Consider the following 144,179-nt stretch of genomic DNA (forward strand, 5'->3'; position numbering starts at 1 on the left):
GGGTCAGTGGCACTACAAACAAATATGAGCTACTATTATGGGCATATTAATCCTGGAAAGGCCCTGCAAACACAACCACACAATGGAATGCTGGCTAAAATGTTAGCCTGGACCTTTCTTCCTTTTTCTTTTGTGGACGGAGTGATATTTTTAGAATTTATGGTGGCCATCTGTCCAAAATGGAAGGTTCCCAGATGCATATATTTTGCCAGGGTTGCTGTGTCTGCGCTCCATCATGATGTGCTCAATTGGTTGGTCAAGCTTTGCAGCAGAGTGCTGTTCACACTATCCACCTGCCGACAAACATGTATATCACTGCACATTGGATCTCTTTTGTGGGGGTTAGGCAACAGATATCTGCAGGTCTCAGCACTGAAGAAACTTTTAAGGGTGTTCGGCTGCATGCAACAATGCAATGTTCGCCTAGGAGAAATCCCATACAGCTGCAAACATTTTGGAAGAGCTTAACAGCAAGCTGTTCGAATGGCAGCAACTCAGAGGTCTCAGGATTGGATTTGTTTGCCACTGAAAAAGGCAGACATATGGTCAAGGCCATGGCAGATGGTGGATATTTCAGGTTCCAGTGTTTGGCTCATTGCATCAACCTGATTGGGCAGGACTTTCTAAAAAAATAAGACATTGTCAGCAACATACTGGCCACATGCGGTAGAATTTGCACACATTTCAGCCGTTCTTTTAAAGCCATGAAGCAGTTGAGGATCATTCAGCATGCTAATAGAGTATTAAAGCTCAAGTCAGAAATTTTGTCTCCAGTTTTTAGAGGTTTGCAACGTGTCCAAGCAAGGACCACAGTCCTGGTCATTTTAAGACAGATACATAACTTAAGTTAACCTGTGCTCCCCATTTGGTTTCTTGGCACAGAGCAGACAGCTTAACTTAAAAGGCAATGTTCAAAGTATTTGTGTAACAGGCAAATTAGAGTGATGCAGTGAAAACACCACAAAAATACTCAACTCCAGTTTAGAAAAATAAAGAATATTTTTATGGGTAAAACAAGACCAGAATGACAAAAACTCCAATACGTAGAACTCAAAATATTACTTTTTAAAGAATAAACTGCAATATAGTGCTTAGAAGACACTAGTGCTAAAACATTACTTAAGATAGCTCTAGACTGGGGTAAAACTTAAGTTCAGGCTGACCCCGATGGAGGGGAGGCTGGCTGCAGGATCCACACAGGGCACGCTGAAAAATACCTTGGACGGAGCGTTACATTGAGGAGGCAATGCGTTGATTATGATCCGTGCACTCCAGGAGATGCGTCTTCATTGAGCCCCATAGTTGTCCAAGCAGTGTCCTTGAGGTGTGGCATCAAACCCTTTGCAATGAAGGCAATGTGTTGTCATCAAGCTGCACAGCCAGTAAGGCGAAGGTGAAGTGTTGAGGCTGGTGGGGATGTGTTGATCCTGAGCCACGCAGTCATCGATGCGGAGTCCTCGGCCTCAGTCAGCAGCAGTGATGCATCGGCACTGAGGGAGGATTTGGCAGTTCCGATCAGTGCAACAGAATTGATGCCTTGATTTTTAGTAGAACAGCTACAAAGCCCTCTTCTAAGGCCCTGGACTGGAGTGGCACCTCTTGACAGGGCAGGACTCACAGTTTGCAGAGTCCAGCAGCTGGTGCAGGATGGAAGGAAGTCTTTGATAACCCTAAGATTTCAGAAGAGGAGGCAAGCCAGCAAGTCCTTAGAGTCACTTGAGTTCATTAGAGGATGCAGAGAGGCAAGTCCAGTCCTTCTTCCCCTCAGGCAAGCAGCAGGAGGCCAACACAGCAAAGTAGTGCAGCAGAATGGCAGTCCCTCTTCATAGCACAGCAGTCCTTTTCCCTGGCACAATGTGTTCAGATCCAGAAGTATACTGATTTAGTGGTGTTTGGGGTCCAGTACTTATACCCAATTGAGCATTTGAAATAGAGGAGACTTCAAAGAGAAGCCCTTGAAGTTCAGAAGGTCCCTACCATTTCTTCCCTTGCTCCAGACACTCTACAGGGTGTTATGCAGCTCTTTGTGTGAGGAAAGGCACAACACTATTCAGGTGAAAGTATCAGTTCCATCCTCCCATCATCCCCTGGTGATGGGCCATAAGAAAGTAAATGTCACACCCCAGCTCCCTTTGTGAATAACTGTCTAGAAGAAATGCACAAAGCCCAGCTGTTACCCACCCCAGATGTGTATTCAGAGACAGGCAGAGACAAAGAGGTGGTCATTACAACCTCGGCGGTCTTTTAAGAAGACCGCTGAGGGACCGCCGTGCGGAAGACCGCCAGTAGTGGCGGTTTGCCGCTCGGTGTATTATGACCGTTGGCTGCCCTCCGTCGTTTTTCCGACGGAGAGCCGCCAACAGCCATACTTGCGGGCGGCGGGGAAGTGGAGGTTGCTCCACCTCCACCGCCACGCCAACAGAACACCGCCGAGCTAATCACGTCCTGTGATTCTGCGCGATGGTGTTCTGTTGGCGGTGTGGTGTTGTCGGAGCTGCCCCCATGGCTCCCATCTCCTCCCAGAGGATCGACAGAACAGGTAAGTTGATCGTCCGTTAGGGGAGGGGGGTGGGGGGAGTTGTTGTGTGTTGTGTGGGTGCATGGGGGTGTGTGTCTGTGTATGTAGAGGGGGTGTGTGAGTGCGTGTATGCTTGCGGGGGTGTTGCGTGTTTCGGAAATGTGTGCGTCTCTGTCTGTATGTATGTCTGTATGGATGTGTGCGTGAATGTGTGAATGTGGGTGTACATGTCTGAGTGTGTGTGTGGATGTTGGCATGTATGTCGGTGTGTATGTGTGTTGGTGGTGCCTGCATGCCTGTCGGGTGTGTATGTGTAAGGTGATGTCGGGGGTCGGGGTGGGGAGGGGGGCCCTGCCACCTTTGGGGGGTGGCAGGGGTGGTGGGGGGTGTAGGGGAGGGAGTCTGGGTGGGGGTGGGGGAGACCCCTATTAGTGCCAGGGAAGGAATTCCCTGGCCCTGATAGTGCTTACCGCCATGGATTTCATGACGGTTCCTACCGCTGGAAATCCACGGCTGTAAGCCGGGTCACAATACCGCGGCGATATTGTCACAGCTGCCGGGCTGGAGACCCAGGTCTCCAGCCCAGCGGTCGTCTCCGCCCTAGCGGGAGGAACGGGGAAGCGGCGGATGACCATAGCGGTAACCGCCATGGTCATAATACAAAAAAAAAGACCGCCAGCCTGTTGGCGGTCTTACCGCCGCTTTAACACTGTATGCCAGGGTTGTAATGACCCCCACAATGTTTAGTAAGAAAATGCTAACTTTCTAAAAGTGACCTTTTCAAACGTACTGTTTAAAATCCGAGTTCTCCATAAGCTGTGATTCAAAGTTTTGAGTCCAAGGACAAAAAACTCCAGGGGCCAGATGTAGCAAAGGATTTGCGCGTCGCAAACGGCGAAAATCGCCGTTTGCGAGGCGCAAATGCCTCTTTGCTATGCAGAAATGCATATTGCGAGTCGGGCCGACTCGCAATATGCATTTCAGAATCGCAAATAGGAAGGGGTTTTCCCTTCCTATTTGCGATTCGGAGTGGCATGCAATACCATTTGCGACCGCATATGCGGTCGCAAAGGGTGTCGCAGTTACCATCCACTTCAAGTGGATGGTAACCCACTCGCAAATTGGAAGGGGTCCCCATGGGACCCCTTCCCCTTTGCGAATGGACCCAATACTATTTTTTCAGGGCAGGTAGTGGTCCAAAGGTCCAAAATACTAAAGGTTTCGTTTTTTTTTTAAGTGCAGCTCATTTTCCTTTAAGGAAAACGGGCTACACAAAAAAAAAAAACTGCTTTATTGAGAAAGCAGTCACGAACATGGAGGTCTGCTGACGACAGCAGGCCTCCATGTTTGCGAGTGCCTAGACATTAATATTAATGAGGTGGGTCATTGCGACCCCATAGCGACTCGCAGACGGTGTCTGAGACACCGTAGTGCATACCAATTTGCGAGTTACAAATTGCGAGTCGCATGGACTCGCAATTTGCAACTCGCAAATTTTCTTTTTGCTACATCTGGCCCCAAATTCCTATCTTGTTCTAATTGGAAAAGCCACTTAAAGATTGTTTCAAGGTAACCCCAATGTTAACCTACAGAAGAATAATGCCTTACAGTTATGAAAAACAAATTTAATAGCTTTTCACTACCAGGGCATGTTAAACTTTAAAGTACATGTCCACCCTCTAAATACACTGCACTGTGCCCTTGGGGCCAGCTACGGCCTATCTTAGCGGTGACTCACATGTAATAAAAAGGAAGCTTTGTGCCTGGTAAGTGTTTGCACTTGCTAGGTTGAAATGGCTGTTTAAAACTGCACACACAGGCTCTGCAGTTGCAGGCCTGAGACATATTAAAAGGGCTACTGCAGAGGGTGACACAACTAGTGAAAGACTGAATCAGAGAAGGTAAAGCTTAACTGTTGAGTATCAAAGGGTGAATAGAACAATGAAATGATGAATGAATAATTGCTTGAATGAAGAAACAAGGGAGCTCTTGTTCAACATTTGATTGCTTGGTTATCAAAGCTTTGGTTCAAAGTGGGGGTATTTAAATCTTCGGTCTACTGCCTTAACTCACGGTATTTGTTAAGCAAAGCAGATAGATTTTATCTCACCCTCCATTATTCATCATTCATCACCCTCCTGCCAATTGCATTTAGTCACCCAGGACCTAACTGCATCATGGTTTAATTCGTCACTGAAGTGTTGGCTGTGCAATGTGCAATGTGCATCTCCTTCACTTAATGCAGCATTTACAGTTTTCAATGTACTGCAAACTTAAAAAAGGTGTCTTTCCCTTCCCTCCCAGTACCCACTCAGTTGCCTCCTAGTACTTCGCTCCTTTATTAGTTCGGTCCCAAACAAGCAAAAGAAATGCAAAATCAATTTTGTGGCCTAGTGATTCAATATTTCATGGCTTCAGCAATGGATTTTCCCTTTCGACAACTACAGTCAGTGACTGACTAAGTCAAAGCAGATGATGATCTGTGACACCCCACATTCTATAGCAAAACCTCTACCTACCTGGCCTATTCCCTCACACTTACCATGCAGTAGAATAAGCTAAGTTTCCTTTCCTTACTGCTAAGCAAAAATGTTTGTTGGAAATAATTTGTGGTGGAGGGCAAGGCTAGGGAGTAAAGTGAGACTAAGTTCCGGATTTCAAGCTTTGCAGATGGGGTACTCTGTGAAGAATGTGCCAAATACAATCTATATATCCTGTTCCTTTCCCTGGACTGCAGGGCATTGTTTTTTCCACCGTATACTTACAGCAGACAGGATATGCGCATTTTATAAGTGACATGTGTGATGTACTATCATTACTATTCCTCTGCCTCTTTGGATTAAAAGGCATTTGGAGAAGAAGAGCAGGGCCATTAGAACTGCAGTAAGATAATTGTCCATTACAGTTGCCCCAACTGTAGACTGCAGAGACTAGAAAAGTGCTTTACTCGCTAGCTAGCATGCCTCCATTAATTTAGCACAACAAGAGTACTTGAACTCCATAGTGCATAATGCGTTCTCAATAACGAGAGGTAATTTATTTTTATTTCCACACAAAGTGACAGTTTTTTTAATCTGATGTGCTGTTATTTTGCCTTAATTCCTTTCAGGCTGTCAGTGCTTTTATGTGAGGCGTGTGTGGGTAGAAAATTGCCCTGTGACTCGTAATCAGTGGCCCTAGGAGACCAGCAATGTACTGCCACTATGTCAGTCTAATTATAAACAATTGTTTGCACAGAGCACTATATACAATTTGCCTTTTTTTCTTTCTGATGCAGCTACTCCTGCTGGTCCACCTACACTCCACGAGCTAGCAGCCCAGCAGCGGCAGCAGAGCTTTGAGGCCATCTGTGTAGAATATCAATATCTGGGGGCTCTGCAGGAGGAGAAAGCAGCTGCCTTTACCCTGGGTCTAAGTTCCTCCGGTGAGCTGCCAGCATCTCCAGCCTCCCTGGTAGGAACAACATCGCCAGAGGGTCTGGCAGCTGATAGCCGCCCATCCAAATCTAATCACTATTGCTATCCCTCCCTCCTGCTCATATTGCAATTTTCAGTGCTTCGTCCTGCAGCATCTGGAATCCCTGGACCACAGGATTGCACACATGGAGGGAAACCTGGAGGCGCTCCAGACCCACATGGAGAACGCCCTCTCTACCCATTTCATTATTTTTTGTTTTGGTGGGAATAACATTTGTTGTAGGTGGAGAAGGTGGGAATTGGGGAGGGAGTTGGGAGTGACTTTGGATGTTGGACATTTTTGTGTTGGGCATTGGTTGGGGAAGGGGTAATTTGTTTGGGGAGAGGGACGGACCTGTTGTGGGTATAGAGGGTGGTTTTCTTATTGCTACGACAAGTACAGAGAAACATGATTCAACTTTATTGTAGTTTTTTGTGTTTTACTTTTACTTTGCACTGCTGCATATTATTGCAGCCTGTTTTTTAATGTGTTTGTTTATCAAAGTGTATGCATACCAGTTAGTTATACCAATGCAGATTACCCTATGTAACTATATAATTTACCATTAGGGTTAGAGTATGCTGCCATTGCCTGTATTGCCTACAACAACCTTGATAAACAAGGAAAGAAAGTCATATCTACAACAGAGTTACGTACTAACTAACTAGACAAGATTCACTTCACTCCATAGTTCTCTTTCCTAAAGAGATAAAGCAATGGCTATTACCTCTATTTTCCAGGGTTTCCAAAGGTGTCTTCTTAATGGTGGTGGCAGGCTAGTATGCTAATAGAGAAGGCATTACAACAAATGTACTCCCACCTATGTGACCTCCAACAATCAAAAGGGTTGTCTATCACAGACAACTAAATTGAAAGAAAAACACAAATTTTGTGAAATCTATATTATTTATTTTATACCTTTACAAAGGCTAAGACCAGATAACTACCACCATGACACAACAAGGAAAAGAATATTTGATATTAAAACAAAAATTAGCAATGGTAATTTCTTCTGAGCAATGGTGCGCTATTTAATTCAAACTAAAGTTACAAATTCCTTGAGTCAGGAGAAGTGAACCCACAGTTAAGAGTGAAGTTGGCAAGGTTAAATTTTTATGCAACACAAGGCCTGAATGATGAGGCGTTGAGGGGGGTAAGTGTGGCTGGTGTGGGCTATTGCACAGGTAATGGAACATCCTGCAATGATTTGGTGTCCCTTTCACCACATCTGCCCCACCAAGTGTGTGACCAATTTATGGTGTAAATCAAGTCACCTCAATAAATCACAGAGCCTGGGGGAAGAGGGTTAGGGGTTTGCTGAATGGATGGGAAAGGGGATTTGGGGAAAGGTGTGATGAAGACAAACTTTGCAAAATAATAGTATTCATCAGGGAGACAATGAGAAGCACATCAGCATCAATCTGTTGTGGAAGGAAATGAAGAAATTATTATGACACAGTTCAGTTAAATCCATTGAAAACAGTCCTTCCATCACAGAGACCCAAGTTATTATTGTATATCTAAATATCCTGTCATCTATGTTTGAAAAACTGCAAAGTGAGGGGGAGTGAAGTGAACCTACACAGTTCTAAAAAATATGTTTGGTGAAAGACAAATTATACTGTATTGCCACATTGGGCAGTGAATCTGCATTTTTCTTGGAATGTCCATCACTCTTGGTGGCCTGGCTGAACCGGTCTGGTAAGGTATACAGGAGTCTTATGGAGCTTTTATCTTTTGTGCAGGAGAAGAAGAGGTCAGCAGCTTGTAAAACAGAAAAAATATTGAACAGTCAAGAAGGAGGGAAGGTAAGCTTCATGAGGAGTGTTCCAACTAAGTGGCAGAGCACGAGCATAGGCTGCTGCAATCATTCATTTTATCAGTCATGGCAGATCAATTTACTGAGAAGTGAGAGCAATTTACAACCAATCACAGACAAGTAGCTGCATGTACCGGGCTGAACAATCTCACAACTATCATCATAACATTTAGCCAAGTGCATGCATCATGTGATGATGATGATGATGTGGCATCACAAGTCTGTCTCCAGTTACAGGCAACAGACCCTCCCCAACCACAAAAGAAACATTTCACATTTGAGCCGGCACACACACTCAGCAGCATTTTCCAAATCAATTAGTCCACAGAGCTGGGCCTCAGAGTCATAATCATCATGGAGTCCAACTCGGTCCTGACCCAAGCAACGTAGACCCATAGTGCACTGCTGTTGAAGAACAAGAGGAGAAACAAAATTTGAGTATTTTGTGTAGATTTGTGTTTGTTAATTAAAGTGACTGGTCTGTTCTCGGAAGAATCAAAAAATAATGAGTGGACCCTACAAGTAAATTTTGCCGAGTGTGAAGCTGCCAATCATCTTCAGGAAAAAGAATCACCCATTGGGCCCCAAACATTACAAATCATCAACATCAAGTTCACAAATTAGCTAAACACATTCCCTCATTGTCAACATCTGGCACTGCATCAATCGTCAGTCACTTACAATCAATCAATAATATATCATCACTCATTAGTCCAATAGTTACCTCTTCCAATCAAAGCATGGTGGTAGGTACACAATGGAATCTCCTCTCTGATGCAAGAAACACATTTGAATTTGGCAGTCATATAAATCATGTGATCTTCTGGGGCAGCCCTGCTCGGTGATGGAGATAAGAAGGATGGGCATGGGGGAGGTAGGCATTATCTCCAATGTCCTAAAAGGAATGAGGATGCTTCTTCAGTGCACACTGTTCCAACTCGAATCCGGCCGTACATGTGCCTAAAAATGTTGGGGCTGCACAAGTCAGTCACAAGCATAAAGTTCTACTAGCTATATACTTTTTTTGGCAAAGAAGTTTGAAGATAAATAATTAAAAAGTTATCTGGTGGCTTACTCAGTCAGGGAAGTGCAATTTGTACTCAAACTCAGGTTATTCGCCTAGAAGTTGATCAGCAAAAACACTTGTATCTGACCAATTACCCTTATCCTTCTCGAACTCCTGTGGTATTTCAGGAACAGTGTAATTGTGTGGTTTAAAGAACTGGTTCAATTTGACCATAGCCAATCTCTTCATGTTTTGAGGCAAGAGACTGGTCCTTCTCACTGTAATAGCTATGCCAGCTACACTGAACACATGCTCAGCAGACACACTGGCTACCGGAAAAGCCAGATACTTTATGGCCAACCTGATGAGCTTTGGCCATTGGTGCATCTTCCCATACCAATACACCAATGGCTTTTGATTCATATTGGCCTCTTTAGGGTCATCCAGACACTTCTGGAACATCCTCTAAATGGCCATTGGTGCTGCCTCTTTCTCGACCTCTTTTGCCTTCCCCTCTGTACTGGATTTAAGACCTGCCAATTGAAGACAAGCCAATGCAGAGGTTGGGGCAGATTCTTCTGATCCTATTGTTGCTGGTTTTCTTGTTGCTGGTGTTGGCTGCTGTGAGACAACAGGATTTCCCTCTCTGGAATTTGAAGATGGCACCATAGAGCTTCTGCCTCAGAGTGGGACTCTTATTTTCAGCAGTTCTTCTTTCAGGTCTCTGACCTGGAAAAGTACAAGTTTTGTATTGTGGAACATCCCCTTCTGAAAAAGGAATGAAAGTGGACAGTATTTTTTGTACGAGGATCAAGTATTGTGGCACAGATATACTCTTTGGACAGCGCAATGTCTCTTTGCAGCCTTGTACTAAAAGTCAAGCCAAGGATTTAGCTCTCAACTATGGCATGCACATCTGCATTTTCGTTCTCACCTGCAAACATTTGTGAGACTGTTTTTAACTGGTCTTGTAGCAGATGCCCAATGGGATAACTTGGCCCATCATAGTGTCCTCCTTGCTGACTTCCCATGTGAAAACCCTCAAAGGGAGGTAGTGTCTGAGTCAGGCATTTAACTAGGCCATATTTCTTCATCCATGGTCATGCTTTTCAGAATTGCATCACCTCCTTTTTGATTAATATAGTCATCAATCTGTCTGTACTGCTCAAACAGATGTTGCAACATGTAATAGGGCAAGTTCCAATGTGTTGGCACCTCCTGTATGAGGGCTTTCACTGGTACTCTAGCAGAATGCTGAATGATCCTAAACTGATTCTGGTCTTTAAAACAATAGTTGAAATGAGGACAGAATATTCACAGGGTGTGGCTAATACGTGAGCCTTGGTCCCCACCCACTCTATGTTAGAGTATGCCTCTGATGTCAACCCCAGAGGATTGTGTGTGGCTAAATATTGTCCCTCAATACTTGCAGGTGACTCTGGCTACCTAAACCTATTGTGGCTGTTGACCCCTGTTAGGAATGACAGGACAAGGGCTGAAGAACGTTATAATGAGGCACATGGGAGAACCAGATGGATCATCAAGAGGACCTTCGGCCTCATGAAGGCCAGGTTCAGGTGCCTCCATCTGACAGGTGGATCCCTCTGCTACTCACCGAGAAGATCTGCCAGATAGTAGTGGCATGCTGCATGTTGCACAACCTGGCCCTCAGATGCCATGTACCTGTTCTGAAGGAGGATTAGACTGAAGATTGCTCTGTGGCAGCAGTGGACCCTGAGGACTGCGAGGATGAAGAGGCTGAGGATGAGGATGAGAACAGCAGAACATCAGTAATCTGTCAGTACTTCCAATGACACACAGGTGATACAGTGCAGATTAACATTTCTATGACTATTGGTGTATTCTGTGTGGCTGTGGCAAGATGGCATTCACTTCCTTTTACCTCTACTTACTGTCACCTATGGTTTGTCATTTTGCAGATGTTGGTGATATAACAACTGTGTGCTGATGTGCTGTCTACATTATTTCTATGCTCTCACAATGTACAGTACATTTGCAATGGATGGAACTGATTCCAAGAATACACATATTCAACACATGACATGCAAGTAGTTGAGTTGTGTCCAAGGGTGTTTCTTGTAGTACTAGGAAATTGAGGGGAAAGTGCAATGGAATGGGGTGATGATGGAGGGGGTATTGCTCCAGTCTGTTTGCAGACCAGGTGCAGTGTCCAAAGGGCCATATGAAAGGGAGGAACAGCAATTCAAAGTGGACAAGGTGAATTGAGTGGGACACAAGGGGGACAATCAGGGGAGTCTCGTTTCCTGGCGGTGGTCTTGGCAAGTGTCTTTGGCCTCTGTCTGGGTCGCAGGGAACGTGTGCGGGGTGGTTTATCTTCTGCAGGGGGAGGAACGCTGGGTAGGTGCTGTGATGTTGGATCCTGATGAGGGAGGTTCTATGGTGGTCTGTGAATGAGCTTGGATAACCAGCTGTCCAGTGTTCCCTGATGGGCCAGGTTGGTCATCCAGATCCAGAAGTCCAGAGTTACTGTCATCACTGGGGGCATCTTCTGTTGGGGGACTGGATAGTCGTGACACCTCCTCCCCACTGACATTGGCTGGGGCACCTGTGGGGATGTAAGTGCTATATTATGCTTCATGTGTGTGACATATTGTACATCCCTGACTTCCCCTCTACGGTTGCTGTTGCCCTGCCACCTTTTGTTTGTGTATGGTGATGTATTGTGGGATTGTTAGTTACCCTATGCTATGCATGCTTTTGTGATGGGTGTCCATGCAGAGCTTGGAGGGCTGTCCTTGCATTGGTTTGGCATACAGGAGTTGGCATTGGGGTTAGTCATATGTGTAGGTGCAGTGCGTGGGATGTAGTGGAGTGATGGGAGTGAGGGTGAGGATGTGACATGGCATGCAGGTATGGGAGGGTGATAGGTAATAAATGTTGCTTACCAGTGTCCAGTCCTCCGGTTACTCCAGTGAGTCCCTCAGGATGCAGTAATGCCAGTACTTGCTCCTCCCATGCTGAGAGTTGTGGGGGAGGAGGTGGGGGTCCACCACCAGTCCTCTTTATGGTGAGCTGGTGCCTTGCTGCAATGGAATGTACCATACCCCTGTAGGTTGTTCCACCTCTTCCTGATGTTATCCTTGGTTTTTGGGTGCTGTCCCACGGCGTTCATCCTCTCCACGGTTCTCTGCCATAGCTCCATCTTCTGGGCAAAGGAAATCTGCTGTACCTGTGCTCCAAACCGCTGTGGCTCTACCCTGACAATTTCTTCCACCATGACCCTTAACTCCTCCTCAGTGAAACGGGGATGCCTTTGTGGTGCCTAGGGTGTTGTATGTTGTGCATTGACCAGCACCAGAATGCTCTGTGGTGACCAGAAGTCCCACTAGCGGGAGGGGAAAACTTGTTGGCGCAAACAAGCATGTGATAACGGAGCCTCACATGTGATAATGGTGCCTTGCACACGCCAACAAAACCTCACGTGTGCTGATGGAAAGATAAATCCACCAGACAGCAGAATTACACAGGAAACTGACGTTACATGAGTAGCGCAGAGTTACATGATTTCTGCCAAATCTGCAAGCAAAATGAATTTTTCCACCAATGGCCACACAAAATACTCAAATTCATTTGCTCTTTTTGTTCATCGACAGCAGTTTACTACAGGTCTATCTCTCTCAAACTCATTTGGGTAGGGAATAGGACTGATTAATTCCTCAGATACAAAAAATTAGGGTGGGACTACCTCAACAGCAAGAAGAAGGAAGTGATCTACTAACAAGAGAAGCCAAAATAACGAATGATGGCTTTCTCAGTATTGTAGACTTAGAGAGAGGTGTATTTATTTTGTGAAATGTTAAATACTGTGCTGGCTTAAATAGATGTCAAACTCCTCTATTATGTGGTTTTTTGGGGGGTGAGACTACAACTGGATGCAGACATGGGTTGATGTCACATCATCACATGATGGCCGCACTCGGCTGAATGTTATGACAGATTGACCACCCAGTTACTTGCAGTTACTTGCCTGGGAATAATTGTAAAATTTCTCTCACTTCTCAATCACATGAGTCATCATGAATGATTGCAGCAGCCCATGACCTGTCTCTGCCTTTTGGCCCACTCTTCAAGAAGCTTGCCATCTTTCTGTCAACATCAGGACAGTGCGCGCTCTACGGGCAACAAAAATGCAAAAACCCAGTCTTTATGCAAGAGCATAATTCATGCATTGTGTTTATATGCAGTATGTTAACCTTTTGCATTGCAGAGTTTAACTTTGAAAAGCACTATTAATGATGTTTGCAATAGCTGTTCATTTGCAAGGTATTGCTGCAGGCTTACTGAGTGTGTTAGGGTGTGGTCCCTTTCTAGGACCTTCTAGAAGCTTTCCCTGCAGCATGACTGGGTGTGGTTTGTGGGCTGGGCTTGACTCTATATAAGGGAGCCAGCCCAGCTCCACATGCTCACTATTCAGAGGTCCCAGTGCAGAGCAGCAGCGACTTCCTGAGCTCCTGTTCCAGAGGCCTACCTTGATATTCAAGGCCTGCCCTCATTATATTGGTGATCATTGAGCAGGGCGGTAAGGCGGAGCTCGGGCTGGGCCACCGACCCCCGTTCTCAAAGACATTCGAGTTTTGTGCCTAGTTGTGAAACTCTCTGTGTGCGTGAGTGTCATTTCATGGCATTTGCATATTCTTGTTCGAATCAGCAGAGTGCGCGATTCATTTCTAACATGTAAACCTTGGCATTCAGATCGGCAACAGTGTGCGCGATCATTTCATGGCATTTGCATATTCTTGTTTGAATCTGCAGAGTGCGTGATTCATTTCTAACGTAAACCTTGGCATTCAGATCGGCAACAGTGTGCGCGATCATTTCATGGCATTTGCATATTCTTGTTCGAATCGGCAGAGTGCGCAATTCATTTCTAACATGTAAACCTTGTCATTCTGATCGGCAACAGCGTGCGCGATCATTTCATGGCATTTGCATATTCTTGTTCGAATCAGCAGAGTGCGCGATTCAACCCTGGCATAAAACGCATGGCTTTTAGATCGGCAGTGTGCATGATCATTTCATGACAATGAAAACTTTTGTGTGCCGTGTTTGTTGAGGTGCACACATTTATCCGGAGCTTTTGGATTTCTTTGAAACGCTTAATTCAAAGTGCAACATTCTTTGTGCATATTAAGTTCCTAATACAGTTCCTGTTGTTTCCAGGGAATGTTCAGATAGCCTTTGTCCTCATGGGAAAATGCAATGTTTATTCTGAAACATTATTGATGAAGGTTCTTGTATTCTAGACAGTATGTGATATTTTCTGAAAAGCTCATATGAAACATTGTATTAACCCATTCTTGATTTTTCCAGGTACCTAGATTTCTTGAGGTCTAGTTATAGTAATTTCTTAGGTTATCCATGATTACAGTATAAGAATTCTTAGAACCATAGTCTATTGAAAGTCAATATGATTATATCTTGACATTGTGTTTTTTAACCTCTTGCTTCATACAGGTCTGCTTCCCAGCTGTTCCCTACCTAATCACCTTCTCCCCCACTTGGGCTCTCTCAGGCTCTGTGGTATATCTATCAGAGCTTTTAAGCTGTCTAGTGGTGGGCATGTTGGAAGCGTGCGCAGGCCCCGAGGATCTGGTCTCCCTGACACTTTCCTTCCCCTTGACTTTACAATATTGTTACTGTTTTACAATCCACATGCCTTCTCTTCTGCATCAAAGGCAAACACTCCAGAGCACTCCTGCTTACCTTGCTAGACCACTTCTGCCAGGCACCCAAGACGGACATTCCAAGAAGAATGTAGCTGCACCACCCAATATGGCATTTACATACATTTATAATTTGTCTTGTAACAATCGTAATTTTTAGAACTGTGCAGGTTCACTCCTCGATAATTTGTATTTTTCAAACCTAGGTGACAGAACATTTAGATGTATATTAATTTGGGTCTCTGTGGCTGAAGAGCTGTTTTTACAATGCATTTAAGTGAACTGCCATTACTTCAACAGATTTGATGATAATGATGTGTTGCTCATCAACCTGATGAATATTGTTGTTTTGCAATGTTTTTCTTTATCACACCTTTTCCCAAATGCCTGTTCCCATCTATTCATTAAACCACTAATCCTCTTTTCCCAGGACTGTGTGATATATATATATATATATGAGGTGTAACTTGTGAATTTACACCATAAATGGATTACACACTTGGTGGGGCAGATGTGGTGAAAGTATCACCAACTCACTGAAGGACCTTCTCTTACCTGAGCGATAGCTTACATTAGCTACCTACCCATGCCTAAAAGGGACACTTATAATATAACATAATTTGTCAACATCAACATTCTGGCCTTGTGTTGCTCAAATGTTTAGCATTCTGCTGTCCTACGTCCACTCCTCCTAAATGGAGGATTGGTTAGTTTTGTTTCAATTATTTTAATAAATTACCTACATATTAGCTCCCTATTGCTCTGATGTTACAAATACTAAGTTTTATAATTATATCAGGTCTTTGTGTCATGGATGTAGTGTGGTCTCAGTCTTTCATGAGTTATGATAATAATAATCCATCAACTCAGTGTTTTCTTTCAATCTAGTTGCCTGTGATGGAGAATCCTTCTGTATAATCCCACAGTTGGAGTTGACTTATATGGGAGTCAGTCCTCGCTTGCGATGTTTCCCTGTCAGTGCGCTAGCCTGCTTCTACTACCACCACCATTAGGAATCCACCTAGGGATACCCTACAATAAGGTTTTTGAAGATTGAAAGAGGTAGCAGCTATCACTTCATCTATTTAGGTGAGAGAAATAAGAAGTGAAGTGACCTAGTTTAGTTAGTAACTTCTACACAAGAATTACACATCCTCCTGGACCTCTCGGCTGTGTTCAATACTGTCTGCCACCACACCCTATGCACACGCCTCAACAAATAAGGGATCCATGACAGAGCCCTGGAGTGGATCACCTCCTTCCTCACAGGCAGAACTCAGACAGTCAGCCTCCCTTCATTCTGCTCTGAAGCCACCAAAATCATCTGTGGCGTACCGCAGGGATCGTTCCTCAGCCCGGCCCTCTTTAACATCTACATGGCTCCGCTCGCAAAACATCGCCCGATCTCACAACCTCAAAATAGTCTCATACGCCGATGACACCCAACTGATCCTTTGTCTCACCAAGGACTCCGCCACTGCCAAAACCAGCCTCTACAAAGGAATGAAGGCCATCGCCGAATGGATGAAGAACAGCTGCCTGAAATTGAATTCTGACAAAACTGAGGTCCTCATCCTCGGCCCCACCCCCTCCACATGGGATGACTCCTGGTGGCCTGCCACACTGGGAACCACACCAACACCCATCGACTATCGATAAACGTGGAAATAGAAACAGCAAGCCGAAACGACCGCGAGTAAGCAAGCCGCGGTAAAACAAACCCAGAAGTTCCTCTATATGCCATCAGCATCATGGAAACAGAAAAGGAACTAACAATATGAACGTGGAAGTAAGAGCAGCAAGCTCAAATCTTATTGTGGATCCTGCAATTATAGCTAATGTGCTACGAGTGCATACATATGAGAATCTCAATATATAACTCCCGATGGAGACCATCTCAGTGACAAAAGGGCCCAGTGAAAAGAGTAAAATCCCCACAGATGTCACGGGGAAAGAATCATATTGTATTCAAAATTAAACACGCAGAAAGGAAAAGAAATAAAAGAAAAGAAAAGAGAAGAATAGACAAACTGGGTTAAGTCAAACACCAACATGAATGGATATGGAATAAATGGAGCAGCTCATAAAGAAAATTAGAAAAGTACAAAAAGTCAGGAAATAAATTAAACATAATGTAAGATATTACAGATTAATGAGAGCCCAACCTCCTATAGATATTAAATGGATGTATATCCCAAAGATAATTTTGGTTTGCACTGCAAGTGTTACAGGCATGGATGGGATGCACATTTGTAATACATTGCCTGACTCATCCTGGACCTCCACAATTGGACCCACATCAACCCCCACCTCAGAAACCTACACTGGCTCCCTATCCAGAAAGGATGTCAGTTCAAGAGCCCCACACATGCCTACAAAGCTCTGCATGATCAAGGCCCGCCTACATCAATCATTGACTGAACTTCCACCTACCCGCAAGACACCTGCGCTATGCCTCACTAGCCCATGCAAATACCACAGCATCCGTTGAACCCGCAGACGGGGTTGCTTCTTCTCCTGCATAACCTTCAAGACCTGGACCAACCCACCTCTCCATCCTTGAACAGCACCATCCCTGGCAGATTTCAGGAAGAAATTCAAGACCTGGCTCTTCGACAGAGACATTGCACCCACAGCACCCAAATAACCCTATGGATGACAGTGCTCTGCTATACAAATACGGATTGATTTATTGATTAATTGCCAAAATAATGTACATAAGAGAAGGAGTACATGTCTGATGACTTGAGTCCAACTTTCACACAGGCTGTCCCTCATTGTCATTGCAGTATATTTCACTATGACATTGTAATGGAATCGTTGTTCCAATGAGACATATGTACTGACTCGCCTTCACAACTGAAGGCACAACTTTTCACTCACATGTCTCATTGCAACGTGCACGCAAGGACATAGTTTACAATTGTATTTTTTTTAATTTGGGAGCAAGAATTCATTTGATAATGAATACTTACACCAAAATAAAAATTGTGTATGTCATCAATTCATGTGTGATGCAGGTGTGTCTCGATTAATGTCTGACACAGATGTGTTACAGCTTGTCATAAGTTTTTTTTTTTAAATTTACGTGACATGTATGTTAATGTACTGGTTTTAAGCTGATGTTATGTGACGAAACTCTGTTAACTAGTCATATGGAATGCTTACCTTCGAGCCCGGTGACAAAGGGGTACAATTTCCTTTGTGGTCTTGTGGCAGCAGCAATAGAAGGACTTGTCGGTTAGGTCCAGTCGAAAACAGAAGTGGAAAAAGGAAAAAAAGGTAAGTTTTTACCTAATTTCTCTTTCAATCTCGAACTCAGGTTTGGAGGTAACTCAGCCACAGTTGTTTTGGAGGGAAGGCACATCGTAATTGGCTCAATGGGAAAAGTGGCTCAAGTTCTGCTGCCAGCCGCTATATCCAATTGCGCCTTCGAAAAGGTTGGACATTTCTGGCAAAGTCAGCAGGACTCTGGCGGTTTATTGTCTATGGGATCACCAACATCGAAATACAGCAGGCGGATAACCAAAGCAGCGAATGGGGTATCCAGCAGAAGCCGACGGTGGGACGATTTTGTCAACATCTAAATCGGGTCCTAAGTCTGAATATAGAAATCTTCACTGTGACTTTGTCCAGTGGTATCCTGATGACACCTCCTCTAGGACACCATCTGCAGCTCTGCTTCGCTGAACTTCACCTTCTCAGACATATTTCCACAAAATATATTAAAGGTCTGAAGGTAACTGCAGATGGAGCCTCAGAGAGCGTAGCTTATATAATCTATATTAACATGAAATGTTTATGAACTAATGTAAAATGATGCTGCATAGAAACTGTATTAACATGTTTTTGCTAAAATGTGCGCTTGAAATGTCCCCACGTGGAGTGGCCACCAATGTATACGGGGACTAATGAAACTGACTAATAATGGTAAAATGTTTTATTAAATTGTGATTTTACGTTAATGTTGAAAGGTTAAATGTATTAGACTTCTGCTAATAAATTAGTGGGCCTTACTTAGCATGAGTCGAGGCCTAGCTGCCTGACTCTCATATTAAATGTATTTTTCTAACGTGCAGTGTGCTGACTTGCTAAAGGCCATTAACTCTTGTTTTCCTAAAAGTTAGAAGCTGAATGTAACTGTAGTAGATCCGGTCTCATGAAATTCACCCTGCCTATAGTAAAAATGTTAACTGAATGCAACAGTGTAGATTAATAAAATATACAAGGTTGCCTAAACCAGTACGGACAATGGTGCCACTGACCGAAGATGTGCAAAGGACCACAAGACGATGAAGTCATACCGGACATTCCACCGCTAAAGACGTCAATCATAAGCACCAATAAAATAAGTGGGAACTGTTATAGGGTAATAAATTTGATGAGTTAATGTGTTTTTAATTGGTTGTAGATAGTGGGGTGCAACCCCTTGTCCAATCAGATTTTAGGGGAATGTACCCCGAAAAAGGGATAAAAACCCTTGTCACCAGGAAGTAAATTACAACAGGAGAATTAGGGAGCAGGAGACTAGGAGAAGGGGAGATGCTGATGCTATTTGCTATGACCCTTAAACTTTGTCACTCTGCATAGAGACTTTGCTGTTTGGTTCTTAAAACCATTCTGTCCTTAGATTGCCCATTTACACTTTTTCCCACCTTATGAGGGAAGTACCCCTATTTTCCCTTTTGCTGAAGCTGAATCCTTTGATGGCGAATCAACTGATGTCCTGAAGACGAAGACAGAGCCTGAGTGCTGACCAAACTTGAAGGGTAACTATATGACAATGAAATTTTAATTGTCTGTTTGCTTTTCCTTTCTAGGTACCAACTGCTTATCTTTTGACAGGAGCCATAGTTAGATGTTTTTCCAAATTGGTGTTACTAAATTGTTTTGCATGAAGCCCAACATGCCAATGCTAATTAGAGGTTAGTTGAGAGGGGTTCACTAAATGGACGCAAATAGACAAATGACTGAATCTATGCTTTGTTGACCAATGCACTGATATACTCTGCTAATGATAGTCTATGTTCACGCCGTGCTATATTCTAATGTTTGTGATTCTTGCTTTGATGAAATCTTATCAGAGTTGCCACATTGTGACTATGCTATTGTGTTTCTTGGTTTTGAGACTAATAAACTTGCTAGTAGTATTGTAACCAAATAGGAAATAAAATCACTATATTGATACTAAACTGGTGTGGTTATTCATGACTGCAAGGTCATGGTGGTGTCTTGAGATTGATTAATGTCTTTGACTAAGGTGAAATGTATTATTGTGATAAATATTGAGGACATTATTGACGTATTAATTGACATGTTGATTAGCTATCTCGTCCTATGGTGTCTCTCAACAGGGTCAAAAGATTCATTGGCCTAAAACGAGTCCCAATGTGTAATAATCTATCATAAAGGGACGCGTTAACAAGCCCAATCCACTTCTTGTATCCGACCTGCTCTTCAATGTGGTGGCCGAATTTTTTTACTTTGACCCAGTCTCGCCCAACAAGCTGTCTGTGGTTTGTGGCTTGATCGTTTAAGAGGTATTTTTTACTTTAAACTTTTAAAAATCATAACTCTGGTTCTATTGATTGGATTTTTGTTGTTTCGATATCAAATTATTTATTAGATTTTACCCTATTTTTCAAAATTGGTGTGGGGTTTATTACTGTTGTGTTGTAGCAGGATACCAGAGGTATAATTACTTTTTTTAAATCCCAACAAAATATTTGTACTTTCTGCTTTCATACTGGAGAGTGGAACACTCTCACTTCTAACACTTTTCTGGAGCACCTGGCTGACACTGGTATGTATAAGGAATGTTTATCTTTATAAGTGGATGTCAGTGCCTGTTGTATAATAATTTAGATTTATGCCAACATGTTGTGTCTGCGTATCTGCGATAAATGATTGGTGTTTATAGGACATGTCACATTTCATAGATATGGGTTCTCCATACATAAACTTCTATACATAAACAGTGATGTTCTGGTGGCACCATGCCACCAGAACATCCCTGTTCTGGTGGCATGATGCGAATGCTGTAGCATAAATTGGATGGTCCGGTGCAGATACAATGAAGTGTTTAGCAGAGACAGCCTTCTTCTGGGTCCGTTGTAGCTTGTTCACTTAGGCATATCATCAGTCTAATCAAGAACCCTTGTTCCATACCTTGGCAAAGCACAGTGTATTTGCTTCTTTATGTTTTTCACCCTTCTGAACCTTTAGTCCCTCCCCCAGTGTTGTATATATATTAATTTTCGCAGAATATTTAGATACATGGGTGGGTCAAATATTGCATCTGCTGTACCTGGTCCAAATTTCAGATCTACACATTAAACAAGCAACTGTGTCATGTTACTGTGAGTGCGATGATTGAGAGTGGGAGAGACGTACACCACTGCTGTAGTGTGGCCAATATATTAATGTGCTGATATTGTATGTCTCTCTTTATCACAAATGCAACTGTGTTTGAATATACATACTTATTCATCCATCCTGCAGGTAGACGATGAAGTGAGCTCTCTCTGTTCATATAATCATGGAGTCTGTCGAGTGAAGGCTTCTATACTTCAACGGATGTATCTTCCTTGCACAAGCATTATCTTTGCCTGTTTGTGATGTTTGCATTAATAGACTTTTCTTTTTCTGGGCAATGATGATGTGAGTTTTGAACATTGTGGAATCAGTTCACTCAGCTGTTAAAACAGGGATTTCTGGTTGTCAGAGTGTATACCCTGTGCAAGCAGGAACCACCACTTCTAGTCAATGTAAGCTAGATACACACTTAGAGATTGGGTGTGCTCGCCCTCCGGTAGCCTGGCACAGTGCAGGCAGGCTTATCTAAAGAGGCAATGTGTAAAATATTTGTGTAACACACAGACAGTAACACAGTAACACAATGAAAACACTACAAAAAGACTCCACTCCGGGTTAGCAAAATAGAGAATATTTTTCAGAGTTCTGATCCAAGCAATCAGGTCAATGCATTAGTGTTGAGCCAAGCAGTCAGTTCCCTTTGTTGGTGTAAAACTCTGTGGAGATTGGATTGTATTGTATGTATGCAATGTGCCACTGTGGAGATGCTCAGCGATGTCCTCAGATTGGCGCTGCGTTGCCGTCGAACCTCACAGTTGGGTCCCACATTGTCATTGAATCAGTAATGCATCTGTGTCAGAGGGCACTGCTTTGGCTCTGAGTGGTGCAACGTCTTGGTTGCATTGATTCTTGCAGAGAAACAGCTACAAAACCCACTTCTAAGGCCCAGGACTAGATTGGCACCTCAGGTAAAGGTAGGACTCACAGATGGCAGAGTACAGCAGCAGGAACAGATTTGCAGGCACTCTTTGACATCCCGGAGACTGCAGGAGAACAGGGGGGCAAGCCAGCAAGCCCTTGGAATCACTCTGGGTCAGATAACCGGGTCCAGTCCTTTCTCAGCAGGGCAAAGATCAGCAGACAGCAGGGTGGCAGAGAGCAGTCCTTCTTGGAAAGCAATCCAGTAGCGTGGTACTCCTTGTAGCACAGCAGTCCTTACTCCTGGCAGAGTTCTTTCCAGGTTCAGTTGTGTACTGATTTGGCGGGATCAGAGACCCAGTTCTTATACCCAAATGTGCCTTTGAAAAAGGGTTTTTGAAGTGCACAGAGATCCTTTGTTCCTAGTCCCAGCTCCAGACCATCGGTAGGGGGTGATAAGTTCTTTCTGTGGGGACAGGCACTCCCTATTCAAGTGTAAGTGTAATTTCTCCTCCTTCCTTCCTGCCAAGGAAGAGCCATCAGAATGCAGATGAATGCAGATCAGTGTTCACACACACCTGCCCTTCCTGTGTTTGTGGCTGACTAGAGGTAATGCACAAAGTGTAGCTGTCACCCACCCCAGACGTGTATTGGAGACAGGCTGCAAAGCACACAGAGCAGTAACAGCAGAGAAATGTTCAAAAGTGGCATTTCTAAAATAGTAATGTTAAATCCAACTTTACCAGTAATGGGGATTTATCATTACCATTCCAAATATATGACACATGAGGAAGATACTCCTTTCTGATCAGGAATTACAGCTTAAAAGTATACAAAGGATTTCCCAATGCTGGCCTGTAAGAGGAGTAGGCCTCACTGTAATGAAAAACGACTTTGGGAGTTTTTCACTACCGCAACATGTACAACTTAAATGTGCATGTCCTGCCTTTTACTTACCTAGTACCCTGCCCTATTGGCTACCTAGAGCCTACCTTAGGGGTGACTTATACGTAAACAAAGGGGAGTTCAATAAGCTTGACAAGGGGTTTTACATGTCAAATCAATGAGGCAATGAAACTGTGCACACAGGCTCTGCTGTGGCAGGTGTGAGACATGTTTACAGGGCTACTTAAGTGAGTGGCCCAATCAGTGCTGCAGGCCCACTAGTGCCATTTAATTTACAGGCTCTGGGTATAATATATAGCATGTTACAAGGGACTTAAAAGTTAATTAAACATGCCAATTGTGGGTACACCAGTGTTTACAATGTTTAGGAGAGAAGCACATGCATGTTAGTACTGGTCAGCAGTGGTAAAGTGTTCAGAGTCCTAAAGCAAACAAAAACATATAGCCAAAAGGTGAGGCAAACAGACAAAATATTTAAGAAAAGGCCAATATGTCTAGTATCACATTACCTAGCCTGATACATTTGGACCAATTTTATACACTTCATTTGGATAAGACATCATGCTTGAAAGCAAGATCTACTGAAAAGGACATAGACGTTCGAGGACTCTGCCTCTAAAACCATTCTCCTTTAACCCTGACAAATTGTAGCTATACAGTTGCATAATGGAAAAATATATATAAGCTAAGTTTACAGTTTTATTGCAATTTGATTTTCTTTGTTGTGGATGCATAGAGGAAGATTCTCTCATTATTTTCATACTTTCAATTTCCAATTGGCGACTATAGACTAATTTCGTACTTGTCCATAATTTTTTGACTTATTCCACTAGGGTGAACTCTAGAAGTTTCAATTTATACAAAAATACTGATTTATGGTTAGGAGGCTTAAGACTGGCTGTATATCTCTTCTTTACAAAAATCCAAAACTAAAGCAGAAGTACATTTCCCAAATTTTGCTGCGTACCATACGGTGTTTTGGATCCGCCATGCCTCCTGTTGGGTTTCCAAAGCTGTTAATCCCTTCACTCTGCTTTGGCTCCAGATTGGAAAAGCCTTGCTTCATCCCTTTACACCTAAAGCAACTCCTTCCTTTACATCTAATTGCTCTCTTATCTCTACACCTGCTCTTAAGCATAGTCAATCCTTAGTAAGATCAACTTTTTCCAATACAAACCTAACTTCTCCTTTTTTTGTTTCTAAACCCATATGGTATAATAACTTAACAAAGATAAAAAACAGACTGATTTTTTGGCATCCCTGGATGAAAAACATATTAGGTACATAGGACAGCTTTTTGATGATGGTATTCCTCTAACAAGTCTCTATTTCGCCAGAAAGTCAATAGTCCCCAATCCTTTCAAAAACGGTTTACTCTTCTAATTAATGCAATATTTGATACTTTGTTTTCCCTCCAGAGTGCTCCTACTTCTATTTCGCATGCTTTGTATCTAACTGATTTACTTGTTTTTAATTCTAGAGCTTCTAATATTTAAAAACTTATCTTATCTTGAAACGCCTCTCATGCTTAGTCAAAATCAGAAATCTTGTGGGTATCAGATCGTGGGGTAAAATGAATCGTTCTCTTTTGAAATAAGGTGTAGTCACATATTTATAACATTTCTAGAACAGCAAACGTTACACAAACTCTCTTTTTTATATATCGCAGACATTATTTTACATTTTCCCCACCAGCCCATCCAAGTGTTGGTCTTGTGATTCCCCTACAGGAGACCTCATGCATGTGTTATTTTGAGATTTGGGTAATACACTTACTTTTTGGCATAAAGTATGGTCACAGATTAAATATTTATTTAAGTGTAGGTATTTTGTAATATTTTACATATTTTAGGTACCTTAACTAAAGAAACATTTCCAGAGTTTCCAGAAAATAAAGTATTAGATATTTTAGTAGCAATTGCTTTTCAACATATTGTTTATAAATGGAAATGTTCTTCTAAATTATCATGTAAAGCATAAAGCATGGTGGGATAATGTTTTATATCATCATAAAATGGATGCTTTATATATGCACCAATGTTCTAATGACCATAATGCTCAGTTGTTATGGTTACCTTTAACTACCTTTTAAAAAAATTAAATAACCATACAGCACATACAACTCGTACACTCTCAGAAACTGTTCAAACACGTGAATAGATTATCTCTCTGTCACACAATGGAAATCACAATTTACAGCTGTGTAATTATCTTAAATTATAATACATTAGTTTGTATTTTGTTTCAATGTAATTTCAAATATGACGACATTTTATATGTTTATGTATGTATTAACCTATTTATCCTAACCTTACCTTTTCCCTCTTCGGGTTCCCCTTTACATCAAAAATATTTTGAAGACTTTTTTTTCCCTTAATGATATAATATTTTACTGTCTCATCATTGTTATTCTGCATTTATTGTTCATATATTTATCTAAATAAAGTATTTTCAACATAAAAAAAAAAAAAAATCAAAGCCATACTGACAAATTAAAACACGTCAAAAAAACTGGCCGAGATCGAGTGTTGTAAATCTGGTAAAATGATTTGCCCCTCAGATTTATGTATACTATTCAGCAGAGAAACATCATGTGACATGGAGGATTAGATTAGAAACCACTGCAAGAAATGTACGTCCCTTTTAAAGCAGGTTTTGAAAGAAATGGCTTTATTCAGCAGATAAGCATCATGTGACCTGGAGGATTAGAGTGGATGCCACTGCAAGAAAAGTACGTCCCTGTAAAGCAGGTTTTGAAAAAATAGTTTTGTTTATGTCTTATGACCTTATTGTGTGGAAAAAGCCTTGCTGAGTTCACAAACTAACATTGAAATAAATGATATTGCTATAGAAATGTTTTGCAAACGTAAAAGAATGCTAAGCAGTGTAATATTATGTACTGGGCTGTCATTGTTTCAAGGCTGGAGTGAATATGTTGCCTTGGCAACTACATGTACCAAAATGCATTGGTTAATTCTAGCACACTGTACATAAATGCCTACTTCAGAGTAAACTGCGCGAGGGAATTGGGAAAAATAGATTATTAAAGACGTCGGCAGGAAATTATATTTCGTTTAATAAATAAGGAAATAAAGAAATGCAGCATATGTCTATGAGACTATGAAAGAGCATTTTAGTGTAGATTCCTAAGTCAACAATGTCCTCCTCGTACGTTACAGTTAGAAAATTGATCATGGTAAATCTTACCAAATACTCACATATTATTTCATTGAATCAAAATTAAAATTATGCAGGGAACTGACAAACTGCAACCTGTAGTGTTACTGTGTCCTTTGTCTATTTATAGGTAACTGATTTAAAGATCACCAGGGGCGAACATTGTGATCCGTATGGTCTGCTTGTGGATCGTTAAACATGATTGTGCAATCTCTGACGAGCATTTAAGATTTAAAAAGACCCTCTCCTGAGTCTTGGGTCTCAGAGGAGTAGGATTATCAGGACCTATTGTGAGCCGAATTGTCAGGTATTCTGCATCACTCCACTTATAGCATTGTTATATTTAAGCAGGGCCAGTGAGTTCAACTGTAATACATTCTGGTGTGCATCATACCGGCAGTGGTGGCGACCTGTCCCTACCAAGGCAACAGTTCTAGTGGCATTTTATGTTCTAACCCATATATTCCGGTAACAGGATTTATCGCACTAAGCGAAATGTAATGGCCTACTGGGTCGTACTAGAAAAAACATATCCTACACAGGAAATTATTGTGGTTACTAGAGAAAGATTTTCAAGAAAAGAGAGAGCAGTTGAATAAGGTCATACAGACCCGAGACCACTCCTGGAAGTTCAATTAAACAAAACATCTTGAAGAACTGGATAGCTGCCAGAGAGACGGCTACGGTTGTGTGAGATCACACAGTTGCGAGAGACTCATTAGCAAAACAATGTCATTGACAACCAGGAGATCAAACCATTTCCCAGAAAGGGCAGGACTGTGCGAAAGAACAGAACTCTAGTTAGGTGGTAAATCGTGTGGGTTGTTAACTTAATTAAAAATAAGACTACGAAATGTCTGGTGAATTTGGATTCTTCTAAGGCAACTCAAGGACTCCACACAAGAGGTGATGTCACCATTTTATAAGAAAATATTTAGGTACTCGGGTGAAAAAATGCCACAAATTTGATTATTTAATCTCAGTTAAACTAGATTCTCTGAAGATTCATAGTCAAAATATTTATCCACAATTCTTTTATTTCCGCCATCCAATAAGTGGTAGCTTCGTTACAAAATTAATGACAATTCTCACTAAAGTAAGTTTATTTTTTGAAGCTTATAGAAATTTTTTAAGCGAGAGAAATTCCAGTGTTGCAGACCTGAATGTCTAGGCTACCATGGAATTCTAGACCTCAAAGAAAATCAAAGAAGTTGAGAAGATCATTATTGAATAGAAGTTTCGTTTGACAAGATCTACAAACTTACTAATGGGCAGTTAATCTGAAATATATATGCAACCATATGTGCCATCACCAGTTAATGAAGGTATACGTGATCGTGGACCAGATGTATTAGCAATGATATTCATGAAGAACAAAGTGTGATGTTACCCAAATCTCAATTTGGGAAGTGGTCATCTTAATGTATCCAAGTGCCACTTTCTCAATTTGCAAATTGATATGATTAGCAACTGCAATTTAATGATTTCCTAGTACCAAATTGTTAAATAGTGAATCAGTATTTAGGAATTTCAAATTGTGAAAGTTGCATTTTGGAATGCTTCAAGACTTCACAGTGAGGAAGAGTGTGACATCTTGCATTGAATATCAGAGTGTGTTCGAACTCTGGATCGCTACACTAGATACCAAGGAAGTCAGTTAGCTCAGGTCATTTTCTCGGCAAAGACATGAATAATAAATACCTTTTTATGGCATCTGAAGTTATCCATTGTTCATAAAGAAATTGTGATACTGGCAACGAGCAGGACATAACAGAGAAGACTGGAGCCCTCCTGCCTTGAGGAACTACTTGTGACTGTGTGACCGATAAAAGAAGAAGAATATCTACATTTGGATTTTTCATCTATTTGTAGGAAACAAAGGTATTGGCAGCACAGTCAGTGAGACAGAGATGAGGCAAACAAAATTAATGTACTCTGAGTACTGCATATGCGCATGTATATATATATATATATATATATATATATATATATATATATATATAAATACATATATTCACTTAAAAACAACGGTTACTAAGACGTTATACTTAGCCTCATATTTCAAACATACAAAACCATAGAACTGCACCTGCAATAGTTAGAGCTATCTCAAGTGACTATAACTCGTGCCCTACGGTAACTATAACTCTCACCCTCACCCCACACAATGTTTTCATCAAAATTTTTACTGCAGATATTACATTGAGAGTATGAATGATGTTATCAAAGATGTCATGAGTGTGGTAATTTGTGGGGTAATTAGCAGTACATGGTGAGGGTGTGAGTTATAATTACCTTAGTGCACGAGTTATAGTTACTTGAGATAACTAACTATGACAGATGAATTTTTTTAAATGTGAGCCTAGCTATAATGTCCCTGTAATCTTTGTTTTTTTAAAGTTACTTTATTTGTTATTTGCCTGCATGTACCCCTCCCCAGGCCAATCTTGGCTCCATTGACCCAGGAGACAGAGCATTAGCACTGACGTGGTCAGTGAACTGCTCCGCCTTCTGTGGCTCCACCTTGCAAGTAGAGCCCTTTCCCTGGCTCCTCTGAACTCCTGACCCCTGTAAGGAGTTCAAGACCCTTCTCCACCCACAGGCTTCTGCCTGCGCCTCATCCATGCTGTCTAGTAGGGAGAGCTCTGCCACTAGGATACCTTCTGCCTCTATCCTCCTTTTCTCCTCCTTTCTCTGCTTTGCTCTCTGCTCTGCTTCTCTTCTGTCCCTTTGGGCTCCTTTTGCTTCCCTACTATCTGCCTCAATTTTCTCTCACTTCACTCTCTCTCGCTCACTTTCACTCTCCCCCCTCTCTCTCTCCCTCGCCACTGCTGCTCCCGCGGCCCACCTCCTTTCGTTGGCCTGCCCCCTTTTTCGCACCTTTTTTTGCCCCTGCTCCCGCATCCCAGCTGTCCTCTCCTCCCCCCACCTCCCTACTTAATGGCGGCCGCTGCGTGGTAGGCTGAGCAATACCACTGACCTGGTCATTGCACAGCTCTGCCTCCCGTGGCTCCACCTTGCAGGTAGAGCCCTTTCCCTGGCTCCTCTGAACTCTTGACCCCTGTCAAGAATTCAAGGCCCTCCTCCACCCACAGGCTTCTGCCTGTGCCTCATCCCTGGTGTCTAGTGGAGAGAGCTCTGCTTTCCTACTAGGCTACCTTCTGCCTCTCTCCTTCTTTTCTCCTCCTTTCTCTGCTTTTCTCTCTGCTCTGTTTCTCTTCTGTCCCTTTGTGCTCCTTTTGTTTCCCTACTCTCTTTCTCGTTTTTCTCTCACTCTGCTCTCTCTTGCTCACTTTTGCTCTCCCCCTCTCTCTCTCCTGCTGCCCCCGCGGCCCGCCCCCTTTTTGCGGCCTGCCCCCTTTTTTGTGCAGTTTTTCGCCTCCGCTCCCGCCCCTGCCTCCCAGCTGTCCTCTTTTTCCCCCACCTCCCTACTGAATGGCGGTCGCTGTGCGGCCGAGCCGCTGGAGCCCCTTCGATCCCATCTGTGCCTGTCCATGCCTGGACTGTGCCCAGCAGCAGAACCTCTGTCTCCCGTCCCCCACACTGCCACCAACACTGCCACCACGCATGTCTTCACTATGATGCCGCCGCCCTCCGCACTCTCAACACAGGCTGCTTTCCTGCCTGCCTTCAAGCCTCCCCGCAGACCACTCGCGGACTCTTCTCCTGCCAGAACTGCACCTTCACCAGCATCCACGCCAACGACCCACCCACCAAGGTAGGACGCAACCATCTCCGATATATCCTCCTAAACACCTGCTCCGTCCACAAACATGCAGTAGAGCTATGGAATCTACTTGACTCAGCCTCCCCAGACGTCGCCTTCCTAACCGAGACCTGGATGAACCCCTCCTCAGAGCCTGACATCACCATGGCCGTCCGGGATGGCTACAAGATCACCCGCAGGGACCGCTCCAACAAACTAGGAGGATGCATCACCATCATCCACAAGAACACCCTCAGGATCACGACCAGCACCGAAGACACCCTCAGCACCGCCGAACACCTGTACTTCAAGATCCACACTGACCCAAAAACCGCCCTCCAAGGGACCCACATCTACGGGCCCCCCATCCCCCAACAACAGTCCAGGAACTCCATCACTGACGTCATCAGCATGCATGCTCTCGCATCCACTGACTACATACTCCTCGGGACTTAAACTTCCACCTCGAGAACACCAACGACAACAACACCGCCACCCTGCTTGACAACCTCTCCAACCTAGGCCTCAAACAGCTCATCATGAATCCGACCCACTCCGCAGGACACACACTCAACCCTATTTTCTCCACCAGCAATCACGTCTCTTTCAGCCACCCCACCGAACTCCACTGGACAGACCACTGCTGCATCCACTTCTCCTTCAAGAAACCCACAACACACCACCACCCCACCACAGTCACCGAAGACCAACTTATCGTGACCCTCTCCCGGAACCCACCCATCGACACCACGTCCTTGATGCAACTTGAGGTAATGGGTCGACACCTGTGCCAATACTCTCGCCCCAAATCAAGAATCCCTTCAACAGACGCACTGACAGAAAGGCCTTCTGGTTTACCGCTGACCTCCACGAATCTAAGCAAACCTGCTGAAGGCTTGAAAGAAAGTGGCGCCAAGATCAGGCTCTGTACAACCACACAGCCTTCAAAAACGCCATCTGCAGACACCACCAACTCATCCGAGCCGCCAAGAGAACAGCCTTCAAAGACCGAATGAACAACAATGCACACAGCCACAAAGAGCTATTCAGTGTCGTGAAGGAACTCTCCAACCCCAACCCCAGATCCAACACCAACAACATCCAGCCATCCCAAGACCTCTGCGACACCCTAGCCTCCTACTTCCACCGCAAGATTGCAGACATCCATGACAGCTTCAGCACCCAGACCCCCAGGCAACCACCAACACCACAGATTCACCTATGGCCACTCTCCAGCTCTCCTGGACCCCTGTCAATGACAACAACACCATCGAAATCGTGAACACCATTCACTCTGGCCATCCATCTGACCCCTGCCCTCACCACATCCTCAAGAAAGCAAGCTCTGTCATCGCACCCCAACTACGGAAGATCATCAACAGCTCCTTCAAGTCCACCACCTTCCCAGAGAGCTGGAAACACACCAAGATCAACGCCCTCCTCAAAAAACCCAAGGCAGACCCAAAGGACCTCAAGAACCTCTGGCCTATCTCCCTGCTTCCCTTCCCGGAAAAAGTAATCAAGGAGGCTGTCAACAGACAACTAATCCACTTCCTCGAGGAGAACTGCACCCTGGACCCTTCCCAATGCAGATTCTGAAGCAACCACAGTACCGAAACTGCCCTCATCGTCGCCTCCGATGACATCAGAACCATACTGGACAACGGTGAAACCCTCGTCCTCCTGGACCTCTCGGCCACGTTCGACACTGTCTGCCACCACACCCTACGCTCACGCCTCAGCAATGCAGGAATCCACAACAGAGCCCTGGACTGGGCCACCTCCTATCCGACCGGCAGAAACCAAAGTGCATCTCCCCCCATTCCGCTCGGAGGCCACTGAAATCATCTGCGGCATACCCCAGGATTCGTCCCTCAGCCTGACCCTCTTCAACGTTTATATGGCCCTGCTCACTAACATCGCCTGATCCCACAACCTCAACATCATCTCATACGCCGACGATACCCAGCTGATCCTCTCTCTCACCAAGGACTCTGCCAAGACCTACGTCCATGAAGGAATGAAGGCCATCGCCGAATGGATGAAGAGCAACTGCCTCAAACTCAATTCCGACAAGATGGAAGTCCTCATTTTCAGCTCCACCACCTCCTGGTGGCCTGCCCCTCTAGGAACCACTCCGACTCCCACCGACCACACATGCAACCTAGGATTCATCTTCGACTCCTCATTATCCATGACCCAGCAAGTCAACGCCATCTCCTCCTCCTGCTTCAACACCCTCCACATGCTCAGAATGATCTACAAATGGATTCCCACCAAAACCAGAAGAACAGTCACCCAAGCCCTCGTAAGCAGCAAGCTGGACTACGGCTATGCCCTCTATGCAGGAACCACTGACAAACTCCAGAAGAAACCTGCAATGCATCCAGAACACCTACGCACGCCTCATCCTGGACATCCCCCGCCACTCCCACATCACAGATCACCTGAGAAACCTGCACTGGCTCCCAGTCAACAGTAGAATCACCTTCAAACTCCTCACCTATCCTCACAAAGCACTGCACAACACCAGACCAGAATACCTCAACAGATTGCTTTCCTTCTACACCCCGACCCGGCATCTCTGCTCCACTGACCTCACCCTCACAACCGTCCCACGTGTCCACAGAACTGCATCTGGTGGAAGATCATTCTCGCACCTCGCCACCAAAACGTGGAACACTCTTCCCACCCACCTGCAACAGACCAAAGACCTCCTTACCTTCAGGAAACTTCTCAATACCTGGCTGTTCGAGCAGTAGCAGTACCTCCCCCACTTATCCCCCCTCCCCAGCTACTTGAGTAGTGCGCTTTACAAATTCCTGATTGATTGATTGATTGATTGACCCCATCCCCTTAGTCCCAGACTAAATATTTAGTTGTTTTTATGGGACGGGGTGCACAGCCCTCCTCCTCAGGCTGATCTGGGCCCTTGGGGTCCCACCCCCCAGGGCTGGGCCTTTATTGTTTTATGGAGGGGGACTGTGTGGCCCCCCTCCCAGGGCCGATTTGGCCCCAGGGGTGCCGGGGCACGGCCATGTGACCTTGGTACCCTCCAGGGCACCCAGTTACAATGTTGGGGATTGCAGGGGGAGCCTGAATGCCCTTGCACTTCCAGCTGGCTCCCGACCTCCTGTGGGAGCCAGGATTGCTGTCAAAGAGAGGAAGCTGCGAACCAAGTGTTTGCTGTGACTTGGTGGGAGCTGTCAAAGCGCCTGCCAAGTCACAGCAAACAGCTATGTCCTGGGGTGGGCATACACCACATAACAAAAGGAGCACTTCCTGGACCAAGAGCTACCTTCCTGCCAAATTTGGTGCAATTCCATCCAGCAGTTCAGGCTGTAGACCTGTTCAAAATCCCTATAGGAAAATCATCAGAAATTCACCTTTATTGACCCCACCTTTTCCTCAGCCACCGCTTAGTGGATCAACTTGAAACCTTCCAGACAGCAGCTGAAGTGACTGTCAAATTAATTCGGAAAATTACATGAAGATATGTTAAACAGCGTCAAAGATAGAGGCAAGTCAAAAATGCTTTCTCTAAAGAAGGTAGGTCCTAACTGTAACTATCTAGTGGAGGAAAAAAATATATATATATATCTATGTATTTATACACACTATATTTATATAGATAGATATATATTATAGCTCCACATCCAAATATGCACCTTCTGGGTGAGGGCTGGTGCATTTACTGGCAGAGAAAACTTAATCCAAAATCAAAAGACTATACTGTACAAACGCACACTCAAAAGGTCAAAGTTAAAGAAGAGTGGAACGTTTAATCAAAACACAACGCATCCACAAGAACAAAACTGTAAAAGCGCACACTCAGGAAATGCAAGAAAGTGGAGTGATTAAACTGTAGCCACTTTTGCAGTCTTGTTTTATTTCTCTCTATCTAGCTGTTCTTGCCTAGGCACATTCTTGTTCACTCTGTGCTTCTTTCAAGGCTGCAGTAAGATAGATTGCCAGTGAACGTGGTAAAAGTCTCTGGTATTCATAGAAAACCACACATCCTTATGTAGGGACATTTTCTCAGAACATCAGCTGTTTATTATATAAACACTTTGATATAAAGACACTTCGATCAAATTCCTTTTACTTCAGTCTTTATTCTTTCATCTCTACTGCCTCAGCAACAGTTCTCCACACAGCTGCTCTTCTAGCTCCTCAACGTTCTACTGTCAACTCCAGCCCAATAACTGTCGGACTCTTCCATTCTAAGGGGAAGGGGAGGTGGAACATACTACTACTATCGGTGTAAATATTAAACTCCTATTAGGATAAACTTATTTATATAGAACAATATATATACTGTACAGCTTATTTAATTAAAACTGCGATACAACACATCTTCCCTTCTAACAAAACTAGAAATAGTACAGTCATCTGCTATCATTAATTACAGTTCATTATACTCAAGTAGTAATCTCGTAATCTTTATGCCAAACAGGAGGTTTAATTCGTCGGCTATATGTTCTTTTCTCATAACCTCCTTCATTGCGATTCTGTGGAACTTCCTGACTTCCTCCCGCTTCCTCAGGATTGCTTCCAGTCTTTTCTACACCCGGTGGCTGTTTGACGATCCTATCCATGCTCAAACACTGTCCATTCTCCAATACAACTACATTTCTTTTTACTTTGGCAATATTGAATGGGCCCATAAACTTGGTGTCTCTCACATTTGACCTCATTCCCTTCAATGGATTTTTAACGTACACTCTTTCCCCTACCACCCACTGTTGTTGTTTCGTACCATGTTTCTTATCATACATTCTTCTGTATTTATCTTGGTGCAGATATAATTTAAGTTTGATATGAGGGGTTGCAGGTTTACTCTTCTCTCCTCCACCTAACCATGAGGGAAAGAATTTTGTGCTTGGTTTTCTGCCTTTTAGCGCCGAAAACGGGGAAACTTTAGTGATTAAGGGGGTCATTCCGACCCCGGCGGTCAAGGACCGCCGGGGCCGGGGTTGGCGGGAGCACCGCCAACAGGCTGGCGGTGCCCCGCAGGGCATTCTGACCTCAGCGGTTTGGCCGCGGTCAGAACAGGAAAACCGGCGGTGTCCCTGAGGAATCCCCCATGGCGGCGCAGCTTGCTGCGCTGCCATGGGGGATTCCGACCCCCTCACCGCCATCCTGTTCCTGGCGGTTCCGACCGCCAGGAACAGGATGGCGGTGAGGGGTGTCGTGGGGCCCCTGGGGGGCCCTGCAGTGCCCATGCCAATGGCATGGGCACTGCAGGGGCCCCCGTAAGCGGGCCCCACATAGAATTTCAGTGTCTGCATTGCAGACACTGAAATTCGCGACGGGTGCAACTGCACCCGTCGCACCCTTCCCACTACGCCGGCTCCATTCGGAGCCGGCGTCCTCGTGGGAAGGGGTTTCCCGCTGGGCTGGCGGGCGGCCTTCTGGCGGTCGCCCGCCAGCCCAGCGGTAAACACAGAATGGGCGCCTGACCGCGGTGCGGTCATTCGGCGGTTCCCGCCAGGCGGGCGGCTCCCGCCGCCCGCCGGGGTCTGAATGACCCCCTAAATTTTAAGTTGTATGTTATGCCCATAACATGTCTCTGATAGCATTTTCCACACTCAAATGATTAACACTAGCTAACTGTATGCATTCCTTGATCATACGATTGGTTCTCTCAATCAGACCATTTGCCCTTGGGCAATACAAAGCTGTAGTGAGGTGATTTATGCTGAGAGATGCAAGGAAGTCTTTCATTGCTAAAGAAGTCAACTGAACCCCATTATCAGTAATAAGGGTAGCTGGTATGCCCTCAACAGCAAACACATCCTTGAGGAAATTTATCACCGATTCAGTTGTGATTTGGTTAACTAATTTTGCATTTATCCAATGCGAGTGGTAGTCAATTAATACTAAGGCAAAGCATTTGACTACTCCTGTCATGTTGATTGGCCCAATAATATCTAATGCCAGTTTGGACCAAGGCTTGTCAGGTATGGACACAGGAGAAATTGGGGTTTTGCGAATCAATTTCGTTTTATCACTGCGTGCACATATGGTGCAATCTTTGACTTCTGTTTCAGTCATGGAGTCCATATTAGGGAACCAGTACCGTTCCCTAATACGTGATTTTGTTAGGCTTCTGCCCAGATGGCCTTCATGAGCCAGCCTAATGATTTTGTGTCTTAAACTTGCAGGAGGTATTATTTTATCATTCCTTAATACACAATTTCCTATTTCATTTATTTCGTATCTCACCTCCCAGTAGCTTTTAATAACTTCATCCAGATCCTTCCTGGATTCAGGCCATCCTTCCTTGGCTCTCAGTTTTAGCAAGGATAGAGATTCATCTTTTTGACATTCTGAATTCCATTCATCTTCATTGATAGAAGATATAGAAACTACCAATATAGGATATTCTGGAGTATCAAAGTCTTCCACTACATCCAACGGAACTCTAGACAGAAAATCCGCAGCCAAATTTCTATTGCCAGGTAGGTACTCAACCTTGAAACAGAAGCTTTCAAGGCCCAAGGTCCACCTCGCAATCCTTGGAGTGCTGTTGTAAAATCTCTTAGTGGAGAATACATAAACTAAAGGTTTGTGGTCTGTGCGTATGGTAAATTGTGTACCCCAAATAAAAAATTCAAAATGTTTAACAGCCCAGAAACATGCCAGAGCCTCTCTTTCAATGACTGAGTAATTGGATTCAGCTTTGCTTAGAGCCCTTGATGCAAAAGCCACAATCCTCTCTTTGCCATCAATGACTTGTGATGGTGTAGCCCCCAAACCCAATTTACTGGCATCTGTGGTGAGAATAGTTTTCCTTTCATGATTAAGATTACAAAGATATGGTGCTGTTAAAATGGCCTGTTTAATCTTTTCAAATGCATGATCATGACATTCCCTCCATTTATAAGGTATGTGACTCTTAAGTAACTCTCTGAGATCATATGATGTCTCTGAGAAGTTTTTGACATATTTGGCCATATATTCAGTGAGACCCAGAAATGACTTAAGTTCATCCTTATTTTTGGGCGCCTTTGCTTTTTTAACTGCCTCTACCAGGGAAGTTTTAGGTTTAAAACCATCTCTCGATATTGTATACCCTAGATAATCTACAGAACTCACACCAATCTGGCATTTTTCCTTCTTTAACGTTAAGCCTGCTGTTTTCAGTATATTCAGAACCCTCCTCAGGTTTGTGTTGTGTTCCTCAACTGTCGCCCCATAAATTAAAATGTCGTCCTGGAAACACAAAGTTTTAGGAGTGTCTCCTAAAATATGCTGCATGATTTTCTGAAACACTGCAGCAGCCGACGCCAGCCCGAACGGCATCCTATTGAACATAAAGGAACCCATAGGGGTGGTAAATGCCGTAAGCCACTTAGAATCTGGGTGAAGTTCTACTTGATAATATGCACTGGAAAGATCCAGCACCGAGAAACATACTGCATCTCCCATGGTACTTAAAATCTCATGGATTATAGGAAGAGGGTGTCTTTCTACCCAAATATTCCCATTCAGGTCTCTTAAATCAATACATACCCTGATGTCTTTTGAATTACTTTTCCTAGCAATCACAATGGGGGATAACCGTTCAGAGCTGTCAATAGGTTGAATTATGCCTTGAGATTGCATTCTGTCAAGTTCCTCCTTGAGCGCCTGTTTCAGTAAATGGGGTATCGGTCTGTTTTTTTTTACTTCAGTCTTTATTCTTTCATCTCTACTGCCTCAGCAACAGTTCTCCACACAGCGGCTCTTCTAGCTCCTCAACGTTCTACTGTCAACTCCAGCCCAATAACTGTCGGACTCTTCCATTCTAATGGGAAGGGGAGGTGGAACATACTACTACTATTGGTGTAAATATTAAACTCCTATTAGGATAAACTTATTTATATGAACAATATATATATAGCTTATTTAATTAAAACTGCGATACAACACACTTCCCTGTCCCTTACATGTAAGAGGGAGATTCCAGCCAGAGGACCATGACTGTATGCTGATTGCTGAACACTTCGCTGCAGACTTCAGGCCTTTGCTCAGGTATGGGGGATGATGTCTTCCCAGGGGAACCTGAAGGGCAGAATTACAGCTTAACAAGCTGTGCTCTATTATAGCCGCAGTAGGAATTAGTCTATTGAGTCTAGTGACAATATGGTAGCATTATTTCTATGCTTCACTCTCCTTGTCACAATTCTAATTCTGTCATGTTGTATCGTCCTGGTTATTGCAGTACATGCTTTTTTATCTAAGATGCAGTCGCTTCATTAAAACCTTATTGAAACATATACTGCCTCTGTTTGGCACTGTGTATGTGAGACTAATGTAACTGAGAGAAATGGATGAGACCTGAGTAACCACAATTTCCTTGAGAAGTTAATTGTGTCATGCGCTCAGCTGCCCAATCATCCCTGCTCTTGGGTAGAGATGAGGCACTGCTAGTTAGCCGGAGCAAAACCCAGATTAGGGTGACAGGTGTCACCTGTAGTGGGTTAAGACCCAGTCTCCCACACCGCCGACGATTCTGCCGCTCAAATCCAGTAGTCTCATTAGAATAATGAGAGCGTATGTGACATAGCTCCGCCAATGTTTGGTCAGGCTCTAATTTTTAGGTCCTCCTGGGTATCTCTGTCAGACTACATACAAAGACACCTCAGTACTACGGCCCTCATTACAACCCTGGCGGTCGGTGTTAAAGTGACGGTAACACCGCCAACGGGCTGGCGGTAAAAAAAATGGGATTACGACCAAGGCGGAAACCGGCAACATAGACAGCCACCTTAACACTCCGACCGTAGCAACAAACACTGCGGCGGTCAATGCCAACAGACAGGCGGAAGACAATGTACCACCCACCCTATCATGAGAGGCCAATCCGCAAGCTTTTCCGGGACAGTACCAACGACATAAAAAGCATGGCGGAAACAGTACATCGAAGGGGAACCACTCACCTTCCGACACTCCACAAAGAACCAGGATGCCAGGGAGCCCGAATTGCAGATCCTCCCCATGTTGGTGTATCTTCTCATACACTAGGAAGTAGAAAGAAGGCGGCAGTGGCGACGACAGTGAGTACTGCACCTAGCACACAGGGGGGAGGGGAGGTAAAAGAGAGTGACACACACACGCGGCACACAACACTCCAACCCTCACCCACAACACCATACACACTAACACATCCAACAACATTACTGATACACCCCGTCACCCTCTGGAAGAACGCAAGGACAAAAGGAAATGAGTTTAACCAGTGTTATATTGGAACATTCAGATATAGCAAATTATTAATTTTAAATTATCAGTATATGCAAATATTTACATTATGTACACAAGGCCATACACTGTCCCTTGTAAATGTTCGTGGACCAGTGGTCCCAAAAAGCATGGGTGAAGCCCACACATGACATCTGCTTCAAAACGGAGAGAACGCTGCAGGGTCATCAGGTCAAAAAAACACAGGTACCTCAGGGGGAAGATGAGGGGGGGCACCTCAGCCAGAAGATGGTACTACACCACTGCTCCTCGAAGGGGCTCCATGCCCACTGCCTGGTCCTGGGGAGTGAAAAGCCACAGTCTCTCAAGTCTCTCAAGTGGGTGGTTTGCCCACTGCTTGGTCCTGGGGAGTGCAAAGCCACAGTCTCTCGAGTGGGTGGGTTTCCCACTGCTTGGTCCTGGGGAGTGCAAAGCCGCAGTCTCTCAAGTGGATGGCTTCTTCGACTGTTTCTGGAGGGGGCATTGTGCCCAGTCTGCTTCATCCTGCCAAGGATTGAAGGAGTGGATGGCTTTCTCCACTGGTTCTGGAGGGGGCCTTGTGCCCAGTCTGCTTCATCCTGCCAAGGATTGGGGGAGTGGATGCCTTTCTCCACTGATTCTGGAGGGGCATTGTGCCCAGTCTGCTTCATCCTGCCAAGGATTGGGGGAGTGGATTCATATCTCCACTGGTTCTGGAGGGGGCATTGTGCCCAGTGATGCTGCACCTGGGGTGTGGCAGTTCACATTCTCTCACCCGGGTGTCTGAGCCACGAGATGTGAATGGAACAGGTAGCATGATGCTCCATGGAGGCAGAGCCACACTCCATCCTACAGTGACTTAGGCTGCAAACTGCTGGACGTCCGATGTAGTGGCACCGGCTGGGCACGTGGCAGTGCAGATGGTGGTGCATGTGGCGGTGACTGCGGCAGTGGCTGTGGCGGAGATGCTGCCGGTGCAGCCCGTGGTGCAGGTGTCTGTAGTGGTGGAGGGAGACACTAGACCGTCTCTGGCAGACTCAGGCGGTTGATCACTTGGGAGGATGCTGCTGTCTGATGTTGTGGCAGCGGCGGTGCAGGTGGCGGTGCAGGCAGTGGTGCAGGTGGCGGTGCAGGTAGCGGTGCAGGTGGCAGTCGTAGTGGCAGTTGTGACCGTGGTACAGGTTGCTGGCATCTCTGGGGAAATGGTGGTCACCAGCCCCTCACCAGGAGACTTCGTGCCCTGAGGTGACTTGGCCTTTGTCTTGTGTCCCTTCCCCACCTTGGTAGTCGCTGCTGGGACCTTGGCACTGTCCTCTTTGTGTTTGGATGAGGCCTTGCTGGGTGGGTGGTGCAACTTTCCCCTGCTGCATGCCAGCACCTTCTTGACCTTGGCAGGTTGCGGGAATGGGTGACCCATCCCATCTGTAGGTGGCACACTGGCAGCTCTGACGGGTGCCCCCTTCGATCCTCCCGGACTTGCAGGGACCACAGCGGACGCAGATTTGGTAGCTGAGGTGCTGAGCTGGGATCTAGACATCCTGGCCTTAGGGGAAGGATGGGGGGATGTGTAGGGAAGAGGTTAATGTTAGCTAGGAAACGTTTTTTGACACACTGGGATGAGAAGATGGAGGGGGTGTGGGAGTGGAGGAAGAGATAGTGGTTGTTGGAGGTGTACGTCTGCTGAGTTTGGGTGAAGGTGCATGGGCTGGAGGCTGTCGTGAGGTTGATGGCTGTTGAGTGGGTGTGTGCCTGCGTTAGTGTACTTTGGGAGGAGGGTTCACAGACACACTGGGAGAGGACACGGGACGTGTGAATGGTTGTGGGGGTGGTGATTGCTCGTGAGCGGTGTGCTGTGATGGGCGTGCTGGTGATGGAGGCAGTGGCTGATGATGTATTGCATGCAGGTGTGAGTGGAGACGATACTGGGAGGGAGGTGGAGGACATGGAGGAAGGGGACACAGTGGAGGAAGTGGATGTTGGTATGTGTGCAAGGTTATGGCGCTTGTGTGAGTGCCTGTGTGATGATGTGTAGTGCTTATATTTTCATGAACCACTTTTGTGTGTTGATGTGTGTGCATGCTGGTCTGAAGGTGTGCTTGGGATAGACTGAGGTACAGGGGATTGGGTTGTGGTTGTGGAAGTTGCAGGGGGGGAGGCTGGACACAGGGACAATGGCTGCCATCAGTGCTGAGGCCAGAGCCTGAAATGGTCTCTGTTGGGCCGCCATGCCAGAATGAATGCCCTCCAGGTATGCATTTGTTTGTTGCAAATGCCTCTCGACAACCTGGATGGCATCTAGAATGGTTGACTGCCCAACAGTGAGTGATCTCAGGAGGTCAATAGGCTCCTCACTGAGGGCAGCAGGGCTGACTGGGGCAGGGCATGAGGTGGCTGAGGTGAAGGAGATGCCCACCCTCCTGGGTGAGTGGGCACAGGAAACACGCTGAGGGGCTGCTGGGAGGGCGGTACTGATAGGGGGGTGGCGGCTGTACCTGTTGTTGGGGTGGGCACAGAGTCCGCCACCACAAGGGAGCTTCAATCAGAGGAGGAGTCGCTGTCACTAGTATCCCCTCCTGTCCCTGTCGTGGCGCTCCCCTCGCCCTCCATCCCACTGGTGCCTTCACACTCCGTGGAGTCACCCTCATGGGCCATGTGGGATGCAGCTCCCTCCGTCACAGGTGCCTCTGCTCCTCCGCCAGATGATGCTAATGCACACAAGGACAGGGTGACAAAACAAGAAGGGGGGAAGATAGAGGACACACATGGTCAATGCCAGCAACACAACTACCGTTGGTGGACACAACACACACTGAGCTGCCCTATGCCCAAGAACCGTGTGCCCAATTGGAGCCAGACCTGATGACAGCTATCCGCCAGCCCACAGGTATCCCCCCTCTTGTGCAGGTTTTGTCAGTTCTCCATTTCCTGGCAAGTGGCTCCTTCCAAACTACAGTGGCCATGGCATCAGGGATGTCTCAGCCAATGTTCTCAAATGTGTTGAGCAGGCTGATTGCTGCCCTGCTGAAACATATGCGCAGCTATATCGTGTCCCCCCAGGTGGAGGATTTGGCCACAGTGAAAGCTGACTTCTATGCCCTGGGACATATCCCCAACATCATTGGTGCCATTGATGGTACCCATGTAGCATCTGTCCCCCCCCCCGGAGAAATGGACAAGTGTTCAGAAATAGAAAAAGCTACCATTCAATGAATGTGCAAATGGTGTGTTTGGCGGACCAGTACATCTCCCATGTGAATGCAATGTACCCTGGCTCTGTGCATGACGCCTATATCTTGCGCAATAGCAGTATCCCTTATGTGATGGCCCAACTCCAGAGGCACTGGGTGTGGCTAATAGGTGAGCCCAAGGTCCCCACACAGTATGAGCCTCTCATGGCTACTGACCCCAATGAGGAATCCCAGGACAAGGGCAGAGGAACGCTACAATGAGGCACATGGGTGAACGAGGCGGACTATTGAGAGGACATTCAGCCTCCTGAAAGCCAGATTCTGGTGCCTCCATCTGACAGGTGGCTCACTGTACTACTCACCCAAGAAGGCATGCCAGATCATCGTGGCATGCTGTCTGTTGCACAACCTGGCATTGAAATGCCAGGTGCCTTTCCTGCAGGAGGATGAGCCTGGTGATGGTCCTGTGGCAGCGGTGGAGCCTGTGGACAGTGAGGAAGAGGAGGCAGAGGAAGAAGATGTTGACAACAGGACAAACATTATCCTGCAGTACTTCCAGTGACACACAGGGAAGAGACTATGGGGGTCATTCCGACCCCGGCGATCAAGGACCGCCGGGGCCGGGGTTGGCGGGAGCACCGCCAACAGGCTGGCGGTGCCCCGCAGGGCATTCTGACCGCGGCGGTTTGGCCGCGGTCAGAACAGGAAAACCGGCAGTGTCCCGCCGGTTTTCCGATGCCCTGAGGAATCCCCCATGGCAGCGCAGCTTGCTGCGCCGCCATGGGGGATTCCTACCCCCTCACCGTCATCCTGTTCCTGGCGGTTCCGACCGCCAGGAACAGGATGGCGGTGAGGGGTGTCGTGGGGCCCCTGGGGGCCCCTGCAGTGCCCATGCCAACGGCATGGGCACCGCAGGGGCCCCCGTAAGCGGGCCCCACATAGAATTTCAGTGTCTGCATTGCAGACACTGAAATTCGCGACGGGTGCAACTGCACCCGTCGCACCCTTCCCACTACGCCGGCTCCATTTGGAGCCGGCGTCCTCGTGGGAAGGGGTTTCCCGCTGGGCAGGCGGGCGGCCTTCTGGCGGTCGCCCGCCAGCCCAGCGGGAAACACAGAATGGCCGCCGCGGTCTTTTGACCGCTGTGCGGTCATTCGGCGGTTCCCGCCAGGCGGGCGGCGGGAGCCGCCCGCCGAGTTCTGAATGACCCCCTATAACTCCTCTTCACATTTCATTTTACTTTAGGTCACTGTACATGGCAGCCTCTTAACCTCTGTTCCCTTTGGATTTCCTTTTTTCAGATCTGTGTACCCCATTCTGGCTTCTGCTATGTGTACTGCTGCCCAACAACTGTCATACATTGGTATGAGTAAATTAACATATACCTTGCAATGCTTTGCTAATGTTGTAGAAATACATTTGTGAATAATCAGACTGACTCCAGATTGGTATTTGATTAAAAAGTGTTTATTTAAGTGCTAATGAGTATACGGGTATGTGCAAGGGGCTGGGGTGATGGTGGACGAAGGTCTATTGTAGAGTCCAATCTCATGGCATCACAGGTGCATTGTCCAAGGGGGCATAGGAAGTGGAGCAATGTCAGTTCAAGGTGGACAGAGTAACAGAGTGGGACAGAAGGGTGACAATTAGGAGGGTCCTATTTCCTGGTGGGGGTCTTGGCAATGTTCTCTGTCTTCTGCCTGGATCGCAGGGATAGTTTGTGGGGTGGTTCTCCTTCTGCAGGGGGTGGGGTGCTGGTGGCCTCTTGGTCCTGTGGCGGTGCCTCCTGTCCACTAGCACCAGCGGAAGTGGAAGGCTGTTCCTTGATTTGGCTAGTGTCCGGGGCCCTTTGTTGAGCTACTGCCCCCCTCATGTTCTTTCCCATATCAGCCAGCACCCCTGCTATGGTGACCAGGATGGTGTAGATTTTGGTGAGGTCATCTCTGATCCCCATGCACTGTCCCTCCTGCAGCCGCTGGGTCTCCTGAAACTTGGCCAGTACCGTGCCCATGGTCTCCTGGGAATGGTGGTATGCTCCCATGATGTTGGAGAGTGCCTTGTTGAGAGTGGGTTCCCTGGGCCTGTCCTCCCCTGTCGCACAGCAGTCCTACCAGCTTCCCTGTTGTCTTGTGCCTCTGTCCCCTGAACCATGAGCCCATTGCCACTGACTCCAGGTCCCTGATCGTCCTGGGTTAGTGGGGTTGCCTGGGGTCCCTGTAGGGGTGGACACACTGTGGCATGGGCCCGCTGGGTGGGTGCTGTGCTGGTGTTTCCTGAGGGGGAGGCTCTGTGGTGGGTTGGGACTGTGGCAGGGGAGCCGACTGTCCAGAGGTCCTAGATGTGCCAGGCTGGTCATCTTGATCCAGGCGTACAGAGCTGCTGTCATCACTGTGGGCCTCTTCTGTGGGGGGACCGGATGTAGCTGGCACCTCCTGTCCGGTGACGTTGGGTAGGGGTCCTGTTGGGATGCAAATGCACTGTTATTGTATCTGTGTGTGCAATCTTGTGCAATGGGTCTGTTTTCCTTATAATATTGTGCTTTCCCTGTTGCCTTGCCCTTGTGTGATTACTGATTGTGTGGGGTGGGCGAGTCTCTATAGTGTGCATGCTGTGATGATGGGTGTCCATGCAGGTCTGTGATGGAGGTCCATGCATTGGTGGAGCATCCAGGGCTTGGTATTGGGATGTGTGGGTTGTGATAGCGGGGTATATGTGAGGTGTTGGAGTGATGGGGGTGAGGGTAGGGGTAGGAGTTAGTGATGGCATGCGGGTAGGGTGTTGGGGATACAGTAGTAAAGATTTGACTTACCAGAGTCCAGTCCTCCTGCTACTCCTGCGAGGCCCTCAGGATGCACGATTGCCAAGACTTGCTCCTGCCATGTTGTTATTTGTGGGGGGAGGAGGTGGGGGTCCACTGCCAGTTCTCTGTACTGCTATCTGGTGTCTTGATACCATGGAATGCACATTCCCCCGCAGGTCGTTCCACCTCTTCCTGATGTCATCCCTTGTTCTGGGGTGCTGTCCCACAGCTTTGACCCTGTCCACGACTCTCCGCCATAGCTCCATCTTCCTTGCATTGGACGTCTGCTGCACCTCTGATCCGAATAGCTGTGGCTCTACCCATTTGATTTCCTCCACCATGACCCTTAGCTCCTCCTCAGAAAACCTGGGGTGTCTTTGAGGTGCCATGATGTGGTGTGAGTGATATGTGTGAGGTGATGTGTGGGGTGATGTGTTTTGATGTATTATGTGATGTGCATGGACGGTGTATGACTGATGGTGTTCTGTGCCTCTGAGTGAAAGTGTGCTCTCTGCTTGTCTCTCTCTGCTTGTTCTATTTTTTTGGTTGTAAGGGGTTGTGGGTAATGTATGTGTGTGTTTTATAGTGGTGTGGGTGTGGTGTGTGAATCTGTATCAGGTGTGTGTATTTTGAATTGTCCAATGTGGTGTAGTTTTGTAAGTGTGTGTGTATTTTGAGCGCGGCAGTGTGTACCACCAATGGTGTACCGCGGTTGTAAGACCGCTGTGTTGATTTGTGGGTCGTGATACTGTGGGCGTGTTCCTGTTGGCGTGACGGTGTGGGTTCTCCTATCACCCGTTTATCACTGACCTTTGGTGTGGCGGACTTGTGTGGGTGTCTGTATTGTGGCAGTATTTTCTGTGTGGGTCATAATACCCATGGTGGTTTACCGCCGCGGTCACGTTATGTTGGCGCTCGTCAGCACAGTGGTAGGTGGCATTTACCGCCAAGGTTGTAATGAGGGCCTATATACGGAGACATCTGTGGTATTGAGGATTTTCTCCTCAGCTAAGTAGGGAACACCTATCTGACGCTGGAGGTTGTTTCAGCTTGAACTCTAAAAGGATAATCCCCATTTGGTATGCTTATCTCTGAACAAATTTACCATTTAATATGGCAAATCTGCAACAGGTAGCAATTGCAGTCAATATAAGACCACCCCTTACTGCACATTTACTGGCACATAGCCTAACGGCCCAGGGGGGTCCAGTCACATTTGTTATTGATGCACATGCAGTTTATAGAACAAAACTCTTTTATTCTTGGGTCACATTTCCAGCAGTTGATGGGAACACAAATACATCAGTATACACTTGCAAATGTACTTGAACAATACAGAGCATATTCATATTTAGAAATACCTCTATCTTATCAAGAACATATTACTTGGCTTGATGGTGCCCAACCCCACACAATTTTACCCATTATGTTAGGTCCTCTAAGTAATGATGGTCCTACCTGGCCTTTGATGGCCACTTATACACCTCACCTGGCTGCAGCGAATTTAACAGCAGCTGAAGTCCGTTGCTTATATGCTGAGCTGAAGGCAATATACAGATGGTTAGTACAGTTTGTAATGAAAACATGAAACGCAAACCCAGCACGTGCTGCACCAGCGCGACCACATGCAGTAACGCCAGGCATTAATCCTGCGACTGTACATTCGATTATGTGTAAAGTACCCGCCAAACAAGAAGAAATTCCCTTTTGGTTAGCTCAAAAAATAAATGCGCTGGAAGCAGTATTTCCCCATAAGGGACCTCAGGATAAACACAGAATACTCACAATGTGCTTGCCATTTGGGATGGTTCCCACAATAGAAAACTGTAATACATGGGGCATGGTATTTGCCACACTCTATACTACCGCACACAGTACATCGACATTTGTACGAGGCTGCCCAGCCTTGGATTTGGGGATGCAATTAATGGGCAACTTTGCCACAGTATCCTCAATTATTTTAAGTAACCTTAAAGGGGAAGCAGTGAGAGAGGTGGGCGCTCAGAGCGAGGAACTGAGTACGTGAAACCGAGACAGGAATCACAACGCTCAACAGAGGTTTCTGTTAAAATGTAAGTGAAACCTCTTCAACAAAAACCACAATTTAAACAGACAAAGATGGCAGCAGTTGTGGTTCGACATGCCACTCAAGAAAAGAGTTCTCTTGAAGAACAAGGAATGGGTTCTAGCTCTACTAGACAGTGTGGCAGAGGTCACAATAGTTTGCTGGAATCTTCTAGAGCATCTGAAGGTGAAAGCAACTGATGACTTCGAACAAGTAGAAACAGTGGACATGCGTGTCTCCATGCCTGACAGGGTGTACAAAGTAACGTTACAGTTAGAAGGAGACATTTAACGCACAAATATACGCAATCCTTTGGGATCGTGTAGTAAACATATATGATATTTTGTTGGCCGAACAAGATTGGCAACCTGAATTTATCTGTACATGCCCATATGGGGAAGATGTTTTTAAACCTTCTTTCTCGTCCCTTGTTCTCAAGGAGCTTGCAAAATCCTATGCCATTGATTGGGCATGTGACGCAGGCCCACATGTTATATCGCAACCACGTAAGATGGGACAAAGATTCCCCCTACCTTGTAATTCCTATTAAAAATCAACCCCAAACTCAATGTCCAATAAAAACATGATGCTAAAGCACCCATGAGGGAAATCCTCACACAACTGGAATACCAGGGCCTAATCGAACTCTGGTCTCACCAATGAATAATCCTTTATTCCCAGTGGCTAAATCGGACCATTCATACAGAATAGTCTTAGACTACAGACACTTAAACAGTCATACAAGCACATATGCTATAAAAAAACTCACACAGCACATCACTCATGAACAACATAGTGGGTAAAAAATATAAAACAACACTAGGCATCTCCAATGGTTTTTTCTGCCAAAATATAGCGCCTGAGAGTAGAGACTTAACAAGTTTCAGCACACTGGGCTCCCAGAAAAAAATCTGTTGTTTACCCCAGGGGTACAAGAAAAGTCCAGTACTGTTCGCGGCTCATGTGACTTCAATATTGCACAACATAGACCCTGAAGCATTGTCCTATGTAGATGATATCTATTTCACGGATGATGAATTAATGCAACATTTAAGACGGGTAGCCCACATTGTTGTAGGATTTGCCGAGTTCAGCTACAAATTCAATTTTGAAAGAAACAAAAATAGCCTTCCTCAGCGTCCTGTTTCTGGGATATGAGCTACTGAGTGAAGGAAAGAGCCTAGCGCCACAATTACAACCTCAAATACCATTAAAGAACTCCAATCTCTATTGGGTTTCCTACATTTTGGCAGAACTTACATTCCTGATCACACAAAAAACCTTTATATGATTTCATACGTCCTGACTTTTCAAGTAAATTTTGGAATGTCGAACACACACACATTCTCAGAGCTTTGCAAACCCACATGCTTGAAGCACAATACTTACACACAATGGACAACAAAACACATTTGGTCATCAGAGCAATTGCTGGTGCAATTGGTTTCACCTATGTAAGTTTTAATGAGGGTGAGATAATCCTGATAGCATACAAATCACACTTGCACTCAGCAGCAGAACAACGCTTTGCTCTCACTGAGAAAAATTCTCACTGCTGTACAGATAGCTGTCATTAAAGAAAGACCTCTGGGCGAGGGCAAACGCATAATTGTCATCTCTCCAATTCTGTCCCTTGAGGTTGTCACCAAAGGCCAGCGTTCCAAACTCTGAAGCATTACATCCACGTTGGATACAATGGGCAACGTCTTTGACAGCCACTAATGTAGACTACATTTTTGACTCAAAATTACAAACTCAAGAATTTTTGCAGTATGAACTAGAATACCCAGTTCCCGCAAATACAGTGCCTATTGATCAGTATCAAAGAGTCATGTACACCAATGGCTCAGCACAACCTGCAATAGACGCGAAACATCAATACAGTCGTGAGTGGCTGCATGGAGGATAATACATTTTGTCCCCAGTATACATTCACTCAAAACCCAGGGGATTGCACAGCACAAGTAGCAGAGCTAAAGGCCCTGGTGATGGCACTGGAACATATGGATCCTGCACAGTTAACACTGATTGTTTGTGATTCATACTACTGTGTCCAGGCCTTTAATAAATACCTGCATTACTGGCACCAGTATGGATTCAGAGATTTTAAAATCAACACCATCAAACACAGACTTCTAGGGGGGAAAGAAGTGGATCTGAAGGAAACTCTACCAAATGTCCATGTTGTACATACACTTGGACACCAGTGTGTTGGAATACACGTTGATGGGAATACACTGCCTGATGAAGCCGCAAAGTCCGCAGTAGCAATGGCCATTGTTGCTGTAGTAACCTGCTTAGGTGTGAAACTGAACAATGACATATGGGCTGCCGTGAAAGCTACGGCTGAAGGTACCCCCTACGCAAAAGCATTTCCTGCTAAATATTCCTACTGAATTGGAGGCTGCCTAAACAATGAGGTTAAGATACCAGGCGTAGGGGTTCGAGAAATTCCCAACAAAGACACAAGATCAGAGTTGATTAAAGCAGTGCATGAGGGGGTAGCATCTGTCCATTCTGGTGTGGCAACTACAATATCATTTTTACAAGCACATTACTGGTGGCCCGGTCTATACAAAGAGGCCAAGCAGTATGTCCTTTGTTGTGACATCTGACAACAAATTAAAGTTTCCACTGCTAAGCGCCCACCGCAGACACTCCTCCTAATTTCAAACAAACCATTACAATGTGTGTACTTGGACCATTGTGGTCCCCTAACATCAGATAGTGCATACAAATACATTTTAGTCACTTTTGACTCCTGCTCCAGATTTCTATGGGTGTAGCCACAATGCTCAGCTGATGCTCAGACTGTTATTAAAGATTTGAGAGTCTTTATCGGTACATATGGAGTTGTGGCTTTCCACTCAGACCAGGGCCATTCTTTTGCCTCAAGGGCTTTCAGGGATGCCATGGCGTTGATAGGGGTCCAACTCCAGTACTCGTCTCCATTTCATCCCGAGGTAAGTAGTGTTGTGAGGTGACTAAACCGTGACTTAAAGCTGTCCTTAACAGCCAGAGGCCAGAGTCTTAGATACGGGTCATGTTGGCTTAATCACCTGTATGGAGTCCAGAGAGCACTTAACAATCTGCCTTGAAGGTCCCTGGGGGGTCGTACTTCATATGAGTGCCTGTTCGGAACTCAAATGTATTTTCCAGATCTTGATGGTACTGGTGTGGAGGTGGCAGAAACCCCCTTTGACATAAATGAACGTGTCACTGTTTTACAGAAATTGCAACAATTCTGTGACAACAGCGCTTCTGCGAGTGCTGCCTCCACAGGAATTAAGGATGTACCTGTAAAGCCTACAGGCTGGATTCTTAAGGTTGGGGATCTAGTACGTGAAAAGGTTGCAGTGAAAAAGGAGTTTTGTCCTTCTTATCGTGCACTGGTCTCGGTTTTGGGTATACACAGTACCAGAACTGTCATTCTACCAACATTGGCTAGTGCCAAAGAAAATCCCTTTGTATCTATCAACATTAGCAAGTTATACCATGTAGACGATCCTGCATAGCACCCCAAGAGGAACAGCCAGTAGTTTGCAAATCCCTCTCACTACTGGTCAAGAAGTTCCTTTACAAGTTGTAAGCAGTAACACTGACACCTCTCCGAGCTTGGGGAGGGTGGAAAATGATCTTACATTAGTTCAACTAACATTTGTTTCAACAAATAATACAGAAATAATTGATTGATTTGACACAACTTCAACACAGATGGATGACGTCATATATTCTAAATCACCGAGGGAAACACCCACCGGTTCTCCACCTACAAACACGGCTCCAGCTTTTGCACGAACTGCTTCTGGATACTTTGCCGACATCAACAACACCGTTTCGGACTCATTCGCCTCTTCTACATCTGAACTGTCAAAAACACGTAAGCTGATGAACTAGTTTAAAGCAACTTACTTTATTTTTTCATGGGACTATCTGTGGCTTTCTTTGACTGTACTGGCTTTCCTACTTTGGATTGGGTTTGTTATAACATTATTTTTAATAATACATGGTCATTTTCTTCCTGAAAGATTAACACTTGAACTGGTGGATGGGATCCTAAAACCACATTTTTCTTCTCATAAGATTCGTAGAGATTTGTCTTTTGTGAACATTTCTGCTATACCAATTCCTGATTGGATTGTTTGGGATAAAGTAACATTTTATATATACTGCCCAACAGAGGTCATTCAAATACTATATGTGTTTAAACTTTCAATGAACAATATAAAAATACCCGGAGTTGTTTCTCATGATTGGGATGTGAAAACAGTTGATTCTATGATGACTGAATTGCAGTATTACACTGAATTTGAAAATGAAGATGTTTACCAATCTAAAGAGAATTATGGTGATATGTTTTACTCTAATTATTATGGGCACCATTTCATCCACAGAGCAAGTACCCCAAAGACTGTTTTTAATTACACACAATGGGAACATTGTCTGACTCCACCACAAGGGAGTTCTAAAACATACTCTGAAAAGTTTGCATATTTTTCTGGACACAATGTTAAAAATGCTGAGTCATATTATTTTAAATTGCCATCGATAGAAAATGTGTGCATATTATTGACAACTACAAAATGTATTTATTCTGATTCCTTTGTTTCCTTGCTGACTATAGAAGGCTATGAATATTGGCAGAAGTTGATTGACTTAAAAAGCGTGTGGGGAACTAGACATTGGCAAATATGGGGGAAGGAAGCTTTATTTAGAGCATGCGTGATACCTGTTCAAATGATACTTTTAAATGAAACTGTACAACAAACAAGTTGTTTAGGCTTAGCTTAGATTAAGGAACTGAATGCACCCAGTATTCCTGCCCCTGCAAAATTTCATAAATGACAAAAATATATCAATGCAACTGAAGATCAGCTCGATGAATGGTTCCAGAAAGGCACGTTTAATGTTTCACTGTCACGTTCTGGCGGGCGGTTATTATGGATAATAGATACCAATGGGTGTCAAAAACGTTTTATAAACTCCACTGGGATTTTATGACTAGCAGGCTGGACCCTCGCTATATATCATCCGAGCATGCGGGTATAGTAACAATATACAGTGTAGGGAAACTATGCCAGCAATGGTTAAAGAGTTCTTCACTAGATGGGGTTAGAGAATACCTCAGTCTCCTGTCTAATAACACCGACTTACAGGACTCCCTGTTAGGCCCCAGAAAAAAACACAGAAAGCGCTTCTTATGTGAAGTATATAATGAAATTGGGAAGCTTTCCCAACAAGAAGCTGCTGCCCGGTTAAGGCAAATAGACCAGGAAAATTTACAGAAGGCATTAGCTGTTGTAGATATTGGGATTAATACCCTGTCCGACCGGATATACACCCTAAATAACATTGGGGGTCATTACAACATTGGCGGTAAAAGCCGCTTACCGCCGTGCAGAAGACTACCAACACACCGCCACGGCCGCGGAATACCGCCACTGCCATTATGACCCACAGCTCGGAATCCGCCAAAATCCAGACACCCACACAAGTCCGCCACACCAAAAGTTAGTGATAAACTGCCGATAACAAAACCTCCACCATCACGCCAACAGGAATACGCCCACACTATCACGACCCACGAATCCACACGGCGGTCTTTCAACCGCGGTATTCCATTGGCGGTACACACCGCCGCACTCAAAATACACACACTCTTACAAACAACATCCACATTGGACAATTCCAAATACACACACCTGATACACATACACACACCACTCCCACACATCCAATACAATAAAAAAAACACACCCACATCACCCACAAACCCTTGTGACAACAATTGCGACAGAAGGCCAGAGAGAGACTCCAACAGAAAGAACAATATTATCCACAGGCACTCAACACCATCACTCACACAACATCCACGCACCTCACACAACACACCTCTAAATATCTCTCCACACAACACAACACACACCACCCCACACATCACCCACACCACCCCAGGTTTTCTGATGAGGAGCTCAGGGTCATGGTGGAGGAAATCATGCGGGTAGAGCCACAGCTATTCGGATCACAGGTGCAGCCCACCACCATAGCTAAGAAGATGGAGCTATGGCGAAGAATCATGGACAGGGTCAACACAGTGGGACAGCACCCAAGAACTAGGGATGACCTCAGGAAGAGGTGGAACAACCTACGGGGGAAGGTGCATTCCGTGGTCTCAAGACACCACATTGTGGTTCAGAGGACTGGCGGCAGACCCCCACCACCTCCCCCAGAACTCACAACATGGGAGGAGCAGGTCTTGGCTATACTGCATCCTGAGGGCCTCGCAGGAGTAGCTGAAGGAATGGACTCTGGTAAGTCAAATCTTTCACTACTTCATCCCCCACCCACCTGCATGCTATCACATACCCCCACCCTCGCCCTCACCCCCATCACTCCAACTCCTAACATATGTCCCAATATCACAAACCACACATCCCAAACCCAAGCCCTGCATGTAACACCAAAGCATGGATATCCATCACCAAAGCATGTCCACTGCACATACCTATACACCCCCCTAAACTATTATCACACAAGGTCCCACTCAAAAATGCAAGCACTGGGGAACAGGGTCACCCACCCATTGCACACCATGGCACACACAGATGCTATAATCATGCTTTTACACCCCTGCAGGACCCCTACCCTACCCCTACCCTACGTCACCGGACAGGAGGGTCCAAAACATGTCCACTCCACCCACAGAAGAGGCCCACAGTGATGACAGCAGATCTGTCCAACTGGATCTAGATGACCAGCCCGGCCCATCAGGGACCTTGGGACAGTCGGTTCCCCTCACACTGGCCCAGGCCACTACAGAGCTTCCCCTCTCTGGAAGCACCAGCACAGCACCCACCCAGTGGGCCCATACCTCGGTCCCCAGGACACGTCAAGCAGCAGTGTGTCCACCACTACAGGGAACCCAGGCTAACCCACCAACCCAACAACACCAGGGACCTGGGGGCAGTGGTAGTGGGCATACGGTTCAGGGGACAGAGGCCCAGGGAAACAGGGGAACTGGGAGGGCTGCTGTACGACAGGGGGAGGACAGGCCCAGGGAACCCACTCTCCACGAGGCCCTCTCCAACATCATGGGAGCATACCACCATTCCCAGGAGATGATGGCAACGGTACTGGCCAAGTTTCAGGAGACCCAGCGGCTGCAGGAGGAACAGTATTTGGAGTTCAGGGAGGAACTCAAATCCATCAATTCCACCCTGGGCACCATTGTAGGGGTGTTGAAGGAACTCGTCAACACCAGGAGGGACACTGTGGCAGAAAAAGGGGCCCCTGACATTAGCCTAGATGATGAACTGCCCACCACCTCCGCCGGCGCTAGTGGATAGGAAGCACCGCCACAGGACAATGACACAGCACCCCACCCCCTGCAGATGGAGAACCACCCCGCAAACGGTCCCTGAGATCCAGGACAAAGACAGAGAACAATGCCAAGACCCCCGCCAAGAAATGAGACCCCCCTGATTGTCATCCTTCTGTCCCACTTTGTCACCCTGTCCATACTTAAACTGCCCCAGTTCCACTTCCTATGCCCCTTTGGACAATGCACCTGTGAGACTAATAGACTGGACTCGACCATGGACATTCCTCCACCATCACCCCTGACCATTTTACAACCCCCTCCAATATTTAGCACTTAAATAAACACCCTTGAATCACAAAACAATCTGGAGTCAGTCTGTGCTTTCACAAACGTGTATTTGCAATAACTGAGGAAAATAGCAATTTCCATTCTATTTTCAACATACCTATGTCACACAGCTCTAGTCGATGAGGTAACATAGCAGAGGTCACACAGTGGAACCCACATCTGTGAAATGGAAAGGCAAAGTGACAATTCAGGGTCCATACACTGGGTGAAAGTGACAGACAGGTGGTAGGTAGAAGAATTAAATCAGATGTAGCAGGCAGTGTTGTCTTCTTACCTGTGTCTCACTGGAAGTATTGCTGGGGCACTATTTTCATGTTGTCTATGTCCTCTTCTTCTGATTCCTCGTCTTCACTGGCCACAGGCTCCACAGCTGCCACAAGACCTCCATCTAGACCATCCTCCTGCAGAAAAGGCACCTGTCATCGCAAAGCCAAGTTGTGAAGCATTCAGCAGGCCATGATGATCTGGCACACCTTCTTTGGTGAGTAGAATAGGGAACCACCTGTCATATGGAGGCACGGGAACCTGGCCTTCAGGAGGCCGAAGGTCCTCTCTATAATCCTCCTAGTTCACCCATGTGCCTCATTGTAGCATTCCTCTGCCCTTGTCCTGGGATTCCTTACTGGGGCCAGTAGCCATGACAGGTTGGGGTAACCAGAGTCACCTGCAAATGGTGAGGGACAACTGTTAGACACACACTAACTCTTAGGACATCCCCAGACTCAGACACCTAGTCACACTGTATTGGGTCCATGTCCTCACTTAATAGCCAAACACGGTGCCTCTGGAGTTGCCCCATCACATAAGGGATGCTGCTATTCCTCAGAATGTAAGCATCATGTACTGAGCCAGGAAATTTGGCATTCACATGGGAGATGTACTGGTCTGCCAAACACACCATCTGCACATTTATCGAATGGTAACTCTTCTGGTTTCTGTACACCTCTTCACTCCTGCGCGGGGGGACCAAGGCCACATGTGTCCCATCAATGGCACCTATGATGTTGGGGATATGTCCCAGGCATAGAAGTCACATTTCACTGTAGGCAAATCCTCCACCTGAGGGAAAACTATGTAGCTCTGCATGCATTTCAGCAGGGCAGACAACACTCTGGACAACACGTTGGAAAACATAGGCTGGGACATCCCTGATGCTATGGCCAATGTTGTTTGAAAAGACCCACTTGCTAGGAAATGGAGTACTGACAGCACCTGCACTTGATGGGGGATTCCTGTGGGATGGCGGGTAGCTGACATCAGGTCTGGCTCCAACTGGGCACACAGTTCCAGGATTGTGGTACGATCAAGTCAGCAGGTGATGATTACATGTCGCTCCTTCATTGTCGACAGGTCCACCAGCGGTCTATACACCGGAGGATGCCACCATCTCCTCACCTGCCCCAGCGGACGTGCTCTATGGAGGAGAACAGCGATCAGAGAGTCAACCAACTCTGAGCTACGGAAACACAACTTAATCGTAAAATGTTTTCAAATCGACATATGGCTGTATTAGTGTTTAAGCAAGGCCTAGATATGTGTGACGCAGTCAAAATTTATGCCATGTGGCTCCCTGAAATGGTGTCTGCCTGACCTGTAATGTGGGACAAGGGGATATGAGGTAACTGCGCTGGCATTGTACACCGTCGCGGTAGGCGGTCGAAGACCGTAGCACAATCCTGCATTGGTTAAAATTGGACCCTATGGGTCCGAGGAGCCAATGACGATGTACACCGGCGGTGACTGTACGCACCGACGCAGACGTAACCACCATTTTCTCTCTGTTCACTCACTTGATACCTGATCTTCGACAGGAGAGGACCTACACTGCAAGTGCTGCTGTGACATCAGTCTGGAAGAGACAATGGCTCGTGTGTCTGGGGAAAGGGCCCTTGCCTTCAGCACGGAGGAGTTGGAGAAATTAGTGGATGGGGTCCTCCCCCAGTACACTCTACTCTACGGTCCTCCAGACACACAGGTGAGTACACTGTGAGCATGCTGTATGGGCAATGGCTGCTTGGAGTGGTGTGGATGACAGATGGGGGAGAGAGTGAGGCGTGCATGAAACGACGGTGAGTGAATGTACATCATGGCAAGGGTAGGGATGCGGGCCAATGACTGTGACGGTGCGGACGGTTACATCTTCTCCATTTACCCTGTACTATTCCTGTAGGTCAGCGCCCACCAGGAGACGGATATTTGGCGTGCCATCACCAAGGAAGTCCGGACCCTGGGGGTCTACCACAGATGGAACACCCACTGCCAGAAAAGATGGGAGGACATTCGCCGTTGGAGCAAGAAGACGGCAGAGGCCCATCTGGGGATGGCCTCCCAATGTGGGAGGGGTGCCCGTCGCACCATGACCCCCCTGATGTTCCGGATCCTGGCGGTGGCGTACCCAGAGTTGGATGGGCGCTTGAGGGCATCAAAGCAGCCACAAGGGGGTGAGTACACTCTCATTCAGCTGATTCAGCTGATTCAGCGCGCAATGTAGGTGTCTGGGTGGGGGAGGTGGGCTGTGGGTTCCCCTATGCCAGGGCGAGTTTAGTAGGCAAGGTCCCTTCTTAAGGAAGGCCCTGTGGCACCTCACCCCACCTATGTACAGAGCCAACTACACCTAGTCAGGCTCCTATGACATCCATGTGTGCAGCAATCGGGCAAAGCCTTGTAACCCATGTCCCTGTGATTGATGAGGGAACTCCAAGTGCACAGTGTAGTGCAGGGGGCTTCTGTGTCTGTAGTGTCCGCCAACGGTAGCGGTATTGCATGCACTCAACATGACTTTCTTGTGTCTTCCCCCCCTTTTTTGTGGTCTCCCTGTGCTTGTGTGCATTAGCATCATCAGGTGGAGGAGCAGTGGCACCGGAGCAGGAGGGAGCTGCATCCCACCTGCCCCTGGAGGGCGATACAATGGAGTCAGAAGCCACCAGTGGGACAGAGGGCGATTGGAGCTCCACGAGGGGGACAGGAGCGGACACCAGTGACACGGACTCCTCCTCTGATGGGAGCTCCCTTGCGGTGGCGGGCCCCTCTGTGCCCCCGCATCTACAGGTACAGCCGCCACCCCCCATCCAGCACCGCCCTCCCAGCAGCCCCTCAGCATATGCCCCGTGGCCACTTACCCAGGAGGGTGGGCATCTCCTTCGCCCCAGGCACCTCAGCCCCTGCCCCTGTCACCCCTGCTGCCCTCAGTGAGGATGCCATTGACCTTCTCAGGTCTCTCACTGTTGGGCAGTCTACCATTTTGAATGCCATCCAGGGTGTAGAGAGGCAATTGCAACAGACCAATGCATACCTGGAGGGCATTCATTCTGGTCAGGCAGCCCATCAGCAAGCTTTTCAGACTCTGGCCACAGCACTAATGGCAGCCATTGTCCATGTCTCTAGCCTCCCCCCTCCAACTTCCTCCTCCCAGACCCAAACCCCTGTACCTCAGCCTATCCCAAGCACACCATCAGACCAGCATGCCCACACATCAACAAGGGAAGCTCAGGCAAACATAAGCACCACACATTCCACAGGCACTCTCGCAAGCATCATACATATACAGACATACCAACAGCCACTGCCTCCACTGTGCACCCCTCCTCCTCGTCTCCCTCCTCCCTCCCAGTCTCGTCTCCACTCACACCTGCATGCACTACATCGTCAGCCACTACCTCCATCACCAGCACACCCACCACCACACCCCGCTCACATGCAGTCACCACCCCACTACCATTCACACATCCCCTGTGTCCTCTCCCAGTGTGTCTGTGAGCCCACCTCCCAAGGTACACAAACGCAGCCACACACCCACCCAACAGCCTTGCACCTCACGACAGCCTCCAGCCCATGCACCTTCACCCAAAGTCACCAAACGTACACCTCCTACAACCACTACCTCTTCCTCCACTCCCAAACCCCCTCCATATACCCATCCCAGTGTGTCCAAAAAACTTTTCCTGTCCAACCTTGACCTCTTCCCCTCACCTCCCCCACCCCTTCAGTCTCCTAGGGCCCGCCTCTCCAGGTCCCAACCCAGCGCCTCAGCCACAACATCTGCGGGAACAGTGGTGCCAGTAGTAACCAGCTTCTGGAGTGCGCCAGGCAGCAGGGCAGCCAGTGTGCCAAGGAGCCAGAGCACAGACAGTCCCCCACCTCAAAAGCACAAAATGTTTGCTAGTGCCCGGCGGGAGAGAGGAAAAAAATCTTCCACCAAAGCCGCTCCCAGGGGTCCAGTTGGGAGTGTTGAGCCAGCTGCGCCACCATCCAAGGTGGGGAAGGGGCACAGTAAAACAGGCAAGTCTGGGAAAACCTGCACGGCGGACAAGACCGCAACAAGCACCGCTGCCAAGGACACCACTGCTGCCAAGGACACCGCTGCCACAAGCACCGCTGCCAAGGACACCGCCGCCACCAGCACCGCTGAACAGGACACCGCCGCCACCAGCACCGCTGAACAGGACACTGCTGCCACCAGCACCACTGAACAGGACACCGCCGCAACAAGTACTGCAGGCCAGTGAGCGCCAAAGATTCTGACGCTACTGAGGCCGCCACGGGCAGGATGAAGCACTCTGGGCACAAAGCCCCCTCCGGAACCAGTGGAGAAAGGCATCCACTACCTCAGTCCTTGGCAGGATGAAGCAGTCTGGGCACAAAGCCCCCTCCAGAACCAGTGGAGAGATACATCCACTACCTCAGTCCCTGGCAGGATGAAGCACTCTGGGCACCAAGCCCCCTCCAGAACCAGTGGAGAAAGGCATCCACTACCTTAGTCCTTGGCAGGATGAAGCACAGTGACAGGCGGGAGAGAGGAAACAAATCTTCCACCAAAGCCGCTCCCAGGGGTACAGTTAGGAGTGTGGAGCCAGCTGCGCCACCATCCAAGGTGGGGAAGGGGCACAGTAAAACAGGCAAGTCTGGGAAAACCTGCACGGCGGACAAGACCACAACAAGCACCGCTGCCAAGGACACCACCGCCACAAGCACCGCTTCCAAGGACACCGCTGCCACAAGCACCGCTGCCAAGGACACCGCCGCCACCAGCACCGCTGAACAGGACACCGCCGCCACCAGCATCGCTGAACAGGACACCGCCGCCACAATCACTGCTTCCAAGGACACCACTGCCACAAGCACCGCTGCCAAGGACACCGGCGCAACCAGCACCACTGCCAATGACACCGCCGCCACAAGCACCGCTGCCAAGGACACCGCCACCACAAGCACCGCTGCCAAGGACACCGCTGCCACCACCACCGCTGAACAGGACACCGCCGCCACCAGCACCACAGCCAAGGACACCGCCGCCACAAGCACCACTGCCAAGGACACCGCCGCCACCAGCACCGCTGCCAATGACACTGTCGCCACAAGCACCACTGCCAAGGACACCGCTGCCACAAGCACTGCTGCCAAGGACACTGCCTCCACCAGCACCGCTGGACAGGACACCGCCAGCACCAGCACCGCTGCCAAGGACACCGCCGCCACAAGCACCGCTGCCGAGGACACCGGCGCCACCAGCACCACTGAACAGGACACCGCCACCACCAGCACCGCTGAACAGGACACCGCCGCCACCAGCACCGCTGAACAGGACACTGCCGCCACCAGCACCACCGAACAGGACACCACCGCAACAAGTACCGCAGGCCAGTGAGCACCAAAGATTCCGACTCTACTGAGGCCGCCACAAGCAGGATGAAGCACTCTTGGCACCAAGCCCCCTCCAGAACCAGTGGAGTATGACATCCACTACCTCAGTCCTTGGCAGGATGAAGCACTCTGGGCACAAAGCACCCTCCAGAACCAGTGGAGAAAGGCATCCACTACCTCAGTCCTTGGCAGGATGAAGCACTCTGGGCACAAAGCCCCCTCCAGACCCAGTGGAGAGATACATCCCCTACCTCAGTCCTTGGCAGGATGAAGCACTCTGGGCACAATGCCCCCTCCAGAACTAGTGGAGACTGTTATCCACTTGAAAGACTGTGGCTTTGCACTCTCCAGGATACAGCAGTGGGCATCCCACCCACTGGAGAGACTTGAGAGACTGTGGCTTTGCACTCCCCAGGATAAAGCAGTGGGCAAACCACCCACTGGAGAGACTTGAGAGACTGTGGCTTTGCACTCCCCAGGATGCAGCAGTGGGCAACCCACCCACTGGAGAGACTTGAGAGACTGTGGCTTTGCACTCCCCAGGATAAAGCAGTGTGCAAACCACCCACTGGAGAGACTTGAGAACAGTGGCTTTGCACTCCCCAGGATAAAGCAGTGGGCAAACCACCCACTGGAGAGACTTGAGAGACTGTGGCTTTGCACTCCACAGGATAAAGCAGTGGGCAAACCACCCACTGCAGAGACTTGAGAGACTGTGGCTTTGCACTCCCCAGGATGCAGCAGTGGGAACCCACCCACTGGAGAGACTTGAGAGACTGTGGCTTTGCACTCCCCAGGATACATCAATTGGCATGGAGCCCCCTCGTGGATTTGGCGTCTTGCACTCATCCGGTTGAGGTGCCCCCCTCTTCCTTTCCCCCTGAGGTGCCTGTTTTATTTCTATCTGATGCCCCAGCAGTGTTCTCTCCGTCTTGTTCGGGTATTGAGTGTGGGCCTCGCCCATGCATTTTGGGCCCAGTGGTCCACGGACTATGATGGTGGAATGCCTTGGACTTGTATTCTTGGTGTATATATTTGTTTGGATTGTGAATATCTTTATATGTGTATAAATTTTGATTAATGTGTTTGAATATATTACAATCATTCTACTCATTTCCTTTTGTCCTTGCATTCTTCCAGGGGGGGCTGGGGGTTGTTAATGTAATGTATCAACATGTAATTGTGTGTGTGTTGTAGTGGGTGAGGGTGGGGGTGGGAGTGTTGCATGTTGCGTGTGTGTGTCACTCTTTTTTCCCTCCCCCTTCCCCTGTGTCGTAAGTGCAGTACTCACCGTGGTCTTCACTGCCGTCTTTGTTGTTCATGGTAGAGGAGCAGGAAGATAAAGGCTGGAAGAATCTGGAGCTCGGGATCCATGGCATCCTGATTCCTCGTGGGGTGTGCAGAGGTGAGCGTTTTCCCTTCCAAGTTCTGTTTCCGCTGTGTTTATGTTCGCAGTGAATCCGTCCTGGAAAAGGTGGCGGATTGGTGCCTTGTAATAATGTGGGCGGTACATTGTCTTCCGCCTGTCTGTTGGCAGTTACCGCTGCTGTGTTTGTTTGTACCGCCTTGGCGGTCGGAGTGTTAAAGTGGCTGTCTATGTTGGCGGTTTCCGCCACGGTCGTGATTCAATTTTTTTGACCGCCGGCCTGTTGGCGGTTTTACCGCCACTTTAACACCAACCGCCAGGGTTGTAATGACCACCATTGTCTCTTCTGCTATAGACATAATACAAACTGGTATGTCTTCTTTACACCATGGGCAGAGTCAATTAAGGTCCATTATACAGTTGGGTTGGACACTTCAAACACTGCAGGCAGGTCACGTTCCCTGGCAACACGTTAGCGCAAGGGACATATTTTCTACATTTAATTTAACACGACAACAGCAACTAATGGCTAAGAAAGAAGCAACGTATGTCATGCTAAACATCGAAAAATTAGTAAAGTTGCCTTTTACTGTGGCTGAAATGGTTAATACACTGGGTCATTAATCTGCCTATTTCCACACTACAATTTACGTCCTGTTTAAAACACATTCCAGTAGGCAGATATGAATGGCTGGGAGATAGTTACATCCATGATGTGTGGGAGCTGCCCTTCTAGTACAAATGTCTCAGTGGCATGAAAGAAGTCTTTCTTATTGGCAGTGAATGCAAGACTTCTGTCAGCCATTCAATGGTTTTTAAACAGCTGTCCTTGCACGGGGTGTGTAACGTGTCTGCAGCGAACTTGGCTTGTTATCTGAAGGGAGTTCCAGTCCCCTTGATTAGACCTGCATTCCAGGTGCTTTCAAATGACAGTTATATTCTCCTCAATAGTGAAGACTGTTGTGGGATGTGAGCCAGAATAGTTTATGTTGTTTTGGTCTCTAAGATTCAGGAACGTACTTTTCCTCCCACTAGACAGAAAGAGGTAGCTGACATCTGGCCCCATATTGCTACTTCTAATGTGAATTTTGACAAGTTGAGCAGACTCAAAGCTTTACTGTTTCAAAAACATGTGGCTCTCACATCTGCAGGCGAGACCTACGCACTTCAGGTGGCAAGCTCATCAGCAGAGATATAGGCCCTGATTCTAACCCCGGCGGTCTTCGACCGCCGGGGCGAGGGTCGGCGGGAGCACCCGGTTTACCGCTGCCCTCAGAATCCCCCATGGCGGTGCAGCTTGCTGCGCCGCCATGGGGGATTCTGACCCCCCCTACCGCCATCCTGTTCATGGCGGGAAAGCCGCCATGAACAGGATGGCGGTAGGGGGGGTCGCGGGGCCCCCGTAAGAGGGCCCCGCAAGGTATTTCAGTGTCTGCCTTGCAGACACTGAAATACACGACGGGTGCTACTGCACCCGTCGCACCTTCCCACTCCGCCGGCTCGATTACGAGCCGGCATCCTCGTGGGAAGGGAGTTTTTCCCTGGGCTGGCGGGCGGTCTTTTGGAGACCGCCCGCCAGCCCAGGGAAAAACTCATAATACCCTCCGCGGTCTTTCTGACCGCGGAGCGGTATTATGGGGGCGGAATTAGAATCACCCCCATAGTCCCTTTAAAGTACCAACTTTCGGAGACACTTTGGTGAACTCGTGGGACGAATATTTAATGCATCAAGTACTACTGGACTCGCAAATTTCTTTAAGATTGTTGGTTCTGGTTTCGTTCACACCTTCTCCTCCATATTTGGTTTACTCCCATCAGCCATCCACTCAATATTTTCCAGTATTTTCGGGGGATTTCCAATAACTTTGGCTATAATAGTTGGCATCTTGCTATTACTACTTTTCATGCGCAATGGCTGGTCTGCTGCAACAAGGAGGAATGATAGTGCTCCCACTAGTGAAGCTGTTTCGTGAACGCATGATGCAGTATTTTGGAGCAACACTCCTGGAGCAATTGAAGTGTGACTGGTCCCTGTCATTCAGACCGGTTTTGTATTGTGTGTAGCCCGTTTTTCGGTGCCTCTGGTGCTCGTTCGAACATGCACTGAAAGTTTGTCTTTCTAAACAGCGCTTGCTTTCATTGGATGCTGATCTGTTGATGTTCTCGCTGAGGATACATTATCGGACATGCGCGCTGAGGGTGCGTTTGCTATGGGAAGCTGCTTATGTGTTGCCCTTCCTGGAGGATGCGACTCTGAGCTCATTACTGGGCACACCAAGGAACGCTGCTGCCTTGGCTGAGGCTCGGGTTGTAGAACACCACTGCTCCTTGGTCCCTCTCGGCGATGCCTTTCCAACTTTAACACCTGCTGAACTGAAAGATTTCCTGTCCTTCATTGTCCCGGATCCAATTGGCAACTTTCAAAATGACTCTGACTCTTGAAATTCAGCCCTTTTTACGCCACATGTTAACATTTGAAATTGTATTTTATATTTTAACTTGTCATTATTAACACTTTTCACACATATATCTTAGGTTGAGTCTTAGTAGCTTTTGCACATACCTAGGCTTTGAACCACCTTCAACTGACAAGGTGAGGGTGTTGTGTAGCCATTTTAGTAAAAGCTTCATGCGCGTTATTTTAGCACAGTAGGCCTTCCGCTGTGCACTTTAACCTAGATATATTTTAATTAGCATTGTTTATTATTTTAACAATAGCCACTTTTGCGGTCTTGTTTTATTTCTCTCTATCCAGCTGTTTGGCTTAGGCACATTCTTGTTCACTCTGTGCTTCTTTCAAGCCTGCAGTAAGATAGGTTGCCGGTGAATATGGTCAAATTGTAGTCTCTGGTATTCATAGAAAAACACACATCTCTAGGATTGGCATATTTGATTTACTGGTAAGTCCCTAGTACAGTGCACTAGAGGTGCCTAGCACCTGTAAATCAAATGCTACTAGTGGGCCTGCAGCACTGGTTGTGCCACCACATTAGCAGCTCTGTAATCATGTCTCAGACTTGCCACTGCAGTGTATGTGTGTGTAGTTTTAAACTGCCCGTTCGACTTGGCAGGTGTGTACCCACTTGCCAGGCCTAAACATTCCCTTTTCTTACATGTAAGACACCCCTAAGGTAGGACCTAGGTAGACCCATGGGCAGGGTGCAGTGTATGTTTAAGGTGGGACATATACTAATGTGTTCTATACGTCCTAACAGTAAATACTGCCAAATTTGGTTTACACTGTTGCAACTCCTATCCCTCTCACAGGTTAACGTGGGGGTAGCCTTTAAATATGATTAAAGCATAGATTCCCTTTGGGAGCGGATAGAGATGTGGAGTTTGGGGTCTCTGAGCTCACAATTTAGAAATACGTCTTTTAGTAAAGTTGATTTTAAGATTGTGTGTTTGAAAATGCCACTTGTAGAACAGTAAGCATTTTCTTGCTTAAACCATTTTGTAACTCTGCCTGTTTGTGTATTCCCTGTCTGGGTCAGTTTGACAGCAGGGGGTATTGTTGCACCTCTCTCTAGACAGTGACACAAAGGGAGTGGGTTGTAGCCTTCATATCCTGATGAGCCATTTGTGCTAGGAGGGAGGAGAGGAGTGGTCACTCACACCATAAGGGCTGTGCCTGGCCTCACACAATGAAGTCTCCAACCCCCTGGTGTGTGTCTGGGGCCTGGCCTGGGCAAGGCAGGATTTCACAAACAAGAAAGACTTTCCTTTGAAATAAGCCTACTTCAAAGGCCAAAATGGGAATAAGAAGGGCACCCAAAACCACAGACTTTAGATCACTTTTGGACATCAACAGGAACCTCTGCCTGGAGAAGAGCTGAAGAGCTGAGGAGAAGTGCTGCCCTTCCTGTGACTGCTTTGTGGAGCTATCCTGCAGTTGACGCTTCTACCTGGTGCAAGGGGACAAAGATTTGACTTTGTTGTGCATTCCTGCTTGTGAAGAAATCTCGACGGGCTTGTCCTGAGCTTGGCTCCTGTTGTTGAAGTCTCAGGGCCATCAAAGACATCCCCCGCCAGCACCTGGACTCTCAGCTGAGACTTCTGCCCTGTCAAGTGGTGCCCTATCCAGTTCCTGGGGCCTTGAAAAGTGAAGCTGGCAGACCAAGATTGAAAATCCACGTACCGACCGCATTGCTTGGAAATTTCCGATGCAACCTCTGAGACGCAGCTGAAGACACAACGTGCCGCCAGCTCCGTGGCTGAAGTTGATGCAGCACTTGCAGCGCGGCTGGAAGATTGAAGCTCGCGGCTGGAGAAACAATGTACCGCAACGCTAACGGAGGCTGGTAACGTCGCAACCCACACAGTGTGCTTTTGCTAACACCGTGCGGCAGGATTTTCGACGGAAACCTTGCTGGGCGCGGAAATATTACGCAACATCTGGCCCAACCCGAGTGCTGCCCGGATCGACACATCGCTCTCCTGTGGAGAGGAAAACCGACGCACGCCGACCTGACCGGAGAAGGAGAAACGACACACGATCACGCTTGCGGGTGAGAAATTGACACACCGCTTACTTTTTTGACCCACACTCACCCGTGCATATTACTTTGACGCTTCCTAGGTACCTTTCAATGATAAAAGTGTTTTACCTGTTTACAAAAGGATTTAAGTCTCTTTTAAAAATGAATAACTTGACTTGTGTATGTTGGATTTTTGTCGTTTTGGTATTGTTTTGTTTAGATAAATATTTTCTATTTTACTAAACCTGTGTTGTGTCATTTTGTAGTGTTTTCATTAAGTTACTGTGTGTGTTGGTACAAATACTTTACACCTAGAACTCTGAAGTTAAGCCTGCCTGCTCGTGCCAAGCTACCAAGGGGGGTTAGCGGGGTTAGCTGAGGGTGAGTCTCCTTTACCCTGACTAGAGTGAAGGTCCTTACTTGGACAGGGGGTAAACTGACTGCCAACCAAAGACCCAATTTCTAACAATCAGTTGTTTTATTATATAAACACTTCTCTGCCCCTTACAAGTAGGCAGTATATGTTTCAAAAAGATTTTAATGAAGCAACTGCATCTTAGATAGCAAAGCATGGGCTGCAATAACCAGGACAATACAGCATGACAAGATTAAAATTGTGACAAGGAGAGTAAAGCACAGAAAAAACGAAACCATGTTGTTACTAAAATCAATAGACTAATTCCTACCAAGGCTATAATAGAACACAGCGTGTTAAGCTCTAATTCTGCCCTTCAGGTTCCCCTGGGAACTATCATCCCCCATACCTGAGCAAAGGCTTGAAGTCTGCATAAGCAGCTGTAGTGAAGCATTCAGCAATCAGCATACAGTTGTGGTTCTCTGGCTGGAATCTCCCTCTAACGTGTAAGGGACAGTGAAGTGTTTTTATAGTAAAACTGCTGAAGTTCTGAGAAATGTCTCTACGTAAGGATGTCAGAGATAAAACTTGTAACACGTTCATCGGCAATCTATCTTACTGCAGCACATATTTGCAAATTTTTTGCATTTCCAAAATAGCGAATTTCTAACTGGAATTCGCAATTTTGGAATTGCAAAACCCCAGGGTGCTGGGGGCCTAAGGCCCCTCTGCTTCACCCCAAAATGTTTTTTTGGGCATGTAAGGCGCACACATGCCAAAGGGGCATGTGTGCTTTACATGTCAATTTTAAAAATGCATTTTTAATGCATTTTTAAAATTTGAACACGGTTACCACCAAGTTTGACTTGGTGGTAATTGCGATTCCTTAATGCCAAATTTGCATTAAGGAATTGCTTGTTACATGTGGTTTAGAAAGGATTCCTTATTTGCGATTTCTTATTTAGGGAATCGAAATTTGCGATTCTCTAAACGGGCTCGCAAATTTAAGGAATCGCTATATTAGCGATTCCTTAAATTTGCATTGCAAATGCCTTTCATAAACCACTGAAAGGCATTTTTGCGTTAAAAAACGGGCATTCACACCGTTTGCAAATGCAAAAAGGCTTGATACATCTGGCCCCTATACTCATAAACATGGGTACGAAGAAAAATAGGTGATGGTATCACCCTTTCAAGGAAGATATTGAAACAAGGGTGTGTTTTGGCCATGTATCTATTTAACCTGTTCTTTGCTGATTTATCACAAGCACTTGATACAGTTAACTCTCATTCAACAAAGTTAGGAGGTCAAAAACTCTCATATCTGTTGTTCGTGGATGATGCGATATAGTTAGGTCAAACTCAAGTTGGCCTGCAGCGTCCTATTGATGAACTCTCAAGATACACAAAAGAGAACTGTTTGACTGTAAATCATAAATAAACCAAGATTATGGTTATCAAGCATAGGAAAAGGATTAGTATTCCTGTATACCTAAATGGCTAACAGCTGGAGAATGTGGGTGAATATAAATATCTTGCTGTCCTTTATTATGATAAGGACACCTTCTAACTGCATAAGTAGGATTTACAATGAAATGGTAATGCCTTAACTATTGCCTTTCAAACTTTAAAAGTATCGCTGGGTGGCCCCAGCTTTGAACTATTGCTAATGGTTGTTGCTGCTAAGCTGTCTCCAACTGTAACATACAGCAGTGAAGCTCTTCATGGGCAGAACTCAACAGTTTTGACAACATTATCTCAAGTTTTTATAGGTACCTTTGTAATCAACTGACCAGCACCTCCTCTGCCCAAATTCGTCTAGAGCTTGGGTTGATTAGACACAAAATTGCAACAAAGGATAGGTACCTGAAAACTTGTCAGAAAGTGAAAACATCAGGTGATAAAACATGAAATAATAGAACTGCCATCTACAGATTGGGTGCACAGTCTGCAGGCTTTAAAAAGGCAATCAATCACTCAATGACGAGACTCTTGTTATTGTAACTGTAAAGCATGAATACTCACATGTGAGGGTCTCAAGGCACTGGGGGGAGAGGAAGGGGCCTCATCCGAAAAGCCATGCCTTGAGGTTCTTCCTGAAGATGGTGAGTGATGGGCTTTGTCTGAGGTGCAGGGGGAGCTTGTTCCAGCTCTTTGCTGCAGTGTAGTTGAAAGATCGTCCACTGGCGGTGGTTTTGCAAATGCGAGGGATGGTGGCCAGGGCCCTCTGGGTGGATCAGAGGGATCTGGTGGGGTTGTGGAAGGAGACACAGTGGTTCAGGTGGGCTGGTCCTGCATTGTGTATGGCCTTCTACATGTGGGTGAGAAGATTGAAGGTGATTCGCTTTTCGACCAGTAGCCACTGGAGGGTCCTCAGGTGTTGGGAGATGTGTTCTGGGTGATGGAGGTCCAGAATGAGTCTGGCGGCAGTGTTCTGGATGAGTTGAAGTGTTTTGATGTTCCTAGTTGAGATGCCGGCATAGAGGTCATTGCCATAGTCAAGCTTGCTTGTTACTAAGGCGTGGGTGACTGTCCTGCGACAGTCTGCTGGGATCCATCTGAAGATCTTCCAAAGTTTGCGGAGTGTGTGACAGCAGGGGGACACAACAGAGTCTACCTGGCGGGTCATGGATAGGGAGGAGTTGAGGATGATTCCTAAGTTGTGGGTGTGCAGGGGGGCGCTAAGGGATGTGGGCCACTAGGAGTCATCCGAAGCTGAGGTGGTGTTTCAGAAGATGATGAGCTCCATCTTGTCGGAGTTGAGCTTGAGTCAGCTTTCTCTCATCCAGGTGGCGGAGGCATCCATTCTTGCATGAAAGTTCCATTTGGCTGTGTCTGGGTCTTCAGTGAGGGAAATGATGAGTTGTGTGTCATCGGCATATGACACGATGTTCATACAGTGCCTCTGGCGATGGCAGCAAGAGGGGCCATGTATACATTGAACAGTGTGGCACTCAGTGAGGATCCTTGGGGGGACTCCTCAGTTGACTCCTGTGGGTCTGGAAGTGTAGGGTGGGAGTCTGACCCTCTGCGTCCTCCCAGAGAGAAAGTAGTGGATCCATTCTAGGGCTCTTCCGTGGATTCGTATGTCATGGAGTCTGGTGTGCAGAGTGCTGTGGGAGACCATGTCGAAAGCTGCTGAGAGGTTGAGGAGTATGAGCGCTGTGGTGTGGCCGTGAACTAAGAGTAATCAGATGTCACCGGTGGCTGCCAGGAGTGCCGCCTCAGTACTGTGATTGCTGCGGAAGCCAGACTGGGAGCTGTGCAGGGAGTTTTGGGCCTCAATGAAATTCAGTAGTTGTACGTTAATTGCTTTCTCTAGTACTTTGGCGGGGTATGGTAGCAGCAAGATGGGCATGAAGTTCTTTTGTTCTGATGGGTCGGCCAAAGGTTTCTTCAGGAGAGGGAATATTTCCGAGTGTTTCCAGTCCTTAGGGAAGGTGCCCGTGTTGATGGAGCAGTTGATTGTGTTACGCAGCTCGAGGGGCAATGGATGTGCTGGCTCTGATGTATATGTGGTGGGGGCAGAGTTCTGAGGGGGCTTCGGAGTCAGTGCTGTTTATGATGTTGACTGTTTCCTCTGTGGTGAGCATGAACCAGTTGTGGATAGTCTGGGCAGGTTCTGGGGGTGGGTTGGCCGTAGGTACCGGTGCCAGGATTTTTTGGCAGGAGGCTGTTGTAGATATCCTAGATCTTGTGGTGGAAAAAGGAGGTGAGCTTGTCGCAGAGGTCCTGCGACGGGGGGATGCCAGTGGCTTTGGACGAAGGATCTGTGAACTCGTTACTGACTGGGAAGAGTTCCTTTGAGTTGTGTGCCTAAGAGTTGATGCGCTCCTGGAGTGCGTCCTTCCTTGCGTTCTTGATTTTTCGCCAGTGGGCTGCGGTTGCGGCTCTGAATGAAGCAAGGTCTTCTTGGATTAGCTGTTCCTCCATTTTTTCTCTAAACGTCTCTGGGTATGTTTTGATTCTTAGAGTTTGGTGGTGAACAAGCTGGCTTTCTTAGCTAAGTGTTTGGCCGATGTCAGCCAGAGAGGGGCTAGAGTGTTGGCGCATTTGGTGATCCATGCGTTGCGATTGTGCGCTACTGTGGTGGAGTCGTCCGAGGGGAGAGGGAGGGATTTGGAGTGCAAAGAGGTGAGTTGCTCATTGGTGATTTCATTCCATTTCCTGTGGGTGGTCCTGGAGGTGCGGGTGCGGCTGCTGAGTGCGGTGATTGTGAAGTGTATGCAGCGGTGGTCGGTCCCGTCTAGGGTGGAGATGGTCTCAATGGTGATCTGGTTGCTTGATGTGAAGATGGGGTCCAGTGTCTGTCCTGCAATGTGTGTGGGTGTGGAGACCAGCTGTCTGAGGGTGGTGAGGTTGTTGAGTAGAGCGGTGGTGGTTGGGTCAGTGCGGTCCCCGAGGTGGAAGTTCAGGTTGCTGAGGATGAAGTAGTCGGCTGATGATGTTGTCTATGAAAGCTGGGCGGGGGCCGGGTGGTCTGTACACCAGGGTGCCATGGATGGAGGAGTTGTGCTTGGAGTGGACCAAGAAGTGAAGGTGTTCCATGGTAGTGCAGTGTTCTTCTTGGACGGCCTTGACACGTAGTGAGGACTTGTGTACGAGTCCTCTGCCCGGGCGGGAGGGTAGGTCCCTCCTTTGGATGTTGTAATTGTGTTTGCTTGTTTAACTCCCTCAATATGCATTTAAACTGCAGTTAAACTACATTTTTGACAAAAGTGCACCAAGAACTTAAGGACTCAGAAGCTCATCATACTAATCACTCAATTTTAATATGTACTGATGCTCCATCCTTTGAAATTTTGTACTGTGTTTATGACTAATTGTTTAATATTGTAGGAATAGTGGATTTTATATGCAAAGATTTTCCTTAATTATGCATATTGAAATAAACCTGAAACCTGGGCGAGCTAAGGAAAAAATTGGAAATTTGTGTGAAATGACGATTGTTCAAATTAATTTAGCTGTTTGAGAAAAAGCATTGCAGACGCTCCAGCTTTACAGCCATTTGACACTTAGAAAAATAAATATTAGATTGTTGTAGGGGATTTGAGTATTTAAGGAAATGTCTTTCTGGTACTAAATTTGGACTGAGAACTGATCATCGCCCAATAGAAGAGCTTTTTACAACAATAGGATGTAGGAGAGCAAACCACAGAGAGGCTAGGTGGCAGAACAATTACAGTAAATTCATTTTTATGTAGAATGCGTTCCTAGTGCTAAAAGCAAGCTGATAATGTCTGCATTCGAGGATTCAGATTTAGGAAGGGTAGTTTTAGTATGTGAACTATTAAGTTGGTGTATCACAGAGAGAAAGTGAAAAAAACATGCATTTTAGTATCTGTAACCCAAAAGGTTTTGAATTACACAAAGACAAAACTGCCTGAAAAAAGATTGTGATGTGTTGTCATACTTTTATATTGCAGAAGAGCTATCAAACAGATAATGTGCTGATCAGTTTGTGGCAACCTATTTTTAACATGGTCCATGAAGGTCATTCTGGGTTGAGTACCATGAAAAGAAGGGTGAGATGTAACGTTTGGTTTCCTAGTTTTGACAGATGTGAAAGACAGAGGAATGTAATGTATTGGTTGTTCCTCAAGTGATGAGTCACAGAAAATACTGGATTATGAGAAGTTACCCATGACCAGACATGGTAAAGTTTGAGATAGAGTGTCATTCAATATTGCTAATCCCATGTTTCTGTCAAAGTTTAAGTTATATTGTTTTGTAATGATTGAAAATTTTGCAATGGCATGAAATAAAGTTGATGAGTCAGGTTACATTTAAAAATGTTGCTGATTTTATAAACTGAAAGTATTGTGACTGAAAATGGGGTACAATTGACATCTATTGAAATGAAGACATTTTTGGCAAGTCATGGTATTGAACATACAAGAAACGTCTGTATATTATCCCCAGAATAATGGAAATGTGAAGAGGTGAATAGGGTTTTGAAAGAAGGCATTCAGTTGGCACTGGCAAGTGGTAACAATTGTTTTCATGGAGTTAAAGAATTAGAGTCTTGATTCCAAGAGGCCTGCATTCCCGGAAGTGTCACTTTTTATGACACTCTGGTGGCTCAGGCCTCACGATCATATCTATGAGGTGACGCAAAGCCACCTTGAGTGGCTTTGCACGGCCTCACAGATACAGAGAAAAGCAAGGCAGTGCAAAGCACTGCCTTGGTCTACGTCATGGAGGCGTTCCATGAGTGTTGTGGTGGGTTTTCCCATGCAATACCATTCCCAGATTTACAAGAAACCGTAAATCTGGGAATGGGTCAAAACTTTGTGCCTCCACAGGTGAGGTGTAACAAGGAGAAATAACCTTATTTCTCCTTGTTTCATCTTTCTATGTACACTACATTCTGCAGCACACATAGTAAGAGGAAAATGCCTCCATTAATTGTTTGTGCAGGAAGATGTCCCTTCCTACACAAAAACAATTGTGCCAACAGTTCAGACACCCTTGAACCATTGTACAAGGGTGCTTGCATTTCCTCTAAGCACTAATTTGTGCGCTGGCACAGGCAGAAAGGACAGGAATGCACCGAATGTCATCAATATGGTGCATTCCTGCCCTTCCCTTTTGACGCAGGCAGTGCAGCAAGATGCAGTGTGGCGTTGCCCTGCACCAAAAAGTGGTAAATGAGGCCCTTTGTTTGGGAATATTGCACCCCATCCAGAATTGCTAGGGAAAACTCTCACTTCAAAAACATGAGGAGTAGAGTTTCTTTGTGGAATTTGAAACATATAATGGATGTTGTAAAGAGGGCAAGTGATGTTAGCAGTAAACCTACAGATACTAAACATTTTCCAGAAACACATATGAAGTTAAAGTACAACAGTTCATACAGAGAATTAATCTGATGTAAAGAAAGGTGATTGGGTATGAGTTAAAAATAGAAGGTTTGTCAAAGCTTGCATTTCACAATTTTCAGATCGGAAGAAAGTGGTAGGATATAATAGATGCTTGAGTTGACAAATTGTGATGTGTGGAACATGAGTAAAGTGGTAGAAGTACCACAGTGTTTACGCAAGGACATTGAGTTCAAGAGTAGTAAAAATTAATCCAAGGTTGAAATTTAAAATGCTGAAACTGATAATACTTCTTTAAGGCATTCACAGCTTCCTCTCAAATGAAGTAAGAGTTTGTATATGTATTAGAGATATGCAATGTACCATTTGTGTATATTCTGATGCTAATGTTCTTTCCAAAAAGACTTGTTGCAATATATTGTGTTGATATATGATCTTGTTTTAATTTGTTATATTATTGTTTATGTTATCAGTTTACAATGTTAATCAAGGGAATGCTTGGCATGTTGATGGAATCTCCGATTATGTTCCATTTGTGACTCACAATGATGACCTTCTTGGAAAGAGCTCATTCAGTGTTCCAGAATCACAAATGAATCACAAATTAATAAATAATGGAAATACATACTGGATAAAATAAATTCCATAGGAGTATCCTAGCACACCATCCCTGAAAGCTGTAAAGGGTGGCACAATTTGCAGTCAAGGACAAAAGAGAAGGTCGCCAAGCTTTTTTAAGAGGTGTGAGGGACAGGCAGAGGATCTTCACAACAACAACAACCAGCTCCTTTAGAAGCTCTAATCAGGTCCACTCTGCAGGCAAGGAGATGTAACAGACATCCATACATTTACCCACCAACTACTACTTCTTAAGGTAAGGATTTTATTCTAATATACAAAGTAGCATGGTTTACAAGACTGCAATTCATTTCAAATGATCTCATAGTCAATAAAACAACCTTTAAAATGTGTATTTTTAACTTTCAGATGCAACTTGGGAGTTATATTGTTTACGTTTCTGTGTAGTATTGAGTCAAGATGCTTCCTCATACATACATTGCAGTTGAAACAATTAAGAAAAATAATAGTCAGTCATCCCATAACGTTTTATTTCAGTATTTTAAGTAAAACTAAAATTGATTCTATATTCCACAACGTAATATTCAAGTATATCCCTCACACAATTCCTGTCCCAGAGAGAGCATAAACTGAACAATAGGCCACTCTACAAAGTCGGTCTAACATGTAAGAAACCACAGATTTACCAACCACACACAGAGAACCAGTCCCATCCAGATAGAAAGCCATTGTTTTTTTGCCTTCCAGATTTCTTTGATGTTGCTGAGGAACCTACCACAGTCAGGGACACACCACAAACATATGTGGAGGGGGCTTCTGGAGTGTCCACTTTCTGCTTCAATGACAAGAAATGCAGCACGCCTTACACCTGAAGAAATTCCAGAAACATTAAGCTTGTTTGGTGTTAGAGAGGCCTCAATACTGTCTGCGTGGCACCTACAAACTAAAACAATAGAAGTATAAATAGACAGTTAATTGCAGTGAATCATACCATGTCACACATTTTAAATGGGAAAGAAAAGATATGAGAGACTGTAGAGAAGGTACACAAATTTACTGGACAGAAATTTTGAAAAGCTTACCAAGGCTATAAGTACATTAGTGACCACCTTGCAGCAAGAACATATGAATCAGAGGCATAGACATCACCAACATAAGCTGCATTTAGATTCTTTTAGCAGACTAGTTAAACATCTGGTACAACCAACCACCACATTGTCATGGCATATATTCAGACAGAGATGGGGCATGTGGGCTACTTAAGGTTACAGCAGCTTTACAAAATATCCAAATCAGCAGCCTTTCAGGAATTTATGATTTAGAGGTAGTAAAAAATTTAGTAATAGGGGAAAGTGAAGTGGCTTCAAGCACAGGGGGCTCTCTGTGGCAGATGTAATTAGTGTTCAGTGCGCACACACACACATGCTCACATGCACACACACACACACACACACACACATACATACATCTGGAACTGATGTCCTGGTGCTCCTCAGTCTTCTACCACAGAGAAAACTACTGCAAAAAGAGACAGAAGAAATTACTAATATAGTGTTTGTTTATTAACACTGTATTTTATTTGGTTTGTTAACATGACCTGAAACAAATATGTTGAAGTATTTTGAAACTCGGGGGACGTGGCCATCAAGATTGTAGGCTAGATGTGCCAGTGCTGAGCCTCCCTGTTCAGTGGTTGCACATGCGCTTACCCACTACCTGACTCCTCACCTTGACCTCTGATTGAGTGCCATGCCATTTGAACAGGGAACCATAGGGGACACAAGAAGCAATACATCAAAGGAACTTGCTACCAGTCCACAGTCAATAGGCCTAAACCCACTGGCAATATCCCCTGTATGGGAGGAGGTGGGCCCGCTTTCCAGGGCACCACCTGATGCTGCACGGACTGGCTGGAGGCCCACCTCCCCCAGATGCAGAGGTAGCACCACAGTTCAGGACAGCAGAGGTGAGAATCTGGTCTTATCCCTGACTCAACATTTTCCAGGGTATCATTGGTAGTGAAGCAGGAAATGGAGTGGGAAGGTACTCTATGTGGAAGCCAACATGATGGCCAAAGACAAGGAACCCAAAACCTCCAAGCAAGGGAAGATGAATTGATATACCAAAGTTATAGAAATTCTCTCTGCAGAGAGCTCGGGAGCCACCCTGATGCACAATGCAGAATTGTTGGTGGTCATCCAGCAATCCAGGACAGCCTTTGAAACTAAAGTAGAGGAAGTAATTTTGGAAGTTCCACTCCTGTAGCATAATCTCTGGGATGTCATGGATAGATTGACAGAAACAGCAGATTGATTATTGGAACTTGAAGACACCGTACACTTTAAAGGGTGAGACCTAACAACCCTCAAAGAACATACTAAAGACCTGCTCTTGAGAGTTGATGATGCTGAAAACCAAGCAAGATGTAACAACATCTGTTTCGTAGGAGTGAAGGGAACCAACATCTCCGGCTTTTCTCAAAAATTGGATCCGTATTCACTTCACTACTGCTGACCTTTCCACTTGCTTCATAATGGAGTGGATCCATAGACGGGAGCCCCTCAGAGAGCTCTCATTGCATGCTTTTTCAACTTTCATGATCAAGATGTGATCCTTAAAGAGGTGCGCTGACTGGATACGCAGAAATATGACTCATCTACCATCATGCTCTTCCCTGACTATTCTCGAGAAGTGCAGAAATAATGCTGCCAATTTGATGTTGTTAAGGTTCAGACCTGAGCAATGCAACTTCAGTACATGCCCCTCTTACCTGCTGAATTGAAGGTGATCTTCCTCTTCCAGAATAAGGCAAACTTCTTCGAAACACCTAAGGAGGCATGGGGTGGTTGGAAGAGAGACCTACCCCAAGACCCAGACTGTGGACACCTGAAGAAAAGGAGGTCAAACAGGGGCCTAAACCGTGGACTTCGGCATGTGAACATAGACCCCAACTGGAAAGACGTTGAGACAAGACTCAGCTGAAGCCTTCTGGAACTGAACGTTGAGAGTCACTCTTCCGAATCCGATGCAGGGAGATGCAGATAAAAGAAATCAAACCCCATGCAGAAAAGTGATGGAGGACTAGCTACACAGTTCTCTACAAATGGAGAAAGAGATGCCTCCACACATGGGGTCAACCCACCTACTGATGCATGGCGAAATGCTGAATCTACACTGGTGACTCCTGATCCGAATAGGGGGACTGATGATGACACAGAAGCTTAGGTTTCAGGGATAAAAGGGAATGTCCATCCCCCTGTGGGCATATGGTCACTCAGGGACAGTGCGACAGTGGCCTGTGAAGGAGAATCCCTTTAACCTGTTTCTGTATCTTGACTGAAAGAATGGTGTGAGTGTATAGAGATGACCAAGGGAAAGACTTTTTGAGTTCTGCGAGAGTCTGGGCCTACAGTGTATGTTGGAGAGTGGTGCAGCTGTAAGTCACTGTGCTGTAGTACAGAGAGTGTGAGTGAGAGTGATTGATACCATAGTGTACAAATTTCTGTTTACCTAGAGTTTGTGGTCGTGAAGTGGGTGGGCAACAGACCTCTAAGGCTTGATCTTACAATGTAGCTACAATGGTAAGATATGTGGATGGACAATTGCGCTGAGTGGGGGGGTAGGGAGGCTGGATAGGACTGGGAATTATTTTGTTTTATTGGTTGTGGTTCTTAGTGTTTTAATGTGTTCAATAGATGGGAGGGGAGTACTGCCCATAACTGAATTTCAAATCATTGATACAGGAATAATTGATTGGCAGGAAGTTAGCCATGACACATACTACTGTCTCTGACCGTGGGACCTGCTCCATACTTACATGGAATGCTAAAGGGTGGGACAACAAAATCAAGTCGAGGTTGGTAACTATGTTTATTAGATGTCAGAAACCAGATATTGTTCTTCCTACAGGAGACTCACTTGAAGGAAACTCATAGTCAATTTCTGGATAGAAGTGCTTACACTGTGCTCGTGCATGCAGGATTTACCCCTGACTCAAGAGGGGTGGCAGTTCTGGTCTGAAAGATACCCTCTTTCCAAGTACAAACCCTTAGATGCCGTGGCTGAAATCCTGTTGGAAACTCAGTCTTCACATCATATTATAGGAGGAGACTTCCACAACGTAATGTCTCCAGCCCTGGATAGATCATGATCCCCCTCCAACCCCCCCCAAAGAATTACACCCTTAGCCCGATTTTCAGACACCCAAGGTCAACTATGGTGACGCAAGCACCCTACTGAAAGGGGATACTCCTTTAACTCCAGGGTGCATAAAGTGTTTTCCAGGCTAGGCTACATTTTCACACCAGCAGGAGAGGTGGGGATGATTATTAAAGCGGAGTACGTGGCCAGGGGCCTATCTGATTACTCCCTCTTACCATTTCTTTGGGAAGAAGGGCCATTGAAAGGAGATGGGGATGGATACTGAAAGCCTGGGACATCAGGAACAGACAGCTCTTTGAGAGCTTAGAGTTGATACAGAACTCTATTTCCAGGAAAAAGAAGACTTGGTCACCTCTGAGGTGATGCTGTGGGAGGCCTATAAGGCAGAGATCTGAGATAGGGCACAAAACATAATCGAATATAATAAAAAGAGGGCAACTAGGGAACTAGATGACCTTGAGCGGCACCTCTTGATGGAAGAAAAAGAGTAAATCACCCGACTGAATCCCCTGATATTGAGGTGTCTTGAGGTCTTGCACCCCAAACGCCGTGACCTCTCAACAGATGAGGCACGCGCCTATCACCCGGCTACCCAACATCGGCTCTATGAGGCAGGCAATAAGTCTGGGAAATTGCTGGCATGGCTGTAATGCAATGAAGTGGAGCCATGCTAGGTGCAACAAATTGAAGGAAGGGATGGTAGAATATACACGGTAGACAGGGAGATAGCAGAAGTGTTTTCCTGATTCTACATGACCCTTTATAAAGACCGAACCTTGGCAGGGCCACACCAACTTGAAGAATACCTGGCCAAGGTGTTCATGCCCATCCTATCAGTGGCAGATAACCAGACCCTGTATGAGGCGATCTCTCTTACAGAGGTGCGGTTGTCGGTTCTAAGCTGAATCCTGGAAAAACTCCAGGACCTAACGGTCTCCAAGCAGAGGTTGTAAAACAAAATCTGGACCTTCTGGCACCTTACTTACACAAGCACTATTTCATTGCCTTAAAAGAAAAAGTTCTCCCACACCTTTGTGAAGTAACAATTGTGGTAATACATAAATCTGGGGAACCACCTACACAATGCAGTGCATGATGGCCATTCTTTCTCATCAATATCGAAACCAATGTCTTGGGCACAATTTCGGCCACTAGACTCCTGGGCATTATTTTTCCTCTAATTCATAAAGATCAATCTGGCTTTATGCCAAAGGGCTCCACTGATGGTAACCTCCACAGGCTCCACAACTGGATGGTGGAGGTCAGTTTCCACCCAGATCCACATGTCTTTGTCTTTCTGGATGCAGAAAACACTTTAGATGTGGTTTACTGGTCTTTTTTGAGGCAAGTTCTGAGGAAGCTGGGGGTGGGGCAAAAAGTCATGGCCTGGATAGAACTTTTATATTGAGAACGCACCTCAGCGGTAAGAGTCAATAGGATCCCATTGACTGAATTCCCCATTGGAAGGGGAACCTGTGAGAGCTGAGATTCAGCATGAAATAATTATTTGTTATATACTCATACTTATGTACTAGTGTGAAATGTTTTAATAACGAAAAGTAATGCTGACACAAAATGTGACATATTAGTGGCTGCCATCAAGTGAAAGGCCTGCATATGTTTATAAGAAAAAAACTAACACTGTAATGGAAAAATATTCAGTCTCTTTAAGAACATGTTCTCTTCAAAAATAAATGCTGAAATAATACCACTATTTCTTGTTCTCTGCCGTGTCTCAAGCAAGCAAGGTCACAGCGCGTAGTTATCAGTCTCTCAATCTGAGCTACATGAGATCGTCTCCGTAGAATATACAAGCTTCTTCTGTTTTAATCATGAGTTTATTCTGTGTTCGTACTAATGGAATGTGTTTCTCTCAAGGGAAAGAACTGATTTGAAAATGTTTCAACTTCTTTCTAACTATTGCCCGGCGCAGTGTATTTGAAGTGGCTGAACAAAGACCTTCACTAAACAGTGCGGAAATGAGCATCAGATACAACAATTAATATTGTTTCGACTTATGCAAAAGGAAGAATCAGAAAAATACAAAGCATTTAAATTAATATTAAAATACTTTCTGATGAGCTGATGTTTTATAATTGGATGATTCATGCCCAGATGAAGTTTTCAACCAATCACAGAATTTTAGCAAGTTTAATTTAATGTTTGAGAATCAGACATTTGGGATTCATTGCTTCCTGGTTTCCAGAGACTTCACTTCTCATTCTCATGATCTGTCACTTCGACATTTCATGTTTTGCCAGTCAGTCTACTGACATTCTGGTATGTTATTATTTTGAATTATTACTCATGCTCCATTCAATGATGCTGGTGCTTACTTTAGTGCTCAATGCTTAGAGCCTGTAGCGCTTTGCTGCCTGCATTAGATAACTAACTTGATGGTTCAGAGAACTTAATTCCAAATTCTGAACTGTCACCTTTTTCTTTGCCCTCTCTCCTGATGCTGATGCTGCTAACCCCCTGATGAAGCTATGCTGTGTTGCTGAATTCTTTGAATTGGTAAATATAACTGCTCTCTGCAATGTTAATTGTCTTTTGTTTTACAAGTACCAGCTGTTACTGTTTAAATTCTGCTGCTGTTTTTGACAGTATCATAGCGCGATGTTTTCTAAATTAATGTTACTAACACTTTTTCATGAAACCCAACATGCTGATGCTAATTTGAGGTTAGTGAGGTTTTTTTCTCTATGCCTATGATTTGACATTGTTTTTATTGCTGAATCAACTGTATTTTATCTCTCTTACACAGATATTCATGTTATTGATTTGTGTTCTACCTATTGAGTTTATTGTTTTATTTGCTCTATTTAAACTAAGATTCTTTAGCCAATCTGTTAGCCTGTGATGCTTCTTTATTTGTACCATTTGGTGTTGAGAATAATTTTTGTGTCCTTAGCATTGTTAATATAGGTAAATAAATATTTTAATTGATATTAAAAAAGTGTGGTTATTTGTTGCCAAATGGGTCATGGTGCATCGTGTATTGATTCTTTGGTGATTATTATTGTTAGCTTTTTCATCTTTGGCGTGGTCCCCCTTAACTTTTTGCCTCTGTTTCCCAGGTTGTTGATGTTTTGCTGTTTTTCCCACTCTGAGCACTTTACCACTGCTAACCAGTGCTCAAGTGCTCCTATACAAAATGTGTATGTAATTGCCTTATCCATGACTGGCATATTTGATTTACTAGTAAGTCCCTAGTAAAGTGCACTAGAGGTACCCAGGGCCTGTATATTAAATGCTACTATTGGGCCTGCAGCACTGGTTGTGCCACCCACACAAGTAGCCCTGTAATCATGTCTCCATCCAGCCACTGCAGTGTCTGTGTGTGTAGGTTTAACTGTAAATTCGACTTGGCAAGTGTACCCCCTTGCCAGGCCTAAACCTTCCCTTTTCTTAAATGTAAGGCACCCTTAAGGTATGCCATAGGTAGCCCCAAGGGCAGGGTGCAGTGTATGGTTAGGGAAGGACATATATGGGGTCATTACAACCCTGGCGGACAGTGCTAAAGGTGCGGTAATACCGCAAACAGGCCGGCGGACAAAAACAGGGAATTATGACCCTGGCGGAAACCGCCAACAAAGACAGCCACTTTAACACACCGCCCGCCACGGCGGTACAGACAAACAGCTTGGCGGTCACCGCCAACAGACAGGCGGAAGACAATGTACCGCCCACAGTATTAAAACCTACCAATCCGCCACCTTTTCCGGGGCGGATTCACCGTGGATAAAAACACGGCAGAAACAGTTACTGCAATGGGAAAACACTCACCTGAACACATCCCACGAGGAAGGAGGACTCCATGGAGCCGGAACTCCAAATCCTACCGGCCCTTGTATTCCTACTCATCTACGAAGACCAACGCCGGCGCCGGTGAAGACAACGGTGAGTACTGCACCTACGACATAGGGGAGGGGGGAGGCAAAAGTTAGGGGGACACACAAGCAACACCCCCACCCTCACCCCCACCCACGCATAGTACAACACACACACTGCATTCGCAAAAAATCTCCGGAACAACACACAACCCCCCCGGAAGAATGCAAAGACCAAATGAAATCAGTGCAAACATTGTAATGTATCAATATAAATGTCTCAAAAATATACAGATATATCATTAAATCAGTCAAAAGTATATACATTACGAGAAGTATTGCAGATATGCACATATCAATGTCCGTGCATCACTAGTCCAAAAAAGCATGGGCGAGGCCCACAAAAGATACCTGTCCACAGACGGAGAGAACACTGCCGGGGCATCAGATAGAAGTACTACAGGCACCTCAGGGGGAAGGGAAGGGGGGGCACCTCAGCCGGATGACTGCAAAGCCAGATCCACGACGGAGCTCCATGCCCATTGATGTATCCTGGGGAGTGCAAAGCCACAGTCTCTCAAGTCTCTACAGTGGGTGGGTTGCCCACTGTTCCATCCTGGGGAGTGCAAAGCCACAGTCTCTCAAGTCTCTACAGTGGGTGGGTTGCCCACTGTTCCATCCTGGGGAGTGCAAAGCCACAGTCTCTCAAGTCTCTACAGTGGGTGGGTTGCCCACTGTTCAATCCTGGGGAGTGCAAAGCCACAGTCTCACAAGTCTCTACAGTGGGTGAGTAGCCCACTGTTCCATCCTGGGGAGTACAAAGCCACAGTCTCTCAAGTCTCTACAGTGGGTGGTTTGCCCACTGTTCCATCCTGGGGAGTGCAAAGCCACAGTCTCTCAATTCTCTACAGTGGGTGGGTTGCCCACTGTCTCTCAAGTCTCTACAGTGGGTGGTTTGCCCACTGGTCAATCCTGGGGAGTGCAAAGCCACAGTTATCGCAAGTAGTTAACAGCCTCCACTGGTTCTGTAGGTGGACTGGTTCTGTAGGTGGAGTGGTTCCCAGATTGGGGTAGTCTCCCTGTAACAGTTCCTGTCCCGTCACTGTCCCATCTGCACATGGGATAACGATGCGTGATGTGGCGGCCTTGTCATTCTTCCCCGGTGCATTCCCTGTTCAGCAGTGCTTTGCCATGGCGGTCTCTGGACTGTTCAGCGGTGCTTTGCCATGGCGGTCTCAGGACTGTTCAGCGGTGCATGCCCTGTTCAGTGGTGCTTTGCCATGGCGGTCTCTGGACTGTTCAGCGGTGCTTTGCCATGGCGGTCTCTGGACTGTTCAGCGGTGCATGCCCTGTTCAGTGGTGCTTTGCCATGGCGGTCTCTGGACTGTTCAGCGGTGCTTTGCCATGGCGGTCTCTGGACTGTTCAGCGGTGCATGCCCTGTTCAGCGGTGCTTTGCCATGGCGGTCTCTGGACTGTACAGCGGTGCATGCCCTGTTCAGCGGTGCTTTGCCATGGCGGTCTCTGGACTGTTCAGCGGTACATGCCCTGTTAAGCGGTGCTTTGCCATGGCGGTCTATGGACTGTTCAGCGGTGCTTTGCCATGGCGGTCTCTGGACTGTTCAGCGGTGCATGCCCTGTTCAGCGGTGCTTTGCCATGGCGGTCTATGGACTGTTCAGCGGTGCTTTGCCATGGCGGTCTCTGGACTGTTCAGCGGAGCATGCCCTGTTCAGGGTGCTCTGCCATGGCGGTCTCTGGACTGTTCAGCGGTGCATGCCCTGTTCAGCGGTGCTTTGCCATGGCGGTCTCTGTCCTGGGCATTGTTGTGTGGCATGACGTTCCCTGGATTGGGCATTGTTGTGTGGCATGACGTTCCCTGGATTGGACATTGGTGTGTGGCATGACGTTCCCTGGATTGGGCATTGGTGTGTGGCATGACGTTCCCTCATTGCCCAGCTGGGCTGTGGCAGCGGGGCCCTCCTGGGCACTGACTCTGGCGGTGGCCTCCTGACCAGTGACGATACTTGGGCCCTCCTGGGCTATGACTCAGGCGGTGGTCTCCTGACCAGTGACGATACTTGGACCCTCCTGGGCTATGACTGCGGCGGTGGCGGTGGTCTCCTGACCAGTGACAATACTTGGGCCCTCCTGGGCTATGACTCCGGCGGTGTTCTCCTGACCAGTGACGATACTTGGGCCCTCCTGGGCTATGACTCCGGCGGTGGTCTCCTGACCAGTGACGATACTTGGGCCCTCCTGGGCTATGACTCCGGTGGTGGTCTCCTGACCAGTGACAATACTTGGTCCCTCCTGGGCTTTGACTCCGGCGGTGGTCTCCTGACCAGTGATGATACTTGGGCCCTCCTGGGCTATGACTCCGGCGGTGGCGGTGGTCTCCTGACCAGTGACGATACGTGAGCCCTTCTGGGCTATGACTCTGGCAGTGGTCTCCTGACCAGTGATGATACTTGGGCCTTCCTGGGCTATGACTCCGGCGGCGGTCTCCTGACCAGTGACGATACTTGGGCCCTCCTGGGCTATGACTCTGGCGGTGGTCTCCGGGCCAGTAACGACGGTGCTGGCGGTGGCGTCCCGACCGCCGGGAAGGATGCCGCCCTTCTCCGCCGTGATGCTCACACCAGGCTGTGCAGACTTCCTCTGGCCCTTCCCCACCTTTGGAGGAGTCACAGCTGACTCTGCAATCCCCCTGGAACCCCTGTGAGTTGTTTTGCCTCCAGGAGTCTTCACACGGTCCCATCGGCCACCTTCCAATTTCAGAGCCTTTACAGGGGGTGGGCTGCCAGTGCCTTGGCTCCGGGTCATACTGCCTGCCCTGGTGGCCGGTGCACTCCACACACCTTAAACAGGCACCACTGGTACAGGAGGCTTTTTGGCTGAGGCGCTACGACGGGACTGATGAATTGGAGGGGGGGGCGGGGGCAAAAAGGTCAACTTTACAGAGGGACAGTTTCTGACGAACACTGGGATGGGTAGTTTGCGGGGGTCTGGGAGTGGAGGAAGAGGAGGTGGTTGTAGGAGGTGTCAATTTAGGTGTTTTGGGTGCAGGTGCAGGTACTGGAGGCTGTCGTGAGGTGGATGGATGTTGGGTGTGTGGTTGCCGGCGTTTGTGTACTTTGGGTGGGGGCGTCACAGACACACTGGGAGAGGACACAGGGGACGTGTAAATGTGAGTGGGGGTGGTGAGTGCAGGTGAGCGGCTTGTGGTGCTGGGTGTCCTGGTGCGATTCCTGGTGCCTGTAGATGTAGTGCATGCAGGTGAGAGTGTAGACGACACTGGGAGGGAGGAGGCAGACGACGACGAGGGGGACACAGTGGAGGCAGTGGCTGTTGGTGTGTCTGCATGTGTGTGATGCTTGTTTGAGTGCCTGTGGGTTGTGTGGTGCCTATGTTTGCCTGAGCTTCCCTTGGGTGTTGACGTGTGTGCATGCTGGTCTGTAGGTGTGCTTGGGATGGGCTGGGGTACAGGGGATTGGGTCTGGGTGGAGGAAGTTGGAGGGGGGAGGCTAGACACAGGGACAATGGCTGCCATCAGTGCTGAGGCCAGAGATTGCAGGGTTCGTTGAAGGACAGCCTGACCAGAATGAATGCCCTCCAGGAATACATTACTGTGTTGCAACTCTCTTTCTACACCCTGGATGGCATTCACAATTGTAGACTGCCCAACAGTGAGTGACCTGAGGAGGTCAATGGCCTCCTCACTGAGGGCAGCAGGGGTGACTGGGACAGGGGCTGAGGTGCCTGGGGTAAAGGTGATGCCCACCCTCCTGGGTGAGCGGGCATGGGGCGAACCCTGAGGGGCTGCTGGGAGGGCGGTGCTGGTAGGGGAGGTGGCGGCTGTACCTGTAAAAGTGGGGCGCACAGATGGTGCCACCACCACAAGGATGCTCCCATCGGCGGACGAGTCCGTGTCGCTGGTTGGTGATCCGGTGGCCGACGTGAAGCTCCCCTCGCCCTCCGTCCCACTGGTGCATTCTGAGTCCGTGGTGTGGCCCTCCATGGCCATGTGGGATGCAGCTCTCTCGTGCTCCGGTGCCATTATACATCCGCCTGATGATGCTGATGCACAAAAGTACAGGGAAAGCACAAAAAGAGGGGGGGGGGAGACAGAAGAAGAACAGGTTGAGTGCATGGCATACCGCTACCGTTGGCGGACAATACAGACACAGCTGCCCCCTGCACTACGCCGTGCTCCTGGCCTCTGCAGATGCAATTCCGGGGATCTGGACTACATGGCTATGGTGGACATCTTCACACATGGATGTCACAGGGGCATCTTTACCTGTACTTGGCACTATACTGCGGTGGGGTAGAGTGCCACATGGCCTGCATTACCGAGGGGCCTAGTCTACGTATTTTTGCCTAGCCTAGCTAAACCCACAGGCCTTCTCCCCCACCCAGACCCCTCCACTGCGCGCTAAGTCGGCAGAATGAGGTTGTACTCACCCCCTTGTGTCTGCTGTGATGCCCTCAAGCGCCCATCCAACTCAGGGTAGGCCACCGCCAGGATCCGGAACATCAGAGGGGTCATGGTGCGACCGGCACCCCTCCCACGTTGGGAGGCCATCCCCAGCTGAGCCTCCGCCATCTTCTTGTTGCAGCTGCGAATGTCCTCCCATCTCTTCCGGCAGTGGGTGCCCTGTCTCTGGTGGGTCCCCAGGGTCCGGACGTCCTTGGCGATGGCACGCCAAATGTCCTTCTTCTGGTGGGCGCTGACCTACATGACATGCACAGGAGAAGAAGAGAAGCCATTACCAACTGCCCCTTCGATGTAAGTGTCCCCCCTCCCTACCCTTGCCATTTGGCACTTGCATTAATGTTCCCTGAACTCTGCCCCCTTCCCTCTTACAACCAGCCCTCTCCACCCAGGCCTAGCCCATACAACGTGCTCCCTGTGTACTTACCTGTTGGTTTGGAGGACCGTAGAGTAGCGTGTACTGGGGGAGGACCCCATCCACAAGTTTCTCCAACTCCTGAGCAGTGAAGGCAGGGGCCCTTTCCCCAGACGCAGCAGCCATCGTCGCTTCCAGACCGAGGTCACAGCAGCACTTGCAGTGTAGGTCCTCTCCTGTCGAAGGTCAGGTATCTAGTGATTGAACAGATAGAAAATGGTGGTGACGTCCGCGGCGGTGACGTCCACGGCGGTGCGTATCATCACCGCCAGCGCACTTGTTCATTGGCTCCTGGGACCCATAGGGTCCGATGTTAACCAATGCAGCATTGCGCGGGCTACGACCGCCTACCACAACGGTGTGCAACGGCAACGCAGTTACCCCACAATCCCATTGTCCCAGTGTAGAGGTCAGGCAGCCGCCATTTCAGGGGTCCACATGGCTTCATTTACTTCTGCGTCACACATAGCTAGGCCTACACTCAACACACATACAGGAAGGGTTTTGTGTTTGGTGTAGTCTTCTGTGTAACTGTGGGGACATACCTTGATTAAAATTGACTCTGTGGTCGCTGTTGTCCTTCCTAGGTGCCGTCAGCTGGGACATATGAGAAGATGGCGGAATCCTCCGGTGTACCGACCGCTGGTGGACCTGTTGACAATGGAGGAGCGACATGTAATCGTGACCTACAGGTTTGACCGTGCCACAATCCAGGAACTATGTACCCAGTTGGAGCCAGACCTGATGTCACCAATCCGCCATCCCACTGGTGGGCTGCTGTATGGGCACCACAGGGCAGAGTAGAAGTCTCTCCAGAGACTCCAGGTGCAGGCAGAGAGAAGTCTTTTCTGTCCCTGAGACTTCAAACAACAGGAGGCAAGCTCTAAATCAAGCCCTTGGAGAGTTCTTCTCAAGATGGAAGGCACACAAAGTCCCTCTTACTCTGGCCTCTTACTCTGGTAGAAGCAGCAAATGCAGGATAGCTCCACAAAGCACAGTCACAGGCAGGGCAGCTCTTCTTCCTCAGCTTTTCCTCAGCTTTTCAGCTCTTCTCCAGGCAGAGGTTCCTCTTGTTTCTGGAAGTGTTCCAAAGTCTGTGGTTTTGGGTGACATTCGTATACCCAAGTTCTCCTTTGAAGCAGACCTACTTCAAAGTAAAGTCTCTTTTGAATGTGAAATCCTGCCTTGCCCAGGCCAGGCCCAAGACACTCACCAGGGGGTTGGAGACTGCATTGTGTGAGGGCAGGCACAGCCCTTTCAGGTGTAAGTGACCACTCCTCTCCTCCCTCCTAGCACAGATGACTCGTCAGGAAATGCAGAGTACACCCCAGCTCCCTGTGTGTCACTGTCTAGTGTGAGGTGCAACCAGCCCAACTGCTAAACTGACCCAGACAGGAAATCCACAAACAGGCAGAGTCACAGAAATGTATAAGCAAGAAAATGCTCACTTTCTAAAAGTGGCATTTTCAAACACACAATCTTAAAATCAACTTCACTAAAAAGATGTATTTTTAAATTGTGAACTCAGAGACCCCAAACTCCATATGTCTATCCACTCCCAAAGGGAATCTACACTTTAATCATATTTAAAGGTAGCTCCCATGTTAACCTATGAGAGGCACAGGCCTTGCAACAGTGAAAAACAAATTTAGCAATATTTCACTGTCAGGACATATAAAACACATAACTATGGTGGTCATTCTGACCCTGGCGGTCTTTGACCGCCAGGGCGGAGGACCGCGGGAGCACCGCCGACAGGCCGGCGGTGCTCCAATGGGGATTCCGACCGCGGCGGTAAAGCCGCGGTCGGACCGGCACCACTGGCGGGGTCCCGCCAGTGTACCGCGGCCCCATTGAATCCTCCGCGGCGGCGCAGCTTGCTGCACCGCCGCGGGGATTCCGACCCCCCCTACCGCCATCCAGATCCCGGCGGTCGGACCGCCGAGATCCGGATGGCGGTAGGGGGGGTCGCGGGGCCCCTGGGGGCCCATGCAGTGCCCATGCCACTGGCATGGGCATTGCAGGGGCCCCCGTAAGAGCGCCCCTACATGTATTTCACTGTCTGCTGCGCAGACAGTGAAATACGCGACGGGTGCAACTGCACCCGTCGCACAGCTTCCACTCCGCCGGCTCGATTCCGAGCCGGCTTCATCGTGGAAGCCTCTTTCCCGCTGGGCTGGCTGGCGGTCTGAAGGCGACCGCCCGCCAGCCCAGCGGGAAAGTCAGAATTACCGCCGCGGTCTTTCGACCGCGGAACGGTAACCTGACGGCGGGACTTTGGCGGGCGGCCTCCGCCGCCCGCCAAGGTCAGAATGAGGGCCTATATGTCCTACCTTAACCATACACTGCACCCTGCCCTTTGGGCTACCTAGGGCCTTCCTTAGGGGTGTCTTATATGTAAGAAAAGGGAAGGTTTAGGCCTGGAAAGTGAGTACACTTGCCAAGTCGAATTCACAGTTAAAACTGTACACACAGACACTGCAATGGCAGGTCTGAGACATGATTACCGAGCTACTTATGTGGGTGGCACAACCAGTGCTGCCGGCCCGTTAGTAGCATTTGATTTACAGGCCCTGGCACCTCTAGTGCACTTTACTAAGGACTTAAAAGTAAATTAAATATGCCAATCATGGATAAGCAAATTACATACACATTTTGTAAAGGAGCACTTGCACTTTAGCACTGGTTAGCAGTGGTAAAGTGGACAGAGTAACAAAAACAGCAAAATCAGAGTCCAGCACACACCAACAACCTGGGGAACAGAGGAAAAAAGTTAAGGGAGACCACGCCAAGGATGAAAAGTCTAAAACCTTCTTTTTGCCTTTTGTTTTTCTTTCCTTCATTCCTTCTTTTTGCCTTCTTTCCATTTTATTTCCTTCTTTCTTTCATGCCTTCATTCCTTTTTTCTTATCTTTTCCTTTCCTTTTTCTTTCTTTTCTTGTCTTTTTTAGTGTTTCTTTCTTTTGTTGTTCTTTCTTTATGTTTGCCTTTCTTGCTTTCTTTTCTTCTTCCTTCTGTTTTCCTTATTTGCCTTTCTTCCTTTTCTGCCTCCTTTCCTTTGTGATTTCCTTCCTTCCTTTTTGCCCTTCTTCATTCCTTTTTTGTCTACCTTCCTTCCTTCCTTCCTTCCTTCCTTTTGTCTGCCTTCCTTCCTTTCTCCCTTCTCTTATTTCTGAAAGGCAAGGCGAGCAGCCAAAGACAGACCAGTGGCTATTTTAGGTGTGCATTAGGCAAGATCTTTTGATATTAGTAAAAGTATGTATAAGATAGTTAGTGATAGGCATTTTCAGATGAACTTTATCCAGTAATCTGTGATTGTGCCATTCACATTTTTCTTCCACCCTTTCCAACCTGTGCCAAGGATGCAATGTTAGCCTACGTCAGCCCCTGACTGACTTGACTATGAGTTGTGGCATGTTGTCCATTCACAGGGAGCTCAATCACATCTAAGTTAGTTCCTTTCCATGTCGGGTGTGCCATGGTAATGTGCTCTGCATTTACCCAGTGTTTTCTGATAGATTTAAAGAGGACCCAGCAGCTTCCCCTTCATTGCATTTTTGCAAAAACCGTCACAAAACAAAAACGGCCAAAAGTCTGGAGGTCAACACCAGACCTATTGGCTTTGCCAAAGCTTGTTTAAGATACTAGCCAACCCCCGCAAAAGAAAGATCAGATATATGTTTATTAAATACCATTCTAAAAAGATATGTGATACCCAAGCCTGAGATAAACTGGATTGGTGTACACCATACTAAAATAGTTGGGCAAGGGTTAGTCGTGATCTCAACAAAACATCAATATCAATCCACATTACTTCTATGAGAGATTTGGAATCCTCCATAAACAACCAAACATATATGTTATATATGTTCTAGGAAAGAGTGTGATTGTATCCTGAATTCTGAATGATTTAAGGATTGATGGCAAGTCTTAAGGATATGAAAAGGGGACAGTGACAGATTTAAAAACATTGTTCACATGCAGGAAATTCAAATGCAGATATGGAGGTCCTTTGTCCTTTACAAGCCTGCAGTTAATATACTCCGCATAAATTATTAGTTGACCCCAACACATACCCTTGCCGTGAGCTACTATAGCTACACAAGCTATGATATAATACTAAGAGTTCGGAAGTACCGCATCACAGCCGGACTGAGAATTGCTTTCTTTCATTTCTTTCAATGAAAGGTTGTTTATAAAAATATGTTGAAGACAGTCACCTCCCTATTGTATGCTCTGAGATATGTTATTAAATATTACGTGCCGCTAGTGACATCATCATGCTGTCAAATTTCGATAGCGAGGGGTAAGCTTTTGAGCAACACACTGGATCAACATACCAACAACAGTAGAACCAAGGTGGACATTGTGTGATTGGACATGTAAGTGGAATACTGTGAAACTACGTCAATGATTGGAGGTGAGAGAGCGTAGTTTAAATAACATATATTAGAATGAAATGCTCATATCAATGCTTAACGATGTTGCATAGAAACGACAATAATAGTGATTTTGCTTAAACGCGCATCTGAATTATGACTATAATGTGTGTGGCCACCAATATATACACGTGAACTAATAATGATGAGTAAAACTGTTCATGCTATGCTTTATATTAACATTTACGATATTGCATTTATATTAAAATCTCATAGGCCTTAAGTTAGCATGAGCTGTGGGTTTTAGTTTGCCTGTCTCTCATATTAAAAGCATTTTTCTGTTTTCCAGTGTGCTGACTCGCAAAGGGCCATGACCCTGAAAATGTTCTTTTTCTTCAACTTGGAAGATGAATGTATCGGTACAATTCTGTTCTCATCCGCATGCTTGCTGCTTTAGCATGAGTTTATACACAAAGTTGAAACAAATGTAGATTAACGCAATGAACAAGGACGTTTAAACCATGCACAAAGGAACTCATGACCCGAGAAGACGTGCCAACCCGTGAAGTAATCTCCGGATGTGCCACCTCCGAAGACGTCAATTATAAAGACCAATCAAAATGTTATGAATTATCATGGGGTGACCATTTTAATTACATAATGTATAATTTGATAGGTTAAAGATAGTGGGGTATAGCAAATGTCCAATAGAATTTTGGGGGAAGGTATTACGGAAAAGGGATAAAAACCCATGTCACAGAAGGGTCAAAAGAACTAGGTAGGGAATGCTATTGATTTTATCCAGAAACTCTGTCACTCTGTTTGGTGACTTTGAGACTTATTAAACCATCCATGCCCATAGACTGTCCCTATACACTTCTCCTCCTTATGAGGGAAGTGTCCCCTGTCCTCTAGACAAAGTTTAGACTGATGGCGTTTTGACTGATGTCCTGAAGACGAAGACTGATCCTGTGTGCTGACCTAATCTTTGGAGGGTAATTATGACAATGCAATTTGCAATTTGTCTGTTTGCTTTTCCTTTCTAGGTACCAACTGCTCATTTTGATAGAGACGATAGTTAGACGTTTTCTAAATTGGTGTTCTAAATTGTTTTTGCATGAAGCCCAACATGCTGATGCTAATTAGTGGTTAGGACAGGAGTCCACTTCAACTGACGCAAATAGACAAATGACTGACGTTACGCTATGCTGAACTGAGACATATATGACATTCACTGTATTCTGATCTATGTTCACGCCGTGCTATGTTCTTATGTTTGTGATTCTTGCATTAATGAAATCTTATCACAGTTGCCATATTGTGACTATGCTCTTATGCTTCCTGGTATTAAGATTAACTCTTCTGCTTGTAGATTGTAATCAGTAGGGAATAAAATTCATGAACTTCTATCAAGGGTGTGGTTATTCATGGCTGAAAGGTCATGGTTGCGCCGACAATTTGATTAATGTCTTTATCTAAAGTAAAGTGCATTGTGATGGAAAATATTGATGACATTATTGATATATTGCTTGACATATTGATCAGTTATCTCGTCCTACGGTGTCTCACCATTGGGTCACAAGATTCATTGGCCTAAAACAAGTCCTAATGTGTATGAAATTAACATAGAAGGACGCATTAACAGTTCTGGTAGCAGAGCGACGGTTTTGGCCCTTGGGGGCCCTAGGACGGAGAATTATTGCTTAAATTGTTTTTCTGTGATAATGCAAATTGGAGGTGTGATGGGTTTCTAAGTTCACCACGACTTTCCCGGGATCTTGGAGCCTGCCTACGTGAGTTGGGGATGTTCTCGGCGCCATGATGTGTGTGGTTTAGGGTTTTGCGCTTGCTAGCTTATGCCTTTTGCAAATGATTGTGAGATTTGTGTGTATTTAGGTCAAATGTGTGTTATTTAGTAGGAGTAGGCGTACTCCGCAGTATGAGACTAGGGAAGTTGGCGTACTTCATATGAGTGTGGCGCTTGGTGCTCAAAATTATCCACGTGGTTGGTTGTTTATGTACGGACCCGTCGTGGTCTAAGACTCCGGAGTATGTTGACAAGTGTAGAAGACACTTGGATTTATGTTCGAATCTGTGCGGTTTAATAGGTAAATCGGGCGTGGTTGACAAGTCAAGGTTGAGTTGAAACGTATGTGAGAAACCTTCGATGGAGATTTGGCAAATTCTAAAGTGCACTAGGACGAGCCATTGACAAGTTGATAGTAGAAATTGCGGGTCGAATTCTACTTGCGTATGCGGGAGCTGATAAGGAGAAAGTAGCGGCAGAGGCTTCAAGTGAAATCTCTGTAAAGTTCTGAAATGAATGTGTTACCCTTCCTGTAGTAAACCGGCAGATTTGTGTTGTCATTTAAGGTGCTCGCAATAATTTGCATTCGTTTTTATGAATTCAGTGAGGAGCGGACGAGCCGCAAGACTTTGTCAGCTGCAATGTGTGTGAATGTGACGTCAGTGGTGCCCCGCTGAGATAGGTCAGTTGTCGAGAGGGGTCGCGCACGGATTGGCTGCCGTCCGTGAGAGGCAATAGGTTGAGAAAGTTGGGTGAAGAGTGTCCTGGGAACTAAGGGCCAGATGTAGCAAAGGATTTGCGCATCGCAAACGGCGAAAATCGCCATTTGCGAGGCGCAAATGCCTCTTTGCTATGCAGAAATGTATATTGCGAGTCGGGACAGACTCGCAATATGCATTTCAGAATCGCAAATAGGAAGGGGTGTTCCCTTCCTATTTGCGATTCGGAGTGGCATGCAATACCATTTGCGACCACATATGCGGTCGCAAATGGTATCGCAGTTACCATCCACTTCAAGTGGATGGTAACCCACTCGCAAATTGGAAGGGGTCCCCATGGGACCCCTTCCTCTTTGCGAATGGACCCAAAACTATTTTTTCAGGGCAGGTAGTGGTCCCTTGGACCACTACCTGCCCTGAAAAAATACCGAAACTAAAGGTTTCGTTTTTTTTTTTAAGTGCAGCTCGTTTTCCTTTAAGGAAAACGGGCTACACTTTAAAAAAAAAACTGCTTTATTGATAAATCAGTCACGAACATGGAGGTCTGCTGACAACAGCAGGCCTCCATGTTTGCGAGTGCCTAGACTCGCTATGGGGCCGCAATTTGCGACCCACCTCATGAATATTAATGAGGTGGGTCATTGCGACCCCATAGCGAGTCGCAGACGGTGTCTGAGACACCGTTCTGCATTGGAAATTGCGACTTGCAATTTGCGAGTCGCTCCGACTCGCAAATTGCATGTCGCAATTTCCAACTTTGCTACATCTGGCCCTAAGTCACTTCTGATTAAAATACAAATAAGAGAAAACCGCAAAATGAATTTTGTCAAGGCATTTAAGAGCACTCTGAAAGGAGACGCATATATTGTAGCAACTGATGGGGAGCCTACACCACCCGATGGTACTCCAGCTTATATAGTCATGGAGGAGAAAGGTGTTGCGCCTTGTTTATGGATGAAACAGTGGCGAAAATTAACAGAGAAAGAGGGATGTTTAGCATTCCCAGAACATGGGACATTCAATACGAGGGTGCTCGAAAACTTGAGGTGGATGTTAAGTGTACAGAAACCACCTCCAAGGCCAGCTCAGTACGAAGCTTTAGCGGTTTGGGATCTAATGGCTCTTAAAGGCAAGAAAAGTGTCAGAAAAGACTGAGAAGGGCAGAAAAATCTTATGCAGAGGCTAGATGGGATAACGAGAGTAAAATGTGGAGAAGGGGAATTGTTGACTGATTAAAATTGTTTCCAGCGATAGCACAGGGAGAAGAGACACAGGGAAAGAAAGCCTCCTGTAAGACAGACAAAGACTCGAACAATTCTAAAGAAAATAAAAGACCTTGGGAAGAGGAAGATGATTCAGACGATGAGGAATTCATGGACAGATTATTACATGATCGCCCGCCACCTTATACGGTGAGCGACAGTGCTCCGAGTACTAGCATTGATCCTGGGAACCAGACTCAGGAAAAGGGAGTTGCTGATACAGTACAGACTAGTGATACGGCTTTGATACAGAATGGTGACAGTGTACCCACTGCACCAGACATACTGATACAGTTGCAACCTCCACCGCAGATACAGAGAATCTACCCAGACGTTCCAGTACTTGAGACTACTACAAATCTGATAGTGCCGCCAGACCCGATATACACGAAATCTAAATTAGTGCAGATTGAGTCAACTCCAAAATTACTGTCCCAACCGCAGCCACAGCTGATACCAGGGTACAACCCAGTAGCTGGTCCGCCATTAGTATCTGTCCCGGGTACTTTGGAACAGACTTATGGAGTTACTGCTCCACGGAGTCTGGGACCGGGTCAGACACCTGCTGCCATATCGTTACCAATTACTGTCGGTCCACCAGTGCCATTGTATGCGCAGGGCAAAACTGGCGTATGTGACCAGGGGGTAATGACTCAAGATGTGATAAGAGGAGGGTCCATGGGAACTCCCCAGATAATGGCCCCAGGAGAACAAACAGTTGAACAGCCGAGGTCTGTAATGGACCTTAGCCCAGTGGGAGCACCCATAGAAGCAATGCGTCAAGCAGGGCTAGGGGTTTTAACCCCGCAGACAATGAGTACCTCACATTCACCGATGATACATGCAGGGAACATCTCACTGCAGGGTTTCACAGTCCAACAGCTAAACGAATGGCTCGAAAAGACTTATACTTCACAAAAGGCCGCAGTGACTGCAGTCGAACCAGAAAAAGAAAGGCAAGATGAATACCTAAACTTTGTAAGGTTAGGTGCAGAAGCTGCAGAATTAGTGGAAGGTACGATGGGAGTAAATAGATTGGAGTCATACACGGAAGCAGAATTAAGATTCCTATGCCCCAAGATTACCAAAGAAGTAGGAAAGGTGCATCAGAGATTAGCGAACCTGGCAGATAAATACAATATTGAGATCGGAAATACTAAACACCTGAAAAGAAGTTACAGATTGGACTTCGACTCTAAAGATTTTGAGCACAAGAGGTCTGCGGGACTGAAGGCACATTTGAAGGAATTGTTGCAAAGTGCGCAAGTTTGAGGTGCGCTGGAAAAATGGGAAGGCAGGTGGGCAAAGAAAAGAGATAAGGAAAAGGGTGACAGTCCAGGGTCTAATCAAGCCAAGGCCTCACCCGATCTGGAATCAGTAAAAATATTACCCATGAGAAACAGCTGGTGGTGTCTTAGTTCATGTACCATGGTCCAGAGGAGACATCCTATCTTTTACCAATGATTATCCTAGATTGAGGGAGAAGCCGATCGAGTGGTATCAGCAGACAGACAGGTTTGTGAAACTTGCAAAATGTCTTTGGGAAGACTTGAATACCTTGTTTGAAATCATTGTTCCGCCTGATTTGTGGCTTGAGTGCAAGAGAGGAGTAGATTGGCCGACGAAGGAGCCAGCAAGGGATAAGGTGACCGGGGCACCCTCTGAAGAGGTGATGAAGTATTATCATAAAGTGATTGAGTTTCTGAAGCAGAAGGTGTCGCCGAAGGTGACAGATTGGCAGAAAATCGACCGGACCTCTCAAGAGGTTAAGGAGTCAATCCACGCTTACTGTGAGAGATTACTAAAGGCATTCAAACACTACAGCGGTACTGAGACTATTGAACCGAAAGACATGAATCATCTTGTGTTCAGATTCGTCAAAGGGCTGAGACCAGAAGTTAGCCAGATGATTAAGAATCATTTGATTTGTTTGCAAGCGAAGCCGATTGATGAGGTGTTGCAGTATGCGAAATACTGTAGTGATGAGATCGAGCTGAAGCAGAAAAAGCTGAAAGAGAAAGTGATGGTGATGCAGATAAGGGCTGCACAGGCAGGAATACAGGGAAATGGAGTTCAACAGATAATTCAGCAACAACCGCAAATGAATGGGGGTGTTTCAGACATAGCCGAGAGGTCGAGGCCTAGGGTTTGTGAATAGCGGTCCAGATCTGAATACCGTTGTGGTTCAAAATGACGTACAAGGGTGACGAAAAGGATGTCACCATGTCACACGTGCGGGGGCGTGGGGCACTGGAAACGGGAGTGTCCGAACATGGTGCAGGATGGTGTAGTTCAGCAAACTGCTAATGTTGGTACATTGCAAAATGTAAGAGGCCCAAAAATAAGACATCAAAACCCGAATTTTCAGAACAATCTGGTAAAATGCAAGGGGTACAGCCCATGCAGCATATGCAAATGCCGCGTTTACAGCCAGCACAAATGCAACCAGTACAACAGCAGATTCCTGTGGTACCTAGACAGCAAATGCAATTACCAATGGCTCCGATGGGACAGCAACAGGTGATGCTTCCTCAACAGGTCACAGGCCAGGTAATGAGTCAAAATAATGCAGTACAACAGTTTCCATTGCGAGGTGAAAATGGCATGAATGGAGAGTGGTCAGATGATAGTTCAGACAGCGAAGAGTGCAGGCTTGCAGCATCCTTAGAGGTGGATCAGAGGGGTCCATATGTGGAAGGCAAGGTGATGGGTTACAAGGTCTCGTTTCTGGTTGACACCGGAGCTACGCGGTCTACAGTCAGGAGTGCAGAGGTTCCAAAATTACCACTTTCAGGGCGTACCATAAGGGTAGTCGGAGTAGCAAACCAATATCTGACAAACCCGATTACTGATCCAGTGCAGGTTGAGATCGGCAACTTCCAGGGACTACATAGGTTTGTAGTCTGTGATTCAAGTCCAGTATCCCTACTGGGAAGGGACTTACTGTGTAAAACAAAATGCTCGATTACCTGTTCCAATGATGGAATCGAAGTGCAGACAATTAGTGACGATGAAGGAGATGAAGGTCAGTTTTCAGAGGAAGAGACAGGAACAACAAATGAGGATTACCCTTTAATTACCCTGTTCCCGATGTTTACCATGATTGATCTACCTTTTGAGTTACAAGGAACTGTGACAGAGAAAGTGTGGGATCTGACAGGAAAGGAAGTGGGACTAATAAAAGGCGTAGAACCAGTTAGAGTCCAGGTAAAGCCAAATGCGGTGTTTCCTCAGGTGCCGCAATATCATATGGCACAAGATGTCCTCATCGAGGTGTCACAGATAATTGCAGATTTTCTAAGACAGGGAGTCCTGAAAGAGGTTTTGAGCAGTCCGTGTTAACTCTCCCATAATGGGTTTAAAGAAGCCCTGTGGAAAGGTTCGAATTGTGCAGGATTTGAGAAAAATAAACGAGATTGTGGTAAAATGTTGCCCCGTAGTGCCTAATCCAGCAGTGATCATGTTTCAGGTTCCCTGCGATGCTGAATGGTTCACAGTTATAGACTTGTCACAGGCTTTCTTTTTGATACCTCTTCATGAGGACAGCCAATTTTTGCTCAGTTTCAAATTCCTGGATAAGGTGTACAGTTGGTGCAGAATTCCACAAGGGTTTTCGGAATCACCGTCCATCTTTAACCAGATACTGAAAAAGGATTTGGAATCCTTGGTGCTACCTTTTAACTCGACTCTAGTGCGGTACATTGACGATTTGTTGATTGCATCTAAAACAAGGGATAACTGTAAATATGATACCATTGCCTTACTGAATCATTTGGGAAAGAACGGACCCAAGGTGTCACCCAAGAAGCTGCAATACTGTCAGAAAGAGGTGAAATGCCTAGGGCATCTAATCGAAAGAGGGTCCAGGAGAATATCAAAAGAAAGAATAACAGCCATTTTGCAAATGAACCCCCCGACGACAAAAAGAGATGTCAGGATGTTTCTGGGAATGGTGGGCTACTGTCGCCAGTGGATACCCAACTTCTCGATCATCTCAAAACCCTTGATAAGACTGACAGGAAAGGAGATTAAGGATGAGCCATATACCATAGCTTTGTCCAAAGAAGAGCTTGAGTCATTTATGGAATTGAGAGAATGCATGTGCAGGGCACCAGCGTTGGGTATGCCTGACTATACAAAGCCTTTTCTACTGTTTGTCATGAACGTGATGCTTGTTCTTTGTCTGTCTTGACACAGGTCCATGGAGGTGCAAATCGCCCTGTAGCATATTTTTCAGCTACCTTGGACCCCTTCGCAGCAGCCTTACCGGGTTGTTTGCGCGCAGTTGCAGCAGTTGGTCAAAGCCTTACGGAGTGTGACGGCATAGTCATGGGATACCCCCTAACAGTAATGGTTCCACATTCAGTTGAAATTTTGTTGACTCAAACTAAAACTCAGCACATGACAAATGCTCTTCTCACCAAGTATGAGACAATCATATTGGGGTCACCAAATGTCTCTTTAAAGCGATGTATTGTATTGAACCCGGCAACTTTACTTCCCGTTGAAAACACTGAAGTTAACAATGAGGAAGAGTTTGAACATGACTGTCTTGAGGTAACCAAACCACGTCCAGATATTCAGGACACACAGTTAAAAGAAAATGACTGTATCATGTTTGTCGATGGGTCCTTTTTAAGAGATTCTGTTGGAACATTGAGAGCTGGCTATACGGTATGTACCATAGCTGGTATAATTGAAGCTTCCTGGCTCGAGAAAGTGTTTTCCGCACAAGTGGCAGAAATAATTGCCCTTACCAAGGCATGCCACGCAGCTGTGAATCTGAGAGTCACTATACTGACAGCAGATACGGATTCGGAATTGTACATGATTTTGGCCACCTTTGGTCACAGAGAGGTTTCATGACCTCTTCTGGTTCTCCTGTGAAAAATGGTGAACAAATAAAGGATTTGTTACATGCAATTCAGTTACCTCTTGAAATTGCTGTGGTGAAATGCAATGCTCATGTTAAGTCGCAAGACTTTGTGTCCATGGGAAACGGTTATGCAGATCAAGTCGCAAGGTTTTGTGCATTGAACTGTATATCGTTCAAGGAACAGTGGGAATTGTTACCGCAAACTGACAATGACACATGTTTGAACCTTGCATTAAGGGTGGTTGATACTCTAGATGAGTTAAAAACATTACAAGGACGTGCAAGCAAAGAGGAAAAACGTTCCTGGCAAAGAATGCAATGTGTACAGAGGGCTGATGATTTGTGGGTCTCAGAGGAAGGAAAATTAGTCCTGCCAAACAGTCTTCTGTCTCAATTTGCCAGACTGTATCACGGACAGGCTCACCTTGGGAGGGATGCAATAATTAGGTCATTTAAAATCGACTGGTTCAACCCAAAATTCAGACATGCTGCTGAGGTTATTTGTCGTAGGTGCATCATCTGTCAACAGATGAATGCTGGAAAAGGGAAGGTGGTATCTTTGAGTCACATTGGGAGAGCTGGCGGTCCATTCTGCAAAATGCAAATGGACTTCATTGAAATGCCTGTTTGTGGAGGATTGAAATATGTGTTGGTGATTGTGTGTGTTTTCAGTCACTGGATTGAAGCATACCCCACACGTAGGAATGACAGTCTTACAGTTGCAAAATTGCTACTTAGGGAACTAATACCAAGGTTTGGGTTTCCGGTCTCTATAGAGTCAGATAGGGGCAGACACTTCGACAATGAAGTGATTAAACTCCTGTGTGCCGCACTTGACATCGAACAAAAGCTGCATTGTAGCTACCGCCCCGAAGCATCAGGACTAGTGGAGCAAATGAATGGTACTTTGAAATCGAGAATGGCAAAAATGTGTGCAGCCACCAATATGAAATGGCCAGATGCATTGCCCTTAGTACTGATGTCAATGAGAAACACCCCTGACAAGAAAACGGGACTATCCCCCCATGAGATCCTCATGGGTAGAGTTATGAGGTTGCCAGCAGTACCTGCAAATGCTCTAGTGAATATCACAGATGATATGGTGTTGGACTACTGCAAATGTTTGGCTGATGTGATTCGCTCTTTCTCTCACCAGGTGGAAGCTAACACATTGCCACCGATTGGAGATCCAGGCCACACCCTACAAGCTGGTGACTGGGTGGTTGTCAAGAAGCACGTGAGAAAGTCGTGTCTGGAGCCACGTTGGAAAGGTCCGTATCAAGTAATCCTGACAACTACTACTGCTGTAAAGTGTGCAGCAGTTCCAAACTGGATACATGCCAGTCACACAAAAAAGGTAACGTGTCCTGTTGAAGAGGAACTTGAAGTTTCCGGCACAACAGCTCCAGGAAGAGAAGTCACAGAGTTAGAAAACAGTCAAGAAGGAACTGAGACTGCCGGAGGGCCCACTGAGAACAGCCTCATCCCTCAAACAGTGAATGAGTTTGAGAGAGGTGATAGAGTGCCTATCTCAGTAGAGGCAACAGGGGAACTAAATCAAGGAGAGGTTCTCCCAGAAGTAGACAGATACGGGTTAGAACTCGAACCCGGTACAGACCCAGAAGAAGGAGAAGAAGAAGAAGAAGATGAAGAAGGAGAAATAGTAGAAAGAAATCGGAGTGTGCCAGAGTCTCCTGAACCAGTTGCAGGTCAATCAAGTGAAAACACCATATCACAAAAGGAGGGTGCTGTCCAGCGTCCTGAAAGGTCACATCGAAAGAAGACGCATAAGGGTGATGTTAGAAATGGGGTCTTTGGTTGACTGTCAGGTTACCCCCTGTTCAAGCAAAGACCCTCACTCTAGTCAGGGTAAAAGAGAATCACCCTCAGCTAACCCCTGCTTACCCCCTTGGTAGCTTGGCAGAGCAGTAGGCTTAACTTCAGAGCGCTAGGTGTAAAGTATTTGTACCAACACACACAGTAACTTCATGTAAACACTACAAAATGACACAACACCAGTTTAGAAAAATAGCAAAACAAGACCAAAACGACAAAAATCCGACATACACAAGTCAAGTTATGAATTTTTAAAGATTAAACTCAAAAATAGCGCTTAGAAACAAAAATGCTTCGATGAGATGTTAACACGGCGTCGTGACGGAGTCGTTCCCAACAAGCCGACACCAGTGGCGCCAGACACAGAGTCCTGTAGACCCCCAAGTACAGTACCTTTGGTGAACAGTGAAAACAAGCCGATGCGCAAAGTCGGGAATCGCAGCGTCTGAGCGAGACGTTGAATCCGTGCACTTCGAGCGGCGTCGGTCACGAAGTGGTGCGGCGACTTCCATGGAGTCACAGACTTCAGCGGGGCTGCTGCGGCGTCGGGCCTGCGAAGAGCGTCGCGTTCCAGCGAAGGTCACGCGTCAGGTGCAGGCGACGTTACCGGATTCAGCAGCGGCGTCGGTCCGAAGTCGTCCGAAGTCGATTTCCTTGGATTCCACCAGCTTTCCTTTCAAGGGCCCAGGGACTGGATAGGGCACCACTTGTCGGGGCAGGAGTCTCTCCAGAGACTCCAGGTGCTGGCAGAGAGAAGTCTTTGCTGTCCCTGAGACTTCAAACAACAGGAGGCAAGCTCTAACTCAAGCCCTTGGAAATTTCTTCACAAGATGGAAGGCACACAAAGTCCAGTCTTTGCCCTCTTACTCTGGCAGAAGCAGCACTGCAGGAAAGCTCCACAAAGCACAGTCACAGGCAGGGCAGTACTTCTTCCTCAGCTATCAGCTCTTCTCCAGGCAGAGGTTCTTCTTGGTTCCAGAAGTGTTTCTCAAGTCTGTAGATTTGGGTGCCCTTCTTATACTCATTTTAGTCTTTGAAGTCACCTTTCTTCATAGGGGACTCACACCTACTTGTGAAATCCTGCCTTGCCCAGGCAAGGCCTCAGACACACACCAGGGGGTTGGAGTCTGCATTGTCAGAGGCAGGCACAGTCCTTTCAGATGAGAGTGACCACTCCACCCCTCCCTCCTAGCAGAGATGGCTACTCAGGAAATGCAGGTTACACCCCAGCTCCCTTTGTGTCACTGTCTAGTGTGAGGTGAAAAACAACCCAACTGTCAAACTGACCCAGACAGGGAATCCACAAACAAGGCAGAGTCACAGAATGGTTTAAGCATGAAAATGCTCACTTTCTAAAAGTGGCATTTTCAAACGCACAATCTTAAAATCAACTTTACTAAAAGATGTATTTTTAAATTGTGAGTTCAGGGACCCCAAACTCCACATGTCCATCTACTCTCTATGGGAATCTACACTTTAATCATATTTAAAGGTAGCCCCCATATTATCCTATGAGAGACACAGGTCTTGCAACAGTGAAAAACAAACTTGGCAGTATTTCACTGTGAGGACATATAAACCACATTACTATATGTCCTACCTTATCCATACACTGCACCCTGCCCTTGGGGCTACCTAGGGCCTACCTTAGGGGTGCCTTACATGTAAGAAAAGGGAAGGTTTAGGCCTGGCAAGTGGGTACACTTGCCAAGTCGAATTTACAGTGTAAAAATACACACACAGACACTGCAGTGGCAGGTCTGGGACATGTTTACAGAGGTACTTATGTGGGTGGCACAACCAGTGCTGAAGGCCCACTAGTAGCATTTGATTTACAGGCCCTGGCACCTCTAGTGCACCTTACTAGGGACTTACTAGTAAATCAAATATGCCAATCATGGATAAACCAATCACATACAATTTTACACAGAGAGCATATGCACTTTAGCACTGGTTAGCAGTGGTAAAGTGCTCAGAGTTCAAAAGCCAACGGCAACAGGTCAGAAAAAATAGGAGGCAGGAGGCAAAAAGACTGGGGATGACACTGCATAAGCAAAAGTCCAACACGACCCCCTACCAGCCTAAAGCCAGGGGAGAACAATCAATACCTTGATGTACTTCCCTGATTGGGGCGATAGAACAAGGACCCAGGCCCACAACAGCAGGGGCATGTTCCAGTTCTACGCCTTCCTGACTCCAGTTGGATCCCTCTGTCCATACTCTCAGGGCCCACTAAGCTAACCCATGGGGAACCCTTCTCCACATCTGCAGACACCATCTGTGCAGCGCCTAACTTTACTTTGCTCACAGATGTATTGCAATGGGCAGATAGTACCACCAGGGCCAACACAGTGGTGTTGCCCACTCCACCCCTGAGGTGTGACTCTAGTTCCCCCCCCCGGGGGCAACTCTGTCCACCAGGACAGCAAGCCACAGTGACCCCTGACAACTGTCAGGGATGAGAGCCTGACCTCAGGCCTCTCCAACCACTGTGACTGTGGAGAGTGGGGGGCGGTAGCCCCAGGTGCCTGACACCCTTTGACCACTCTACCTTCCACTAGGTCAGGGATGACAACCTGACCCTGGTCCTCCCCTCTGGGGCTATGTACCCTCCATCCAGGAGCGGCACCCCCAGAATCAAAAAGTGTCAGGATGCTTGTAGAAGCAGTCCTGCACAATTCTTCCACCGGTGCAGGGCTGTTAACCTGCAACTGGTTCTCCAACCTGGGGTCTGTACCTTCAGGTTGGACCAGGGCCAGGGGTGAGGCTTCCCTCCCCCTGCCCTCTCTTCTGGGGTCCTGCCCCCCCCAACTAGGAGTGGCCCCCCCAGAAGACAACATGGTAGGGGCACTGTTAGCAGTAGCCCCTTCCTCCAGGTCAGGGGGGACACCCTGAACCTGGCCTTCCAATCCAGGGTCTGTACCCACAGACTGGACCACCGCCTGGCAACCCAGGACTTCCTGGGGGCATACCTACCCCCCACCAGGTCAGAGTTTACCCTCTGAACCTGGTCATCCAACCCAGAGTCACCACCCTGTGGTTGAACCACTGCCTGGCGCCCCAGGACTTCCTTGGGAGCACACTTACCCCCCATCAGGTCAGAGTTTACCCCTTGAACCTGATCATTCAACCCAGAGTCGCCACCCTGCGGTTGAACCATTGCCTGGCACACCAGGACTTCCAGGGGGGCACACTTACCCCCCTTAAGGGACACACGGTCCCCAAGGGCCACACAAGAGTCTGGCTGGCGCTGGTCCCCTGACCTCTGCTCATCTGACAGAGTCTGGATTCCCCCCAACCCAGAAATGGTCTCACCAAGGTCATTCCTGGGGGGCTCTGCTCTAAGAGCTGACCCCTGACCCTCCAGGTTCTCCACTGGGGTCCGCCACCCCCTCTCAACCCTCTGTCTGGACTTCTGCACCCCCTCACTAGGAGTGGTACTGCCAGACACCAGAACTGGTGGGACGCTGGCTACAGCCGCCCCCCCAAGTTCTCCTGACACTGTGGGGTCTCCCTCAACAGATGGCCCTACGGTACAGGCTAGGCTTCCCTCCTGGAGTTCCCTCATGGAATCCTCCAGGACCTGGGACCGGATCTTGGGCACCTTGGGCCTCAGCCCATCCCCATTCCCTCTCCTTTGAGACTGGACATGGGGTCTCTCACCCATCCCACTACACTGGGACCTACCTGGGACACTACAATCCTTCCCTACCTTACCTGGTTGGGAACTACCTAGACCACTCCTCTCAGGAGCACTCCCAAATGCCTCTTTAGACTCTCTGGTACTCACCCAGAAGACTGCCTTCAGTGTAAGTTCCCTGGGGTCAGAGAACTCACACTCCACCTGGTGTTGGCGTAGCTCTGGAAAATAAGGACTAGACATAGGCTCTCCAGCAATTACATCATTCAGCCCCTCACATGAATTAACCAAAGTACCCTTCACCCAACAATCCAGTGACTCTGCTTTGAAAAAGCACCCCACATCACCCTCCTGAGACTGGTGAGACAGTACCTGACTGTCCCTGACACTCAACCCACACTCTTCTGGGATGTCTTCACACTCCATAGCCAGGACTTCTACCTGGGGGGAACCCCTCTCCCTGTCACTCTCACCTAGAGTCAGTAGAGTGTCCCTCCCACCAGTAGGAATATGACTCCCCATGCCAGTTCCCCAATCCACCTCAGGGACCCTGTGCATCACTGGAGCTACCTCATACCCCTGAACCTCCTGGCGTGTGTTAACTCCCTCCTTCAAGTAGGGCACCACATCTCTGGGCATGTGCACTTCTTCAGCAGCACTGGATCTACAATTGTTGCTGCCACCATTCCAGCTGGACTCAGCTCTCATGACTTCCAGCTCTTTCAATTTAAGCTTGGAAGCATAAATCATCCTTTTTATCTCTAAGTCCCTTTCCCACTTGTCGTACTCCCTTTGCATCCTCAACTTTTCTGCCTCCAACCGCGAGCCCTTTCTGCCTGTCTGTCCTGCACATCTTTAGGAGTCAGACCCTTAGAGGACCTACCTTTACCACTCCTGGAGAACCTCCCCCCAGGTTTAACAGGTACCTCTAATACACCACGGTGTAGACTCTGCACTTTCCAATCCATATCTTCTGTGTGCCCCCCAGCTTCCTTGGCTGTCACCCAGGCCCTCAATGCCTCTTGTAGCTCCCCCTTCCTGGCAGAGCTCTTAACGTGACAGGCAAGATCTTCACAGAACTGTTTCAATTGAGCAACTGAGTACCTCTTCAGTTTTCCTAATTCAAACACAGCTCCAGCTGTTGCATCTCCAGATTGAGACATGATGGCAACAAGTGCAAAGTTCCAACGGCAGAAAACAAGTTCCCAATGAAGTAAAAAGAATCAGTCAAGGGATCAGCAAAATCATGGAAGTAGAACAAAAAGGAGTCCTTAAGAGAAAAATTAAAGATCACCAAACAAGTAGTATGTGGTCACGTAGTGGTCTGAGATCAAAACAGTAGTGTACACTTAACTACTGTATGTCAAGTACAAATACAAGTCCAAATCCCAACCGCTGATCACCAATGTTAGAAATGGGGTCTTTGGTTGACAGTCAGGTTACCCCCTGTTCAAGCAAGGACCCTCACTCTAGTCAGGGTAAAAGAGAATCACCCTCAGCTAACCCCTGCTTACCCCCTTGGTAGCTTGGCAGAGCAGTAGGCTTAACTTCAGAGCGCTAGGTGTAAAGTATTTGTACCAACACACACAGTAACTTAATGTAAACACTACAAAATGACACAACACCGGTTTAGAACAATAGGAAATATTTATCTAAACAAAACAAGACCAAAACGACAAAAATCCGACATACACAAGTCAAGTTATGAATTTTTAAAGATTAAACTCAAAAATAGCGCTTAGAAACAAAAATGCTTCGATGAGATGTTAACACGGCGTCGTGACGGAGTCGTTCCCAACAAGCTGACACCAGTGGCGCCAGACACGGAGTCCTGTAGACCCCCAAGTACAGTACCTTTGGTGAAGAGTGAAAACAAGCCGATGCGCAAAGTCGGGAATCGCGGCGTCTGAGCGAGACGTTGAATCCGTGCACTTCGAGCGGCGTCGGTCACGACGTGGTGCGGCGACTTCCATGGAGTCACGGACTTCAGCGGGGCTGCTGCGGCGTTGGGCCTGCGAAGAGCGTCGCGTTCCAGCGAAGGTCACGGTGTCAGGTGCAGGCAGCGTTACCGGATTCAGCAGCGGCGTCGGTCCGAAGTCGTCCGAAGTCGATTTCCTTGGATTCCACCAGCTTTTCTTTCAAGGGCCCAGGGACTGGATAGGGCACCACTTGTCGGGGCAGGAGTCTCTCCAGAGACTCCAGGTGCTGGCAGAGAGAAGTCTTTGCTGTCCCTGAGACTTCAAACAACAGGAGGCAAGCTCTAACTCAAGCCCTTGGAGATTTCTTCACGAGATGGAAGGCACACAAAGTCCAGTCTTTGCCCTCTTACTCTGGCAGAAGCAGCACTGCAGGAAAGCTCCACAAAGCACAGTCACAGGCAGGGCAGTACTTCTTCCTCAGCTATCAGCTCTTCTCCAGGCAGAGGTTCTTCTTGGTTCCAGAAGTGTTTCTCAAGTCTGTAGATTTGGGTGCCCTTCTTATACTCATTTTAGTCTTTGAAGTCACCTTTCTTCAAAGGGGACTCACACCTACTTGTGAAATCCTGCCTTGCCCAGGCAAGGCCTCAGACACACACCAGGGGGTTGGTGTCTGCATTGTCAGAGGCAGGCACAGTCCTTTCAGATGAGAGTGACCACTCCACCCCTCCCTCCTAGCAGAGATGGCTACTCAGGAAATGCAGGTTACACCTCAGCTCCCTTTGTGTCACTGTCTAGTGTGAGGTGAAAAACAACCCAACTGTCAAACTGACCCAGACAGGGAATCCACAAACAAGGCAGAGTCACAGAATGGTTTAAGCAAGAAAATGCTCACTTTCTAAAAGTGGCATTTTCAAACGCACAATCTTAAAATCAACTTTACTAAAAGATGTATTTTTAAATTGTGAGTTCAGGGACCCCAAACTCCACATGTCCATCTACTCTCTAGGGGAATCTACACTTTAATCATATTTAAAGGTAGCCCCCATATTATCCTATGAGAGAGACAGGTCTTGCAACAGTGAAAAACGAACTTGGCAGTATTTCACTGTGAGGACATATAAACCACATTACTATGGGGGTGATTCCAACTCTGGCGGGCGGCGGAGGCCGCTCGCCAGAGCTCCCCCGACAGAACACCGCTCCGCGGTCCTAAGACCGCTGTGGTGATTCTGTGTTTCCCGCTGGGCTGGCGGGCGACCGCCAGAAGGCCGCCCGCCAGCCCAGCGGGAAACCCCTTCCCACGAGGAAGCCGGCTCCGAATGGAGCCGGCGGAGTGGGAAGGTGCGACGGGTGCAGTTGCACCTGTCGCGAATTTCATTGTCTGCTAGGCAGACACTGAGGCCCATATTTATACTTTTTGACGCTAAACTGCGCTAACGCAGTTTAGCGTCAAAAAGTTTTGCGCCGTCTAACGGCATTCTGAAGCGCCATGCGGGCGCCGTATTTATGGAATGGCGTTAGACGGCGCAATCAGACCGGCGCTGCCTGGTTTGCGTGGGAAAAAACCACGTAGACCAGACAGCGCCGGCGTAGGGGGAAAATGGCGCATGGGCGTCTTAAAATGGGGCAAGTCAGGTTACGTCGAAAAAATCGTCTTAACCCGACTTGCGCCATTTATTTTCGACGCCCATCCCCCATCAACATGACTCCTATCATTGTAAAGATAGGAGTCATGCCCCCTTGCCCAATGGCCATGCCCAGGGGACTTCTGTCCCCTGGGCATGGTCATTGGGCATAGTGGCATGTAGGGGGGCACAAATAAGGCCCCCCTATGCCACCCAAAAAAAATATAAAAAATAAAAAATTATACTTACCTGAACTTACCTGAATGTCCCTGGGGTGGGTCCCTCCATCCTTGGGGGTCCTCCTGGGGTGGGCAAGGGTGGCAGGGGGGGTCCCTGGGGGCATGGGAGGGCACCTGTGGGCTCATTTTGAGCCCACAGGCCCCTTAACGCCTGCCCTAAGCAGGCGTTAAAAAGTGGCGCAAATGCGCCGTTTTTAGCCACGCCAACTCCCGGGCGTCTCTTTTGCCCGGGAGTATAAATACCACGTAAAGGCCTGGGAGTCATTTTTTAGACGGGAACGCCTCCCTTGCATCTCATTAACGCAAGGAAGGGGTTCACGCTAAAAAATGACGCACATTCCGGGAACTTTGGCGCTATTCGCCTCTAACGCCATAGTATAAATATGGCGTTAGTTGGCGTTAGTTTTGCGTCGAAATTGCGTCAAAAAAAACGACGCAATTTCGGCGCAAACGGAGTATAAATATGGCCCTGAAATTCTTTGTGGGGCCCTCTTACGGGGGCCCTTGCAGTGCCCATGCCTTTGGCATGGGCACTGCAAGGGCCCCCAGGGGCCCCACGACACCCCATACCGCCATCCTGTTCCTGGCGGGCGAACCGCCAGGAACAGGATGGCGGTATGGGGTGTCGGAATCCCCATGGCGGCGCAGCAAGCTGCGCCGCCATGGAGGATTCCATGGGGCAGCGGAAAACCGGTGGGACACCGCCGGTTTTCCTGTTCTGACCGCGGCTAAACCGCCGCGGTCAGAATGCCCTGTGGGGCACCACCAGCCTGTTGGCGGTGCTCCCGCCGACCCCGGCCCCGGCGGTCCATGACCGCCGGGGTCGGAATGACCCCCTATATGTCCTACCTTATCCATACACTGCACCCTGCCCTTGGGGCTACCTAGGGCCTACCTTAGGGGTGCCTTACATGTAAGAAAAGGGAAGGTGTAGGCCTGGCAAGTGGGTACACTTGCCAAGTCGAATTTACAGTGTAAAAATACAGACACTGCAGTGGCAGGTCTGGGACATGTTTACAGAGGTACTTATGTGGGTGGCACAACCAGTGCTGCAGGCCCACTAGTAGCATTTGATTTACAGGCCCTGGCACCCCTAGTGCACCATACTAGGGACTTACTAATAAATCAAATATGCCAATCATGGATAAACCAATCACATACAATTTTACACAGAGAGCATATGCACTTTAGCACTGGTTAGCAGTGGTAAAGTGCTCAGAGTTCAAAAGCCAACGGCAACAGGTCAGAAAAAATAGGAGGCAGGAGGCAAAAAGACTGGGGATGACCCTGCATAAGCAAAAGTCCAACAGGTGATAACTGGCCAGAGAAACATACCAGATGAAACAATAATAAAGGAGACCGATACATCCTGAGTGGAAGACCTAAGTGAAGGAGAACAACAAGGTGAACGAAGGCTGAAAAGAAAGAGAGTCGCAAACAGAAGATATACAGGTCCTGAGTGGGCGTATGCTACAACATCTGAGTGGCAACAAGAATTCCTAGCATTCTGTTTCGACCAAGAAGTAGCAGGTCAATACTACGGTACCTGAACTAATCCAAAGGAAAGACTTGATTAAAATTGAAAATCTGAAAACTAATAAAGAGACTTTATAAATTACCGATTGTGACATTAGAACTGGATTGACTTTGAGAAACCTGATTATGGCAAGCTGCTAACCTTGTTTGAAAAAAGGGGTCCTGGAGTGAGTGAAGATGCTGTAAATACGCGCAGAGAACAGGAGAAAATTCTAAATCATTCTTGAGTTGATTGTTAGTCTACTATCTGATTCTATACAGACATGGCTTATAATAGAGGAAGTAACAAGGGAAATAAAGTGTGTGGTTGGCTAGGTCTTATAATAGGTGTTGTGTGTGCAATAATAATTGTGGGAGTGATTGTGGGAATGCCATGGATAGAGAAAGAGACTATTAACGCTACTTCGAAGCCTGAAACTACAACACTAACACCATGGGAAAGATTTGAGCAAGATGCGAGACACCTGCATGAGGGAACTAATTCTAAAGGGGAACTTTCTACTAATGTCTTCTATCGCTTGCTAAATGAGTATGTGGAGACCATGGATGCGAAAGACTGTTATGTGTGCACTAAGATTCCTTCATCTGTGCAGGAAGGAGTTACTTACCATAGCCTTCCTCTAACATACGGGATTAGTTGTAGTTTGCTACCAACAAGGTTATACAATCAAGAGCATGTGCAATACCTTTATTCGAATCTGGATGTTGTGTTTTCTTTTGTTCCTGTGATTGAATTCTTGAATAAATAGCGAAAGAACATGAAATAAAAATAGTTCGAGGATTCTTCGAGCCGACGCTTACATTTGGAACTGCTTATGCACATCGCAATAATTTGACTTGCTTGCTATCACCTGTAGAGAAAAGCTTTTTAGACCACACTGATGATAGACGCAAAGCATTAAAAGAAAGACTAGAAACAGGATTAGAAAAACGCACATATGCAAATGATTATGCTTACACTGCAATCAAGACACAAGGCAAGCTAGCTATACATGCATTACATGTAGGTAGGCTTTGAATATATAGGACAAAATCTGAGCAGGACAATTTGTTTGTGGGAACGAGTGAATGCAGACATGTCTTTTTGTTTCAGAGTAAATGGACATTTATGTTGAATGGACAGGATCCAGCGATCCCTGGGATCTATTACATCTGTGGGCTCAATGCTTACTACCGTCTCCCTAGGGGATGGTATGGGACATGTTATTTGGGAATAGTTTTCCCAAAGATTTACCAGATTGATGACTTAAAACAAATACCTAAAACGCCTGAATTACAACACACTAGACAAAAACGAGAATCAGTAGCTGCTGTCATTGGTGACATATTTGGAGCTATAATCCCTTCAGTGGGGGTTATCTTGAATTCTATGAAGATTCAAAAGTTGTCTACTATCGTGGATAACATGCTGACAAATTTCACAGGGGCAATACTCCTGATGGATACTGAACTTGCTGCAGAAAGAGCTATGACTCTTCAAAATCGGCATTGCTTTAGACATTCTTTTAGCAAAGAGTGGAGGGGTCTGCAAGATGCTCAACGAGCGCCATTGTTGCTCGTTCATTCCGGATAATAGTAAAAAGATTAGAGGTATGCTTACTAACCTAACTAGAGATAGTACAGATTTGAAGGATTTGAAAGAACTTGGTGTCTGGGAGAAATTTGGAAAAGGAATTGCCAGAGTAGGGAACTGGTTTACCAATATTTGGAATGGGGTGCTTGCAAAAATACTATTGGGTCTATTAGTTGTTCTGGCCTGTCTATTAGGATTATGGGGGGCGTGCAAAATCAATGGCAAAATTAAGAAAAATTGGACTAAAAGAACCAGAGAAATGAAGAAAGTGAGAGAGAGAAAATGTTCAATGAAATTTGGGAAAGTTCACATAAAGGGCAAGATGTTGAAATGCGCATTATGCGCAAGGTGAAAAATTAAAATGAAAGATCAAAGGGCAAGGTTTGTGTGATGACGAGCGTCATCAGAGGAGGGACTGAGAGAGCGTAATTTAAATAACATATATTAGAATGAAATGCTCATATCAATGCTTAACGATGTTGCATAGAAACGACAATAATAGTGATTTTGCTTAAACCGCATCTGAATTATGACTATAATGTGTGTGGCCACCAATATATACATGTGAACTAATAATGATGAGTAAAACTGGTCATGCTATTGTTTATATTAACATTTACGATATTGCATTTATATTAAAATCTCATAGGCCTTAAGTTAGCATGAGCTGTGGGTTTTAGTTTGCCTGGCTCTCATATTGAAAGCATTTTTCTGTTTTCCAGTGTGCTGACTCGCAAAGGGCCATGACCCTGCAAATGTTGTTTTTCTTCAAATTGGAAGATGAATGTATCAGTACAATTCTATTCTCATCTGCATGCTTGCTGCTTTAGTATAAGTTTATACACAAAGTTGAAACAAATGTAGATTAATGTAATGTACAAGGATGTTTAAACCATGGACCAAGGAACTCATGACCCGAGAAGACGTGCCAACCCGTGAAGCAATCTCCGGATGTGCCACCTCCGAAGACGTCAATTATAGAGACCAATCAAAATGTTATGAATTATCATGGGGTGACCATTTGAATTACCTAATGTATAATTTGATAGGTTAAAGATAGTGGGGTATAGCAAATGTCTAATAGAATTTTGGGGGAAGGTATTATGGAAAAGGGACAAAAACCCATGTCACAGAAGAGTCAAAAGAACTAGGTAGGGAATGCTATTGATTTTATCCAGAAACTCTGTCACTCTGTTTGGTGACTTTGAGACTAATTAAACCATCCACGCCCATAGGCTGTCCCTATACACTCCTCCTCCTTATGAGGGAAGTGTCCCCTGTCCTCTAGACAAAGTTTAGACTGATGTCGTTTTGACTGATGTCCTGAAGACAAAGCCTTATCCTGTGTGCTGACCTAATCTTTGGAGGGTAATTATGACAATGCAATTTGTAATTTGTTTGTTTGCTTTTCCTTTCTAGGTACCAACTGCTCATTTTGATAGAGACCATAGTTAGACGTTTTCTAAATTGGTGTTCTAAATTGTTTTTGCATGAAGCCCAACATGCTGATGCTAATTAGTGGTTAGGACAGGAGTCCACTTCAACTGACGCAAATAGACAAATGACTGACGTTACGCTATGCTGAACTGAGACATATATGACATTCACTGTATTCTGATCTATGTTCACGCCGTGCTATGTTCTTATGTTTGTGATTCTTGCATTAATGAAATCTTATCACAGTTGCCATATTGTGACTATGCTCTTATGCTTCCTGGTATTAAGATTAACTCTTCTGCTTGTAGATTGTAATCAGTAGGGAATAAAATTCATAAACGTCTATCAAGGGTGTGGTTATTCATGGCTGAAAGGTCATGGTTGCGCCGACAATTTGATTAATGTCTTTATCTAAAGTAAAGTGCATTGTGATGGTAAATATTGATGGTATCATTGATATATTGCTTGACATATTGATCAGTTATCTCGTCCTACGGTGTCTCACCACTGGGTCACAAGATTCATTGGCCTAAAACAAGTCCTAATGGGTATGAAATTAACATAGAAGGACGCGTTAACAGTTCAACAAATGAACGAACGAACAAATGAATGAATGGATGATAGAACGAACAACCGATCGAGAGACTAGCATTGCCTAGCTGAAGAGTGGGCGAGCACATTGATGGGTAACTGAGTACATGGATGGATTGCAGGATGGATGTTTGAGTGCGTTAATAGGTGGATGTTTACAGGTTACACAAGATATAAAAGATGGTGGCAAGTGGTTTAAGAGGCAAGATTTATTAGTCTTCCATAACGCTCCAAATGAGCATTATGGAGGACTAATACACAGATTATGAAGACACAAAGATGGGAGATGGGCAGAGTGTGCAGGAACACTGAAACAGATCCAATGAGAGTGAAACAGGACGGAAACAGGTTAGGGGGATGGTGAGTGAGAAATTGTGGCAGGTGGGTGGAAGACGATGCAACAGGGAGCGTGGTGGAGGCCTTGGAAGCATTATAGCCCGCACTATGTCTTCAGCCCAGTCATTGCATTTAAAGGTAAATGACGCATTTGGTAGCTGTAAGTAAATGTTTTTAAATCCAAAAATGACGCCCATCACTTCTGTAAAGAGGTTCCCACACATTTAGACAATTTGTGTGAAATACAACGTTTTGTTACGTTTGAGCCCCCAAGGATAATTTTGATCTCAGGACACCGTGTTCTTGAGCCGCACACCCTCACAAGAAACTGGCAGAACATTTCTAGTCCTTATAAACCATGAGGTATTAAAAAGGTACTCATTGATCCTTTCTTGCTAAATATGCGGATCACTATTCACATGTAGTTTGATGTAGAAGTTAGAAGCCTGCATAAACAGAAAGATGTTTGTTGGTTTGGAAAACTACTGGGGTTATATATAGTGCGCTCACTTGTGCAATGGAGATGGGGTGGACCACCTTTACCAACTGTGAAATCCTCTCTCCCCCCACAAAGGCAACAGACTCAACTTCTTGGAATAGGACGTAGCAAATTTACTTCACATGAAACAAGGTGGTATAGCAACCACCTCCATCAATATCATTACACAATAGAAAATATAGCACAATACACAGCAAACATGAACACAGAATTGCACATATCCTATTTACATCCTCATTTGGGGGCAGGATAGTGCAGAAAGACCTTTTGAGATAAAGTGACACATCAAACATTTCTGACAGTTCCAGAGACCGCATAGCGCATTGGTCCCTGTCGGGGCACCCCGTGACTCTTGGTCACACTCCACATAACATAATATAATATCCTGGGTACCTGAGGTAGGGCCAGAGGTGTAGGGCCACCAGCAGGTCAGCCCCCCTTCCAACCAGCCTCACCCCTGCAAGGCTTCTCCCGAAGGAGGCACCCAACTGGGCAACTTAGTGCTGTAAGACTAAGTAAGCAACCTCTCTGTTGCAGCACATCAGGGGACAAAGAGGGGGCCATCTGGCGCTCACCCACATTTAAGGGGGGATAATACTTTACCCCCTCCCCTCCGTCGCATACCCCATGACCACTTCCGGTCACAACCCATCTCAGGCCCCCCCTCCACAGTGGAGCGTCTAATGACGCCCACCAGCAAAATGCGAAGGGCCATTCATCTGGTCAGTGGTAAACCAATGCAGTAAACCAAAATAAGCAAAAATTAGGAATTGTTTGGCCGCAAACTACACCTTTGTTCACCATCTTCCAAAAATCTCTGGACAGTGTTGGTCAAATACTTATTGCACATCTGTATTTGAAAAAAGGATCGTTAATTTAATTTGAATGTAGACATGTTACGCAACTAACAGTTCCGCAATCACATACTTTCTAATACAATTCAGATGGTAGAAGGTATATGGTTGCTACAAGAAAATCACCACATGCAAGATCTTAAATCTAGCAAAGCTACGATTCTAGTGATGATAATAAACTATGGGCCACATTTACAAGGCCCTGGCGCCACCGCAGCGTCACTTTTTGTGACACTTCGATGGCGCTGTGCAGTGCGCTGTATTTACAAGATGGTACTGAGCCACTTTTTTTGACTTAACGCCACTTTGTAAATATGACCCCTTCACACGCAGCACTTTTCATGGAAGGGGCATGCATTGGGTGTTGCGGGGGCGTTCCACAGCAACAACCATTGCATTTTGATGCTGCCCCAGATTTACGAGAATTCGCTACCCCAGGGGTGGATTTAGCATGGCACTACAAGGAGAAATGCGTAATTACTCCTTGATTTTTGCTCTTTCAGTGTGTGCTGCATTCTGCTGCACACATGGAAAGAGCAAATAGCCATAGCATATTGTTTTTGCACAGGAAGGTGTCCCTTCCTGCACAAAACAATCTCCCCCTCAATGCAGCCATTCTCGCACTATGGGGCAAAGGTGGCTGCCTCTGCGCTCGGCAGCAACTTTAGTGCTGGCACGGGGAAAAACACAGGGGTGTGCCATAATCTATTAAATATGACACACCCCTGCTTTTTTAAAATGACAGAGTGCGGCGTTGCCCAATTTGGCGCAGCATTGCGCTCCATCGTTTTCTTGTGAATCTGGGCCATACAACATTATAAAATAGGAGAACTTAGGACTTGAACTCACATCTCTTGATTCAATGTTTGTCAATCTAAACTAGCTAACCTATCCCCAAAAATTACACTGTGGTGAATCTTGTGCAGTCTCTGGAGCATGGTCGTGACATAAGCACTTGCCTGTAGACTGGCGTTTTGAAGATACCCAAGATGGGGAAGTTGAATCTCATAATGAAACTATTGACAGGCGTCAGGAGTTGTCCAGGGCCAGGACATCATACTCCAATGCCCACCATCTACAAAAAAATACACCTCTGTTATGTGCTATACTGATGCATCAATGATAAACAAACGATAGAGAAGAACCAGGATTATTAAACACCATTTGAGTGGAAGTTCTTAGCTACTCACAGCAATTCATCCAGTTCACATATGGGGAGGCTGGATTATTAGGTCAGAACATGTCGTTGGGACCTCATTGGATTCATGGTTCACTTTCAGTTTCCTTTAAGTTAATTGTTCATGTTTCTTATCATAAACTCTTTAGTTTTAGGAAGGAGCTTTCAATGATGGGAGTGGATGTCATCTTTAACTGGGGTTTCACACAATGGAGAAAAGAACCCCCCACACTCAATTCACTCCCCTCATTACTTAGGCACAATTGATTTTTTTGTTTGTTTTGTACCGAACTGAACTTTTATGAAAAATTGACACAATATTTTTAATGCATTAAACTACAAACAGAAATGTTGTCTTCATAGCCAGGTGGGCTGTTTGGCACTATAAACACTGAATGGCAACTTCTCCCTCTTCACAATAGCATTCTTCTGGCACTTTGCTAATTCCAGTTCCAGCCAACATGTGTGATGTAATGCCTTAGCTCAACGTGGCAACTCCTATGATACATCATTGACTCTACCACTTTGAAACAGGGGGCCTCATTTACTAGCCCTTAGAGCCACTGCTGTGTCTTTTTGTTTTTGATGCAGAGGTAGCGCTAGCAGTGCACTGCCTTGTTCCAGATTTACAAACTGATGTATTGGGCCCAATGTGTCAGTTTGTAAAGACCTGCATCAAATTATACCTGAGACAGCTACAATATATGCAGGGCATTCCCAGGCAAAAAGCTGTGCAAAACTGACGAGGTGAAATATACTTCATTTCACTGCGTCATTCTATGACTTCACTGCATCAGAATTTTACTGCCTGCTCAGAGCAGGGCTAAAATTGACGATGGGCATTTTTTTTTACAATGGGAGCCTCCTCGCATTGCTGGAGAAGCATCATTTTTAGGACCACACTCCAGCAATGTGTGAGTTTAGTGCCAACAGGTGTGTTAGAGTTTCTGACACATTTGTGAAACGTGGGCCATGGAGCTCTGTATTGTAAATATGGTGTAGTTAGAGGATCTTAAGGAAGTACAAGAAATCTGACGCATCAATGCTGATGCATCAGATACTTGTAAATGAGGCTTCTACCTGCACTTAACATGGCTGGTTTCATAACAAGCACCTGTATTTGTGGAAACCTGCAAGTGCAGCCTGGGACTTTTAATTTTTTAAGCTAGGTGTGTGACTTATGCAATCCTGGCCGCCTTCAATATCAGTTTTTGTTCTCTCAGCTCTTAATTTTTGGTGTTCTGCCTTGGACTCTGTAAGTCCTGCATATATCCAGGAAGCTCCATAACAGCTGGATAACGTATTTTTTGGTCTGGAGATTGCAGGCCCCATGAAATAAAAACATCCCAGTGTGCTAGCATTCCTATGCAAGTCATGAATGCTAGTGGAAGATCCTAGCACACCTGGAACCAGAGAGGTGACCAGAGTGGCCTCCTCAAGGAACATCACATGAAAATAATGGAATGGATTAGAAACTGTACAGAAAAACCCAGAACCGTGCATCCTTTTCACTGAGAATCATATGTTTTTAGGAGGTTAACCCTAAGAATATCTTCACAACTTCAAGTTGTTCTCTTCCAGTTTTAAATTGGCATGTCCAGTGATCCTCTTATAAAATGTGTAGAGGTGCATGTTTTATTTGAAAAGTCATGATAGCTCTCACTTCTGGAGCTAAGGTTCAGTGCATAGCAATTTGAGTTATTATTATTTACCAATTTCTTGTTTAACCCCTTAGCTGAAGGGTCTCCCCCTCCCCCCACTGCTGAGCCCTTTTTTTTTTTTTAGATATTTGAGATAAATAAGTGCTGCAGAAAAAAGCATCTGGTTTTTCCCTGCAAGTGGCATCAACAAAGGGTTTGCAGTGCTAAAACTACCATCTTTCCAGCTTTCAGAAACAGGCATACTTGAATCAGAAAATCAAATTTTTCGACACAGTTTTGGCATTTTACTGGGCCATACCCCATTGTTACCTTTTTTTGTTTTTTTGTTACTTTTAGCCTCCTTCGAGTTAGTGACAGAACTGGGTGTGAAACCAGTGGTGGATCCCGGATAGCTAAAAGAATTTAAAAAGTAGACACAATTCTAAATTCAGCAAGGGGTCAATTGTGTAGATAATTCAAGATGTTCCTACAGAATGTAACAGTTGAATAAAAAATATATTGAAATTGAGTTGAAAAAACAGCCCTTTCTGACTATGTTTTCTTCTGTAACATTTTCCAAATATGATTGATTTTTTAAAGCAATGTACCGTTATGTTTGCTGGACTCTCCTGGCTGTGGTGATATATAGGTCCTCAGAGCCAATAAATGAGCTGCTCCTTGCAATGGGTTTTCATTGTATACTGGGTATACAGCAATTCATTTGGTAAAATATAAAGATTGAAAAATAGGTATCAAGGAAACCTATGTGTTTCTCAAATGGGCACACGATAAGGAGTTTGTAAACAGTGGTTATTTGCACATCTCTGAATTCGGGCGTTCCCATATTAATAGGGGCATTTCTCAAAATTACTTCTTTCTTACACACTGCCTAACATTTGGAAGGCAAAAATGTAGAGAAAGAAAATTGGCAATAAAACGTGTTCTTCTATTCTGTGTTCGCCCAAGTCTCCCGGTAAAAATGGTACCTCACGTGTGTGGGAGGGAGGGGATCTAGTGCCCGTGACAGGAAATGCCCCAAAACGCAACATGGACACCAAATTTTCCCATTGAAAACTGATGTGTTTTTTGCTAAGTGCCTAGCTGTGGATTTTGGGTGGTAGTTCGGCTGGCACCTAGGGAAACCTACCAAACCTATAAATTCATGGACAGTAGACACCTAGGGGAATCCAGGATGGGGTGACTTGTGGGGCTGTCACTGGGTTCTGTCACCCAGAATCCTTTCCAAACCTCATTATTGGGCTAAACACAAAACACATTTTGCTCACATTTCAGTGCCGCAAAGTTCTGGAATCTGAGGGGAGCCACAAACTTCCTCCTTCCCAGAATTCCCCTAAATGTCCTGATAAAAATGGTACCTCACTTGTGTTGGTAGGCCTAGTGCCTGCGACAAGAAATGCTCCAAAACATAAGTGGACAAATCACATTGTTCTAATAAAAATGGATGTGTTTTTTGCAAAGTGCCTAGCTGTTGATTTTGGCCTCTAGCTCAGCCAGTACCAAGGGAAGCCTACCAAACCCATACATTTATGGAAAGTAGACACCAAGGGGAATCCAAAATGGGGTGAGTTGTGGGGGTCTCACCAGGTTCTGTCACCAAGAATCCTTTGCAAACATCATAATGTGGCTAAAAAAACACATTTGCTGCACATTTCGGCGATGGAAAGTTCTGGAATCTGAGGGGATACACAAACTTCCTACCACTAAGCATTCCCCCAAGCCTCGAGATAAAAATGGCAGCTCACTTGTGTGGGTAGGCCTAGTGCCTGCAAAAGGAAATGCCCCAAAACACAACATGGACACATCAAATTTTTCTAATGAAATGCCTAGCTGTGTATTTTGGCCTCTAGCTCAGCCGGTACCTAGGGAAACCTACCAAATCTATACATTTATGGAACGTAGACATCTACGGGAATCCAGAATGAGGTGAGTTGTGGGGCTCTCGCCACATTCTGTCACATTGAATCCTTTGCAAACCTCAAAATTTGGCTAAAAACATGTTTACTGCACATTTCAGCGACGGAAAGTTCAGGAATATGAGGGGAGCCACAAAAGTACTTTCACCCAGCATTCCTCCAAGTGTCCTGATAATAATGGTACCTCACTTCTGTGGGTAGGCCTAGTGCCAGTGACAGGAATGGATCACACAACGGTCAATGTTATTCCTTACATGAGGGCAACTGTTGCACCCGGGGTGATCTATTCCTGATGCAGGTGCTAGGTACGGACACTCAAGTGAGGTAGCGTTTTTTTCAGGACAGGTGAGGAAACACTGGGTGGTAGGAATTTTGTGGATCCCACCATACTCCTGTAGTTTGTGTGACAGAAATGCAAGAAAAAATAGAGTTTTTATTCAACATTTCACCTTTGCAGGGTATTCTGGGTAAGAAAACTTTGGGGAATCCACACAAGCCACACCTCCGTGGACTTCCACGGGTGTCTAGTTCCCAGAAATGTCTGGGTTTGGTAGGTTTCCCTATATGGCTGCTGGGCCCAGGGCCAAAAACGCATGTGCCTACCTTACAAAACCAGGTTGTTTTGTGATAGATAATTCTGATGTCTCCACAATATGATTTTGGTGGTGGAATTCAGAGCTGAACTAAATTGGGGAGCTCCCAAGAGAGCACTCTCTCTGTGCACTCCACCACATGCACCTGCTCTCTGGGTTGGGCTAACGTACTATTTCCCTGCTGCACAGACTGTGCTTGCGAAGGGACAGCCCGACTGTCTTTATCACCTCCCTCAGAATCACTGGAAGAGGAGTTGTGGGATGGGAGTCCTCCAACTGAAAAATCAATCCCAGAGTCTGCTCCATTGTCCCATGCTTCAGATGCTGTCTCAGAATCTGCTGTCTCACTCTCTGATCCTACGTCAGAGCTGACTTCCATAACCCGAGTAAGGGCTTGAGCAGCAGTCAAACAACAAGATGCCATCTCTGCTACTGGCTCAACTGACCCTCTAAAACACTAGTCTACGACGATAGTCACAAAATTGCTGATGGGTGTATGTGTGATGCATGCAACAGTAAAGGTCAATCACCTTACCTTCGCTTCTTACATCAATCAGCACGTTCTGTCAGGACACTCAAAAAAACAAAAAAGACACAATATTACTTCACCTGGTCACATACCCATCATCAAGGTCTTTAGCGCCTGTTGTGCCCAGTGCGACAAGCATTATTGGTGCTCACACTCCCATGACCTCCTCCTCGGATTCCCTCACTACCACCGAACAAAAGTGACCTTCATCTCTCCATAGCTCCCCTCGCACACATATTTCATTTGTATCATAACACAGGTAATGGCTGGCTTTACTAATCCACTCAGCTATTCACATCAAATGCAGATTTGATCTTTGCAGCAGGCACATAAACCTTTTGCGCTACTTTATGGCATCAAAACTGCCACTAAACAAAAGTCTGATCCTTCTCTAGCAGAAACATAATCACAAGAGTTAGCCTGACTTTTTTTATTGTTGCATAAAAGCTACGGTTGAAACGCGTCAATTGGAGTATGTGCATTGCTAAAACCTATATATATATAAGTGTGAAGAGATCAGTTTTATATGTGGGTGTGGTTTCCCTGGGGGCCGATCGCAGCCCCCAGGGAAATCACACATGCATTGACAAAAGTGATCTCCATATATATATACATATATATATATATATATATATATATATATATATATATATATATATATATATATATATATATATATATATATATATAGTAGATTTATAGATATATATAGATCTATATATATATATATATATAGATAGATATATATTTATATAGATATATCTATAGATCGATAGATAGATAGATATTTTGTTTTTATAGCTGTATGGTTTCCCTGGGGGGGGATAGATCGTGGCCCTCAGGGAAACCATATATCTATTTAAAAAATGCAGCACACATAGAAAGTGTTACAAACAAGGAGAAATAAATATATTTCTCCTTGTTACGTTTCTCACTGGGAGGTGTACCTTTTTGGCACATTCTTAGGTTTGCCATGTTTGGTAAATCTAGGAATATGTGAAAAACCATGGGAGAACACTCACACAATGCCATGGAACGCGTTCCTTTGTGCAGAGTAATGCAGCGTAGCATTTTGCACAGCATTGCATTACTCAAGATTTTTAGTTGTAGAGGTTTGTGCCACACTGCTTGTAAATATGCCCCTTAGTTTCATTAGTACCAAAAAATAAAGATACCTTGCAGCCATTTTAGGCTTTAGGATTTCTTTGGCTACCAATATCCTTTGCCCTCTTAAACTCCATTTGGTTAAGGGTTCTGGGTACACGCTAAATTGCTTTACATATTAGAAAGGCCACATACAGGAGACCTGAGTCTCACTGTTCCCTATTCTGATGGTTTCTCGTGGAGCAGGGCTAACTAACGGCACTTCTGCTCTTTCACTCTCGTACACAGCAGGAAATAACTTCATGATGAACAGAGTTGAGTTAAACTGCAGGTGCTGCGTTCATTTAACTCCCTGGCCAAGTACTTCCAGACTAATGAGTTGACAGTTAATATTACTAAAATTAATGTTCTCTCTCTTGGCAGGAACAATTGTGCCTTTCTTCTTGTAATTAATAATAACAAGTTAGAATGAGTTCATCATAATCGGAAGATGGGAATCACTTCACTGAGTAAAATTTTAGGTGTCCTCATCATAAAAATGCCAAGGCAAATGTTTTGACATTTGTTTCAGACCTAAAGAACTTTAATCATTTATGTGTTGGACGTGTCAGAGCACCAGCCATGGCAGCTTTTAAGTCAAACTTGTGTTGTGGCTGATTTGTTCACCTTATTTCTGCAGGATCGTATTGATGATCACACAGTGTACATATCATACTTCGACATGATCAAGAAGAGATACAGGGGACCTCAATTAAAGTCTGTCAGGGGGCCCACTGGTGACTAGGTCAGAAAAGGCTTTGGACTATTCTCCACCAGCAGAGTTTTACAGTGAATATTGGAAGGTGGGGAAAGTGGGGAGGAGGAGTGTAGGACCTTGCCCTCTCTTCAGTTTCACCCTCAATCTTTTTGACTTTTAACATCCACATTTTGCTGAATTCGTTTTCGTTGGCCTTAGGACTCTGTGCACTTTAACACTGCTAACGAGTGTTAAAATGTTTGTGCTCTCTCCCTAAAACATGATTAAACTTTCATTTCACTAATTTGCCTATTTAATTTACTTAAAATCCCCTTGTAGAGTGGTATACCATGTACCCAGGGCTGTAAATTAAATGCTACCAGTGGGCGTGCAGCACTTACTATTCCACCCACTTGAGTAGCATCTCAAAATATGTTCCAGACCTGCCTCTGTAGCCTAAAAGCAGTTTTGAACTGCCATATCAACGGGGCTTTCAAACACCCTTGCCAAGCCTTAAACTCCCCTTTTATCACATATAAGGCAACCTTAAGGTGGGCTCTGGGTAGCCCATAGAGCAGGGGGCTGTATAATTAAAAGGTTGGACATGTACTTTTATGTTTTACATGTCATGGTAGTGAAAAACACCTACATTTGTTTTTTAATCACATGAGGACCTGTTGGATTTAGTGACCTATCATTTCCAAATGGGAGCAGGTGGCTATTCATGTTTAGTGTCTATGAAATTGTGGTAATAAGCCCTCATTAAATAGTAAAGTTGGGTTTTTGATTACAATTTTAAAAATTCCACTTAAATAAAGTTAGCATTTTTCTGTCCTTAGTCCTTAGTTCCTGCAGCCTGAGCTGGGACACATGACTATGTGTAGCTGACAGACTTTGTGAATTTCTCCCAGACTGTCACACAATAAAGGGATTAGATGTGCCTCAATGGGCCATCTCCTGACACGATGGAGGGACGGAGATGAGCACATCCCCACTTGCAACTGAATAGCCTTTGATCTGTCTTCACACAAGGCCTAGTGACCCCACATTGTCACTGCAGCCAGCTTGGAGCCAGGCCAGAGAAGGCAAGAAATCCCATGTACTTTAAAGCCACAGTCTAAAAGTGTCTCCCACCTTCCAGAACCAGGGCTCCAGGGTATAAACATAGGGCCTTTAGACCCCTTCTTTAGTGCACTTCTGGACCTGTGGATATTCTGCCAGAAAGAATGACCTCTGTACTGTTGAAAGCACTGCCTCTCTGCTGGACTGCTGGACTAGCCTGCTGCCTACTGCCCTCTTGCCTGGCTGAGACGAGAACTGGACCTGCCACTTCACCCTTGAGCCCAGGACACCACAGTGACTTCACAGGCTAGTCTGCTGGCCTCCTGATCTGAGCCTCACAGATGATGATGGCTCACAAAAAACCTCTACCAGCCCCAGATCCCAAACGAAGTAGGTTACCCACAAATGGTGCCCTTCAAGTCTTGGACCCTTGATGTGGATCAAAGAGCTGGGATCAACCTTTTGGACTCTTCGCGATCGTAAATTAACCTGTTCGCACCAAGACCTCGCCAATGGCACCGCAATTCAATGCAAACCGTCGGCAACCTCCTCTTCGTTCTATAGCTTGGATCACTACCGGGGGACCACCAAAGTGTAGATCCAGCAATGCCTGCCTGTAGGAAGTTAGCTCTTTACATAGTGGACCAAAAAGAGGTGCACTGCGTAAATAGTCCACACAAACCATAGAGGAACTACAGAGGCACACATGACATCCCAAATGCTCTCTTTTGTGGTGTGTGGGCGAGCAGTTAGGCATATCAGAGGCTAGTGCTAAGCGTGTAAAGAACACACATTGGCAGTAAGAAAGACACACAATCAGTGAAGAAATCCAACACCAATTTATAAAAATAACATATACTTTTATATAAATGTAGATACAGAATCCCGTCAGTATTTTTTGAGATATGATTTTTTTTTTTTTTAAAGTCGACACAATGCATTTTTTTGTAGCTGCAAAGTTATCCTATGAGAGAATAAACATGTGCAGCAAACAGGCACTCTACACTCCACAGCAACTTACAGGACTGTTCTCAAAGAATTAAGGTGAGTAAGGGGCAAGGTCCAAGGCCACACCAATAGGTCACCTCGGGAGGCTCTGGGCCATTTGGTGCAGAGGTATGTTAAGGCATTGGGTATCTGGTTTAAGTCAATGGGGATCATCTGGTCTCAAAGATGCTGCAGGTAGGGACTGTAAGTCCAGTCTCAGTGTTCCACCAAGGGGGTTCAGTTCTTGCAGTGCTCGGAGACATAGGGACACCAGTGGTCCTCTTCTCTTTTGTCTGGGGCGGCCGAGTGCAGACGTATTTTGAACCATCAGGTTTCCGTCACCATGGGCGGTTAGGGTGGAGGTGGCCCACAAAAACAGGCCGCAGGCGTGGACTAGGGGTCCAGTCTGACTGAACCAACAAAAGGGCTCAGGTCTCACAAGCCTCGGCCTGGGGAACATAGGGACACCAGTGGTCCTCTTCTCCTTGATCCATGGTGTCCCGGTGCAGAGGTGCAGTGAACTGTTGGGTCTCCATCACTGGAGAGGTCGTGTTTGAGGGGGCCTGCAAACAGAGACTTCAAGCACCATCGGGATGTCCACAGTGGGTGAACTCAAGGTGGGTTTCATCTCTGGAGGGGTGGGGAACCACACTGACACCATTGTCCCACTGCAGCTCGGGTTAGGTGGCTCTGGAGCAGTAGTGATGTCCAACATCTGGTTTTGGCAATCCAAAGTCCTCACAATTCTTCTTTGATTGCCTGCAGATGCAGGGAAGCAGCGTCTCTGCTCCAAGGGAGTTATTCTTGGTGATTTGCAAAGCACTGACAGCTCTCCCGGCTTCTTGGAGGCTACAGGGGCAGGACAGGTCAGTTGTTCCACAGGGGTCAGGTGCAGCAGGCAGGCTGGCAAGGTTAGCGCCAAGACGGCAGGCTTCTCGTTCACTTCTTTTGTGTCCAGTGAAGATCTGAGGTCTGGGTATCAAGGGGTTCCCTAAGTACTCAATTTAGGGGCATTAAGGAGAGTGAAGGGTAGTAGTCAATGGGCTACTTACCCCTGGGGTCACTACGATTCCTAGATGACCACTTCCTTTGGGAAGTGGGCATCACCCTGTAACAGAATTCCTAATTCCACCACACAGATGATGAAATTTCAAAGGCTTTCTTCATGTCAGGCTTGTCACCCTAGAGATATGTTCAGCCTGTAAATGCAACATGGCTCCTGCATAGCTAATTTTCTCACCTGTCCAGGTTCCAAATGGGCCCTGTGGCAGGGGGGTTGGCATTTCCTTTCTGAGGGAAGCCAGATCTGCATACCAAGGGTGGTGAGCTTCTTTGAAGCTCCCCTGCCTTGGAATGCAGATTTGCAGGTCAACCTGTTGGGAGGGGTGTGCTAACATTCATGCCAGAGCAGGCTTTGTTCCTGACTGCCAGAGAGCAAAGGCTCTCACCCTTGGGGTCAGAAACACATCTGTTGGTGGCAGACTGGTGGAAACTAGTCAGTCAGCCCACCAGCAGTTGGTAGGTTTTCAGGGGACACCTCCAAGGTGCGCTATGGGTGCATGCATTAATAAATTTATCATTGGAATCAGTGAGGATTTATTAATTAGAAATGCTTTATACCAAGCATCCCTAGGTTCAGTGAAGTCGTCACGTAGCTGGGGAACTCGTATTGACCAGTGTCCAGCACATGTATTTAGAATGGCTTCCCTGTTCACATATGGGCCAGATGTAGAAAAATTCAATTTGGCATTTCTTAAATAGCGTCTTCATAGAAATCGCTAGTTAAGAAATGCAAAAAGCTATATACAGAAACACTGATTTCCTAATAGTGATTCCTACAAAGTAGGAATCGCCATTTGGAAATCAGTATTAAGAAATCCCGTTTCATTTTAGTCAATGGGCCGGTTTTGCATTTCCTAAATGGCGATTTCTCATTAAGAAATCACTATTTAGGAAATGCAAAACCAGGGATGACAAAGGGCAAAAGGGCTCCCTTGGTGCACCCCAAAAATAGGGGTGCACCGGTAGAACACACATATGTCTAAGGGGCATGTGTTTGCTCTATTGCAATTAAAGGAAATCTCCTTGGGGTGATTTTTTTAAATTGCACCTGGTTTCCACCGACTTCAAGTCAGTGGTGATTGCATCTCCTAAAAGCCCAAGTCACATTTAGGAAATGCTTCATACATCAGAATAGGAACTGCAAATAGAAACTCCCTATTTGGGATTTCCTATTCTAAGAAATCACAAATTGCGATTATTACACAGCAGACATCGCAATTTGCAATTTCTTAGAGGCCTTTGTACATAAGAAAAGGCCGTTTTGCATTTCCTAATGGCCCAAATACCGATTCAGACCGTTAAGAAATATAAAAGGGCTTTGTACATCTGGCCCACCATGTCTAAGAATTTACAAAGACATAGTAGGTCAGATTTGCTCGTGCATATATGTACTCAGTAATATAATGCCCCTTGCCTTAGAGCTTTAAGGCTTGCTATAGGCATGACTTACAAATATTACAGGCAGTGTTAGCAGCACTTGTGCGTCATGTCGTGTTTTCACTTCTTGGTGCACCTAGTCACCTAGTCACAGTGGCTGCAGTGGCAGTCTGCATGAGTTTGGTGCTGGGTCCTTTAGAGTGGCACAAGCTGTGCTGCAGCTCTTGGGAACCCTCTTTAGTACTCCTGCACTACGTACCAGAGCCACCATTTGCTAGGGTCTTACAGAGGTGCTTAAGACCTAGCCATATGGGGATCAAGTACCCAGGTGCTTTGTTTGGGGTAAGGAACACTGGCACTGGGGACCTGGTTAGCAGGAACCCAGTGCACTTCAGTCACAGGTGCATTAAAATCCAGGCAAAAAGTGGGGGGGGGGCTTCTGCTACCAGAACACAGTTTCCATCATCACCTGTGACATCTGGCCTGCTCTTCGCACTATGCTGGCAGCTTCACATGATGCTCTTCATGCTTCTCACGTCCCCCTCCACCATAGACAGGACTCTTGGCATGGATTTGAGAAGGTAAAGGTTGAGCAGGCCTAACCTGGTGACTGTAGCCCACCTATGATCCATCGTAGTCATCTTGAACTTGTGACTTTGACCTGGTCCAGTGCAACTAGCTATCCCTAGTTGGAGCTTTGTGCTTTTTGACACTATTTTTACTACAATTATGTTGACATTGTGATGTCAAATCATGTATTACAATTTTTCTAAATTGGTTTGAGATTTTTCTTGTTTTGACTTTTCACTCTATTACTGTTTGTGTGCTGCATACCTCTAAGTTAAATCGGACTGCTTATTGTGCCAAGCTACCTATGGTTAAGCACTGGTTAATTTAGTGACCTTTTGTGGTTCACCCTACATGTTATTGTGGCTGTTGGTGGTCCAGGCTCAGTCTGCAATCAACCAACAACCCAATTTCTAACAAGTAGCTACACACCATAAAGGGCAATGGTTCACAATAGAGAGGTGAATTGTACTGTGTTGATGTTTGTGGTTTGTGGCAGAGGTGTGGATGGGAGATAAGGTGGGGTGGGAAGTGGTCAACATTCTTCAGGGATTATAAGACATCTGCCTCAGTGTGTGAGAGAACTACCAACAAGTAAATATTTTTTTTTCCTGATGCACATCTGCTTGTCTATGTCATCGTTCTCGGCTGCCCCAACTCTGTTATCAAAAAGTACATCCACCCTCTGCAAACAAGGGAAAAGCCCTGGTCAGAAAACATATTAGGAACTAAAATACTTCACAACCCTCCGTCCACCTGCGTAAAAACAATTTACTCAAAATCAGTCTTTGTTAACTCCTCGATGATTTCGTAGAGGGACTTGTGTGTAGAAAAGAATGTCTTGTTATCTTAAGTTGCCAAGTGGCAGAATTAGTCTGTAACTTTAAAGACTAATAATCAAATTGTATTCTCTTCACCATAAGAGAACTAAAAAATGCTTTGCTCTTAAGTTTCATAAAATGCACATTAATTATTCTTTTTGAGTTCATACATCAACATCATGGTGTTCTAATTCCAATGCCCATAATCAATTAAACAAGTAATTAAGTTTGTACATAGATTACTTAATTCAGTGTATTATGCGTAGAACACAATAAAATGCCATATTCATTGCGACTTGTATTAGAGGCTCTCCTTGTTATTACCAGAATACCAAAAACATCTGCGATGCACCCTCAATGCCGAAGCTCAGAAAATGGAGACTAGAATGGGTGCTACAGAAACTGTAGTAAATTAGGAATTCTGCATTGCATGTTCCTAATATGCACTGCGTCTATTATTAACTAGATCATAACAATGTGCAAGGTCTACCATTCTATCTCTTTGTTGCGTGCCCCCCATTGTAGTTGCAGTGCCTCTTTCCCCAGTATTTGTGGTTATGTAGTGCTAGTGCTTCAGACTTCTGACAATGAAACAATGTGCATTAACAGAAGGGGAACCTGTTGCACAAGGAGGGAGTGCTTGGTTGGAAGATTGTTGAATTGAAGTGTGGCCTCTGAAGGAAGGTGTTTATGGTGCCAGTCAATGACCAACGAGGTTCTCTCATGCAGTCTTAGTTCAGTACATCTAGATGTACATAGATGGCTAGAGAAGTAAGAGGGAGAAAAGATTGACATTACATGGATTGTTTAAATAATTGAAGGGCCTCTATAGAATCCACCCAGGAGTGACAGAGGAGCACTTCACAGCATCCACTGGAGACAGGCAGTCATTGCAGATGCTCTCTATAATCCCCAAAGGGACAGGGGAGTGTCTTGCCAGAAAGCACTCTTGCTCAGATCGCCATGCTGAATGTTCTCAAGAGTCCATTCAGGAGTGATGCGGAACTACCCTCATACTGCAAAGGAGAAATACAGGCATAATAAATGTTCTTTAACAAAACCCAGAAGTGGGAGAGGAGTGCACCCTCCAATGGATTAGTTAAAGGCAGAGAAAGTAAGAGCTGTTTAGTGTCAATTAAGGAGCAACAGTTAAGAAATTCAATGGCATAATTAAGATCCAGCTATCCAAAATAAATGCTAAGCCAGGCCAAAGTTTTACATTTCCTGGCAAAATTCACCAAATATCCAAATTTCATGTTAAATGAATTTAACAACATTTGTTGAGATTTTGCTTCAGCAATTTTACATAATGTTTGCCACCAGAAGATTATTCATGCTGAACAGGCCTCGCATAGAGACATTTTCTGCTTGAGCCAGTTGTGTGTCAATATCTTGGGACTTATTTACAGGAGGTGTACTCTAACGTGAACAAAGTCACTGCGATATTGACAAGCCCAATTTCACTCTGAAAGCCTCATTTCAAAACGTAATGAAGTTTCATAAAAAGACTTAAAAAATAAGCTCATTTTGCCTACGTCTAACAACTGACATGTAGGATCCATTCAGGAATGACAGAGTAACAGCCCTTGGCATGCACATGTTTCAGGTAGGCAGCATGTATGCTGTAGGATCCTTCTGCTGGGAAAACTAGAGGAGCAGCACATGGCATTCACGGAATACAGGCAACCAGCATTAAAACCCCTTACAATCTACCCAGGAGTTTCATAGCGGCAGTCAATAGTATACACTGGATATAGGCTGCCTACATAAATGCCCCATATGGCCTACCCGGGAGCAAAAGAGGGCAGGCTCACAGCATGCCCTGGATATAGGCAGTGATCACACATTTATCTAAATTGTGAGTTCAGTAGCAATGAACGAAGAGTAACCTATACGCTTGCAAAGGAGAAATGGTTGCTAGACCAGTTGATTCATACATGTATTCCGTGCACATCAACAAAATAATTAGTCTGTTGGCATGGGTCTTAAAGAATTACATTAGATGAGGTGTGTGTTTACCATCTTAGATTGTATGTGTACTTCATTAGAGGTGGTCGGGAGTTGCTAAGCTCAGATCCTAATGCTCTAAAGGATCAACTTTCGTTAAACTCGAGTAGTTTGAAGTGGGGGGCACATCTTTTTTTAATCGCGATTCAAGAGTTCTCTGATGGGCTGAAGCAGGTGGATCTGAATAATAATGTATAATGGACCCAAATTGCATGTAGACATATATCAGCCTGATAAGATAAAAATCCTTCACATGCAACTAATGTAGAGATCTCCTCGTTTGAAATTGGTGGTCTCTTCTGCTTGAACCTATTAATGGACTGACATTTGCGTTGTTGTCTGCATTGTGATTGCTCTGTAAACCATTTATTTGAGTGGCTGGGGGCTCTATCGATAGACAGCTGCAATAGCAAAACTTCAAGTTGACTGTTGCACCCATTATCAAGGTCTTATGTGAAGTGGACAGAGATTTTAAAAGGGGCATTCTATGGAGAGCTGATGAAATAGCTCCGTATCACTTTCACAATCTGTGTGTTGAATGTCATACCAGCATCAAATTTAAATCAAAGTATTTTAACATTGGCTAAACTCTCTTACCTCATGTTAAACATTACTGGTCTAGGTAATACGCTGAGACTGGCTCACTGCTGAGTCCCAAAGACAAAAAGCTCAGTCTTCAGACTATTAAATTGAAATTGATTATTATGTATACAGTTTTCAATGTCCTTCTGGACAATTATACTTTGCCATGTATGGTTCCAGATAAATATTAAATAATGCTGGAGATGGAAGTGGTCTATGTAGAAACCCACAAGTTGGTGCTATTGTTCTTAGACATTTATTTTTAAACTTATCGTGTGATGAAGCTGAATTCATTGCTCAGTGGTAACCTTTCGAAATGGATTTGGTAAATGCTAAATATCCTTAACTTTAGATCAGTGTTAAGTACAGTGTCTTAACATTATTTGGAGAAGCTTCCAGTTCACAATTCCAAGGGGCTTCATATGTATAGGATTTGATCTTTCCCCATAAGAAAGATTCAGAAATGTTATTCCCAGAGGAAAGTAGTTGAGGGGAGATGTATATGTCTGCACCAGAGGGCATCAATTAATGCACATTTATTAATGGACTGCTTTTAGTTTAAAAAAAATTTTTTCATTTTTTTCGCAATGACGCATGTCTAACGAATGAACAAATCAAGGTGCAGAAGGGTGATTTACTGCTGGAGGGAACATGGCTCTGGCACACGGCTGGCGAAGATCCTGGGTCCCTTTTCTCGCACCTACCTACATGCCATGCTATACATTTTCAGGTGCAACAGCAGGATTGTTTGACTAGAGTACCTAGTGTGTATTCAGTCAAACTGGATGGAAAGACAATTCCTCTCTACCTGTGTTTTTAAGATTTAGTGGTTCCTCCCATCTCTAAATGAGAGAGAGGAAAAACAAGTTTTGGGGGCATGGGTAACGTTCAATTTATAAACTAAATTCCGTCAAACTCTTCTTCGCCCCAAGGTCTCACCTAATCAGAAGTAAAATACAACAACTCAGGGAATCGTTCTCTAAAATTAGTCCTAAGTGTGGTTATTTACAACTGGATATAGTTTTAAAATTGAATCAACGTTGGAGTCTCACTTTTTAATAAATTTATAATTCTTAGAGGGAGAATGGAGAAAAATAATGGAGCATACAGAGAAAAAAATCCATTAACAAAATCATAAGTATTGGCAAAGGAATAACCAGAAAATGCTTCCTTGTCTTTTTCATCTACGCATCTATCCATTTATTCTTTAACCCTCGCTTCCACCTGCAGATATCTATTATATCACATTTAAATTCTCTCATCTATAATTCTTCCATCCTCATTCAATCATTCCTCATTTCATCCATTCATTCATCCATCCATGCACTCTATCATCCTTTGATCCACTCTGTCATCCATTGCTTCATCCACTCTGTCACCCATACATCCAGCCACCCACATACCAATCAATCCATCCACTCTGCAATCTATCCATCTAGATACTTTGCCGTACATACATCCTTACACAAAGTCATCCATCCATCCACTCTGCCATCTATCCATCCATCATTCGTCCATCTATCCATTCATTCATTTGTCCATTCGTCCATCCACTCTGACATTTTTCCACCCACTCTGCCATCCATCCATACATTTATCTATCTATTCATCCATCCACTTTGCCATCCATCCCCTCTGCCAGTCATCCATCAACCCATCAACTCTGCGAACTATTCATCCACTCTGTCATCCATCAATCCACTCTGAAATCCATCTAAAATCCATCCATCCATCTGTCCATCCATCTGTCCACCCACCCAACCATCCATCCACCTATCCACTCTGCCATCCATCCACCCATCTACTCTGCCATCCATTCATCCATCCATCTGTCCATCCACCATCCATCCCCTAGAACATATTTGTTGCCTCTTCCATCTATGCATCTATCCATTCATTCCTTCACCATTCCATCCATCTGCTGATATCCACTTTATCATCTTTACATTGTGCCATCCATCATTCTTTTGTCCATCATTCAATCTTTCCCTATACCATCCATTCATCCATGCACTCTGCCATCCATCCATCTACTCCATCACCCATCAATCCATCCACTCTGCCGTTTATCGACGTTGCCATCCATCCAGCCACTCTTCCATCCTTCCATCAATCCATCTATCCATTCACACTTTCCTTCACCCATCCATCCAATCTCTCATCATCCACTCATCCACTCTTTTATCCATCAGTCAGTATTTCCCTATTCCATCCATTTATCTATCAATCTATGCACTATGCCATCCATCCATCCAGTTTGCCACCCATCAATCCATCCACTCTGCCATCTATCCACTTTGTCATCCATGCATCCACTCTGCCTTCCATCCATCCATCCATCCACTCTGTGGTCCATCTATCTAAACACTGCCATTCATACATCCTTACAATAAGCCATCCATCCATCCACTCTTCCAACTATGAATTCCCTCTGCCATCTATCCATCTACTCTGAAATTCATCCATCAGTCCATCAACTCTGCATCCAAACATCCATTCATACACTCAACCATCCAACCACACTTCCATTAATCCATTATTCCAACCTGCAATCATCCACTCATCCACTCTGTCATCCAGCCACTCTGCCATCCATTGACACATCCACTCAACCATTCACCCACTCTGCCTTTCATCCATCAATAACCATCTCTGCCATCCATCTATTCATCCACTCTGCTATCCATCATTCCACTTTGCCATCCATACATCCTTTCTGCCATCCAACCATTCAATCTGCCCTCCATTCATTCATCCATCCACCTATGCATCCATCCACTCTGCAATCCATTATTCTATTCTGTCATCCATCCACCCATCCTTTTATTCACTCTGTCATCCATCGACCCATCCACTGTTCCATCCATCCACCTGTCATCCACATAGCCTTTCTGCCATTCCTCCATTCACTCTGCCCTTCATTCATCAATCCATCCACCTATCAATCCATCCAATCTGCAATCCATTAATCTACTCTGCCCTCCATCCACCCATCCATTTGTCCACTCTGTCATCCATCCACCCATCCACTGTTCCATCCATCCACCCTTCCATCATCCATCCACCCATCCATCTGCCCGTCCATCCATCCATCTGTCTGTAATCCATCCATCCCATAGAACAGATTTGTTGTCTCTTCCATCTATGGATTCATTACTTCTCTTCAACCTTTAAATTCATACTTTCAACATTCCATCCACCTGCTGATTTCCACTTTATCACCTTTACATTGTGTCACCCATCATTCTTTCATCCATCATTCAATCTTTCCCAATTTTATCCATTCATCCATCCATCCGTGCACTCTGCCATCCATCCATCCACTTTGTCACCCATAGATCCATCCACTCTGCATTCTATCCACTTTGCCATCAATTCATCCACGCTGCCATACATCCATCTAGACCTTCTGCCATCCATTCTTACAATAAGCCATCTATTCTGCCATCCATCCATCCACTCTATCCCATCCACCCACTCTACTATCAATCCATTCACTCAGCAATTCATCCATCTGCCATGCCTTCCACCCACCCTGCCATCCTTTCATCCACTTTGACATCCATCCACCTATCCACTCTGCATCAATCTATTCCTTCTGTCATTCATCCATCAATCCACTTACCCATTCACTCCTCCATCTATCCATCTATCCATTCACCCATCAACTCTGTTATCCATCCATCCATCCACTCTGCCAGTCATCAACTCTGCCATTCAGCCATCAATAGCCCACTCTGCCATCCATCAATCCATCCACTCTGCTATCCATCAGTCCATTGTGCCCGCCACGCTGCCATTTAAATCTCCACCCACCTATCCATACATATATCCATCCACACATCCATCTCAATTGAATAGCTTCCTTGTCTCTTCCATCTGTGCATCTATCCATTCATTCCTTCTCTATTCCATCCACCTACTGATATCCAATTTATCACCTTTCCATTCTGTCATCCATCATTATTTCATCCATCATTCAATCTTTCCCCATGCCATTCATTAATACATCCATACACGCACTCTGCCATCCACCCATGCATCGATCTATACACTCTGCAATCTATCTACTTTACCATACCATCCATTTACCCACTCTGCCTCCATCCATCAATCCATCCATCCATCCATCAATCAAATCACTTTGCCATCCATCCACCCATCTACTCTGCCATCCATCCATCCATCCACTCTGCCATCTATCAATCTACTCTGCCATCCATCTATCATCCATCCATCTATCCACTCTATATTCATCTACCCATTCACTCTACCATCCATCCACACATTTGCCCATCCATCCATTCATCTATCCATTAATCTATTCATCTATCCATTCTTCCGTTAATCACTCCATTAATCAATTCATCCATCAAATCAACCACCCTCTCATCCATCCACCATCATTCTATCCCCCCTTCCCTCCATTCATCCATCTGTGGCCTAATTGTTAAGGCCACAGACTCTCAGTCTCAGACTGAACGTTGAGAGTTCTAGTCCAGTTGTGTGCATGGATATTTCTCTGTAAAAATATGTTTTAAGGTTTAAGGTTCATACTGAAAATTGATCTCACTCGTTTTAATTGACAAATACACTTTTCTTTTCAGTTTGTCATACAATATCTCATTCTATGTATATCATTAATCAAAGGCAAAAAAGGCTCTCACCTTCTCTCACCCTCTCTCTCAAGTTGACTCTGTCAATCGCTTTCTATTCATTTCTATCCCCCTCTCTCTGTCACAGCGTAATGGGATGGAAGAGAGAGAGATTGTTATTGCAATGGTCTCTCTATACAATATCTTCAAAGAGGCAGGCTAGCAAGATATTTGGTTTGAATGTTACAGTTAAGTTTTGACTCGCAGCAGAATAAAGACACTTCTAGCAAATTGGTCAAAGTCTTGGGCTATCATTTGGTAGGGTGAGAGATCAAATCCCAGTATTGGATGCAAGTGGGCTCTTTATTTACAAGTGTTTTGACTGTTAAACCTTCCTAGTGATGGAACATTCACTTGTCTTTCCTATGAGAATCCTTGCTTTGAATGTGATAGATATGTCTGGAGAGTGCAGTAAGGAATCTCCTGTGGTGTAAAGATGAGCTTCTCAGCCCATCACATTGAAAGTACAGTGTTGTAATCCAGGTGTGTCTGTGGTCATTTCCCTAATTTAGTTTGTTTTCAACTTCACATTTTTAAGGTTCATACTGAAAGGTGATCTTGCTCATTTTAATTGACCAATACACTTTTCTTTTAAATATGTCCTACAATTATCTCATTCTACATATGTCATTTATCAAAGCCTAAAAAAGCTCTCTCTCCCTGTCTCTCTCCCTCAAGTTCTCTCTGTCACCCTCGTCCTCTTACTTGCTCTCCCTCATTCTCAATCTCTCACTTTCTGTCTCTTTCTCTCTTCCATTCCATAATGAGATGGAAGAGAGAGAGAGAAAGATATTGCAATGGTCTCTCCATACAATGACTTTAAAGAGTCAGATTAGCAGGTTGTTTGGTATGAATGTTATATTTACATTTTGGTGCGCACTAAACAAGAATGACTTCTGGTCTACTGATAAAGCTCTTGGACCATCTCTCCAAAAGTTAAAGGTTCACGTCCTAGTATCTCATGGAAGTGTGTCTGTTTATTTATTAGTGTTTTGACTGTTAAACATTCCCAGTAATGAAACATTCATGTGTCTTTCATATCACAATCTTTGGATTGACTGTAATAGATACACCTAGAGATAGGCCATTCTAGAGTCATCTGTGGCCTAATGGGTAAAATCTTAGACTCTCACACTAAATGTTGAGGCTTCTAGTCCAGGTGTGTGTGTTGACATTTCACTGCAGAAATGTGTTTTACACTTCATATGCTTAAGGTTCATACTAAGAAGTGATTGCACTTGTTTTCATTTTGTCTTAAACTATGTAATTCTATGTATATCATTAATTAAAAACTAAATAACCTCTCTACCTCTCTCTCACTCTCTCCTTCTGTCTCCCTCTCTCTCCCTCTGAAGTTGTCTCTGTCAATCTCTTTCTTTTAATGTCTCTACCACCTTCTCAGTCTCTCACTTTCCATCTCTTCCACCCCATAATGGGATGTAATAGAGAGAGAGAGATTGTTATTGCGATGGTCTTTCCATGCAATGACTTCAAAGAGTAAGACAAGGAAAATGTTTGGTTTGAATGTTATAGTTGCATTTGGATTTATTGCAGAACATTGTCACTTCTGCCCTTATGGACAAGTTCTGGGACTTACACTCAGTAGGCTGAAGAGTCAAATCCTAGTATTGCATAGCTGTGTGTTTGTTTATTTATTAGTATTTTGATTGTTAAACCTTCCTAGTGATGGAACATTCACATATCTTTTGTGTTTAAATCCTTGGGTTGACTGTCATATGTATGTCTGGAGACAGCACAGTAAAAAGCTACCTGTGGCATAACAGTTAAGGTCTCAGACACTGACATTGAACGTTGGTAGACCAAGTCCAGGTATGTCTGTAGTCACTACCCTACTTTAATTTATTTTCGACTTCAAATGTTTAAGGTTGATACTGAAAGGTGATCTTGCTCATTTTAATTGTCAAATACACTTTTCTTTTCAAATTGTCACAAAATATCTCATTCTACATATATCATTGTTCAGAGCCTTAAAAACCTCTCTCTCTCTCTCTCTCTCTCCTTCTCTCTCTCTCTAAAGCTCTGTCAACCTCTTTCTCTTCATTCACTTCCCTCACTCTCAATCTCACACTTTTTGTCTCTCTCTCTCTCGCTCGCACCCCATAATGGAATGGAAGAGAGCGAGAGATTGTTATTGCAATGGCCTCTCCATACAATGACTTCAAAGAATGAGATTAGCAGGATGTTTGGGTAAAATGTCATTGTCACCAGACTAGAATGACTTCTGGTCTCCTAAGAAAACTCTTGGACTATCTCTCAGAAGGTTGGAGATTCAAATCCTAGTATCTCATGGCAGTGTGTCTGTTTATTTATCAGTATTTTGACCGTTAAACCTTCTTAGTAATGAAACATTCACATGTCTTTCATATCACAATCTTTGGGTTGACTCTCATAGGTATGTCTGGATAGGGCATGTTAAGGAGTCACCAGTGGCTTATTGGTTAAAGTCTCAGACTTTCCAAGTGAGTATTGAGAGTTGAACAAATGATTTTTAAACTTCATATGCTTAAGATTCATATTTAAAAGTGATCTCGCTCATTTTAATTGACAAATACACTTTTCTTTTCAGTTTGTCCTAAAATATCTAATTCTATGTACATCATTCATCAAAACCTAAATAAACTTTCTCCTTCTCTCTCTCTCTCTCTCTCTCTCTCTGAAGCTGTATCTGTCAACTTCTTTCTCTTAATGTCTCTCCCTCTCTCTCAGTCTCTCACTTTCGGTCTTAAAGAGAGAGAGAGATTGTTATTGCAATGGTCTCTCCATACAATGATGTCAAAGAATCAGACTGACAATATGTTTGTTTTGAATGTTATAGTTTTGATTGGTTGCACTGCAGAACATAGTCACTTCTTGCCTTATGGTCAAGGTCTTGGACTGTTACTCAGTAAGATGAAGAGTTAAATTCTAGTATCACATGACAGTGTTTTTGTTCATTTACTGGTATTTTGACTGTTAAACCTTCCTAGTGATGGAACATTCCCATATCTTGCCTGGCAAAATCCTAGGTTTGAATGTCATAGGTATGTCTGGAAACAGCACATAAAGGAGTTACCTATAGCATAACGGTTAATGTATCAGACCATAACACTGATAAATGATGATTATGGTCCAGGTGTGTTGGTTCTCATTTCCCTACTTTAATTTGTTTTCAACTTCAAATGTTTAAGATTCATACTGAAAGGTGATCTTGTTTGTTTTGATTGACAAACACACTTTTCTCTTCAATTTGTCCTAAAATATCTCTGTTGGAAAATGGGTTATTGGTAAGGGCAGGTAGATACCTACACGTAGCAACAAGCCACTAACCTCCACTTAGGTCCAGTTAGGTCTCAGTAAATTAACCCCAGCTCAACCCTTGGTAGCTTGGCAACGAGTGTCAAGGCTTAACTTAGGAGACAGTGTGTAAAGCATTCAAATATCACAAAACAGTAATTAAATAAAACACAGGAAACAGTTTAAAAATCCAAAACCAATTTATAAAAATAGTTTATATTTTTATCTTTAAAATGACACAAAAACGAATAAAATCGGATAAAGGGAACCGGAGATATGAATTTTTAAAGAATTATTATTTTTGTAGAGCTTAGAAATAAAAAGCGCCAATCGGGTCATCTGGTTGCACCTTGACCGGGGCAAAGTCAAACTTTCAGGCCGACCGCGATGGAGCCCTACAGGTCGCGGGAGGCCTAGGTTAAAAAGTTACCTTCTGACTTAATCTTTATTTTGAAGATTTTCTTCAGCGGGACGAACCTGCCAGTCGAATCCGACCTCCTGGAGCCCTTGTCCGGATACGCGATGCTGGATTCCTCGGTGGAGATTTTTACCTCCGGACGTAGTCTCTTTTTCGGAGATTTTTCTTTACCGGGACGAACCACCAAATCAGGCCGGGTCGCGGTTGAGGCAAGCCGGCTAGAATTTCCGCGGCGGGTCGGTCCCTCTATGGAGCTTTTTTACAAAAATTCTCAAATCTTCTCCAAACTTCTGGGGCTTCACCCAGATGTTCTTTTAAGGTTCTTTTGGGGTCCACAGCTCACCCCAAGGGTCCAGAAGTTCTGTGATGGTCCTTGGGGGGTGCAGACTTCAACTCCCAGAATGCACCTGGCGCAAACTCCTTTTTGGCCACTAGACAGTGGTCAGCTGGTCACTTTTCAGGAGTTGGTGCAGGGGGTGTCTGGATAGCAATTTTTCACCTGTAGCAAACAGGGAGTCCCTCCTTGAGCCAGTTGAAGCCAGGCACAGTCCTTCTTGTGGTGAAGCCCAAGTGTGCAGCTGGTGCAGTCCTTCTGAGTGCAGGTTCCAGGTGCAGGCCAGGGGTCCAGCAGGGCAGTCCTTCTTCTCCTTTAGTTCTTTTCTTCTTGAAATCTGGCAGGGATCTGAGGTGTGGGTGCAGGTCTGCCAGTTTTATCCTTGTTCCTGGGTGAAAAGCAGGGGGGTCCTGGTTCTCCAATCAGGTACAGGGCCGTCCCCCTGTGATGACCACTTCCTGGGAAGTGTGGCAAAAATCCATCCCAGTGGGCAACATTCTCTAAAAATCCAACATGGCTGAATCTGATTTTTGGAGGTTACATCTGGCTGAGCCCACCCACTGGTGTGGCTAAAAATCATAAGCACACCCCTCTCCTGCCCTCTCCTAATCTAATCAAGGGGGCACCTAGCTGTCTGGGGTTGCAGGATGTGGGGGTGTTGCTGGTTGCTCCAAATGTCCTTCTCTGCCTTTGAAGACCAGTTTGGCAGCCCTCCCCCTTCCTGCCTCACCATCTGCTGAGGGGAGATTCTCTCCCACAAGCACATTCCTTTGTGTGACGCCAGGCCACTTCACACCTCATCAAGGCAGCTTGACTAAGCTGCTGCAGGCTGGCCAATCAGAGCACAGCAGCAAAAACAATGCAGGACTGAAATTGGCAACTTTTTAGGTAAAGTCTAAAACTCTTTACCTGAACAAGTTATATTAAATCCAACAACTGGAAGTTGTGGGATTTATTACAACAATTAATTTGATACCACATTCTTGGTATGCAACATTTAAGGAGACTTTAAAATTTAAAATAAAGTCACCCCATTCTAGCCTATGAAGGCCATTTACTTCAATGAGGGAAAAACGAATTTGGCTGTTTTTACCTCACCAGGGCTTATAAATCTATTTTTATAAAGTCCCCGCTTATAGTTACATGGGACCCAGCCCTAGGGGCACATAGGGCACACCTTAGGGGTGACTTATATGTAAAAATAAGGTAGTTTAAGACTTTGGAACTACTTTTAATTCCAAAGTCGAATTTGCATATAACTTTAATTTAAAAGCAGCCAGCAAGGCAGGCCTGCCTTTAAAATTACACTGGGCACCTCAGCAGTGCACCTATGGGTGCACCACCTATGCTGTGGTCCCTAAACCTACATGCCCTACCATATACTAGGGACTTATAGGTAGGTTAACTTAGCCAATTATAATTAGCCTAATTTGCATATCCATTTTACACAGAGCACAGGCCCTGGGACTGGTTAGCAGTACCCAGGGCACCATCAGAGTCAGGAAAACACCAGCATAAAGTGGAAAATGGGGGCAAAAAGTTAGGGGGCCTCTGCAATCAGCCCTGTTTTCTCACAATCTCATTCTAGGTATACCATTCACCAAAGCCTAGAAAACCTCTCTCCCTCTCTCTCCAGTTCTCGCTGTCATCCTCTTTCTCTTAATTTCTCTCTCTCATTCTCAATGTCTCACTTTCTGTCTCTCTCTCTCTTTCTTCCATCCCATAATGAGATGAAAGAAAGAGAGAGATTGTTATTGCAATTGTCTCTGTAACAATGACTTCAAAGAGTCAGATTAGCTTGATGTTTAGTTTTAATGTTTTAGTTACATTTTGAAGCACACCAGACTAGAGTGACATCTGGCCTCCTGATACAGCTGTTGGTCTATCTCTTTGGAGATTCAGATCCTAGTTTCTCCTGGCAGTGTGTCTGTTTATGTATTAGTGTAATGACTGTTAAACCTTCCCCAAAATGAAACATTCATGTGTCTTTCCTATCACATACTTTAGGTTGACTGTGGTAGGTATGTTTGGAGCCAGCACATTAAAGTCTCAATCTCTTACCCTACATTTTGAGGGTTCTAGTCCAGGTGTGTGTGTGGCCTTTGAAAAAATGTGTTTTAAACTTCATATGCTTAAGGTTCATACTGAAAAGTAATTTAGCTCATTCTAATTGACAACTACACTTTTCTTTTCAGTTTGACCGAAATTATCTTGGGCAGATTTAAGGAAAATTGCACTGCACCCAGTGTAGCGTCACTTTCTTTACTTCCCTTAGCGCTCCCCTTCTGCTACTATGTGTGCACCATATCTAAGATACAGTGCACCATGGCTTTGGGTAGGGGGCAAAAGCGTAAAAATGTTTGATGCTATTGATGTACTGTTCAGGATTAGCAACAAAACGTTTGGCGCTAACTCTGAACAGTAAAGAGAGCCCATTGTAAACAATGGGGTACCACCTTTTAATGCCTGCAGGTGTTAAAAGTGCAGAAACAAATGGCCCAAAGAAATCTCTTTGATGTCTTTGCACCATTGTTTCAGCCCCCGTAAAGGGGGAATGCACCCTTTGCATGCATCATGCATGGCGCATGCATAATGCATTGCAAAGGGTTACAAAGTGGCACAATGCATGCATTGCACCATTTGTAAATATGGCACAGGGAAAAGGCCACCTTAGCTTCAAAAACACTACACTAAGGTGGTACTAAATTGGCACTAGGCCCTCTTAAATCAGGGCCCTCATTTTATGTAAGTCATTCGTTAAAGCCTAAATAAGCTCTCTCCTCTTTCTCTCCCAAGTTGTCCCTGTCAATCTCTTTCTCTTAATTTCTCTCCCTCTCTCTTAGTCTCTCCCTTACTGTCTCTCTCTCCCTTCCCTTTCATGGAAGAGAGGGAGAGAGAGAGAGATTGTTATTGCAATCGCCTCTCCACACAATTACCTCAAAGTGTTAGAATAGCAAGATGTTTTGGTTCGAATGTGATAGTTGCGTTTGGATGCACTGCAGAACAGAGCCCAATGGTGAAGGTCTTGGACTGTTAGTCAGTAAGCTAAAGATTCAAATCCTAATATTGAATGGCAGTGTGTTTGTTTATTTACTAGTTGTAGCAAGGTGAAGGTATGATGTGGTATTATTAGGTAGTCTCACCATGGAATACCGACACAATATCCAGTAGTGGACTTCAGATTCACTCTCAGTAAACCCTAGATCAATCTTGGTAGTGGGGCAAAGAGCAGTCAGACTACTTAGAGGAACATGAGTAAAGCTTTTCATAAAACCATCATGGACGACAAGGTAATGACACGACTCAATATAAAGCTGACACCAATTTAGAAAAATAGATCCGATTTTAATCTTAATTTAGAAACCAAAAGGAACTTTGTAACTTTTGTACAACCAGACTTGTGAAGTCTTTAGAAAATATAGGCCCATATTTATACTTTTTTAGTGCTGCATTTGAGCTATTTTTTGACTCACAATCGGTGCAAACTTCCAAAATACAATTGTATTTTGTAAGTTTGTGCTGATTTTGCGTAAAAGAAAAATACGCAAATGGTGCACTAAAAAAGTATTATTATG

This window comes from Pleurodeles waltl, chromosome 6 (assembly GCF_031143425.1).
Source record: "Pleurodeles waltl isolate 20211129_DDA chromosome 6, aPleWal1.hap1.20221129, whole genome shotgun sequence".
Lineage (NCBI taxonomy): Eukaryota > Metazoa > Chordata > Amphibia > Caudata > Salamandridae > Pleurodeles > Pleurodeles waltl.